Below are 144,179 nucleotides of genomic sequence, written 5' to 3'. Positions count from 1 at the left end.
GAACAATAATTTCTGAACTGGCCAACCTAAAACCCACTTGGGACAAATATTACACACGCCAGTATAATCGCTGGTTAGTGCCTCGATCACGCCCAAAGTATGGCGACCAGATGCTACGCATTGTTATTCCAAAGATATTAACTGATCTTATTGACTTTGATGTAAACATAGAAAATATGACTTAAACAGATGTTGCAGCATTGTTTTTCTAATTTTATTGCTAATTTATGTCAGCTGTTCACTATAAGTGTGATTGTATAAGCGTGTCTGTGTTCTTCTTCTGTCCTGTTTCTGATGCGCTACGCCTTTTGCCTCCATCGTGATTTACCCAATTGTATAACTGTAATCCAATTCTATGTCTTTTCAACATGCGTGTATATTTTCCCTTCTATATTTTTATGTTTGAGCAATAGCTATTGTATCCTGTTAAACATTGTTTTGTAGTACGTAGTTGTGAATTATTGTTATTGTAATAATTATCATATCTCATGTTTGATATCTGATATTTACTATTGGATGTCACTGCTTTACAGTCCTTTTGAAGGCAGTAGGAGCTAGTCAAGCTGATTTTTTGCAGCTTTTACGTCCGCCATCCTTCATGTACGTCTCAAGAAAATAAAGATTCAATTCAATTCAATATATGAACTCAAACCAAATAAGTCTAGCTGCAATACTGAACACTATAGTTAGCCTTCTTCATTGACAGCCGCAGGCACTACGACAATATATATTTTATGGTTTTGCACCTACTAACCTACAAAGGTGGACAAAATGCGTGCGTCTTTGGTATAACACGCACAGCGCTCATAAACACAACTAAACGAATGAGAGTTAACTCGTAACCTAAAGAAACCAAAGTGAACCGTCACTAATACACGAGGAAATGCACGCAGCAGAACGACAATACCTGATTTCCTGCTTTTATTCATGCCACATCAGCTGATTAATCAAAATTAAACCATTAATCGAGAAATGTCACAATTAGAACTGCCCCGCACAAGGCACTACTGGTCATAAAATCACCTCCAGCGCTTGTCGAATGGGTACCACAGTGCCACATTTGACCTGCCGAAGCGAAGAGAGCGGGGGGGGGGGGGGAGCTTTTCCTTAAGACATGGAAGGGAGCGGGACCCTCCGACCCCCCCCCCCCCCCTCCCCCTCTCACGAGAGATAGAACAAACCAATAAGTGAAGTCGGTGCTCGCACCGGTATTGCAGAAGTTGCTCGTGGAAGGTGTATTAAGTCTTCACAAAAGGGGCCTGAAAAGTCGTTCTCACCGTTCAGCGGGGCAATCAGTGGGGTATATTACGCAGTCACACCACGCGAGAGAACATTCGTAATTTAGCACAGCGAAGAAGTCCAATTGGCGGAGCGTCCCACCGGTTGCTTATCTCGAAGCCTGCGGAAGAAATGGACGCAGAATTTTTTTGCCAATAACAACACAGATTCGAGACCTTATATGCAACTAAAACCGGTTGCTTCTCAATCTTTGTATCGTGGAGCCAAAAATACAACCGAATGACGCGCGTATTCCGCCGTCGCCTATGCCGAGGACGTGCTTCTTTTGTCCCTAACAATATGGCCGCTGTGGCTTCACTTGCTCTAGTAGGCGGCTGCGTGGACTGCTACTCCAGAAGTTTTGTATAACCTCATTGGATAGAACCACAATTTATATCACACCATTAACACCATGGAGAAAGGTGCATCCAGGTGGATCACACCAACCCTTATATAGTGGAACTCTCTCGATTTAAAGTGCAAATCTCAAAGCCTATGCTTTTGCTGGTTGAATGCGCGGAAACGATTTTGGGAGCCGAGGACACGTCATAGCCGTCGGGTTTTCGACACAATCTATTGTTTCTGGTTCCTACAGTCATAGAGTTTCTCACTACTAGTTATAGTGAGAAACTCTATGCCTACAGTAAGCGAACGCATGGAGTATAAGATCAGTATTTGTTACCTTGAGAAACCTGTGCCGTGAGGTTGCGGTGTAGAAATATTTATCCTACATCGTACGTGAGGTGAAGAACAAATCTCCAACGCTAGGACTTTTCTGTTATCTTATTTATTTGAGGTGGATTAGAGATCTCCAAGGCTAGGCTTTTTTTGTTATCCTAATTATTTACTACTAAATGGCGTAAAGTGTCTGCCCGACACAGCGCACACCCTAACAGCGCGACAGCGCTATGATCTGCTAGAGGTATGCTGCTGCTGATGATGATGAAGGTCACGTAGACCGCCGCTTGGAGCGAGGTCTGTAGTTTCGCCAGTTTCGCTCCTCATTCAGCGATTCCGCCCAATTCAACGTTTGGTGTGCGGCTGCTGAGGTGTCTGTGGTTGCTTCATTCCCATGCATCATTCTGTGAGTTGGCTGCGTTAACTCGCACTATATGCGCAGCAGAAACGAATGCAACACGCAAAGTTACGCGGTGCGAACTGACTACCATCCGGAGCGGCGTGCTGCTGCGATTCTGGCTTCGATCGCCCGACTGGGGAAAGTGTGGGTGTTGTAGGCGTAGCGTATTGCTGTCAAAGCGGCGATTTCTAATAAGGGCCACGTCAAACGCTACTGAGCCGCAGTCGTGACCCTTCTGTGAACAGGACGTCAAACGAAGTGAGCTCCAGCTCGTGCGAAGTCAGGCGAAGTTCTCTGTGGCCTTCAACAAACTAAGGTAAGCTCCTCACCGCAAGTGGTCATTGATCTTGATCAGAACCGGGCTACGTGATGGGGTTCAGTTCTTGGAATCCGTTTCCTCGGTAGAGACGAAGCAGATCGCGTTCTTGGGAGCGCGACAAGAACTGTAAGAAGGTGTTGATATGCCGAGGATGGTGTTTCGTATGTCGATTCTATCCGTTACGAGTGTACTGTACTTATGTCCCGCACGGTACTGATTCGCTGTGTGCGCTTTCGTGAATTGGTTCCCTTGTGCGGACAGCTTATGAGCCACGTGCAGCAACAGTTCTACGCTACCGGTAGCAGCTTGTCAGCACCTTTTTGCCTCCTTTTTACTCTAAAAACACGTCTAATGTAAGTTTTTTTTTCTCATTCCAGGCTTACCGTATGCAATAAGAGTAATACGGGTGTGATACATTTACAGTTATCGAGAATATCATTGTAGAGACTAAACCTGTTATACCTAAATCCGTCTGCAAGTTTTAGCTTTCTTAATGTTGCGTAATAACTGTAATAATCATGACGTGAAATTAGTTGTAGTGTAATTCCTTGATACCAGATGCAGTACATGACACTAGCAGCTTGAGGCCAGAATGCGGCATTTGTCTTTTTCTTCCTTGTTTTTCTTCTTGCGCCTACAGCTCTTCACATTTATGCAGCACAGAAGGTACGTGCGGCATATATATTGCATATGTAAATAGCTAGTGTGCCATATGCAATGCATACTCTTTACAAGTGAGATGACAGCATCATATGCAATGCAAGTGTGCCGAGAGCTGTGTTAAGCTGTGCGTCTTCTCACCCATTGCCAAGTGAATGAGTTAAGACACCAGGCAGCCTGTTTGCTTCAAGCATGTCTTGGGGTAACTACCACATGAACTGCTTAGCATCACGATAAGCCTCCGTAATAGGTTTACTTTCCCGGCATAGCAATTTCCTTCCCTCTTATATAATGTTGCTTTTGTGTAACTAAACTCTTTTTATCTCAACTAAACTACTGCCGTGTTGGTGTAGGCTATGACTACTTCAGCTAAATTAAAGAAATTGTCTTGGTTCAAAAGAAAAGTGGTGACACTAATCACACGCTTGGCCTATGATTTTCTGGTAGAAACATTTGTATGCTTACCACTACCAGCTGTGCAGATCTTTAATACAGAAAACTAATCAAAAGAGAAATATCTTAACCACACCAAGCAGGCTTGCGATTAAAGCTCCCACAAAGTATCGTATGAGAAACCCTGAATATAGTAAAATTCACCCATTTCGCACCCATTATGTTTTTGCCCATAATTAAAGTTCATAGATGTTCACATACATGTATTATAGTTTGTTCATATATATTTATCTAAGGAAAGTGTTTGGTTATCTCAGGAAGGTATGTGATGCTGTTGTGTACTTCTAGGGTTCAAGGTTTTGTTGATGCTTTGCTCGCCAGGCTGTTATATTCTATGTCCATATACTACACATACAGGCCTTTTACCTACCTATGCCTGACTTCATAGGTGTGTGTACAACATTTCTCGTACTAGAGTCTAACTATTTTTGTTCTGGTTTAATCTGTGGGGTGCTGTTTTTCTGTTATCAGGATAAACAAGAATTGTACCATGTCTGCCACTGCTTGCCTTGTGTGGAGTGAGGGCTATTAAAACTTCTTTAAAGCTTTTTTTTTTCCTCTCTCCTTACACAGTTATGAATTTAAAAAAAAAATGTTGATCAACTGCTTTGGCACCACTTAATTCCAGCCATTTCACAAAGGCTGTGGCAGGCAGCAAACACTGAAATAACTGCATAGGAATTATCTACGAAAAGTGAGGAGTGTTTAGTTAGAGCAGTAAACGAGTGTTAGAAAGGCTCACATGAAGGACACAGGAGAACAAAGTTGATATTGTCATTGTATAAAACTTATAGCCTAAACTTGTCAGATGGTGCCAAGCAAATTACTTGTCTTTAGTGTAGTTGGAAAACTAAGCATTCTTATACTGATACAATAATTACAGTGACGTTCGTGTTTGTTCTAAGAACTATAAGAAAAGAAATTCTGTTGCAACTATAACGGATTTTGTGCTCACGGATGTTTTTTTTCACTGAGGCTCCCTGAAAAGGTTGCATTTTTGGCTCGCATCATCAAAAAAGAACACAAAATGTCACTATTTGCCTGTCTTGTACAGACTTCTTATTGCATACAGGTGACATAGTCTGTCCATCCTTGCTTCCAACGCTTATTCTCGACAGCGAATTACTAACATTGGTGTGCCCCAGAGATCTATCCTGAGGCCACTTCTGTTTTTGGTTTATATTGCTTGTTTGCTTGTTTTCGGCAACGTCTCGACAATCGACACCATCATTAAGGAATGCCGTCGCCTTGAACAGGCTAAGAGCCGCCGTATCACACACCACATCACGTGGCTACCCAGCACCTCCACCAGAATGTTACGTGTAAAAAGATACAGACGGAAGAGGCTATTTACAAGCTATTTACACTGGACTGGAGCCAGAGCGCCAGGCCGACATTCTTCTCGCACCAAGGGCACAGACTCGCTTCGTTGTCGTTCTCGCGGTGGCTCGTCTCTCGGGTATCTACTGATAATATCGTAATAATATTAATGATTTACCTGTCTTTCTTCCACAAAATGCATTCTGTACGCGGATGACACCACTATATTCACCTTTTATAAGGATATCTCATCTCTCGTTAATAAGTTACATGCTGACTTAGAAAATATCTTAAGGTGGTGTAACGTTAACATGTTATCTGTTAATGCAACTAAAACTAAATTTGTTGTATTCTCTTCACATCAGTGAAACATACCATCCATTCCACCTATCACTTTTGGTTCTCACCGCCTTCCTCCAAGTTCATGTTCATCTTTCCTTGGTATTCTACTTGACTGTAATTTGAAATATCACAATCATATTGCTCAAATAAAAAGGAAAATAGCTTATGGTATACGCATCTTAATTAAAACACACCCTTACTTCACACGTGCCACATTACTCTCACTTTACCACTTGTTTGTCCACTCTCGCATTACTTATGGCATAATATGTTGGGGTAACACCTATAATACTCATATTGTGTCTTTCCAGAATGTTCAGAACCGAGCCATAATAATTACTTACGGCCCACGTTTTTCTAATTCCTCTTCCCTACTACATGAGAATAACATCCTTACCATATCTGGACTCACTAAATACAACCTAGGTATTTTCTTCTACAGATTTGTGAATAATGAGCTTCCATCGATCCCATTTTCGCCTTCTATCCTGATGATTCATAGTACCACCAGATTTGTGTCAAATAACAATTTTATTTTTCCAAGAGCACTAACTCCGCACTATGGCAAACAAACTGTTGAATTGACTTCCATATCAATATGGAATACTCTTCCTTTCATAATGAAAAACGCAAGATCTTTAACACAATTTCAAAGAGAACTAAAAATGCATTTTTTATTGACCGATTAACGGCACGGATTGCTGTAGTTGGTCTTTGTTCGTTTTTTTTTCTTCTTTTGTCTCTGTTCTTTCTTTTGTTGTTGTAAATAAACTGTTGGTATTTCTTTCCCGCACAATGTTGCTGCTACCATGAGGTATGCTAAACCTTGTTATTATTTGTAATCAATCCTTTATTTTGTTCTGTAAACGTTATTTTCTTGTTGCTTGTATACTTCCTAAAATTATGCTGTTGTTGCTTTCAGATGTTAACTACAATAACTGTTCTTGTACAGGAGGTCCCGATACAGACTTTGGCTATGGGACCTCCTTCTCCATACTAAATACTTGTAATGTGACCCAGCTTCTAATAATAAAAAATTCTCTGATTCTGATCTCTCTCTAGCAACTGACTTCTATGGTTGGGAAGCGCACTTCCAGTGATAGTATTCATATTTCTTTCCAGGGCAAGGCAAGCAACAATGTTGAGTGTTTCATTAAATGATAGGTACCAAAAAATGCTGTTGCATTTTTTTTTAGTAAAAGCAGCCAACTGTAAGTGTAAAATCTTTTCTTAAACTTGTTAGAATAAAAACTTGGGCCACTGTGTAAGAGAACAGGTTGCATCTCACTATGACATACTGCAAAGTAATCCCACTACTTCATTACTTTCTATTAACAAATGCCTGTTCAGCCACTCCTTTAGCATAAGCTGTATTTGCACCATTATTCAATTAAACATATCTGAATATTGCATATCCCCTTCAGGTGCTGTGTTGCGTGCAATTGTGCATGCCAAGATGGTGCTTCAAAAGCAATAGTTATGATGAACCTGTAGCGCCCTCCCTTGGGCAGCGCCTAGAACCCAGATAGCATGCGTCCGCATAAGAAGAAAATAAAGACGATGCCTGGCCATGGCACGTGAAGCCACAGTTCGCAGTTCTATTCTGGCGTCAATTCAGGTCAGTTGTCTCTTTACTTCGTGCCTTAGGCATAAGCCTACAAGTGGTGACCTAGGATGAACACGACGACTGATCCACCCGAACCCTCCACGGAGCAGGACTCATGTCCACAGGATGTCTCATTGCTGCAGCTTCGCCACCCGCCCTTCTGGCCCCAGAACCCCCAAGTTTGGTTTCACCAGATCGAGGCACATTTCTGCCTCTACTGCATCACCTCAGAAACGACGCGCTACTATCACATCGCCTTAGTCCTTCCTCCTTATGTTGCCAGTGAGCTCTCTAACATTCTCCCCGCACCCACGGGCACTACACCATATCAGCACCTCATGACCAAGGTGCTGGAGAGATTCATGCCCCTTTGGAATGCACCAACCTCCAGCAGCTCCTTACCGAGGAGGACCTTAGTGACCGGCGCTCCTCCCAACTGCTGTGGCGGATGCAAGAGCTTCTTGGCAAGCTGGGGAGCTTGACGTCCCCACCCACTCAGCATTGATTTGAGAGCTTTTCCTCCGATGCCTTTTCCAGCCCATCCGCTTCGTCCTCGTGGCGACTGGCCACATCACCCTCGACCACCTGGCGGAGCTCGCCGATCAGGTTCAAAAGGTGACTTCCCCTTTCGTCACTGCTGTCTTACCGCCTGTAAATCCGGCGATTGTGCACCTTGAGGCCCACATTGACAAGCTTGCCGCCTCAATCACCGCATTCCGGAAACCCCGCTCCCTCAGGGGACCCATGTGCCTCGTTTCTGTCATTGTGTTCTTTTGCGCACACATCAAGATTGCAGTCCCAGCCCTCCATCTCTCTGCTGGTACCACGGGCGTTCCCGACACCGAGCCACGAAGTGCCCACCTCCCTGTTCGTGGCCAGGGAATGCCCGCTGGGATCAATGATGGCAGTGTGTGGTCTCACTTGTCCCAGCCGCCTTTTTATGGTAACCGACAAGTTCTCCAGCGTCCTTATAGACATGGATGTGGAAATCAGCATGGTTCCTTCGACTAAGGCTCCTCGTTTCAGGTCTTCAGGGCAGTCGTTTCTTGCTGCCAACGCCTCGTCTAGAGTGACGTATGGACTCCAATCTCTTACCCTCGACTACGGCTTTCGCAGCACTTTTTGATGGACCTTCGTCATCGCAGTTGTGATTCACCTGTTCATCAGCTTGGACTTCCTCTTCTACTTCGACTTGGATGTCAGTGTGCGGCATCGTTGCCTCACAGATGGTCTGACTCATCTATCTTTTGAGACCTGTCCGACCTTGCTCCCATGAGCATCCGCATGCCGATGCCTTCCTCTCCATTCGTAAAGATCTTGGCGGATTTTCTAGAGTTAACAAAGCCATGCAACTTCACTCAGCTGCCTAAACATAGCTTGACACACCACATTGTCACTTGTGGTCCACCAGCAGCTACTTGACCACACTGCTTGTTTGGGGACCATCTAGCTATTGCCAAATGGGAGTCTTACAACATGCTGCAACTTAGCATTATATGCCCATCATCCAGTATGTGTGCTTCTCCGCTGCATCTAGTGCACAAGCATGATCCCGGTGATTGGCGTTCCTGTGGAGACTATCGAGCGTTGAATGCCTAATCTGTCCATGACAGCTGTCCGCTGCCTCACATCTAAGGCTTTACATCGCGCCTCGACAGCTGCGCCATTTTTAGCAAAGTGGACCTGGTTAAGGCGTAAAACCAAATTCCTATCAAACCTGCCGACGTACCTAATAACGCCATCACGACGCCTTTTGGTTTGTTTGAGTACGTGCAGATGCCTTGTGGACTCCGCACTTAAGCTCAAACCTTCAAGCAGTTCATTGCTGAGGTCACTTGGGGCCTCCCTACTGTGTTCGCATACCTTGATGGCGTCCTCATTGCCAGCCCTATGCCAGAAGATCATGAGCACCATCTATGTGCATTGTACCAATGTCTACAGCAGTACGGCCTGGTTGTGAAAGCCTCCAAGTGTGTTTACTGCGCATCTGAGCTCAAGTTTTTGGGCAATCACATATCATACAAGGGTATACGCCCTCTCCCGCCCCACATCAAGGCCATCCAGGATTATCCCCAGCCTAAAACACTGGGCCTCTTCAATTTTCGGAGTTCTGGCAGCCCGCTGGCAGCCAGATGGCAGCCAGCTAGTTCCAGTCCTGATTGGAAGTCACGTGGGCTGGGATCTCAAGACAACCCGAACCTGCCCGAAGTTTGCAAAATCGAACGCCGGGACAGCTGGCCGAATGTAAACATGCTACCAGCATGGCGGCACCCGATGAGGCCGGCGCGTGCTCGGCGTAGTCGGCCTATTTATGCGCTGCCAGCTTGAAAACATATAGCTGCATTCAGGGATACGATCACTTTCGCGCGATTTTGCACGGCTCAGCACAGGATGCGCACTGGGCCAACCTCACCTTGTGCAGCGCAACAGATGGCCTCCGACGCGTCCGGTGAGAAGACACGAAATCATGCATAAGTGATTGTATCCTCGAAAGCGATAGCTCAAAGATCCCTGCTCGCAGCGATCACGTTGCCCACTGGCGACATTGATGAGTTAGCGTTGTGTCATCACTTCACAAGACATGAAAAAGCAGGATATTGGATACGCCTTATACGCAAAAAATTTCGTACCAACCTGCTTGGGCTTCGATTTCAGAAGGTTTGTCGTGGCTGATGGTGCTTCTCATTTTGACCCTAAGGAGCTGGGGACGCGGCTGGTGCATGAGAATGCATGCCGCCTGTGACCAGCGAAAAGTTTCACACGAAAAACAACATTGGTCGCGATCATGAGAGCAATAAGCCATTATATGTGTGTCTAACATATGTGTGCCTACTACTCAACCAGTGTATTCTTGCATCAACGGCCTGCATTTCGGACACATATCAGTTTCGAGTTGCTACCCAAGCATACGCCAGCGAGATGGAGCGACCATGGGCTAGCTGCATCACCTTCGCTAACTGCAGAAAAAGGAAATATCTCTGCATACATATGCGAGATGTGAAAAGGAAAACCACCAGAGAAAGACGAACCGAAAATGTACCGCAATATCTGTGAATGAGTGTCTACAATTTGCATGGAACACGATGCAGATAACATGCACGCGTGAGAGCGCGGTGCCCTGATCACTGCCGCAAAGAAGCCTTGGGGATACACACACAAAAGCTTCAAACGGTTCACCACTACTCGTACCACACCGCTTCGTAATGTGCAACGGTGCATTAGCACCTAAAAAGATAAAGCTAGAAGTAAGGAAATCCGAAGATGACCGTAGACAGTTGGCTGAGTGAGGTAAATTTAAGTCCTCAAGTGCCCGCATTGCAATCCATGAAGTCCCCGCAAAGATGGTGGCGAGCACCCATCGCTTCTTTTAGTCGTCTGCTAGCCAGAGAACTTCCAGAGAGGAACCAGACCGAAATGGTCCTGGCAGATTCTGGCAGCTCGTGGGTAGCCAGAACCGTCCAGCCCTAGAAAAATGAATGCCCGGTGGAAGTGCGTGGCGCAGTGGGTGGAGCAACCCGAGAAAAATGAAGACGCTCGGGCTGGCTCTGGCAGCCCGCGGATAGCCAGAAGTGGAAAATCGAAGAAGCCCACCATGCCAGTTATGGTAATTCTTGGGGCTTGTGAATTTTTCCAGGCGCTTTATACCGCACTGTGCAGAGCTGCTTAGCCCGCTCACCAACCTCCTTCAGTCAACTACCAAGCCCGTTCTCTGCCATTTATTGCTTATTAGAAACTCGGGCTGCTTTTACTGCTGCCAAGCAAGCAGTTGGAACACTGTGCTTCTTATCCATCCGTGCAGCAACGCCCCTACTCGGTTGATGGTGGATGCCTCCAGCGTGGGCGTTGGAGCTGTCTTGCAGCAGGGAAATGATTTTGGGTGGAGACCTTTGTCTTTTTACTCTTGGAAGCCACTTCCTACTGAGACCCAGTATAGCATCTTTGGCCGAGAGCTGCTAGCCATCTACATTGCGATACGACACTTTTGGCATTTTCTGGAAGGATGCCAATTTACATGTTGACCAATCATAAGACACAAGCGTATGTTTTCCGCACCAACTCATTGAAGTATATGTTACGCGAACTCCACCCTCTCACTTATATTTTGGAATTTACAATCACCATCTGCCCTCTGAAAGGTACCGACAGCACCGCCACTGATGCCCTATCTCATATAGCCGCAGTTGACTCTGCATCAACAACCATCGACTGGGCCGCATTCTCTTCCACACAGCAGAATGACAGCGAGCTTGCTGCTTTTTGGGAGAACCCTGTTTTCTCAGCTTGTGCCCCATCCATGCTCGCCTGAGCCCTTGTGGTTCAATGTCTCAGCAGACCTTCTCCACCCTTTTGCTCCGGCTTCACTATGTCGCACCATTTTCCACTCTACACGACATATTGTATTGTGGTGGGAAAGATGTATTGTATTGTAAGATTGTATTGTGGTGGGAAGGATGTGATGGAGTGAGCCGGAGGTCTTTAACACATTCCAGGAGGCATTGTAGGAATTCTTGTGGCTGGGCTGGTAGCTTCGTTGATGTAAAGAAGTCCCCGAAGAGACGCAGAAACTACTATACACCAGCTCTGCTGCTGAGCACTGTAGGTTTGCCCAAAAGATGGCTGAATTTTTGCTGTCATTGCCATTATGTATTCATGTGGTGGGCTCACTTGTATCAAATATTGACCCATTTGATTAAGCCCTCAAATCAAATGAAAGCATATTTAGCGCCAGCAAACAAGGACGGAAGGGAGAAGACACATCCGTCCTTGTTTGCTGGCGCTAAATATGCTTTCAGTTTACGAACATGCCCAACTAATGGCAATGCTCAAATCAAATGGTCATTATTCGATGAGGTCCTCAACTCGAATAGTCACTTTTTTGAAAATATGAATATCTTTCTCATATTATTTGAATACTTTATGCTGTTGACCGTACATGATCAAACATGAAATTCTTGCAAGAATGATTTTCATCCCATCCACAGCAGACACAATGCAATAGAGCTCACTTCGTTGCTCAGTCAGCCAAACTTTTCCAACTAAACACAATCGCTCGCAATAAAATGTTGCTTAGACATGGCATGGCAGTTGGTATTGTATGGTAGTACTGATACATCATGCGTCTCCTATCCTTGCATTAAATCAGAATGTGTATTATTGCAATATATATTATACATAGTGGCACCATCTGCTGTGGCACTTCAAACTAAAGAAAAATTATTTTTTTCACTCTGCTGTCACTGCTGATGACATACGTGTCTGGTTGGGGACCAACATTACTAGTTTGGTTCTCATAACATTGGTTGGAACAGTATACACAGATATTAATTGGTCGACAAGGTTAGCTCTATACATTTTATGTGATATTGCTAACACCTAAGGGCCCTAAGTTTGTGAACAATAGCTTAGTTGTTCCTAATGCTTGCTTTCCACATTTAATAAAGCATGCTTTATTATGTTCAGTGTATTGTCAGAAACATTCAATTGTGAATACCAGAATGTTAAAATTGTTTGATATTAATGGTAAGGTGACTGTATGCTATTCATGAACTATTATAAAAATATTAGATATTTGCTCCTTGCATTATTCAATTCATATTTGATTTGCTTCTGGCACAATTTGATTCCTGTACAATTTGGTCTCAAGAACTGCTATTTGCACACCCCTATTACGCATAGCAGATATCCCTAGATTATGCTACCCTTACTTACTTTTTAGAAATCATTCCCTTTTTTGACACATTGATTGAAAAAGCCAGATGATGACCAGAGAAAATGAAGGGCAACCGTTTAATTTTGCATTTCATGCCTGAACCATAATGCTGATGGTGCCATTGTGATGCCACAAATTTTGCACTATTTCCACTTCAGCTGCTATTGTGCAGAGGAACACTTCTCAAATGTCATCAGGTTGAGTGCTTACATAATTTTCATTGCCACACATTTTTTCTCTATTTGTCAACGATTGCATAGACCTGAGCAGATAGTATGAAAATTCATGATGTCAACTGGGGATATGGTGTGGCAATTTATATTTATATAAATGACAATACCGCTGGATGTCTTTTCGCAGCCAAAGCAGAGAAGGTACATTTGAAAAAGAAAGACACTTTCAGAAAGAAAAATAATGTCAAATAACTATTGAAAAAGAAAAGCATAGATGCTTTTAGGCAACTGCACAGAACAATGGTGCTAATTACTAAGTATGCAAATTTAATAAAATGAGCAAGAAAGGACACGTAAGAAGGCAAGATCACCAGTACCTTATTTCAAAATATGGCACTTAGGTTATAATCACAGGAAATAAATCACGCACTTCATTTTTAAATGACAAGCAACTGCAGACAAGAAAGAGTAGATTGAGTGCTTTGTTCGCGGCTTCTTTTAGAAGCATGATTCAATCTCTTATGTTTCTGTGAAAAATATAAACTTGTAAGCATTTGTTCTAGCCAGGGGCATGATAGGGGTATGTTCATGTTTTTCATGAGTATTTCTAGACATGTTAAATTGTAACTGTCAAAATATATTTTAGTTTGGCCGTTGACGTATAAAGCATCTTAAGACAGAGTAACTTACAGCGTTCCTCCAGTGTGGTGTCACCAGCCATCTCCAATTTTTACTTCCCTTATTGTTTGACAAGCCTCCAGTTTTGTTAATAAAGTGTACTGTATCATCATCATCATCATCGGCCTATTTTATGTCCACTGCAGAATGCAGGCCATCTCCCTGTGCTGTATCACTCTGGCTTGACTTGATATCACTCTTCAATGTCCCATTAACATGTGGGAACATTCTGCGCAGGCAATGGTGGTGAAAAACATCTGCTGCATAGGAGCGGGCTATGTTGGGGGCCCCACGTGCAGCGTTATTGCCCACAAGTGCCCCGACATCAAAGTTGTGGTCGCGGACAAGAGCCCCGAGCGCATCAAGCAGTGGAACTCTGATGAGCTGCCTATTTACGAGGTTAGAGAACTTGCATGTGTTGTTAATCTTTCTTTTAATAAACTTTAATGAAACAAAATCCATGTTTCTTTTTCTTTTTGATATTGCGGCTTGTAGAGTACTTTTATACCTTAAGGCTTAGGCACACTTGAATAGCTCTTTGTGATAAGGCTCATTAGTTTCATGATAGCCTTTAAAAGGAGTTCTACATGACATTTCCGGCTTCTGTTTGTTTGTTTCTTCTGTGTTAAGTGAAGGTACAAATCCTCTATGCCGTACGAGATATACTGGAAAGCATCAGAGTACCCTAAATAATTTACTATAGTAGACACATTGTAAAATCTACAAAGCAGCTTTTCTGCATTGTGAAAGTTATGCACAATGGCTGCACAGTCCATCCTCATTGCAAAAGTTAGGTGCAATGTAGCATCTGCTAGCACATATTCGGCTTCTGGAGAAGCCTGCATATTATGGCCCAATCCCTTTGTAGCCCCTCCATTGATGCCTTCGCGCTCTTTAGATTTCATTATTTCCGCTTGAACCCGCCGTGGTTGCTTAGTGGCTATGGTGTTGGGCTGCTAACCATGAGGTTGCAAGATTGAATCCTGGCCACGGCAGCTGTACTTCGATGGGGGCAAAATGCAAAAGCAGCCGTGTACTTGGATTTAGGTGCACAATAAAGAACCCAACGTGGTCAAAATTTACAGAGTCCCCCACTACGGCATGCCTTATATTCAGATTGCGGTTTTGGCACATAGAACCCCATAATACAATAATAAATATTTCCGCTTGAATAGTGCAAGGTGGCAGGCCGGCCGGACAGGCCGCCATTGGAATATGAACCTGGCAACGTTTAACGCTAGAATGTTATCTAGTGAGGCGAGTCTAGCAGTGCTATTGGAGGAATTAGAGAGCAGTAAATGGGATATAATGGGGCTCAGTGAAGTTAGGAGGCCAAAAGAAGCATATACAGTGCTAAAAAGCAGGCACGTCCTGTGCTACCAAAGCTTAGCGGAGAGACAAGAACTAGGAGTCGGATTCCTGATTAATAAGAATATAGTAGTTGGTAACATACAGGAATTCTATAGCATTAACGAGAGGGTGGCAGGTCTTGTTGTGAAACTTAATAAGAGGTACAAAATGAAGGTTGTACAGGTCTACGCCCGTACATCCAGTCATGATGACCAGGAAGTCGAAAGCTTCTATGAAGACGTGGAATCGGCGATTGATAAAGTCAAAACAAAATACACTATACTAATGGGCGACTTTAATGCCAAGGTAGGCAAAAAGCAGGCTGGAGACAAGGCAGTGGGGGAATATGGCATAGGCACTAGGAATAGCAGGGGAGAGTTATTAGTAGAGTTTGCGGAACAGAATAATATGCGGATAATGAATACCTTCTTCGGCAAGCGGGATAGCCGAAAGTGGACTTGGAGGAGCCCGATCGGCGAGACTAGAAATGAAATAGACTTCATACTCTGCGCTAACCCTGGCATCATACAAGATTTGGACGTGCTCGGCAAGGTGCGCTGCAGTGACCACAGAATGGTAAGAACTCGAATTAGCCTAGACCTGAGGAGGGAAAAGAAGAAACTGGTACATAAGAAGCCGATCAATGAGTTCGCAGTAAGAGGGAAAATAGAGGAATTCCAGATCAAGCTACAGAACAGGTATTCGGCTTTAACTCAGGAAGAGGACCTTAGTGTTGAAGCAATGAACGACAATCTTGTGGGCATCATTAAGGAGTGTGCAATGGAAGTCGGTGGTAATTCCATTAGGCAGGATACCAGCAAACTATCGCAGGAGACGAAAGATCTGATCAAGAAACGCCAATGTATGAAAGCCTCTAACCCTACAGCTAGAATAGAACTGGCAGAACTTTCGAAGTTAATCAACAAGCGCAAGACAGCTGACATAAGGAAGTATAATATGGATAGAATTGAACATGATCTTAGGAACGGAGGAAGCCTAAAAACAGTGAGGAAGAAACTAGGAATTGGCAAGAATCAGATGTATGCGTTAAGAGACAAAGCCGGCAATATCATTACTAATATGGATGAGATAGTTCAAGTGGCTGAGGACTTCTATAGAAATTTATACAGTACCAGTGGCACCCACGACGATAATGGAAGAGAAAATAGTCTAGAGGAATTCGAAATCCCAAAGTTAACGCCGGAAGAAGTAAAGAAAGCCTTGGGAGATATGCAAAGGGGGAAGGCAGCTGGGGAGGATCAGGTAACAGCAGATTTGTTGAAGGATGGTGGACAGATTGTTCTAGAGAAACTGGCCACCCTGTATACGCAATGCCTCATAACCTCGAGCGTACCGGAATCTTGGAAGGACGCTAACATAATCCTAATCCATAAGAAAGGGGACGCCAAAGACTTGAAAAATTATAGACCGATCAGCTTACTGTCAGTTGCCTACAAACTATTTACTAAGATAATCGCAAATAGAATCAGGAACACCTTAGACTTCTGTCAAGCAAAGGACCAGGCAGGATTCCGTAAAGGCTACTCAATAATAAACCATATTCACACTATCAAAGAGAAATGTGCGGAATATAACCTACCCTTATATATATATAGCTTTTATTGATTACGAGAAAGCGTTTGATTCTGTCGAAAGCTCGGCAGTCATGGAGGCATTACGGAACTAGGGTGTAGAGGAGCCATATGTAAAAATACTGAAAGATATCTATAGCGGCTCCACAGCCACCGTAGTCCTCCATAAAGGAAGCAACAAAATCCCAATAAAGAAAGGCGTCAGGCAGGGAGGTACGATGTCTCCAATGCTATTCACAGCGTGCTTACAGGAGGTATTCAGAGAACTGGATTGGGAAGAATAGAGGATAAAAGTTAATGGAGAATACCTTAGTAACTTGCGATTCGCTGATGATATTGCCTTGCCTAGTAACTCAGCGGACCAATTGCAATGCATGCTTACTGATCTGGAGAGGCAAAGCAGAAGAGTGGGTTTAAAAATTAATCTGCAGAAAACTAAAGTAATGTTTAACAGTATCGGAAGAGAACAGCAATTTACAATAGGTAGCAAGGCACTGGAAGTGGTAAGGGAATACATCTACTTAGGGCAGGTGGTGACGGCGGATCCGAATCATGAAACGGAAATAATCAGAAGAATAAGAATGGGCTGGGGTGCGTTTGGCAGGCATTCTCAGATCATGAACAGCAGGTTGCCATTATCCCTCAAGAGAAAAGTGTATAAAAGCTGTGTCTTACCAGTACTCACTTACAGGGCAGAAACTTGGAGGCTTACGAAAAAGGTTCTACTCAAATCGAGGACGACGCAACGAGCTATGGAAAGAAGAATGATAGGTGTAACGTTAAGGGATAAGAAAAGAGCAGATTGGGTGAGGGAACAAATGCGAGTTAATGACATCTTAGTTGAAATCAAGAAAAAGAAATGGGCATGGGCAGGTCATGTAATGAGGAGGGAAGATAACCGATGGTCATTAAGGGTTACGGACTGGATTCCAAGGGAAGGGAAGCGTAGCAGGGGGCGGCAGAAAGTTAGGTGGGCGGATGACATTAAGACATTTGCAGGGACAACATGGCCACAATTAGTACATGACCAGGGTAGTTGGAGAAGTATGGGAGAGGCCTTTGCCCTGCAGTGGGTATAACTAGGCTGATGATGATGATGATGATGATGATGATGATGATGATGATGATGAGTGCAAGGTGCTTCTGGAATGTAGTACATGCATTCACAGAAGCTGTAAATACAAGGTGCTATGTTGAAACTAACAAGTCCTGTGGTTGCACAGCCATTGTGCAGGAAATCCTGCAGTTCGGGAGATGTGCCTTGAAGTTTTTAAACTCTAAAACCAAAAATGCAAAACAACAGAAAAGAACAGCTGCTTGAGCTGAACACCTCAGGGCTGTGGTGTCCTGCTCCATCACTCTGTCTGTGTTTTTTTTTTCACACTCTTGTTTTTAGCAGTGCAAAATGAACAAGCCAAAAAGTCCCGTCTTTTGCAACTTGTTAATACTTGTTCCTACAAACTAGTTTTGGTACTCGGGAGGTGTGTGTGTCATGACGTCATCATAAACTGGTTCGCTTTGTTACTGCGATTGCTGCAGCTCTCGCACATGAGTGGAGCCAAAAGGCACGCACTCAGCATTTATTATATGAGCATCATCATCATACCTAACGTTATTGCTACACGTCATCAAATATTTATCTATGTCATGACATCATGATGTTGTCGATGATGGCACGTCCATCATCTTGAGGCTAACTTTAGAATTGCATAAAAATATCTTGTGTTTCGTAACAATTAGTACTATTATGAGGGGTTTTTTGTTTCCTTTAATATAGGACACGAGACATGAAATTCTGACAGTGTGCATCTACACATATCTAGTTTGATCCATGGAAGATTGTTTATGTTGTGTCAGATGTGGAAATAAGGTTGAGTGGACGAGCTGATGCCTCTGACATCACCATTTGTACACGACTCTCAGCTTCAATAGTTCTGCGAGTACTAGGTCGGCTGTCTCATGCAAAACAACCTACATGTGTGGGAAAACCTGCTTACACTAGTTTGCATACCTCCTGTTCGCTCTTCTTTTTAAAGAAGAATTAAGCCAGTCTTGCTTGAGCGGTTAACTCCTTGCAATTCTTGTGCACTCTGCCTGCCATCGCAGTAGCTAACCAGAGTGTAATCTAACCGCAATGCTGGCAGAAATAGCTTTTTACTTCATCATTCTTTTTGCGATGTCTATTACTTTCCTTTATTCAGTATGCATCTATAAGTGTTCTGTTGTTGTCTTGTTGGAATACGAGTCATATGTAGAGTAGTCCCTGTTCCACACTTCACCCTGTTTTGTACAAATGTCTTTTTTTAACATAATTTTTTTTGTTATAGAAAGTGTTTTATGGCTGGTAAACTACCCCCTCTATTTGGGGTAATCATTAAGATGCAGTCACCTCTAGCTAGTGAAACAGAATTATATATATATAGCAAGAAGAAGAGGCTCTTTAATGAATCCATTAGAGGTTTGCCTGGAAGCACACCTACCTTGCAACTACAGAGGCATCAGAATGCCTGGGATGCCTAAGGCTTGCTTAAGTAAGAATTAGGGAGATACTTTTATTAATCTCAGTATTGCATACCTAGAGCAAGACTAATGTCGCCTATACTAACCCATGCAATGTTCTCTTCCACTCAGCCTCACTTGGATGACATTGTCAAAAGCTGTCGTGGACGGAACCTCTTCTTTTCATGCGACATAGACAAGGCTATTCAGGAGGCTGATCTGATCTTCATTTCAGTCAACACGCCAACGAAGAACTATGGGTTTGGAAAGGTGTGCAGCCTTGCACACTTCTTTTTCACTGCTCGCTTGAAATATAGTCTAAAATTGCAGTGTTACCTTCTCTGATTACAGAGCATGCTCACATTCATGCAAAATATAACCCTGGAACAAGTGTTAATAAAGCATGAGTGTCACAAGAAAGGTTATATTCATCAAGGCCTAGCATATGAATAGCCCTGCATATTGCATGGTTCATAACTGCTTCAAGCACAAGCCACATGCCTGAGTTCCATTCTCCAGAACTGGAAATCTAGTTTTTCTTGTTCACAAGCCATTTTTGTGCTGTCAAATGTGCAGACGGTATAGTACTATTTCCTGTGGCTAATTTTTGAATCCACCTGCATACTGTAATGCTGATGTTGTATTGTGTTTGCGTAATGTATGTAATGTAATGTATGCACAGTGTGTAATGCTGTGTTGTGCAGCATAATTTCATGGCATGACTAATGCTTAACATGTGATATAATTCAGATGAGACAGAGGCTCAAAGGAAGATGAAGACTTGGTTGGAAGTGATCAGCAAGGATCAAACAAGGGACTCCTCGGTCTGAAGCCAACATTTCAACAAGTTCCATTATCAAAACGTTGGCTCCAGGCTGAGGTTTCCCTTGTTTGGCCACTGTTGATCCTGGGATTTAATGTAATTTTTCATTTGTAATGCCCAACACGGTTCCACATGAAGCAAAACTAAAGCTACATGTTCACCTTTTTCATGGAGAACACATCCATATTAGAAAAAAACAATGAAATATTATTTGAGTTAGAACTTAAGAGGCAAGAATTTGCACTGAGTTACAATGAGATTATTTCTGATTCAGGGAAGGGCAGCTGACCTGCAGTATGTGGAGGCTGCTGCCAGGAACATAGCCGAGAAGGCCACTACACCAAAGATTGTTGTTGAGAAAAGCACTGTCCCCGTCAAAGCTGCAGAGAGCATTAGCCGTATCCTCAAGGCCAACATAATGCAGGGAGCTAACTTCCAGGTAAGTCTTAGTAACACACTCTGTTGGTGGAGGTAACTGGTTTCAAAACAAAAATGTACATCCTAAAAGCTGTGTTGCAGGTCTATTGTTTGGTTAAAACTCACCAGGCGAGGGTGGCACATTTTATTTCGGTGAAAGCTGTATTGTACCTTTGGACTTCAGGTTTACACTTGCGTTGGTGCAGTGAAACCTCGTTACTATGAACACCACATCAGATTAACGAACTTATGTGAAATGCAAAGCACTTAACTATGGGACCCCGTTGACGCAGATACACGTGGTGCCCAGTCATCACAATTTTCCTCCCCCAATGATCTCGTAGTGCTCAGTAACACTTGATCCCAACCTACATTTCAATCACATGTTGTTCACAACTGGATGGATGGTGCATTAGCATCTCTTGCTCTCACCTGGTGTGGCTTTGCATGGTTCGTTAGCGATTCCATTAGCAGTCATTTGACTTTGGGACCCTCGCCTGTATACTACTAACAACCAACTGTGTATGTTGAATGAAAAATAAAGTGAAACTGAAACTGAAACTTTGATCATCAAAACATTCAATTCTCCCTTTTCTGTCAAAAAACAAGCCTCAACTAAAATGCCTTACCAAATTTGTAACACACAAAATTTTGGAATTGCTCTCCAATTATAATTGCTTCCTTTAGTTCTGATAACACCCATTCACTAAAAAGAAGTCTTAAAATTTTTGTTAATAAATTCTATATTTTCAGACACTTGTGCAAAACTAATTCATGACCAGTTGTTCTGCGACCAGGCAGAAGCAATTCCTGACCAGATTTAATGATTGAACATAAATGCATCGGGGCAATGCTTTGGTGTTTTCGAAAAACAACAGAACTCCAGCTCTGGTACTTTTACGAACATTAATGATACAATACTTTGGCCGCTATAAAGTACACATTGATCTTGCTCACATATCTACCTCCAGGCGGCTTTGCACATCAGCAGGAAAACGAAATATATTCAACCTCTAATTCCAGATTTCATTTGGAAAACATCACGTCACACAACAACTCATCACTTCCTCTTTCGGACTGTGGTTTCACAAGGAGTGACTTCTCTAAGTTGTTTGACACCCACATTTCTGCACATCCAATTATGATTAGTACACCCGGCTCCGATAATTAATGGCTTATCATGATCCGACTAATGATGTGCCTTTCACCATTAAAGCATATAATACCTTGTATGAAACCAAGACCTTGGGCTCTGCTCAGGGTTGGAATGGGCTCGCTCTTTCCGTGGTGAAAATTATTTTTCATAAGCAACAAGTACTCATCCATTTCGTATCTAATTCTTCTATAAGACTAATGCACTTGCCTATTTCTAGGTGAAAAGGTTGCATTATAGTTCTAGCAAAACCAAACCAACCAGCCGATTCACTTATCTACCGACCTGACATAATGAGTGCCATTTCTGGCGAAATTTTAGGACTTTTAAATTCACCTTGGTACTACCGTATTTGGTCGTTTATAAAGCGGTCACGATTATAAGGTGAGGGTGCAGTTGGGGGACCCAAGAAAAAAAGAACTTAGTAAGCACTGTAATGTAGCACGATATAGAGTAGCCGACGGATTATTCAGACTTGATGGGCGATTGCCAGAAATACTGAATTACTAACACAGCCAGAACGCAATATGGCAACCATGAAATATGGGAGAAGGGAGCTTCAACTTGGGAGTGGAGGTCATATGTAAATTTTGCCTTTAGGTGTGACTTCACGGCATATTGTTATGCACTGCTGCAAAGCCACACCATAAGGTGAAATTGACACTGCCGTGAAAGCACACCTAAAGGAAAAAAATACAAATGGCACACACTCCACCTTTACTATACCTCGCATAAAAGTTGGGGGTGACTTCGAGGCTAAGGATTCTGAGAAAAACTTTGGCTTGTATTCGCATAAATACAATATTTTCTATACTGTAGTAATTTACTCCATCTTAAACAAGTTGGTTTTACACATCACAAGAGTTTGCTCCTCACCCTATGTGTGTTCTGTAAAACACTCAATTAAATTGAAGATAAAAAGCTACGTATTTCATTCATTTCTCATGATTTATAAGGTGCTTTCAACAGTCTTTGACATACCAAAGTATTAAAGTTTCTGAGGTCTCATACCTGCCATAAAAACCTTTACCGGTTAATAAAATATTTCCTTGAACATCGAACTGTTATTTACCACTCTAGTGTCTGCAAAGCGTAAGCCAGACCTTCAATTCCTGAAGGTGTGGCCATACTGAGGGCGAGACCTTCATTTCTATACCTTCAGTCCTGAGGACTCACTTTGGAATATTATTGTTCATATACTTGACCGCCAAGACCAGCTGATTCAACAGCATCAAGTATGGCATCATGTGCAACATTGTCACACAATCTATGTGAACACCCAAAGTCTTTCGGCGCACCCATCCACACTGCCTGGAGGGGACACGAGGTGCTCATGTTACCTCTGGCTGAGCAAAAGTCACCATCAGCACAGAAAAATTGTGCTTCCTATACTTCTCGATTAGCCATGCCAACACTTCTACCTGAATTCACAACCCCACTGTTCATGGTGTCACGTTCAGGTGCCAACGAAAAAATTAAAAACCCTGACGTTATTTTTTATTCGAGCTGATAACATTTACTGAACATCTAAACTACTTTTGGACAAAATTGGAAATTTTTTCCTCCCGTTTACTCACATTTCTCAAAATGCTTTAGTACTCTGTATCTCCTCTATGCTGTATGCACCGTCCGTTTGGCAACCAACATTTCCAAGCTCTCGCTTCATGTAGAACTCACCTCCATACAATCTGCATTTCTACTCGCCATCACATATTTCTCTTGATGTGAGTCGAGCACCTATCTAGTCACCTCGCCCATCCTGTCTTGTATTTGTATTGTATTTTTAGCTATGCACATGTACCAACTAGCCCAGCAGCCTGTTTTACTGTGATATTAAACATTCTCTAGAACAGGGTGCCTTCTTTCAATAAAGTAAAATGAACACATAATACATGGGTAAATAACAATAGATCAGGTATCCAATTTGTACAGCACGGGCAAATCCAATGGATAAAATTTTGGGGAGGGGTATCATGGTAAAACACTGTATAGTAGGCGCACAGGGCACCACGAAACTCTGTAAATGTAATGATTCTGACACCCCTATAGACACAGTTGTTTAGGGCACATAATTTTTGTGGGGAAAATCTCTTCATTAGTGACCGTTCAAACAAAAATGGTCTTACACAGGTAGTAGCCAAGCAAGCTATGTTTCTCCAAAAGTCACATCATGCATTTTTCAAAGGGAGGGATGTGCAAAATTCTTTTTTTTTTTCTGCAGCCCTCTTTGAACCCAAATGAGCCAGTCTAGGATGCTCTGAATCAGTTCAAACCTGTATAATTTTCACTCTGGGACTGAACCAGAGCCGAACCAAAAAGAATCAGTCCGGACTGAACCTGAAAAGATTTCGGTTTGACACCTTGATCTGAACACATCCTTCTTCTAATGGCATGTTTATTCTTCTGAAGGTAATTTTTAAATAAAAGAAAGCTGTGCAGCATAAACTGCCAATTACTTGCAAGCATCAGCAGTCCTGGCTTTGTGTTTCTTCTTTATTACTTCCTATGTTATTTATTAGAAAGCAATAGACAGGGCTTGGGTATCTAAAGCAGTTCTAGGAGGTGTGTGGGTTTCAAAATTCTCAGAGGACACCTTGCTATTCTATCTTCTTGGCACTACAGTAAAACCTCATTAATTTGGATTTCCCAGAACAGAAAAAAATGTCTGAATTAACCGAATGTCAAATTATCGAGGGTATCAAGGGAACAATGAACAAATGCTTACTACATCAACACGCCTTTATTTACTGGTAGAATCGGAAATCCTCTTAGACATTGCACAAAAGCACTGTGGAAGCTGCAATTGTTGTCATCTCGTGACTGATTAGCGCTTGCAGCAGTGAAGGCTTTGCGACTAACTTTGCTGTGTAGCTGCGGTGCAAGACCTGTGTCTTCATTGAAGACATGCACTTCACTTCCATGTGTGTCCAGATTATTTTAACGCGACAGTGTTAAGGAGCTCGTGTCGCAGGAAAGCCGGTGTCGTTGTCGGCGGCGTTGGCCGTGAGCGATAAATCCCGGAAGGCACTTCATAAATAAAAATACTTGCAAATGAGCTGGGTGGGAGTCGAACCAGGGTCTCCGAAGTGTGAGACGGAGATGCTATCGCTCAGCCACAAGTTCGGTGGTTCAAAGCGGGACAAAAGCGCCTCTAGTGAATGCGTTGTTGCCCTAGAAACGTGCCGTAGGAAGTTATACTGCTGTGTATATCAGTAATTACGAGCATGTAAATTACAAGAAGTCGCAGTTACATGAGTAGCAAAGTATGTTTCCGCTACATTTCTTCTGCGCACACGCAGAGCCATCTTGCAGCAAACACAGAAGACCCCCCTCCTCGCAATGTACGGTGCTGCCCTGACACGTGGCGCGCCACTCGCCCCATGATCGCGTCTGCCTTCATGGCGCGTCGCGGCCCGGCTGTTCGTGCCGATCGCAACGTTTGGCTCGCTTAGATTGTTTAAGTGGGCAGTGCGAATGGGGTGCGATAACACTATCGCGTTCCTTTCTTGAAGGTGAAGCTTAAGCGTCCTCCAATTTTTTTGCCAGTGAGTTGGTTGCTAACAGATCGTATGTCCTTCACGAAGTAACCGGCGGATTTGATACCACCATGCAGGCCGCAGTAGAATCACTCATCCCCAACAGCTTCTACCATGCTTGTGACGTGGCGTTTGCATTGCGCTTGCATTGCACTGAGTCACAATGAAACTACTGCTCGCCTTAACCACTGCTGTTGAAACTGTGGTCGCTATCGACAAGATCAAGATCATGGAGGGTGACCATGCAGTTCTGACAGCATGCAGCCAATGCGCATTGAGTCTGTAACTAGTGAAACTAGTTTGCTGCAACCACTGTGGACAAAATCGTGGTCACTATTGTCACTTAGTGACGGTGAAGAACACAGTAGCAAAACTGTGAATCGTGAAACTAACTTTGGGGCTAACCTCTGGCCACAAAAGCATGACACTCAAAGCACAACCATAGCCGCGAATGCAATCAGCGATTATCGAAATCTGATCTGTGGGTCATGCGCATCGACCTCTATACACAACTAATCCAAGGTTCCATTGTAATCGCTGGTACTCGCATACCTTCCAGAAAATACAACACTATTTGAACCATGCATACAATCTGATTACACAAGAAGAGTAAACTGCTGGGCTAGTTGGTGATCTTGCATACTGAAAAAGATTTTGTGTCAAAATACAACACACACAAGAAAGACGACGACACCACGGGCACTTTTCATGCATGATGCATGATTACACAAGGTTCAGTGAGAACATGCACGACATGCAGAAACAACAATAACATTCAAGTAAATTCCAAATCATGCAGGCTTGTCTTGCGCTGAGTGACAACGTTAAGTTGTTCGTGGGTGAAATGGAGTCCCCGGAGAAAGGATAAATAAGAACGTGTGTCGCTATCAACCCAGTCACAGATGGTGGCTACGCAGTTCTTAAAGCATGCAGCCACTAAGTGAAAATGAAACTACTTTTTACCACAGCAGGCAAAGCTGTGGTCACTATCGACGCAATCATGGTTGGCGAGCACACAGTTCTGAAAGCACATGGCCAACGCAGTGTCATGTGGGACACGAAACACAAGTATGAAGGCTATTCCAGCATTCATGTACAGTTTCCACTGATGACTAAGGTGATGCGGACTCCGCTGCTTAGTTTTGGTTGGACACTAGCTACTCTTTTGCTCTTTTGTAGTGCACTTCACCCGCTGTGAGAGTTGTTCGGATTAATTGGTGTACAGCCAAATATATCTGAATGAATGACAGTTTAATGCCATTAAATAACGCATGTGCCTGCCAGGACCACAGAAAAGTCCTAAATATGCGATTTTCTTAATTAATGATTGTCAAATAATGTGATTTTTCTGTACCTTATTGGCACCATGTACAACCGCTGTCAGACTTAACCCAAACAATGAAAACACATTTATGGTGGCTTAACTTCAGCAAACACAGACTTTAAGAAGCGAGCAGTGAATGCTTTGAAAGGAAGACACAACAAGGTATCCTGGCCACGGCGGCCACATTTCGACGAGGGCAAAATGCGAAAGCACCCATGTACTTATATTTAGGTGCCTGTTAAAGAACCCCAGGTGGTCCAAATTTCCAGAGCGCCCACTACAGCGTGCCTCATAATGAGAAAGTGGTTTTGGCATGTAAAACCACATAAGCTTACATAGTAAGGTAGCGCTCATTCAAGGCACCCCAACTATAAAACTATAACACATTCTATATAACTATAACTGTGTTATATAACTATATAACTATAACTATAATGTGTTATATAACTATAACACATTCGCCATGAGAAGCAAGAAGGTGCTTGAGAAATTTTCAGCTTAAGTATGATGGTGATTGTACAAGTTAGCAACATGCTGAATGTTTCACTTATTTCGCAGGTTCTTTCAAACCCCGAATTTCTAGCTGAAGGCTCAGCTGTTGCGGACCTACTTCACCCAGACCGCATCCTAATTGGGGGAGAGCAGACTACCGAAGGCCAGGCGGCTATTCAAGAGCTGTGTTCTGTGTACAAGCACTGGATTCCTGAAGACCGTATCATCACCATGAACACCTGGTCGTCAGAGCTTTCCAAACTGGTAAGCCCTGCCTCGGGATTAACTTTCACATTTTCAAATGGACTAGGAAGAATTTTCGCCTGAAGTGGTGATATTGTGACATGATTAGTTACGCTTTCTTTACTAATTAGTGTTCGTTCTTTCATAAACAGCTAGCACAGGCCCTGGTGGCTCGGTGGCTGTGGTGCTCCGCTATTGGAATGTAGATCATGCTTCCATTTTCAATGCAGTCCAAATAAACTTGGGAGTTCTCCATTACAATGCCTTCCAGAGGCCCTGTGTTGCATTATGATATATTACATTAATCACTCAATAAAACAGTCAGTCACGAGATGCAGAGCAAGTAAAAGAACAGTGTGCAGGCTCTTATACTATGATGCTTTTGTTTCCTTGAAGTTATCTGCTTATTGTTTTTCGGAATAAATGTGCTCTAATAAGTGGTTTTTATGGCTTGCTAGAGTTGTTTGATCTTGCCTTTGCAGGCTGCAAATGCTTTTCTAGCCCAGAGGATTTCTAGCATCAATGCGGTCTCTGCAATCTGTGAGTCAACTGGAGCTGACGTTTCTGAAGTGGCACATGCCATTGGAAGTGACAGCAGAATTGGCACAAGGTTTCTACAAGCTAGTGTTGGTAAGCCCAATGTGCTGTGTTGTTGTGCGAGCTCCAAGTGAACATATAGCATTTTTTATTATTTTCTTTTTCACATGCAGTGAGGCACTGTTATATGTCAAAGTTTGGAAGTACTTCAGTGAACTCGGCTATCATATTTGCTCAAGTGACTGTGATTGCTCAACAGCTAACATTTCATATTGCATGCACAGTAAAACCTCGTTGAATCGGATTTCACGAGACTAGAAAAAATGTCTGAATAAACCAAATGTAGAATTATTGAATGTTTCAGGCAAACAATAAACAAGTGCTTACTAGTACATTAACTTGCTTTTATCAACTCAAGAGATCTGCAACCCTCATTTCCATTTTGCATTAAATCAGCACAGAAGCTGTAATTCTGGTTGTCTTGTGAGTCATAAAAACTTGCAGTGGCAAGGGCCTCGCAAGTTCCTTCGCAGTGCCGCAGTGGTGCAGGACATGTGTTTTCATCTGAGTGGATGTGCTTTTCACTACCACATCTGGATTATTTTGTCACCTGTAAGCTCCTCGGCAGCTGATCGTTTATCACGTCACTCGCTGGTTTGACGCCAACACATGAGCCACAGTAGGATCATTTTTCATCTGCAGTGGCTTTTGTTAGGTTAGTGACATCGCGCATGCTTTGCACTGAGTTAAAATTAAACCACTGCTTGCTGCAACCACTGCAGATGAATGTGGTTGGCATCGATGCGGTCATGGATAGCAACCACACAGTTCTGAAGGCATGCAGCCAACGTGGTAGACAGTGTAATGCATGGTGGTAAACGCAAGACTGAAAAGGCACAAAGTGCTTCTTTTGTTTCCATACAATTTCTGCTGATGGCTGTAGCTATGAGGACTTTGCCACTTCATTTCAGTTGGACGCTAGCACCACTTTGTAGCGCACAGCATGCTCCAAGCCGAAATTAACTGGTGTACAGCCAAATACGTCCAAATCAATGAGATCTTGGTGTCATTAAATAATGTATATGCTTGCCTGGACTAGAAAACAAATATGATTTTCTTAATTGGGATTTAATTAATGAAATTTTAGTGCAGCTACTTATTGTGGCCTGATCTTGAAAGAAGGCATATACAGTCAAACCTTGTTATAATAAAATAATGGACGTAACAAAGTAGGTGAAATTCCCCTTGAAATCACCATAGAGAGTCTTTGTGCAGTACATGCAGTAATTGATATAACGAAGTAATTATGGTTCCCCCTTCAAATTCATTTTAACGAGGTTTTACTGTGTTATCCTTCCATGAGAGTTGTCCCAAGAATTTCCAGCTGCAACCAGTAAGAAGTGGCCGATGTAACTTGCCGATAATAGGCCGATAATTATGTGGTGAATAGCTATCCCCAGACTTGTCCAAGGGAATCACCTTCCCAACCTTCCAGTCTTCTGGAATGCAGGCTGTCTGAAGACATTGCTGGAATAGATTAGAAAGTATTACAGCACTGTACACTTTAGTCCTGATTAAAAACGTTGAAAAACTTGGAATTACAATCCGACGCTATCATGTCTGTAGGTTGTGTGTAAGTCGTACATTATGATTTCTCTACGTATTTTAGCTTGAGAAATTCAATTAGTTCAGTAACTTCCTTGTGCCACATGGAGTGCCTGGGTATGCGGCGTAAGAAATTCTTTTTGCCGAAACAACGTCCGGCAAGAAGCTTAGCAGCAAGGCTCATGTATACTTAGCTGCTGTTATTGTTGACCGAGTGTGTTGGAAGTTTCGGTTCTCATTTGTGGTTCTTATCTTTCCCTGGAAGGTTTCGGAGGCAGCTGCTTCCAGAAAGATGTGCTGAATTTGGTTTACCTGTGTGAATGCCTCAAGCTTCCGGAGGTTGCCAACTACTGGTATCAGGTAAAGGTTTACTGCCTCCTTTGCACACAGAATCAAGTGAAGCTCCATTTTGCTGCACTCTGTGCTCAATCTATAGACAAGAATTTTCAGCAGTTGTAGGCAGCAGCCATGTTTTGCCGGAGCTGTAAAAACAGGTCAAGAAACGTCCACGATAGCTCCCAGACTGTTCTTACCGCACGCTTGACACCTGGTATTCACTTACCATTAGCTTTCACGTCGTCAAACCTGCAGTCCCTTTGTGGGCCACGCCGACAGACTATGGCAGGCGTCGAGATTGTGCATGCTTGCTTCTAAATGCAGGTGTGAGAGTAAAACAAATTCTTGTCTATAGGGAAAGTGCTAATACACACAATTCAGTCTATGCCAGATTTTGGGGAACATCACGTAGGCATTGTTAAATTTCAGGTTGTGGAAATGAACAGCTTCCAGAGGACTCGGTTTGCCCAACGAATTATTGAGCGGCTCTTCAACACTGTGGCCAGGAAAAAGATTGCCGTGCTTGGCTTTGCCTTCAAGAAGAACACTGGTGACACGAGGTGTGTATTGTCCCACTATGAACCACTGGTGCGCACAGTGGAGTGTTATCCTTGAAATACTATATTCAGAGGTGCTTACAGTGGCACTTTGTTCATTTGTTTCTGGTTCGCACAATTTTGCTATTTTTGTTTACATGCACTATGTTTGAATCAATCAAATTGTTTGAATCAATCAAATTGTATGCACTACGTTTGAATCAATCAAATTGTTTGAATCAAATTCAGATCAGACATTTTCCCAGAAAGTAAACTATCTTCTCATGCCATCTCAAACCACGTAATCAGGAATGTTCTATATAAAACTGTCGTTTTTTTTTTCATCATTCGAACAATTTCTATGTGTGTAGTAGCTGGAGCAGAAATGAATAGGAGTGATTTTAAAGAATAAATACGAGTGTCAGCACTGTGGTCATGAGTCTGGCTTCAGGCCACTAACATGCGTAAGTGTGCCCCAACAGGGTGCATACAGGTCCTTGTAATAAATTGAAAAGTGCGTTTTCAAGGCCTTTGAAAGTCCTAGAATTTTTTTGCCTTCCTTGAATATCCCCTTCAGAAACAATACACCGGCACGAGTGCTCATGGTTTCATTTTGCAGAACTGCATGGAAAAAAATAAAAGGCTTCACCATATCAAACCGCGAACGGAGCGAGAGCCACGTGCCATGCTTCGGTGCTGGCTTGTCTGGCACTGTTTATGCTGCTTTCCTCACCGTACTGTTCGTTTCGCACCTCGCCCGTTGGTCTGTCTTGTCTCACTTTCCCTCTTGCGCATGAGGTGAAGCTATTGAAGGTAAAGAGAGCTATAGTGGAGCAGCTTTACCACTGATGCTCAGTGCCTTTGTTAATGTAGCCACTAGTTTAACGAATATCCGCTATCGTTGTACTACCATCGGAGCTGAAACTGAAAAAATACTTTGTAGTGCCAGATACCATAAGTACCAGTCCTAATTATAGCATCTGACGCTTAATAATTGGCTCTTACGCAGTACTTGATCATTTTTCGCACAAACATTAACACTACATGGATAGCGGATTCTCATTGAGCTGCTGGCCACATTGGCAGGAGTCCAATAGGTACTTTTTTGTGTCTATACTACATCGTATTCAATGCACTGTGTTGTGCATGTGGTATCTAGGGCGCGGTGCACATGTGTTGTGTTGTGATGGACGCGTGCACACAATGGCAGTTTCAAGGTAAAGTGCTGTTGACAGTCTGACATCTGGTGACAGTGTCTAACCAGAGAGCATGCAAAACTAATGCTGCAGCTTGCATATTCTGCCTAACTACTGTGTAAAGTGTCGGTAGCAACATAATCGTTAACATACATACCTTTATTAAAATTTTTTCAGCAAGCACACTTTACGAAAAATAAATTCACATCCATTGTAGTTAAACAAATTGTCAGAGGATTTAGCCACCAGCTTTGCTAGTGACATGACACCAGTAACTTGGTAATCCATAAACGATAAGAAGCAGGCACTTAAGCTTCGTGTGTGCATGTACATACGCTTTGTGTGCGGTCAGTGCAAGACATTCAGTGCAAACAGTGCTGAAACGTCTTCTGTATGGCGAGAGAAGCCAACCATGTCACACGTCACTGAAATCAATCGCCAAAATTCGTGACATAACATTGTTTACTAAAACAACCCATTAAGTACATCAATAGATGCCTCACTTTTCAATTCTCCACTCGCATGAACTGCAGTATCGAATTAAAATGTGTTCTAAGCAGCATTTGCTGTTGATACTTTACAGATTATACCTGTGAGCTTGCACCAGTGTAAAATACGAGTTATCCCGAGTTAGAATTTTTTGGGTCTGTGCCCCTTTAAGCTTAACCTCAAAAAGTCACACCATACCAAGAAGGAAACTGAAGTGGGTTCTGCTGAGGAAAAAAGTTGACCTGATCCAAAATTCAGTCTTGCCCTGGGAAGTTACTCTACTAACTAAGCTGACCAGGAGGCTGGCCCATAGTAGGGCCATGGCAAATTAATCAACAACTCTAGTGTCGGAACAGTGAATCAATTCTACGGATTCACTAGATAGAGGAACTTTTGTTAAAGGGAAAGCTGGTGTGTGTATGAAGATATATAGAGCCAAGTCTTTCTTGTAGCTTCCTGTACCTTGTGAACTCGCTCATAACTCATTTGCTGATGTGAGCAGTTCAAAGACAGTATGCATACAGTCTACCAAATATGTCTGTATAATAAATGAATCCATTCAGTGTTTGCTTGTTTGCAATGCGGTGCACACTTTTTAACTCATTACCATCACCTTTCAATCCATTACCAACATGCAGAGAAAGTGCGGCTATCTACGTGTGCAAACACTTGATGGAAGAAGGAGCCTTTCTCAACATCTATGACCCAAAAGTTCCAAAGCAGCAGATCATCGAGTGAGTTTGTAACATGAGATGCTGCGCTTTGTTGAAATGTCACTCATCGAATTAATTTATACTTTCCTGTGCTTGTGATATCATTTCAGTGACCTCATTGGCTCGGGAGGGCAGGGCGATGGTATGTGCAAGACCACTGTGCCCTCCACTAACAGTACCCATTTAGAATAGTTCACTGCAGGACTTATTGCAATTTTCGTTGTTGTGTGCAAGTGACTGATGGAGAAATGCTGCGCAGTTTCCGAGGCAGGGATAATGCAAATGCAAGTTTGGTGTAGGTAAAAAGACGTTACTAAATCTTTACCTACAAAGTTTCATGATGTATATTGTCTAGGTTAGTGTATGAAACTTCGGGTCGGCAGGCGCTCTTTATACTAGGTGTGCTACTTTACAAACCAGCCCAAGCTGTCATTCTCCTCAGGAGGTAACTTATTTGGCTAAGATAGGTTAGGCATTTGCTGATGTGTGATAGCTTTCTGACTTTATCCATTCACTGCATTGTTATACTATCATAGATCATTATTGAAGAGCAATAAATAGTGAATTACACCACAAGTCTGTAATGTATCAGACCAAGCTTCCGCAGCAATGTGTGTAAAAGGGCTTGTAACATGCTGCTTGAGAGGGCCTGTACAATGCTATGTTGCTTTGATGATGAAGTCCTGACCTCAGCTGCATTCTCTATTGATGTACAGTGTTGAAGCAAGTGGAGATTTTCCAGGATGCCTACTCTGCTGCTCAAGACACTCATGCCATTGTTATTTGCACAGAGTGGGATGAATTCAAGGTCTGTACCTAGTTCTTTTATAGGTAAAAGATATTTTGTTATCAGTGTCACTGTGGGGCTTTCTGGCACTTGGGTAATACATTTTATAATAATTGAGCTTTGGCAACAAGTTCTTTTGGCCACATCTACAGAACACATTACTGATAGCCCTACTGTTGCAGCTTAGTAAAATGAGCACAATAGCGCCATTTGGTAATCAGCCTTTATTTTCTCTTACACAGTCCTTGGACTACCAACAGATCTACAATGCCATGCTCAAACCTCCGTTTCTCTTTGACGGGAGGCGCATTGTTGACATCGCCAAGCTCGAATCCATCGGCTTCCAAGTTGAGGTGGTTGGCCAGAAGACGGCGCGTCACAGTCTCAACCGTCACATTGCCAACCACATCTGAGGTGGGGTGGCCACTGGTGCCTCATCCTGGCTGCACTGCCAAGCTCTAGGCTTTTGTTGCATTTTTAGGGTCCACACACAGATCAGAGAATCAGAATTGTGCTTGCTAACGTTGTGGGTTACTCAAGCATGATTAGCTGATAGCAGATGTGATTGAACCCCTCCCATTTTCCAAGTTTAGGTTTCCAAGATAAGCTTGAAGTGGTATGTTGGACAACGATGCATTTTGGTCACAATTATTTGTTTGCAAGGTCGTTATTATGTAATCAAGATTGTTAATTTAATTCATCAGATTATTTGCATGAGTTGCACTCGTAAGCAGAAATAACCTTAGCTGAAGTAAAAAAAAGTTAGCTTCTGCTTTGACTTGTGTCATGGCCATGGAAGCCTTGGGAGTATTCTCAGAGAGCTAAAGTTGTGTTTTCTCTTTGGCTTGCACTACTATTTATGAGTGCGGGAACCTTGTTGGGAAACAGAAGCTTGCATTTGAGGCCCTTATAGTTGCAATTAAGTTGTGTTTTATGCATTTGCCTTGCCCTGCGAGCAGTATATAGGCTACACTTGGCTTCTAATGCACCCTTTGCTCTATCTAATCCAGACAAAGTAGTACAAGTGGAACAGTAACAGATTTATTGTGCATCTGATGTGCAACATGCTGTATTGAAGCGGTGAATCAAAATGCGTCAGCATCAGTGAGTAGAGATCTGAACACCATATCATGTTTCTCTGTGCTTAGATGTCCTTTAGATGCTCTTAATCATTTGCACAGGAATTCAATGCATACCGTTTGCTTCTGTGCCACGAAACACTATCAAGGCATGTACTACACACTGTGTGCCAGTAATAGCGACTATTCTGACAGGCAATTCTTTTTTTACACATTATACATACAAGTTTCATTGTTTTGTGCATTTCTTGCATCTGTGTAGCACAGGCATTCTTTGTTCCTATATTTGGCAAGGTATTCAGGTATTTGTTTTAGTACTTGGTAGAGGAGAGATTCATCTTTGGGGCGTTTCAACACAAAAAGAGTCCCTATTCTTTGTTTTACACTGTTATGCTTAGTTATCAAATCAAAGAGTGTTATTTGCTCCTCTAGGTTGTTCACGTAAGCTTTTGTATGTATGACAGGCTTCTTGTGTTTACTTTTTAGGTGAGCATTAATTTCTTTTGGTAGTCATTGTATTTGTACTTTGGGTGCTTTTTAATGCGACGGTGCTTGGTTATGCTGGTGTTTTAAAATTCTGCTCTTATATACCACCCTTTACAGTGGTGCACTGCTCTGTGTGTTTTTTTAAATCCCTCTGTGTTTTTCGGTGTTATGCAGTCGACTTCTATTATTTCAACCCTGACGGTACTGACAAAATTGATTCAATTATTCGGCTGGTAGGGTTAAACAAGACGCATAAAAAATGACAGAACACACTGACAATTCATTTGATAGTATTTGCCTGATGCTAACACGCCTCCAAATCAAACGCACGCCTACTTTACATGTGTGTAACATAGCCATGGCTGTAAAGCTACTAAATGAAACAGATTTAACACGCACCTGATATTTTAGCAGGAAACTTGTTGCACAAAGGTGGCCGGTTTCTCAAAGTCAGCTTTGCCAGACTTATTTTTTTTAATGTCAACTTCGCCGCAATACATCCGTGGTATGCAGTAAAGCATGTATTGTGAAGGCAGTTTTTGTTTCGTATTAGATTTCACCGTGCAGGCAGTTGTTGGCCCAATTTTCTTTTTTTAAAAGAAGCAGTTGTTACAATCGCGTGAGTACCATAATCAGACATTGTGAACTGTTGTTATTGCTTGAATATTTTCCTAGGGTGGGCCAAAAAGAGGCGTTTTAAGTGAGAGATGACATGTATTCAACGCATTCACTGTCACTTAAGCTCCACCGAGACAGACACTGCCACTGAAGGGGTCACCACAGGGGTCAGGCACATACATGCTGACTGGTCAAGTTCAAATTATCCAGCAAAAGCCAATTTTAGGATCAAAATTATGAAAGTTTGGGCCCATTGAAATGCGTGGGTGCCAGCCCGGACCTTAGGCTGTGTTCAGTTTAGCCGAAAAACCGAATTAATGTAAGTCTACTCTAGTTCTCTCATTTTCACTTGCCACATAAATACCAAAAAAAAAACTTCACCAACGTAAACCACTGTCTTTCACCTGAACAGCTGCATGTGTATGATAAGAGAACAAGTTCTTGTGTGTAAGTGACATGTCTAATGTATTCATTTCTTTTGTGTAGTTATAACTAGGTTGTGCTGCAGTGAATGCTCAAGTTTCCAGCTGGATGATAGCCATCCCACCACTATCACTATTAAAATTCAGTTTATTTTCATCTTCAGTTCATTTTTATCACTGTGGTATGATTAGGATCGTGAAAAGCAGTTTATTTCATTTCAGTCTTACTGGGTGTCCTGCAGTACCCGTCTGTAAAACTCTGCAATCTCTAAACTCCAGCACTGATAATGACTTTTACCAATGCAATTGCTTAATTCGTATGAAGCATGTTGTAAGTTTGCTGCCATGCTGATGAAACTTGGAGTCAAGGTATGCTTTCTCAAGAAAACCTCCAGCAGTCGTGCAACTAAATAAATGTCAAAATCTGACTGTGAAAAATATAAGGCATGCTCTGGTGCAAATATTACTGAAAAGGACACTAAATGGAAACACTAAAGACTACTAGTATAGTTCACTCTTTATAAGCTCCCCCCTTATGTAGTTATTTGGTGAAGGAGAATAGCCTGTTGGCAGAGAAAATAAAGGCCATAAATTCCCTTCTTAGATGTCATGCTGCGACAACTGCACCAGTGACATTATTGTAACATAGTGTACCTTGTGGTATTTTTGCACGTCTGACTCTGCAAAAGTCTACAAACTTTGCCATCTTATGCTTTCATTTGTTTACTAATGCCATGTTATCTTATTCTCTTTATGTTGATAAACAGTTTGCTAAATTTTGGTCCAGAGGCTGCCACAGTCTATAAGGTCATGAGAAAGTTGACACAAAAATTTCAAAAGTTGCATTGCCTCCTGCCTCGTGCTTGTACTACATTGTAAGAAAATTCAAAGCATGCCCTTTGATTTCTACAATGTGTAGATCATGACTGTCTGAACAATCAACAGCGGCTGGATTCATAACTGTCTGTTGGCACCAAAAGTTTTCAAGATGCGTGAGAATATTCTTCCTGCAGTGAAAGGGAATTTTATTGCCCTCAAGTTTCACTTGATCCCTACAAAGCACATGACTACATGAGTTCCACAGTGCTTTGCAAATGACAGATATAAAATTATATATAGTAGGTTTCTAGTTGAGGCTGTTTATTGCTCAGTTTTGTCTTTTATGTTTTACTATGGGTTTGTCGTGTTTAAGAGCATGACACTGTGGTTGTTAGTAAATGTTGTGTGTCTGCTGAATTCACTTGTTTTAATAGAACTTGTGTTCTTGTGGCTATATGTCCCCAGATTTGCATTTTTATGTATGGGTAGGTATCTGCAATGCTGAACAATATGTGGCTTATGTTATACACTTGGTATTATATTCTATGTTCTTGTTTTATTTTTTAATCACTGAATTAGAAGTTGACTGTGTTGAGTAAGCATTTCAAAGGAAAAATTTATTGCAAGTGCCTGCAGACCTATCTCCTACATGGCTGCTGCTGCCCCAAAGTATTGCATTGTCTTATCCTTCTGTTTGATGTTGAGGTTGTGTCATTACTGCTGTTGTCAGTGAAGTGAAAGGATCATTTTGGAAGTTTTTTCATGAATTTAATGCTGTATGATCTGTTCTCGTGTTCCACAACAATAAATTTATTTTTGTACTCAGTGTCAGTTCTGTTGATGAAGGCATGTACCATGCATAAACGGTATGGGGTGCCTTTAGTGGCTTTGCCCTTTTGTGCTCTGCATATTTGACCTACTGTGTTTAACGCAGTTTCTCTGCCAGCTGTTAGTTGTGGCCATGAACTCTGTATTTCTGATCTTGCAACCAATTTTAGCTTTTACTCTGATTATGCTGTCTGTTATCTGCAGTTAATCATTTTGCCTGTCAAATTTCGCTTGTTTCCCTTTACCTTGACTAACCTACCTGCTTTGCAGCCATGTGAACCTGCTATGCCTACCATTTTACTTTCTATCACTTTTTGAACAGTCCATAGCTCCATTTCATGCTTTTTACTTTTCTTTTTCTGCTGGTCCCATGTTTGGCTGTATGGATTTATATTACGCTAGCTATATATTACGTTAGCTAAATGTTTTTATATTAACGATACCGGTGAGCTGCCATTAATGAATAGAGTGCCTGCCATATGCTCTATAGCACATTTTCATTTATCTTTAGGTTCCTCTCTCAAGATCTGTGTCCCCGCGACTGCTTAGCCTTTGCACAAACACATACACGGTATCCAGCGAAACCGCCGTGAGCGCGAGCGGCACTCACGGCGATACCTTCCGTGGACCCCTGTGACCTGGTATGCCGCAGTGTCGCCGTTGGCGGGAAAACGAAGCTGCAAGGTGTGCACTCGCATATATCCTCGTTCGCGCCGATATACGACGCAACATAGAGCGAGTGCCTTCCTCGATTTGGCGCACGCAGCGTATACCCGTTGCGAAAGAAGCTCGCTGTAACGGTATTTTCGAAAACCTGTGGGCTGGACTTGTATTTAACAGATTTCGCTCATGAACTATCGCCTTCGAATTGTGGTATGCGTGCATCTGAATGCGCTTTGTAAAAAAAAGAAAGAAAGGAAGGGCATCTGAGCCGAGCGAAGAAATGGGGGAGACACGGAGCGTGCAACCCCGCACATATAATTATGTTCTAAAGGCCTAAAGGGAACTGCATAATGAACGATTGCTTCATAAACGATTGCACATACTGCATGACGCCTTGAACGTCAAACTTGTCCTTTCTTTTTTTTTTAAGGGAAGGGGAGGTGCAGTTCCTTTTTGTCAGCCTGATTTGAACAAGTAAGCTGTATCCCCCATCTGTCGTTCGTAAGCAGCATACTGTCGAGCCATAAATTAAGTTATTCGTACAAGTTTCGCCCCGAGCGCAATGAAAAAGAACTAGACGCCCGTTGCCTCATATTTGCCCAGTAATTTCAGAATATGCCAAAGGCACTTGCGCGTTACAACTATAGCGCGGAAGCTGTAGCTTAATTGGGCCAAACTCCGACGCGGCCTATTCAAATGCATGTGAAACGCGAAAACGCTTTTCTTAGATAACCCCTGGACCGATTTTAATTAAATTTGTTGCATTTGAGAGAGAAAGTTAGATTCCAGTGACTGCTGGAAGCGGAATTTCAATTCAGAGCTTGAATTTTGTAGAAAGAATTTACAAAAGTTCTAATACATAGAAGCAGGAAGTTTACAAATTAATAGCTCTCCGTCAAGAACAGATATCGCGGTTCTGTAAACGGTATCCATTAGATCGTTCAATTCGGATAAATTCGATATGTCAATTCAATATGTCAATATGTCGATATGTCAATATTTAAATATTACGTGAGTTTGTGACGTTGTGGACAAGGGTTCTGCAAAAGCTGTATTTACGTATTACAATATCTTGAGATTCATGTCTAACGTGTCAATTTTGTCCGCTTTAGATGTACTATTAGATGCAATTCACAGAATTGTGATATCATTTTTCATTGTTGAGTTACGGAGTTGTAAACTTGATAGTTTTCTTTTCTGAAATTTTCTTATTTTCGCCAATTTTTAATAAAGAATTGACAATCTAAATCGAAAATTCGAAACCAATTGTCAGTAGATTTTAAGTTTTGCTTTTAAATGCAACAAACCTCGTCAAATTTAGTGCAGTGGTTGCCGAGAAAAACGAATTCTCCTTTTACATGTATTTAGGAGCACCCGAGCTAAAGCTTCCTCTCAATAACTTCATAAAGAAGCTCCATTTTCCAACTCTTTTGCCTCTCTGATACACATATGGCGCAGTTCCTGCTCGCGTGTTGTATAGTACCAAGGAAGACAATGGGGAAGGTTATTGTGAAGCCGCCTTTCCGTGTGCGACGAACGTGATGGGGCATAAAAGGCTCGGCGTACAGTTCACACCTATGCATAGTTAGCCAACCATTCCAGGAATAGGGGAAGCGGGCACCTTGAAACATAAGTTATTTTTAGCGAGGCAAATTGAAGGTATAACTACATATCCCACATACATTTACGCTCGAGACACCCGGACGGTGATTTTCGAAGGTCTTCCGTATTCGTATGTATATGGTCTTGCCGTGGAGAACGCGCCGTGTAGACATGCTGAAATAATGCGTCCGAAGCTTAAGCGGAGGACGCAAATTTGCGCAGAATCGCGCCATATTCTGTTTCACAAAAGGAAACGTGTCATAGCCGCAGATCCAGAGGTCCCTTGGGTAGCTGCTTCGCGAAAACAGAGGCGCACGGGTGTTTCGAGGCATGACAGCCTACAGTCAACTCCCGACAGAATGAAGAATGTTACGACAAATAGTTGATAGTCCATACAGTGCACGTGTCCTCTCGTCCACTCTTCGCTCTTCTGCGTCCTTTTTCTCCCTCTAGCGCAACGTTTACCATTCATGTCTTTCTTTGTCATCTAGCTGATCATCATTTAGTGTCATCGGTGCACGCTATGACCAACTTAACACAAGAACCTTTCCTTCGCAGATCTATCCTGTATAACGCAATTCTGCATATTCCGAATTGTAACAGGTAGATAAACATCACAACAACACAAATATTTGATTTAGAGAGCGTTTAGGAAACAGGAAAAGAGGGAGACGCAGACGTTACGTAAGGCGCGCTGTTGTCCCTAGTTGTCTCCATGGCGCTAAAATGCTCTCAAAGCACATTTACCAACACAGCACAACCACACAGCTGTACAAAAGGGGGACGGTGAAACAGACGCGGAAGTGTTGTGCATGCACTGATCTACTACAACAGAATACGTGCAAACCTACTATTTGCTGCCCATACACGATTTAATGCCGCATTTAGTTACACTGCCAAAAAAGCGCCTCCTCCTGCTTCACTTTATGCTCTTGCCTTTCATCGCAAGCACGTGGCAGTACATGAAAGTAAGGCGACAAGAACTGTGCCATCAACATAGGTTTGTAGGCCATCAAGGCGTCATACCTTGGCAGCGTATAGCAGCTAGCACTCGTATAGTGTCGCGCTCTATATAGTGTTACGGTACCACTACAGCGCCACCCTCTAAAAAGAAAAAAAGGACGTGCGAGAAGGCAGGGAGCGTGAAATACCGAAGAACGCACGCCAGGGCATTGCGCTAGGTGTAGAAGTGACGCCGTACACTGCTCGTTATCGCTCAGGCTTAGTGCCACCGAACTTAATCATAGGCGCGAATATATGCGCCATTATGCAACGGATTGAAGCAATGCTTAAGTTTCCGCGATAAAGCTACGCATTTGCTGGCATGTCCAGGCGCAAGATAACGGAAAAGTGCTTGCAACATATCTGTGCTATGTACGTTGAGGCCTTCGAGACAGTGCAGTCTAAAATGAGTATACTATCGAACAAGAGAACAAGACTATCTTAATTGTGTATGTTAATCGCTGTACGTGCCCATATTATGTGCTGCGATACGTAAGAATGCCAGAAAAGCGAAAGAAAGAAAAAATGTATTGGGCAAGGAAATCTTGATAGGCGCAGGCCATGACACCTGGGGCAATTTATCTTACATGCACGCTTCCCACACTCGTCTTCGCACATCGCGTTCAAGTTTTCAAGACCTTCCGGAAACTGCGATCGGGGCGGCCTCTCGATTAGAAAGTAAATAGCAGCTCGAGAGGGGCGTTTTCTCACTGGGAAAGACGTACGCAGTACGATTGGCCAGGCAAATAAGCGAGTGCGCGCAGACCGGCTAAACGCTCCGAGCTTTGCCCATATATCGGCTTTTCCTTTTTCTTCCTCGTCCGTTACGCAGACTCGAGAGCGCTGTGTGTGCCCGCTACAGCCTTTCAGGTCAGATTCCTCTTCACGGCGCTGCGTCGTGTGCGTGTACGGGCCAAAGTCGGCCGGAGGAACCCCAATTCTTTGGCTCCAGAGCGTATCGTGCGGTCCGCCGCTGTCCAGCATCGTTTCTTTCTGTCTTCTTTTTTTTTTCTTTTTCGTTCTTCCGGGCAAGAGAAGCAGCAAACCGGTTCCAGCGATGTACCCCTCCAACCGAAACCAAGAACCAGCGCTGGAGCGTACGCCGAGAGAAGCGCGTCTGCCGAAGCGAGCAGCGGCCGCGGGAAGGAGGTGACAGCAGCGGCAGAAGGGTTCCCACCGTAGCAGCAGACGACGGCACATTGGTCGCGGCCATCCGAAAGCGTTTGTTTGCGCTGCCACTCACATTTCTTCGCTCTTTTTCCTCGCTTTTGTTCGCCTTGAAAAGGAGTCTGGCGCGTGCCGTATAAGTTTATCTAGGGGGACCTTTCCCATCCCGTCCTTGGAGAAGACCATGTCCCCTCACGTGTACAGCAGGAGTCGCGAGAACTTCGCGCTGTACCTGTTCGCCGGCGTTCCGCTCACGCTGTTCGTGATGTGCCTGATACTGCGCCGTCAGCGAAAGGAAGCCCAGCGGCGCTTCTTCGCCTGGATCTACGCGAAGTACTACGCCGATCACAACGCAGCTATCCTGGCTCCTTTCAAGAGAGAATTGTTCGCCGACATGGCACAAATCGTGTCCGACGACCCGATCCTGCAGGCGCGCGGCGCCATCCGCATCGTGGAGATCGGCGTCGGCACGGGAACCAACTTGGCCTACTACCCGCAGGGCAGCAGGGTGATCTCGGTGGAACCGAATCGGTACTTCGAGAACATCTTCAGAGAGAATCGCTGCGCGTTTCCCAACGTGGAAATCGAGCGGTTCGTGCTGGGCTGCGCCGAGGACATGTCTTCGATAGCGTCTGACAGCGTGGATTGCGTCGTGTCGACGCTGGTGCTTTGCTCCGTCGAGGACATGGCAGCGGTGATACGCGAAATCAAGAGGATTCTTGTGAGGGTACGTAACGCGCGCGGGAATGCTTGTTCACATGTTAAGATGGCATGTATGCATTAGCTTCAAACGCTATCGACTCTCGTAAGTGATTCTCCTTTCATAATGCAAAGAAGGGGTAAGGCGTGCAGACACGGACGCTAGAGAAGAGAAGTGTACAGAGAAAAATATTGGTCATTGTACAGCTTTTAGTATGTATATCCAAGACTTGTATTACTCCTTGCCTACGGGCTGTTGAATTCTGTAAACGAGTGCAAGTGCAAGAGTCGGCTTTTATAGCTAGATGCGGTGGTTCCACGGTTGCTTTTCTAGAAATTCTATCAATGCACCTAAAGTCGACGCTGGTTGGTTGGAGAGATGGCATCTTTCTGGATAAATCGTGAATTTGTATTGGTTCAAAGGTTGCCCCTATTCTTAGTAATATTTACCTGAGCAAGAATGACAGCTGCTTAGAGAAGGTCTTGGGTGATTGTGCTATTGAGGTATTTCGTTACGTTGATGATTACCTGATTTTCTGCAATAGGGACGAATTTAATTCCGCTGCTACCTCAGTAAGTGAGCAATTTAAACTTAATGGAGGAGGATTGCAGTTTACCAAGATATTTCTTCAGCGAAGCGTAATACAGTTTCTAAACATTTTCTCGGTCCTATAACAAAATCAGGTGTGTTGGCAGTACTGCGGTAGATCTTCGAAGCCATTGTTTAACTTTCAATTCAAGCATTCCAAAGTAGTAAAAAACGGAATTGCCATGTCGTGCCTGAAGTCTTCTCTCACCAGATCGTGCATGCACAAAATGAGCGTCAGTTTCGATGCACAGGTCCGGCGCCTATTATAAGCAGGGCATCCTAGCATAGCAGTGGCTTCTGTGGCTGAACGCCTAAAGAAGTCGATTTAGAGGGGGACGGACGTGATTACAGCATGCAGTAATAGCTAGAAAATAGTATAGTGGCTATTTCTTACATTCATTTAGTATCGCACAGGCTTTAAAAAGTTGCAAATAGATATGGTGTTAAAGGGACACTAAAGTGAAAAATGATTTCTTCTGCATCAGTAAATTACCGTTCTACAACACCAAAAACACCACTCTTACAACGATAAGACGTTTGGTAAGCCAGAAATAGCGCAAGAACGAAATACGGGTGGCGACGCCTACTTGAGTTCCCGCACCTGGGGGCTGTGACGTCATGGATTTTGATGGCATCTTCTAGGGCCTACTAAATATATATAGCGGTACAGATTGACTACATTGTGTTCTAAAGGAATGAAATATTAAACATGGCAAGTTTCGGGAACCTTTATTCAGCCAACGCGGCCCAAATGCGAAAACATACTTTGGAATTCCTGACGTCACGCTGACGTACCGGCGTTGGGATTTCGGCGCGAAATTCAAATACTGATACTTGGACCTTCATTTTTTCATCTAATAATCAAACTATTTTTTTTTGAAATGACTGCCTGCAGGGTTCTCAAACAATGCTCCATTTGTCTAAACTGATTTATTGTTTCCCTTTAGTGTCCCTTTAATGTTGTTTTCACTGCCCCCAATATGCTAGGTAAGATGTGCGCTGCCGTACAGAGAAAGAAAGGAGCAGGTGAAAGGCAAAAAAAGAACAGATATTTGTCCAGTGGAGCACATCAAGAACAGCAATTTTACTGACTGTCGTATGGGTGTGGTATATAATGGTCCCTTTAGCTGTGGCCATTTATACGGACGTAGGGCAAATGGAGTGGTGTATCAATCAGAGGATAATGGAACATAAAAGGTCGTTAACCGGTGGATCACCTTCTAATCTTTCCTTACATTGGCAAGATTGTAAGTGCACGCCTGGGTTAGATGAATGCGCGAAATTGTAGAGTCATAGGCATGAGAAAACGCGTCTTATGGTCGATGCTTGGCATATCAGTAATGGCGGAAGTGCGCGCGTGAGCCAGCTTCTGATTACCTTACATAAGGAAGAGATGAAATGCCATAACACTTGCCTCTCACGTAGACCGGCACGTGTACCCGATTGACACGTGGTGCTACCACTCCACTTCAGAGCATGCGCAGATGAGTTATGTGTCTTCTTTCTTTTTTTCGCCTCAGTGCTTCCTTTAGTTGATACGGCGTTCGTGTTGTCCACTTCTCTTCTATAGTGTCCGTGTCTGCACGCCTTACCCATTCTTTGCATTATGAATCCTTACCAACTAGCTCAGCTTTCTGTCGTTCTGATTCTCCTTTATAGTCGATTTTTACAGACGAATACCTTCAGGCCTCGTACTTTTTCACAGGATTATTCTGATATGCCTCCCTCCTATTGAAGTAACTGTTTCTTTTCCGATTATATCTCCTGCAGATGACCGAAATGACAAAACAATAGATCGGTAAGCAATGTCTGTGTTTATGTACGCGTATCACATAAGAATTGAAAGCTGTATTTGTTTCGTTTAGTTTCGTCTACTTATTTAGGTTTACCCCCACCCCCCACCCAGAGAGGGGTTGAGTGAGGGGTTGGAATAATGATGGATGAATAACGTGCCACGGATGGAGTAACGTGTTACACGATTTGACGCAAGGAAACAAATCTAAAGAAACGCGAAAAGAATAATAAGGAATGCGCACTTTTCTAATTGTGTCTCCGTCACGAGGCAGTTCGTTTCTTCAGGCTAATATACACAACCTTATAACTGTGTATACGGTTTACAGAATTTGAGCGTAAGGTTTCCCGTGAAATCTATATAGATAGTCTAAATACGTGTGAACTCGTGACATTGAAAATGTTGTCGACTAATAGGTCTTTAGTATTTCAGTAAACAACCAGACCTGCTACGGGAACAAGCTTACTAGTGGCTGTCGTTCCGCTGCCCAGCTCGTGGAGGCGGGTGCGATCCCGGCCGCGGCGGCCGCATTTCGATGAGGGAGAAATGCAACAACACTCGATCGTGTGCTGAGATCTAGGTGCACGTTCAGTAACTCCAGACGTTCAAATTATGGTCGGCTGTCACAAGCCACACCCCACTGTCGCGACTTCGTCCACCCGAGAGTAGGCAACCCAACCCCTATACACCCTAAAAAACATTTACACCCTTCGGGTTGTACATTTGCCACACACCAATAATCGTCATCTGCCTTGCTTGCGTTTCCTTTCTTGAAAACGCCGCGCCCGCTACTTTCCTGTCGGCAATGCTATGTCATGCTGTTAACGTGCATGCCGTTCGTTACTGGGAAGTACTAGGCTCGCAGCGTTAAAAAAGGAAATGCGGACAAGACAGATGACATTTATTGTTGTGTGGCAAGATACTACTCAATGGGCGTAAATTTTTCTTAGTGTACCCAAAGAGCGTAAACCGTTCGAGTGCATGCAGTAAACCGGAAAGGGAGTCGCATAGGGAGTAATTAAGGAGCATAATGGCCGGTGGAGAGCCATTACACTTGATAGCGCTTCAGTTCTACCAAAATGGTTTCGTGCGAAGTGTCATTTGCGTGATGAGATGACAATGCGCGATGATGACTAACGGGTGGTCGTACTGCAAAGAAATGTGGCCTGTACGTTGATTTGTACTCTGCACTCTTAAAAAAACTTACACATTTGGGACTCTTCTCACAACAATTGTCATCTGTCTTGCTTGCATTTCCTTTCTTTAACACTGCGAGCCCGGTACTTCTAAGACACGAACGGCTTGCGCGTTAGCAGCGCGACACAGCATTCTTGACAGGAAAATAGCGAGCCCCGAGTTTTCAAGAAAGGATACGCAAGCAAGGCAGTTTATGATTATTGCAGTGGGAAAAATATACACCCAAAGGGTGCAGCTGTTTTAAGAGTGTACCTTAGATGGCAGAAATAATTTGCCGGAACCACTGTGTATTTGGCACGGAAATAAAGACAAAAGTCTTACTCTCGATTCTTCTGTGGATGTGAGCGTTAACAATGGCCCGGGTTTCAATTCCCATAGGGGCCAACGTTGAGCTTAGAGTCGCCTCGTTATTAGTACTTGTCATGAACGTGAGCACTTGTCAACCTCTGCTTCCATGTAAGCAATGGATGTTTAAAATGCTCCACGTTTTGATAAATTCTTAGTGCGATAACCATACTATTATCATCTGTAGCAGATGTTAATTGCGTTCTTTGTGCTGTGCAAGCGTAAAGCACCGGGCAGACAGCTTCAAAGAAATGATACATATGCAATGAAACTATCACAATGTGCGTCGTGTGGAAACAGTTATCATGAAAAAGTATTCAGTTCTCATAAGAGCATGTGGCTTAGGACCCTCATAAAAAATGAACAAAGGTCACCAGCAAAAGACAGCAGGGGCGTCGCGTGTAGGTGAACTCCGTACCCACTGTGATTGCTTAGTAGCTTTGGCGTTACGCTACTAAGCACGAGGTAACATGATCAAATCGCAATGTGCGAATGCCGTATTTCGATGGGGGCAAAATGCAAAAACGCCTGTGTGCCGTGCATTCGGTGCACGTTACAGAACCACAGGTGGTCGAAATTAATCCGGAGTCCCCGACTACGGCGTGCCTTATAAGCAGATCGTGGCTTTGGCATGTAAAACCCCAGAATCTAATTTCTCGTGCTCTGTGCTTTCTTGAAACCTTTGACAATAACTGTAGTATCACTGCAGCCACCTGTCTGCTCAGCAGTATGGGAAAGGGTAATGTTATACCTTATTTTCTTTTATTTTTCTCATTTTGCAACACTTTAACCAATGCCTGTTCAGCAAAGTGAAGCGCCACCAAATCAACAGGCTTCGATTTGTGCTGCGCATACCACTCCAGCTGCCTCGGCGTTTATCGGACCGCAACACACATGCATGGTACAGTGCTTTCCGAGAGACATCTTTGGAGCAAGGGACAGGGTTAGGACGGAAAGACGTATGGAGTATCTATAAAGGCGATAGCCAGAGGCCTTTTCACGGACCGTGCATTTGAGACCCCTGTTCCAAGTGCTTCCTTCAATGATGTCTATTTGTGAGAAAGCTGAGCGCTCAGTTGCAGGCTCTTCGGCCACGAAAGGAAAGGCCTTGTGTGCCAACGCAAGTAAAGCTTTCACGAGACAGCGAGCGCATGAAAAGGGAACATGGAAGTATGTTCAAGTGCTGCAAACACTAAGTCCTAGACTATATTGAGAATAAAAAAATCTTGTGAATATGTTACTTTTAAACCTTGGCTTTTCTTGTCAAGACTCCATGCAGTGGGATCATAGGGAAATGGAAATCACAGTTGCCTGTATGCCAGTACACTGCCAAGCTGCAACAGACTCTAGCAGAATCATGTGCATTGAAGTGTAGAGCAAGCAATCACTTTTCTTATAAATTATTACGACACAGTTGCATTTAAAATCTGTGGCAAACGATTGACCTTTACACCCATGAGATACTATACTGCAGTGTAATTCTCTGGATTACTACACCTAGTTTAACCCACAATGCGTGCCGAAATATGCGAAAAGGTGCCTTTGCATTTCTTGCTCGTATAAGAACATGGCCACTAAATCGGGAATCAAACCATCTAATCACCTTTCCTGCCGTTTTCATCTCTCTCAGCAGCACAATGCCATTGCAGGGCCAACTCACCAGAAACCAATAAGCAATGCAAAAGGAAATCAGTGATAGAGTTGGTCTTCCATTTGTTCCTTGATGCAGGGTGGCTGCTTCTACTATGTGGAGCACATAGGCTACAAAGAAGGCAGCTGGTCACGCCGGCTGCAGCAGCTTGCACAACCTCTGTGGTCGCTGGTCAGTGACGGCTGCCAGCTGACACGTGACGTGCCGCAGTATGTTGAGTTTCTTGGCTTCCGGGAGATGTATGAGAAGATCCACTACCCACAGGAGATGCCCTTCCTGGTGCGGCCAACACTCGTTGGCAAGGCCATCAAGTAGATGACATATCGCATTACTGCACTATTCAGGGAGTGGCCTACATCTGCCACGTCAGGTCACAAGGATTTTTTTACAGCGTGTTGCCCCTGCTGGCAGCAAGGTTCTACTGTTGTTCAATGCATCAGTGAACAGTGACTGAGAAGTTGTGTGTGCACTGTGATGTCTGTCTCAGTCTTTCCTACCTCAATTTATTTTCCCCATAAATTCTGTAAATTGAATGCAACGTCAGATTGCACTCTGTTGACAAGACTGCTCCACTGAAGAAATAATTAGGTGAAAAGTGGTGGCAGTGGTGGAGTGAAGTGGGTGCGCAAACAAAGCTTATATCCTCCCTCAAGATCTAAATGGTTGTTTTCCTTTTCTGTTACCTTCCCTCCCAAAACGGGCACACACCATATCTGGAACACACCACAAAAAGTTCTGGACACACTACTGAGTGGTGCTCTACTCTTCACTGCTTGAATGCAATGTGCTTCCAGCCACTGGCTATTTGAGAGTATGTGACGCTGGTAGAGAACCAGCAGGCAGGTCAAGTGGTCACTGGTCTACTAGTGTACACCATAAAGTGTAGCTGAAGAGGTTGCATGTGAAAGGGTTGAACTCTGCTTCCTACATTACTACAGGGCTGAATGTACACTGCAGCAGTTTGTTCAACTGTGGTTGCTGCATCAGCACTAAGTTCTAGAAACTAAGACAGTCTCACTAAGGACTATTGGCAAATACTACATTAGGCACAACTTTACAGTGGTGTTGCTCAAGTTTGCAGAAACATATTAGTTACAGTTCAGTGGGTGAAAACATAATACAGATAATGGTGATTGCACACAAAGTGGCATGCATTCTTTTGTTGGGATGATTGGAGAGCCCTTGGAACATGTGCAGTGTCTATTCTGAAGTAGTTTGTCATTGTCTATATGCACAAACGCACATAGGTCATGACTAACAAAGACAAATGCAGTGTTTTCTCATCTTACAGTTATTTCCCCATTATTTATGTAAAACAGTGTCTTGTAATGTACAAGTGCATTTGTTATTTTCTGCTGTCTATGCATTTATCATTTTCTATTTACAATTCATACAAAGAACATACGTGCACCAAGACAGTTGCTCTGCGTGATTTTTCTTCTGAGGGCATTTATAAGGTTGAGAAAAGACACCGAGCAACAGAAAAGTTAAACAGCAAAATAATACAGACTAATGTGGATATGGAATGACTGTTAGTCAACTACATTCGCGAACCATGTGTTTGAAAACCAAGCTGGCCTTGGGACATTTGTTGCAAATAGCAATTTGCAGGCTCGATTTCTTGCAAGTGCCACAAAATATCATTGTGCAATACAAGTATCCAGCGGTACTGAACTGTGTTTAAATGTGTTATAAAAGAAGAGCTGTCATTTGTATTAGAATATGCAGAAGAACCTGTTAAATGGAAATAGCTACAGTGAAAGAAAATACCACTTGTAATAAAGACATGTTTACTTTTCCAAAGCAATAAACTTTAAAAGAGTGTCTGGGATTCGGATGGGTCACAAGCTCATCAGAAACGATAGTAGGCTGCGTACACAGTACATAACTAAATGTTCCTATATTTCTACATAGTAATAAGTTTGTGCTTCAAACTATTTTGTTAAAAAAGAGCATTGTAATACAACAAACAAATGCTGTAATAAAAATATGCTTCTTAACACGTGTGGGTCATTACTGATGACACCCAGGCAGTCTTGATCGCTAAGGACAAAGATTCAAATTCAAAGGAAGTGCTGCTTGAAATGTAGCCAGGCCATTTTACACAAAGAATAGCAGTGAAAATAAAACTGAATGCAGATATTTCAGCAATACAGAGTTCAGATTTGAGCTCCTTTGTATTATGATACATTCCATAATAGCAATGCAGTAGTAGAAGCTGCTAAGGATTACATCCAGGTTGTCAGCTTCTGCACAACACATAGTGTGACCAAGGCCGTTATCTTTTATGCATTCGAAAAGCCGTCGTTCGGTATCGTCTCGCGTAAATGTCCTAGACTGCGCCAATATCGCAGCTTAGGCCAATCACGTGAGGTGAAAGGGAACGTCAGCTTTTCGAGCGTGTACAAGATATCGGCCCAGAGTTATAAACTACAGCTTTACAAACCAAGTACACAACAAGCATTACGTCAACACAAGGACATGGAATGTGTTCATTACAATATACAAGTTTCAACATAATTGACCCTTATCTGTGGATTAAGAAACAGAAAGTGAAATAAAATAGGATAGCAAAATGCAAGAAACAGCACAGACTCATTGGAATATCAAGTGCTTTGTCTGCACTCTGAACATAACATAAAATGTGAGCAGGTTCCCTAAATGCGAGCACATATCTTGATTTCTGTGCATTAGTATTTAGCTGCTTTAGTCCTTTGGTGGTTTGTTTAACACATGTAAAGGATAATGCCAGTCTTGCAAAATCAAGTTCTTTATCTTTAATGAGGATCTGGCAACCAGAACTTCTCTCTATACACATTTTGTTTTGTTCATGTTTTGTTCAGAATATTTTGTTCATGAAGCATCTAGAAGCTACCAATATCTGCACTGCCTAGGGCTATGAGGACAATCATGAGGAAAGGAACCTGCTGGCTATGATGGAACAAATCTCATCGTAGCAAACTTTAGCCAGTGGCATTTTTGAAACTTGGTATTACAGACAACTTAAACCTGTCAATTAGGAGCCCCTTTGAGTAAATTCTTATTTGGAGAAAAAATGTGTGCAGATACCTGGGCACATGTTGATTTCATAACTGATCAAGAATCGCGTTCAAGGTGTTCCGTATGTGCCTCACAACATAGAATCAATGAGCAAGGTGACCTTCCATGCTGGAGTTGGAAGTCTCCAAAGTTAATCCTTGTTACGAACAAGTGAAATCATAGGTATGGCTCCAGCATATACTTTGTTTTTCTGACCTGAAGCAATATGGAGAGTGCAGGCGTAAAAAAAAAAAAAAGTGTCCCACCAGATATATATCTCCCTCTGTTGTGAGCAAAATAGTGTGGTTGTGCAATCTTTCCAAGATTCTGTTGAGGATACCTAGACATTCATAAAGTACAGTCTAAAGATGCTGTGTCAAGGCCACTTGCGTCCCCTAAAGTTTCGTCTTAAATGCAATAGAAAATCATTGTACAAGTAAGAACACTAGCTCAGGAACCCGTTTCTTTTGCTTAATGCCACATTACATGCTGAAATCATTGCCCATCCCATAGGAAAAGCTTAAGCTTGAGACAAGATAAGCACTATTTGCAGTATTTTGTGGGAAGTTATAGCTGCAATAACAGTTAAATTGTAGCCTGCTGTATTTTTCCGAAAAAAATGAAGGATGTTCTATATGTATAGAACTAAATCTCATAAAACAATGCTCTCATTTTCCTGAGTGCAATACGGAACAAGCACTATAAAATGTGGGTAGATGCATATAACGCCGGCAACTGTATTCCTCACAGATATCTGCAGGGAAAGATATTTTGCAGGCTAAGATAGTTTAAATTACGAAGTTGATCTCAACAATAATACTAGCTAAGGTTTGCAAAATGTTGACACTAATGCTGCAATTTTCCAAGTTTCCATTCAGTTACGAACATCACAAGAGACTATCACACAATAACTTTTTGGTGATATGCAGAGCACAAGGTCAATTCTATACACAGTGCATACCGTCTTGTGTTCATCTCGTTCTATACAACTGTGAGCACAACAGATAACATGACAGGTGAGGTAGCAAAAGAGGTGTACCTAGAGCTTACTCATGTTGAGTTTTTTAGCATATAAGTACCAGAAAACATGTTGCATATAAGTACCAGAAAACATGTTGCATTTAAAGAGATACTATAGGCAAACAATCCCTCTTGACCTCAATCAGCTATTGTTCTATACGAAAAGTCTTACAGTTGACTTTTCTGGTTGTTTTTGAAGGGTTACCCGATATATTGAGCGAGTGCTCAGGTTTCTTAAATGCTAACCTGCCAGAAGAAAACAATGCTCCATGCTTGAGCACGGCAGAACTTGGGTAGTGGAGCTGGCAGAAGTGATACTGTACACTTTAGCACTTCCATTTTAATTCATGTTTAAGTGGTGGAGTAAGAGAGAGTCATTCATTGCAGAGCGAGATGTTGCATGTTAAACCGTGGAAAGTGTGAGTGCGCTTTTGAATCTGCCGCTGGAATAAAAGTTCAAAGTTGAGAAGCAAGAAGAACCTGTCCGGAATCAACCACTGGAATTGCTGTTTCGTGTAGGGGAGTTGTTCTTGCAAGACATTCTTCTTTGGATATTAAGAGAGCATCACAGTTGAAGAGGAAACCAACTTGAGGCAGAGTCAACTTGGTGAAAAACTGCTCAGAGAACAAGGTTAATGCCAACAAGGTTTATCAAGGCATGCATGTCTGTGAGCTGGTTTGGTCTTAAAAAGCGGTGAAAAACTACCTGTGTCTCATAGACTTTCACTTCCCTTTCATTCCTAGGTCTTGTTATGCAGTTTCCTTGCCGTGTAAATGATAAACATAGTGTGTATGCTATATGATAGCATCATTCTATTAAACTAGATTAATTTCCTTCTGTGTCCCTTTGAATGCAACAATGTTTCACAACCAAGAGGAACAACCTTGGAAGCACATAAGTTGCAAGAGCCACACCAAAATATGGCATCAGCATTTGCTGTTCCAAATGGCATGGTATTGAAGTGAGCAAATGGGCTCACTTTAGTGAAGGAACAGGGCATTGGGCAGAGAACATACAAGACAGACAAATACAGCAATTCTTTATACACTAGGAATGGAGGGCTGTTTGTCACCATAGGGACAGCCAAGATTTTACATAAAAACTAGACAAGTGCAATAATGTAGTGCCTGATGTAGGTGTATCTATACTTTTCCACTGTACTATACATGAGTCCTGCTCATATCTCTTGATTGCTACAGTTTGTAACTAATCTTCATGCTGCATAGTTCTATTCAACTGAATTGACAGTAGCTTTAAAGAAACAGTGCAAGTCATTTCAGGTATTGCACACAAGGTACAAAGAGTGTTCTTTTTTTTTAAGTTACTGTCTCCTGCACTGTTACTTTACAAGAATACACATTGAGCAAAAGAAGAGGGCCACAGCACCTTGACCTTTCAACAAATACACCTCGCTATACATGCTGCTAAATATGCAGCAAATCGAGGCACTTGATTAACTTACGCGAGTACTGCCGATCAACAAGAAAGCCAAGGCTACCATCGGTGCTCTTGCATAAAGCTTGGCGTTTTAGACAATCCTGGCAGTTTTGTGTGTCTACATTATTCAGTGAGGTACACGCTCGTTCTGTCAACATACTGGCAAGCAGTAAGATAATTTTACAGAACACTTCCGCAAGAAAACGGCGGCTGCGATACCTAGTCGTAAGGAAAACTACAAATCGTTATGCTCTCCGTTCCCGGCCGACTTCTTGTGGTATGCCGTCTCCAGAAACTCGAAGACGGACGCGAAGCTGGACCACGACGTCATCTCGTGGGTTACCGTGCCGGCGGACACGCGCTTCACGTCGACGGTGCCATCATGTCGCTCCCTGAGAGGCCGATCGAGGGGTTCCGGGCTCGAAACCCAATTCCGCCCAACCTGGTGGAAAAACTGCCCAACACGAGAGGGAGACTTCTGACGTGTGAAGCTGTGGACGGAGTCCGTAAAGGCGACGGCGAAAACGCGAGCGGAGAACGAAGCGAAGAACTCCGTTGCCACATTAACAGCAACGACACCTCCGTAGCTGTGCGCCACGACGGCGACATGACGCGCCGGTGCTCTCTTCTCAACGATGTACTCCCAGACATGGCGCCCGTGTTTCTCGGCAGTTTCACACTCCCGTACGGGGACCCGCACGCCGTTGATTACGCGGTGAGTATCGTTAGTGTTGAGCACAATCACGGCGTAGCCGAGCCCTTGCGCTCTTCTAATGTAAGGCAGCTGCGTGCCTTTCTTGAGCGAATCATTGATTATGAGCCGCCGTGACCATTGACCAGCGCGCACGACGCCGCTGCCGTGTATTAGGATCAAGAGGCGGTCCTTATTGGTGAACGCATCTTCCGACACGAAGATGAAAGAGCTCGGTTCATCTTCCTGGACGTTGACGGGCACCGTGACTCGCTTCAGGTGTGTCTCTTCCTCCAGAAGTTGGTAAACGTGTTCCGTGATAACGTCACCCAGAGCTTCGTAGCGCCGCTGGTTGTAGCTAAGGTCGTCAGGGCGCACCTGAAACAGGTATGGCTCTCCGGTCTTCAGGTGCCTCAGCTGGCCGAAATCGTTGAAGAAGTATCCAAAGTCGGCGATCGTCGACGGGAACGGAGAGAAGTCGTCGTCTTCGACGTCTGTCGCTTGACGTACGAGCGACCGTTTTCGCGGGAATCCTTCATTTCCCGAGTCCGCCGCAACATGTTTTTGGGTAGACATCATTTGAACACCTTGAACCGGGCTGAGAACCGCGATTTGGGCGACAGGTACCCCAGCTTCGGTATGCAGCACTAACTTTGGTTATCGAGACCACTTATGCTACAATGAACTCATGTAGCGCGCAAATTGTTTACTTCAAGACGCTCCAACGGATTGGCTTGGATCGTCTCTGTTGGGTTAAAGTCAGAGTTTGGATTGTGCTAGTGTCGCTCACAATTGCGTTGTTGCGCTCATAAAAAGTATGGCAGAGTATCGAAACAGAAACCTATCTTGCGATATTTCGCGAATCTGGAGCAACATAACATAGTTGTAAGCAGTTAAACAAGAAGAAAAGTAAATTGAAAAACAACTTGTTATGTTCAACATGGGATAAATGAGCCAAGCCGTGCTTAATGTCTCCCTGCAGTGAAGGGGGCGCATTCGCACTCTTCGAAAAAAAGCTGACCGCTTCATTCTTCTTGCTCAAATTTCGTAGGAATATCACATTTTACAGTCTGCGGCGTTAAATATAATGCTTGGCAAAGTTAATTTCATGTTTTTTTTTTAAGTGTGAACTTGCCTGCACTAACGGGAATGCGATTCTATGGTGCTGCCGCGAGTAACGTTGGCCGCGACGGAGGCGACGGCAAAAGCATAAACTCGTTTCGCTGCCTGCCGGCAGCTGCAGAAAGTAGAGTTTCAGGGAGGGCCCGCGTGTTGCCCGTTGGCACAATATTGCACCAGGGATTTATCAGCAGGGCAATGGGCGACCCGGATCTTATATCGGCGAAGGACCATGGCACATATCAAAATATTACCATGTACTATAGAAACCACAGGTTGTATTACCCAACCCCTGTCAAAAATCTACACAAACAGGAACAGAAAACACGTAGAAAACCCCAAACAGACACACTACCCAATCCATGCTCACTCATATACCCAGCCGTATACTCTGCCACATGTCAGCTATGCTCTCATCCAAAAGCAGATATTCCACATATATAAAACGAATGCCCCGGAGACTCAGGTCCGGAGAGAATCAAAAACTTTGCAGAGTGGGAGGGCTGTAACGGAGGACACTTGAAATCCCATTTACAAGGTACTCATTTCATTTCACCTAACTTTCCTCAAAGAAAATAAAGAGAGAAAAAATTGAGAACAATTTTTTCACCGCCCAGTTCAATGCCGATTACCCAGAGTGGGTTGCGCCATTTCACTAGGGAACAACTAAGCCAGAATGAAATTCGTAGCCAAAACTTCGTCGTCGACGTCTTTCTCGAACGTTGGCCACGAACGTCTCGTGCGATGCACCGCGTGGCGAACGCGGCACTCGCCTGGGCAAGAAGAAACGGAAGCGAAGCTCTTCTCCTTCGGCTTGTCCTTGACGTTTCCGAGGAAGAACAACAGGCAACCTTTCGGAGGAGGGCAACATGATTCGAGTCTCGCTCCTGACGTTCGCGACGTACCTGTCGGCGGCCATACTGCTGCCTGCCGCCGTGCTCCTGATGGCACTGCAGCGCAGCCACTGCTGCCGGAAGCTGTTCGCCACCTGGGTCTTCTACCCGCTGCTGCACCCGCTCATCAAGCACGCCTTCGAGGGCATTCGGCGCGAGATCATGTACGAGCTGAACGACCTCGTCTCGCACGACCCCGAGCTGCGGCGCGAGGACGCCATCCGCGTGCTTGAAGTGGATGTCGGACCGGGACGAAATTTAGACCACATCTTCAGGAACGTCAGGTAACAATGACGCCTTTCTTTCTTTTTTTCTCGGCTCCTTTATTGCCTGCTTGCCTACAAGTCAACGTAAATGTGTGATAACACATTCCACCCGCTTTGTGTGTTAGCTTACCAGACACTGATATAAAATCATTTCGCCGCAATCAATCGTCTTTTACACAGCAGGCATTGTGACAATTTATTTCCACAAAGTCTTCATGCACAGATTTGCCTTTGACATCACAGTGTTACAGGCTAACAGACAAAAAAAAGAAAAAAAAAGAGATGCCCTCAGGGCAACAAGATGGCGCGATTAGAGTTAACCGGTCGGCGTTCATGTTTGCTTCTGAAACGAATCTACGAGGGCAGCAGGGTTAATTAAAGACAAGCGGTCCAGACAGAAAAATTTAAAGAGTCGACAAACAATCTCGCACTTTCGAATTGGCGAGTGAAGCACTTATCGCGCCTTACTTTCATATCCTGATTACCCGGCCCGCTTTCTAGTTTATCAGAACCCTTCACCGAGAATATCGTCTCGCAGCGTTCAAGAAGTGCTACAAGGGTAGCACATGCTGCTAGGCGTCACAATGAAAGGAACAGGGAATTCATGAAGCTTTTCTTGCAGCATTAAACCAATTAATGAGCTCCAAGCGCTAATTAAGCTTCACTATTGCCCCCCACCCTCATTACGGTTGAGATTACGAGTGCGATCATGGCAATATCTCAGAAGCGCTGCCAGTGTGTTCTGAAGCGCTGTACTTTTATACATTACATTTCAAATGATAACTGCTGTGCGGGTCTTCCTGCTACAGGTACGTGGCAGTGGACCGGACCTCCACGGCCCGGTCCAAGTTCCTGCGGCGTCAGAGCCAGTACGAACACATCACGCTGGAGCAGTGGTTGCTGACCAGCGGCGAGGACCTGGCCCAGGTGCCGGACAACCACGTGGACGCGGTCATCGCCACGCACGTGCTCTGCAGCGTCACCGACGCCCGCAAGCTGGTCAACGAGTGCCGAAGGGTCCTCGCTCCGGTAAGAAACACTGCGCGCGTACACCTGCTTTAGCGATCATGGCGAACGCAGGATTCCGTGAATCAGCACCGCACTACGGTTTTGACAAAAGGGCTCATTTTCGCGTTAACTCTTACAAAACACGGGCTTGTAACGGTTCTCGTTTCTGATCCATTCATTTGTCCCTTCGTACTGGCTTGTACACCGTCGCGTCGCTCGCCGATATCGACCACTGGCCATTACGGTGACAGGAACAGGAAATTCAAGCTTTTCCTGAGAACTGTCATCCGTAGGCCTACAGCCTTTGCCGTCATCGCTATCAAGATTGGCTGACTCCTAACCTGTATGCGTCTAAGTGCATTCAAACTGCTTCCTGAGTGCGGGCACACAGAACTGAAAGGAGACAATGAGTACGAAACAGCCGCAGTATAGCCCGAACATGGGCACCCCCCCCCCCCCCCCCCGCCCTCCAAACTGCTGCTCGATACAATCTTATTTGTTTCGTTCTCCACTTAATACATCCATATTCCTTACACTGCACCTAAGGGTGGCAAGATGCTGTTCATGGAGCACGTGGCCTGCCCGCGGGACTCGTGGGTCTACCAGCTGCAGTTCTTCCTGGACCCGCTGTGGCAACTGCTCACGTGTGGCTGCCACCTGGGTCGCGACGCGAGCGCCGCGATAATCGAAGCGGGCTTCCGGGAGGTGTCCCTCAAGGAGGTCTACCTGCCCATCCTGGCGTTGATTAGCCGGCACGTCTACGGGGTGGCCACCAAGGCGGGCGCGCCCGGCCCCGTGCACCGATCGACTCGGCGCACGCCGCCGCCGCTGCTTGCGAGGCCCGCCGTCGACCAGCCGATGCCGCAGCCGGCTGTGCCCGAGGAACTGCCCCTCGCTGGCCTGGGACCAGAGGCTGAGCCGCTGGCTGCGCCGTCGACATCGTAGCGCCGCCGCGCGTGCTACGTTATTTAGTAACGGTGTACATTAGTAAAACTCATTTTTGACCACGCAAGAGAAGGTTGTATAGTGAAGTACAGTGAAGGTCGTATAGTATAGTAAAGGGAAGCAGCAGGCGGGGTTCGCGCTTTGGTGAACGTCAAAGGCTTTTTACATGTGCAGGAAAGTGCGGGCTGGACGCAAGCAGACATATGGCAGCGTGGCATATAGTACGGTCGGAGATAAAATAAGACGAAGAACGTAGTGACAGCGTTATAGAACACACGACAGTATGACGTGCACACTTTAGTTTATTTTCCTTGAGAGAGAGAGAGAGGTGGAGAGAGAACACTTCCTTGCTGGGGTCAAGGGAGGCGGGGCCGGGAGACTGGCTCCACCGGGGCCTCCCTCCTTGAGGCTCGATCACACCGACAATGAAGGCATTCATGAAGAATTAGATGAACAATGTCTTGTGCAGTGCGAGTTGCCGAAGATGCATTCTCAGCGGCACGCGGATAACCTGCTGCACCGTTATATACCCTCGTTCTGATGCATTTGGTGCACCGTACTGACCCTTTTCGCTAAGCAGTTCGCTCTAGGGAGCGAGATAGAGCTTTCGGCGGGGCGCCGCACGTTGCCTCATCGAAAGCGCACGAATACGACGCCATTGCCTCTTATGCCCTGCTTCTGTGCGATCAGCTGTCGGAAATGCAACTGGGTTTTCTCTAACGCACAGTGCTCCATTAATGCTGCGAAATATGGAGAGGGGAAGTGAAGACGTGCGCAGTAGTTAGCTGCGAAAATTGTGAGTGGCATATTGAGATATGGAATGTATGCGTGCGTCCAAGTTCACGAACCGCTGCTGTACATAAGGACTGGCTGTGTTGCCAGCTCTTCGCGATGCGCGGCTTCCCTCGATATAAAAATCGCTCATCCGCCAACGTTGTAGCGCTAATATCCAAGGAAAGGACTTCAACCTCGGAACGTTTGCGCCAGTGAGCACCGCTCGCTACACGGTGACAAAGGGAATAGCTCCGATTCTTGACGTATATTTAATATTTCTCGCACGTTACCTACACACATGCACCCCAACTCGCACGAAAACTTGCTGCCACTCTATCGCCAACGTATCAAGAATAAGTGAACGGGCACGTACTTGAAGCAATGCACCGAAGCATGGGTAACGGCGACTACACTGGTCACAGCACACCAATGTTCGAAGCTGAACGTTTCGTGACGGTCCACACAGTCGGCTAGTGCCTAGCGATAATAAGTATTTGCTACAAGATATTGTAACGTACAGAACATCTACGTTACAAGCCTTGTGCCCAGCAAGAAGAAACCTATCGTGACTGAGCATACCCGCGAGAAATCGGGCAGAAAATAAACAAGTGACCGCCTCGGGGTCGATGACGAGAACAATGTACAGGAAATAAGAACAATGCAAGCTCACACACACAAACACACGCGCGCACACATATAAAAAAAAAACAGAATAATTTAGCGAATACAGATTTTAACAGAGCATAAAATGTGTACACGAAGAGAATACAAAGCAAAAGTGGAGAAACAGAAAAAAAGGATTACGAAATGACGGAACACACAACAGATATGAAAGTTTTTGTTCAGTTATTGAAATTCCTCTGCAACTCCTTTCAGGAAAATATTAAAATTATGCATGAAGATATCCAGGAACTCTGAATTGGCGTTTTATGTCGCCTGCACACTAGATAGAGGGTCACAAAAATGTGAAGGCTGGAAGGAGCGCTGTTTCCTTGTGCCTTTCTGCGGAACGTAAAATCGCACATTAGAAAGCAAGTGCGAGCTTCAGATTTTTCCATGTATTAACTTGTGAAGAAAAAGAACATCCGATTTTTTTTGCGTCTACAGGTGAGGGTAGGCAACGTGAGTATCTGCGTTAGCTCTACGGAGATGGAAGGCTTTTGACAGAGTCGATGTTTAAACATGGATGTGAACTTTTTTGCACATTTTCGAGAAGTTCACAATTTGACCTACAAGTGCCGCCCCAAACCACGGAGGTGTACTCAAGAACTGGAATGCATACGCTCTTAATAATAATAATAATAATAATAATAATAATAATAATAATAATAATAATAATAATAATAATAATAATAATAATAATAATAATAATAATAATAATAATGATGATGATGATGATGATGAAATTATCAGTGCTTATTATAGGGCCCAGTAAGAACTACGGAGCCTTCGTACTGGTCAGTTAAAAAGGGATACGAGATACAAAACGTACAAAGACATATGTTGTATACAAAACAATCCGAAATGGAGGAAGAAAGAGGCAAACCGAAAAACAAGGGGGCGGTTGTAAAAGGGAGTTAATCATACATGATTATCTACAGTTATAGAAAACACAGGAAATGGACTCTGAAATACGTCAATACAGGGAGAATACTTATTACACGTTTTTTTTTTGGCCAAGCCATAGGACAGTCTTTAACTTTACAAGGCTGGGCAGAAAGTGAGGAATGTTGCCTGGTATGCTTCTTCTGCACGGAAAATTGCATATATGATTGAGACGCTTTGGACAATATATAATGCCATGGACTATCTTAGAGAGAGAGGTGGGAGAAGAAGGTGTGATTCAATACATCTTGATCAAGCACCGCAAAAGCGGTGCTTGAAAATAGATATAAATTGGTTTTGTACACATTCAATGAGATCAGAATTAGATTTGCACGTTCCGTCCCAAATTACAGAGACACACTGTATGTAGTAGTGGACAACCCAAAGTAGAACATAATTTCAGAAGGGCAGCAGGCGAGTGCCATGTGCACGCAATATACGACAAACAACACCAAGAGCGCGAATGGCACGCTGCTTCGCATATTTAGCATGCGATGAGAAGCTTAGCGTTTTGTCGAAGTATACACACCGAGATCTTTCATTTCACCGATCCTGGGCAGCGGGACATCGTTGCGAATAGTGTGTTTTCCGCGTACAATGTAATACAATACTTTTGCAAGCATTTAAGACTATATATATATATATATATATATATATATATCTTATCGCTTCTGCACCAGCTTAAGAGAGAAAAAAAATCATTTTTTGGAGGTTAATGCAGTTGTGAACACTGTTGAGAGTCTTCAATGACGTTTAGTTGTCAGCATATAGAAGGAATGAAGAGTGTCGAATTGCTGACGAAATGTCATTTATCAACAGTAGGAAGAGGGCAAAGAGCAGATCCTTGAGGAACTTCGCTATTGACCTAATAGCTAACAGAACTCTGTCCATGAATGCCAACGAAGCACAATCTATTGCTTAGATAATTCGATGGAAGAAGGTATGTCCATTTGGCTAAGCTTTGTAATAAGGAGTTCATGGCAAAGTACATCAAATGATTTACTTAGGTCAAAGTAAAGAGCGTCTAATTTGTCTTTATACTATGTGCCACACTGGAAGCACGGGCCATAAATGTGGCCAAGTTCTTTGCTGTGGCGCGCCCTGATACAAATCCATGCTGTTCATCTATTAAAATGTTCTTAGCGCTAACAGAAAGCAGGGAATGCAATACCGATTCGAACACGTTTTACACAGTGCAGGGGATAGCTACAGGCGAGTGGTTAGTTGTTACGAGAGCCAATTTTTTGAGCAAGAAATCGACATGATTTGCCACCATCCGTTAACATTACCCGGCATCTTAGGTCCAATGCCCGGCCCTTCAAAACAGCGGCGGGTTTTGGATTTATTGTTCAAATAGCTGTCAGAAATTGGTCTAATAGGAAAGCTTTAATGATTGAATATTTCATATACAAAAGCCTAAATTTACCCGCCATGCCACCTGTAAATATTAGTATCAGGTCCACTTACACATTTTATATTTATTTTTATTCTCTTTTTCTCCCACTCTCCTCTGGAATCTTTTAATCCCATTCCCCAGCCCTATACAGAGTAGCATGCCAGCGGTTGTATACGCGCCGGCAAAATTCTCTGTTTTTTTCATAAAGAGTCTCTCTCTCTCTGTCTGTCTCTCCACTTCTAGCATCCGATTTGTGTACGGGCACTGCCCGTGCTATCTTCCACGCGCTACAAGACGTACCAGACTTGAGGGAACTGTTGAAGATGCTTGTGAATACAGGGACAAGCACACTTCCGTATATACGTCTTACGCACTGCCGGAGGGATACCATCAGCATCACAAGAAAGGGAAGGTTTGAGGCGCTTCATACAATTGAAGACAATGTCATCATTGAGTAATAACGTACTACACACCATACCAGGCTGAGAAGGGAGGTTACTGGAGTTAGCAAGATTTCTTACAACAAATACAAAACAGATATGCTCTGAAAAGGTACCAACAGTGTTCGAAACAACAACGCCATCTGCATCAACAAGACATACACCTACAGCGCTCTTTTTAGAAGAGGGGAAGTCCGTGTAGCCTCAGAAATATGTTGAGTTACCTGTCATTCTCGCTTCAACACGCTCGATGTGGTTGTAGTGAGCATTGTTATAAAAAAAAAATTCGTAGACAACGACAGCTCTTACATTGAAATTTCGACTTGTCTAGGCCTGTGTGTCCTGCTTTTCTGTGTGAATAGCGTTTTTTCATGCTATTCAAAATTTTCGGAAATTTTGCATCTCACTTCAAAACCGCTTCAGCGGCTTTTTCTTTAACATCCTTCATTTTCGAGGAACAAATAAGGAAAGAAAGGAAAGGAACGCGTAGGAAATCAAGAAAAGAGGGGAAGCAAGGAAGAAAGAAAGTTGCTCAACTTCCGTGAGAAGGAGTGCGTGAGAAGTGTCGTAGTCGGTGGCGGGCGACTGGCGCGAGCAGAGGTCTCACTCGGGCGAGACCTCTGCGCTCGCACCACCGAGCAACAACGCCACGCTCCGACACATTGCTCCCGATTTTCTGCAGGAGATCCACTCGGATTTCGTGACGTGGCTGCCCTGGAATTCGAGTTGGGACGCACCGTTACTCTTTGGTCGCACGCGGGCAAGTCCAGTGACTTCATTGTAACAACACCGCGCTGTCCGTAGAAAAGTCCGATCAGAAACGCTCAAATCACGAACAACTTCCGTATGCTGTGACTCATACAGGCGCGATAAGCTGATTGCATTGCCACAGACAACGGCATTCTTGTCGGCGATAATAGGCGCGCGGGCGTAAGTTCGGGGATCGAACTTGTACAACGCCGTATTCGGAGAGAGTCGAAAAAAAAAGAAAATCAAGTGGAGGGTGTCCCAAGCAACACGGTGCTGTATGTATAGGCCGCGGCACGGCGATACCTCTGTCCCACGCACCTCTTTTCCTTTTCTCAAATATTTAGAATCAACAGGGGCGGTTCATTAAAATCTTGGCGCGGTCGATCAATGACACGCGGCACAGCTAGGACGCAAACAATGAGGCAGGGAGGTAAATAAGCAAGCAAGCAAGCAAGCAAGCAAGCAAGCAAGCAAGCAAGCAAGCAAGCAAGCAAGCAAAACATTTTTCACTCTCCCCAGTTCCATCCTTCTGCGGACAATTTGGATGCTCATTCGAAAAAAAGCTTTCCCTGGCACGTGTGCTAAGTTTCCCGACAGAGAGAACGCACTCCATAATGGATTGGCCTCACATGTATACACTCTCGCGGCTACAACTTTCTCTTCCCCCATTGCACCACCAATTACGACGTAACGTGCGCAAGGTGCAGAGTACCACAGCCGCCCTCATCCAGCTCGAGGTTTCCTGCGGTAAAGTGAAGGCACCATCCCGGTGGTGCATCCAGAGGCACTGTGGAGTTGCGCTGCTGAACACAAGGTCGCGGTTTCGACCCCGGCCGCGCCGGCTGCATGCATTCCAACAGGGGAAAAATGCAAATAACAATAACAAAATATTAAGAAAGAACGACCGTATACCGCGCATCAGGTGCACGTTAAATAACTTAATCCGGGGTCCCCCACTATACGGCGCGCTTCATATAGTCAGGTCGTCGTTCTAGCACGTAAAGGCCGATAATTGAATTTGTTAAAAAATATTCAATTAGCCCCGTGCCTGCAACGTCAGCCGAACTCACGTGCCTGGGCAAATTTCGCAATTTCTACCTGCATTTAAGCCTCTGCCACCCTCTGCGCTCAATCACCGCTGCGCTACCCATTCCCCTCCCCACGTGTAGGGTAGAAAACTGGACTCAGTCTGGCTATTCTCCCTGCCTTTCCTTCTTCCTCTCTCTCTCTCTCTCTCTCCCCCCCCCCCCCCCCTCTTGAGAACTTCAATGAAACTTTAATGGGATCGGAAGAAGTGGAGAGGTCGGCCGGATTGAAGTGCTTCTAGCCTGTGCTGTACTGCAACGAGGATGGTACGGTGAAGTTGACGATGACCAGAGCTGCACAGCATATACCGACAACGACAAGCTGACGAAAACATCCTGGACAAAAACCGCTGTGCTGCCCGAGTCGACTCAGTTTTCGTCAGCCCCGACGCTGTTTCGGGCTTCCACAGGGAGTGGTGCAGCGGGACGGGGGCTAAGGAAGGGAAGGGCGAAGGAAATGACTACGTGTTTGCATCCGCCTCCTCCGTCCACTCATTCTCCTTGCTCACGTACCAGCTCACGTCTGTGACTATAGGAGCATAAATGGCGATAACGAGAGAAGCCCGACGCAGCGCTTATCGCCTACAGCTCTCCAGGAGAATCGCCCTCTGGAAGGCTAACGGTCTCGGTTTCCTCCTCGCTGCGGTTACCTTGTTACGAGCGCACACGAGCCTCGGTCATCTGCACGCCGCATTACGGCCGGCGACAAAGAGGGGCTTGTATGTTACCGCATATTGCGATCTCGTTGTGGTCCCCTAAGGGATAGAAATAAAGAGCCCTGGAACTAATTTTGCGGCCGCCGTGTGATCCTCGTGCGGCAAAGGCGGTAAAGGGTAAGATCACCTTGTGTGTTTTTATTATTCCTCAGTTATTTACCATTCTCGCTAAAGCGTTATCGCTTGCGGTAGGATGTTATTTTTCGCAGGCGTATCCATCTGAGCGAACTTTGCTGAGAGGCAATCTAAAGAAAAAAAAAGGCTACACATGCATCGCGTGTCTAACGTCTAGGCAGTGAGCGTTGTCGAAGGGCGTTGATTTGTTATGAGCTGAGAATGAATGCGTGCAGTAGAGATACGGCGGTATTCTTTCGAGGATTCGTCGTTGTGATTCAGTCGGTTTACGGCATTGTACTACTGAGAAAAAGGTCGCGGGTTCGAAGCTCCACCGCGGAGGCCGCGCTCTCACGAAAGTGAAGTACGAAAGCACCCATGTACTTACATTTAAGTTTTATTTAAAGCAACTCCAGACAGTGAAAATTTACCCGGAGTCCTCCACTGCGGGGTCTTTGATAGCCCTGCAGTTGAAGGCAAAACAACGTCAAATACTTGATGTTATAACGGCGAGCACAGCATTCGAAGGAAGGCGCTAGCAATATTCGTTTCGTTTTATATTTATCAAACCACCTGTCATAATAAATACAGGAGGCAGGAAAAAAGAAAGACTAAACGAAGAAAGAGGGCCAGAGAAATAGATTCCGCCAATGAAATTAACCAAATGACAACAGGCAAGTAAACGATGAAGCAACAAAGTAAAAATTTTCATTTTCGCCGTTCGTGTGACACTTCTGTTTCCTCTACATTTATAGTGTATAGCGTAGTGCACCAAACTTTCACAGAGAGGCATCACCTCGCGCCATAACAAGGGGTTAAAACAGTGCAGATGGCAAGAAACGTCAGTCGTGTACACAGTCTCTCGTACACACTCGAAACCGCGCTGCTTGTTTGACGAGGTGGATAACACGAGCACGTTTTTTACCAAAGTCCCGGCGAGACTTCGCGTATAAGGACGAGGCAGGCAGGCACGTACGTACTCGATAACGGGACAGGCGCGCAATGCGCGCCCTCCCTTTCCGCCTCGCAACGCACACAGCAGGCGCACCTTTCGTCGCGCGTGCACTCTGGACTCATCGTTCAAACGCCAGCCCCGGCCACGCAAACGCGTACCTTACTCGAGACCTTAGCAGCAAGTGCTTCACCGACGCAGTGCGCACCCTCTCCCTCTAAACGCATACCTGGGCGCATCACGCTGTTGCGCTGATCGCACGTTTCTGCTCTCACAGGCACGCCGAAACCCTATACATGCAACAGAAATGCAGGGTTTCAACGTAAACTTCACGCCGGGAAACTATACACTATAGTGACTCAGGCCTCTTAGAACGAACGAGTCGGGGACGTCGCGATAGTGCAGCGCGGGATGACCATGCATCGCCGGCGTTTCCTCGATTTCAGAAACAAGCCGGGAATCTTGTAAAGCAAACAACAGGTGTACTTCGTCACGGAGGCGACTTCTGCTTGGACCGTTATCACGGAGGCACGCCGCGGCCCTGCCTGCGATAAGCTCCGGAACGCGCGGGCCGCCACTCCACCTCAGTGCACCGCTGCAAACTGGGCAGAAGGCACGCTGCCGCGCTAATCGGTAGCGGCCTAGGTCTCGAAGACAAAGATGGCGGACGTGCGATGGACTGCCGTCTGCTTGGTGTGCGTCGCTTCGGCCTGCTGGGCCCAGGACGTAGGCTCGGGAAGCGGTAAGTGGAGCCGGCGGTCTCGTTTTCGATGGTTCTGCGACGACTACATTGCGGACGAACTTTCGAAAACGTTATGTTTGCTGGCCACCTAAGCCTAACATCGTCCGTTTTTCGTTTGTTTTTGGGTGTGGCTCGCTAAGACCGATGGGCGTCTGCGGCCAGTGACCGCTAGTACAGTTGACTTCTGTTAAGAGGAACTTCGTTAAGCGGAATTTTCGGACATGAGGAACAATGTGTGAACATTTGCATGGTTTCCCATCGACTCAATCAATATATATATATATGTGTGTATATCCGCAGACACGAACTGAAAATTCAGTTAATCCAAACTTCCGCAGCCGCCACTGGCGCCTGCTTTTCGGTAATGCGAGAGGCTAATGTCGGTAGGCTTGGAAGAAGTGACTTTGCTATAGTTACGCTGGAAACAAGTTGTGTTCCTGTAGACGTAAACAATTGCGCCAGCGTCGACGATCACGTGGAGAGCCTGCAGGGCTTACATCACAGAAACAATAATTGAGGAGATCCTCGAGGTGGACCTGCAGTTTGATAATTATAGTGAGGACACGGCCCAGAAGCTACAACAAATAGTGGTGTTCACATATGATGTAGCTGAGAACGCCCTGAATACCTTGGTGCTTTCTTTTTTCACAACCTGAAGGAAATGAATAATTTTTCAGCAGGCTAGGTGAAGTGTCAGCTTTTGTTACAGCGCACAGGTCTACGCGGCGCCGACAAGCAACAGTTTGTATCATACGACTGCAATTGTTTATTTTACACTTTTTAATGCTGATTTTATTGCGGTTTCACTTGTTTTGTGTAATGAATATTTAGGCGCACAAAGAACAGTAGATTTTAAGTTTAACGGATACATTCCGCCAGGACGAATTCTTGACAAGGCGAACAGATTTTTACAGTATCGTCGAACTTGTCAAAATAGCTTATTCCATTTGGGTTGGTTTATCGTTTGCTTCTAAGTAATTTGGCAAGACCCACAGGGGATGAGTTGTGAATCACGCGGTAGTATGAACAAAATTAACAATAATTTTGCGAAAGTAATATTACTAATATTTTGTAATCCGTACTAATACTAAAGGGATAGTAATAGTAATATTAACTACTCATAATGAAGGAGCTTGATACTCTGAGCTATGTTACTGTGAATTTCAATAAATGCAATAAAGAGGCAATGCTAGCAGTATTGGACGGAGGTAGCAGCTAGTTACTTCTGTTTGTTCTGCCTCCTTTATTTCAAATTTTACCAACGTGTAAAGCACAATTGCAATTATGAGGAAGGCAGGGTCCATATTTCCAAATACGGTTCGCAAAAGAAGCTTAGTACAGGCAGTCGTCGAGCAGAAGCGGAGATGTAACAGTGTCATGTAGACTAAACCAAACCTTCTTTCTGAGAAAGTAGTAAAAATCAGTCGCTTCTGTTTAAAAACATTTAAAACGGTTTTGTTATAATTAGGTCTATGCTTTCAATCGCTTTTATTTCCTCTTGAACGTTGATTTGCACTTAATGGTACTCCAGAACACAGACGAGAAACGCCGCTAGAAAGTTTCGATCTAACCGATAACAGAAGGCGCACGCACTAAAAATGCACGTTGTGAACGGTACCTTCCTTTTGCATATTCCTACCACGGTGGGTATAGCAAGACTGAATCAGAGATCAGTTACGGGTCGCCGCGTCAAGCTCTGAATGAGGCCGAACTTGAAAAAAAAAAATGCATTACTGCCTCCGCTAAAATTAACGCATCTCGCCATCAGCATGATAGTACACAAAGTGCAGAGCAAGTGCTTTATAAATATCACAAATGATTATCGTTTCATTTTATTTTCCTTAAGGACCCCGCGGCGGGCGGTATTACATAAGGTGGTACATGTGGTACTTCGTACCAAATGTACCACCCAGCATTTTAGTCATAGGTGACGCGTTAGCAAAGTGAAATCGTCCGTTCTGACATTTGCGAATAAGCACATTATGAAGAAAAATTATTCTTTGTTTTCAGAAGTGTGGTTCATAGCATGCTGGACAAGCGCGCTCGAATTTCGGCGCCAAACACTTCTAACCTGCATAACACCTAGGCGGCAAAGTGGTTAGCTTAGCTTAGATGGCATGAAGCGCAAAGCTTGGTCTTTCAATCTGCCGATAACACAAACCGGTGACAGCGAATACGACCGTAACCGTGAGAAACAAAGAAATGATGCAGATTATTCTGCGCATGATAATCTTATCACCATACTACACGAAATTACAGAGTGACAACAAATCTGGGAAAATTGAGACTGATAAGGGTATACTCGTTTGTACAAGAGAACAAAATAAACGACAAAATATGCAACGGATTACAAGCGGAAATGAAGATAACTACGCAACATGCATGATTCTCTTTGTACTAACAACGCAGTGTCGACCACTACACGCTCAAAATCCCTTGCTGCACACGAGACCTCAAACGTGCATTGCGGTTGGACATTTTCACCTTTGAAGAGTAGCATTTAAACAATGGCGACAACCCTATACTCGATTTGATGTCTCGCTCATTTCCACAAGGTCTAAACGCAACATCTATGAGCTTAAAATTTCAAGGAAAATATTTGTTTGGTCATTGCCTGCCCGTCGTGTTACACATCCTATAGCACGACGACCGGCCGCCATAGTTCCCTGCAAGTTTGCCTATAAATTTAAGTTCAATGGATGTTGCCCTTATATCTGTCAACAGCAACGAAAGCGTCAAAACCAGCACGCCTGTTACATCTCAGCGTGAAAATGCGCACCTTTTGTAAAGGTTAGCTTGATAACAGTTTACGACATCACGCGCCGGCAGTGACGTAGACGGCAGCATACGATGACGCATCGGGAGTGTGGTCAGCGTCCACAGTTGAGACAATATCCTGTGCCGTTTCTCGTATAATACGCATATCTCCTTGAACATGATATGACACAGAACTTTAATGTAATGCTCAGTATCTCATAAACACTAGTACATTCTTCAAACATGCATGTATCTTTAGGTGTCTCCAGTGGCCGCACTGTCCCTCAAAGTAAGATTATTGTCGAAGCGCTGTTGTACGCTGTGAGGATAATGCAACATTGTGTGCATAGTAGAAATTCTATTCCAAACACTCAGCTTTCAGTCTTAAAATTATTTTTAGTACAATGGGAAATAACAGCACAACTCTTTTCTGTGTGTATTTGATAATTGGGCTGTCTTTTATTCCTCTGATAGCACGAATACTCTGAAGCACACAATTTATTGATCGCACAGAAAACATCGTGGAAGCTTCCTAGTAAAAACGGCACACCGCGCCCAGGAAGCCATAAGCAAGCATTCAGGATGTCTTGGTATACACGCGTGACCTGTTCCAGCTCACCGTATGTGCTAGGGGTCCTTTGTTTTCGGATATATATATATATATATATATATATATATATATATATATATATATATATATATATATATATATATATATATATATATATATATATATATGTATATATATATATATGTATATATATATATATATATATAGCTCAAGGTTCCCGTATTTTTTTGGTAACTTTTACAAATTATTAACATACGCAATGGTCTCTCTTTGGATACAAACGTGTTTAAACAAGCGAAGTGACTGACCGGTACGTGCAATCACAAAGAGATCTTTTATTTCATGTGGCGAACTCATTTATACAAATCCTCGTAGCTAGGCCCCTTATTATACTTAAAAAAAAACGACAAATAGAAACGCGCTCCGCGATCCCTTCTTTACTTTGTTCTCTGCACATCAGTTAAGGGGAAAAAAGAATACTAGTGTACACGGGCATGCTTCGCAAGTAGTGAGATGCTTTTCCTTGCCTTAAAAGCTTGTTGACACACATTATGATGCGCATTTTGAGCGTATCTGTGTCCATCCTAGACCTAGCTGCCAGGTCCTTTGTCCATTTATGTTGTCATTCTGCTTTAATACTATGCACCATACGCTCTTGACACAATATGAATAGAATAACAACTAGGCCGGTCTGCCTTGAACGTAACGCAGTTGAGTAAACGTCCTATCAACGTCGTAACTACCGCTCGCAATGCAGAACAACGTCAGCGTTGCGTTAACTTCACAGCGCACTGCCCCCGCTCACATGCATGCATGCGACGTGCGGGAAAAGCGATGCGACGTGCAAGTGTGTATGCACGTAAACGCGGCTAAAGCAACAAGCTTTCTTTCAGTCAAGGCCGGCAGGCGCTGAATTCATTATACATGCCTGTTTATCTTCTCTCGAGTGTACAGCGACATAGAAGCATACATTATGTCGGGCAGCGTTCACCAGTTTTGTAACGCCAGCGTTTGTTATTGTCTTTGATGAAAGGGCAAACTTCGGGAAGAAATCGGGTTTATCCAGATGCTGATAAAAACTTGCTCGGGGCGCAAGAAATTAGGAATTATCAGGTTTTATCCCAAAACCAAGGGACCCTATACGAGTATCTTGTCGCTGTCGTCGTCGATGATGTGCACAGGCATGCATGACCTTGCAAAAGTAACACCAGGTATGTACTCTCCCTCAGCCTCGCGTTAATTGTGCCGCGTTTCGTGTTCTGAGATAAAGCCGGTGAAGAAAACCAGCGTCATTTAAGGATTTCAAGAGCATCTTTGCGAGCTTCAGTGTCCGACAGTCACTGCGAGCCTTTCGGACCATAAACTATACGCAGCACAACACTGCACATTCAGCTCTGTCGACGGTTAAGTGTACTTTAAAGTTAAATTACTTAGACTGGCAGACAAATTTTTCAAATCTCTTTCAACCGAGGCGTCTCAGAGCTGATGACATCAGTATGACATCTGTCTACGTAAAGCAGGCTTACTCTCTAACTGCGGAACGCAGTGTAATCTGCATTGACTATCGGAGTCCAAAATTGACGTCATGAGAATTCATGATGTCACGTGGAGCTGGTGCGGAAACCTGCAGGTGGTGTCGCCATTTGTTTTCCGTCATCGCGCCCCCTGTGGCTTACTAAGCCTCAGCTTAGGAGCGACACTCATCTGTATTTGTATTCAGGAGTGTAGCCTAACAATGCAGCTAAAATCTATGTTTCTATATACAGTGTCCACTTGAGGGCCTGCTGAAAAGTTTGTCGATGTGTTCATTGAACGACAGACGATTTAGCAAAAAAAAAAACAATTGTACGAATGTATACAGGAGAGCGGGACACCAGGTATAGCTTTCGGCAGACGCATGCAGTATGTATACGTATAGGCCGCAATTGCAGATTCACCCCGAGTTACTATTCCAATAAGTGAAATAGCTTGGAAATGCTTCGGTCAGTTATAGCTGTATAGCGCACAGAAAAAATGCACATTTGCTACAATGAATTTGAACAATTCAACAAAGATATATACTAATATGTCACGTACGAAAACGTAAGAAGAAAAAAGATGAGGGTTCAATAATTATTCGTAACGCGTCTAAATAAGTCAGAAAGGTTAAAACTATGCGACACATTGCATTTAAAATGCTGCCCATATTCATTCAAAGTATAGAATATCTGTAACACAGAGTTCCCTTGGGACATTGGGAAACCTTTCTAATAGCAATAGCGTGATACTTTCGAACACTTGCTTACATTTTTTAACGCTGTATTTGATCAACATGTATTTACCATCGCACATAAACTTGGCGTATTGGTCCCCTTATGTTCGCAAAACGTGACCTCAGTTGTAATTATTCCAGCGCAGCCTTCTAAGTGTTACCTGCTCGTCTTACACTGCTCGTAAAACAAACTAATAACGCTATGGACTACTTGCACACGTACTCTATACTGGAAAATGCGCATTTAACTTGCTCATTTGGAACATTGCCTACAGTTTATCCATACCATGCCCCTAATTTTCCCTGGATAAAAACAAGATGCTTTGTTTTGTTTACCAAGGATACCAGAGAAACAAACTACGAATCTCTAATATCCACTTCAGTCACGGCGTACACGTTTGTGAACGCGACTTATTTTTGCGATTGCTGTGCAGTGGTTGCAAGGAATATACAATGAACGCCAAGCTTTGAGTAAATGGAACATTCTGCTTTCTTGAAGTGCACCCATTTCGCGTCTGAGTGAAATGCATCGCTTCACACGACTGCTTTCACCGAGGCACTATACCGTCTGAAGTGGGGCGTTTTGGCAGTAATCGCGAAAGATTTTTTTTCCTTTGTTGTAATGCTTGTGCCTAATAATTAACCTGTGCAGGTGATTCGAGCGAGTGATTCAATATGTTTAATGAAGAAACGTAGCAGGAGTGACTGTACAATAAATGAATATTTCTGTGTAATTATGATGTGGTCACTATAAAATGGACAGAGTCATTCTCCCACCGTGACTTGCTTTCTATATGGGGACTCCAGCCACCTTGGGATAAAATTATGTAAATTTTGCACATTTACCGACAGTAGATCGTAATGAGTAACTGAAGGTGTTGCACGAAAATCCATGACAAAAAAACTACGGTTTAGTAATTATCTGCGACACTTGCATTTAACGCAGGGAAGTGAAAGTTTCGCAACGCATTGCGCTATAAATTTTCCTATTTTCGCAAAATTTCACGCCCGTATCTTGTGAGTTGTTTTAGGAGCCTAGGAAACATCTAGATTAGCAACAGTATGACACCCTGGAACGCTTCAATGAGTTACTATCTACAAAGGCTGTTATGAACCTAGACACAGTAAACAGATATCGCTCATCACTCGGAACATTGTTTCGTACGTCGAATAAATATAAACCCAGCGTCCCGCATATTTTACCGAGGATACAGGAAGAAAACAACCGAATTCCATGCATAATGCATAACATTTGAGAGAAAGCGACCAGTCCATTACTGTTTTCAGAGTAACTAAGCAACCTACACAGTGCAAATTTTCGGCACACATCACCAAAAAGTGGCCCTCATTTTTTTTTTTCAAAATACGAAATATCTTCTGTGCTTGCTCCTGCCGGAAAACAAGTAATAGTATAGTTCTTGTTTAGGAATAGCCTGAAAATGAAATCGTCAGTCAGCAGTGACACATGCCTTTAGAAAAAATTCAAGTCAGTGTTCTATTGGTATTGAAATGGCACTGCGAGTTCGACCAAGGTCATTTTCACGAGCGTATATCTCCGACAGTTGTCGTGTTTACACAGCAAAATTGGACAGTTATACATATAAGAGGTTTGATTAGATTTCTCATGGCGATAAGATACCGAGACTGCAACGCTACAACGGACAGAGATGAAATAGTTCCAGCATTTGCTAGTCCAACGATTTCAGGCCGTAAGGCGTGCACCATGCAGTCGTTGGGCGCGGCTGATTATAACACTTTATCTGGACCTCCCCCTCACTCGCAGATTAAACGTAACAAGCTGATTGTGTATGGGGATACGTATATAGCGGTCGCCAAAGCTGGGCATGATTTAAGTTGCGCAAGCCGACAGTTTGTTAGGGCGGGAACTGCCTGCAGCGCCAGGCGTTCTCCGCAACGTGAGTGTGTATGGGGGAATCCCGCGCGTCGTCCGCCACAGGGCGGCCCGAGAAGGCACACAAGACAATCGCCGTTGTCCAAGCAGGGAATATGCGTAGTAAAGAAATTTTAGCATTACTTATGTAGTCATTCTACCAAGAAAGAAAACTTAGACTCAGCTGGTAGTCTTAATGGAATTTCGAGCGTGCAGCCGAAAGTGCCAGAGCGCGCTTTCAAAAGTTTGTGTGTGGCGAGTGTGGTCAGATGACATACTTTCCCCCCCACTTTTGACAAGGGAGGGAAAGCCCCCCCCCCCCCCCCCCTCCGGTATATACGCCTATGCACAATCGTTTGAAGTCTAGAGAGAGAACTCTCTCCACCCGAGTTATTACGAGGAATGAAGCATGCAGACACACAGGTAGTGGTAATGTAGTGGTAGTAACAAGGTAGTGGTAGTATCTGCGCCGCGTCCGAGAAGGGATTTTCGGGCGGCAAATATCAAACGGAGTCGCAGGGAAGTAGGCAGGCTGTCAGGTGAAAGAAAGTAAGTGATTTTATCGGCTATATTCTACTGGTTATGACCGCAACCCTGCACCCAGAACCTTAATGGCGATTTGGGATGACCATGTAAGTCTGTGAATATCTTCCCATATACGTATAGCTCTACTTAAAAACTTGTTTCAGCTGTTCCACAGCGTTGAGCGAATCAGTATGTGCAGATCTGAACGACTTCAGTGAATGTGAAGTTGCGAATGACTATGGTCGCATTGTGTGTGGCATGTAGCTCAAGTAATAATCAGTTGTTTCTGCCATGTAGCTGCAAGCGACTTGAATAACGGGCTATCTCGTGCTGAGTAAGGCAGCCCGTCCTCCATTCCTTTGAACAGCTGTTCCTGAGTAGATCACATAGTATCCCCTATAAAAATTGAACAATGCGCTCCTTTAAAAAAAAATGATTTCTTTGCCAACTAAGCCGGGTTTCAGTATGGATATGTTTCTTGCTGCTGCAGAAAAGCAGTGGCGAGACAGTCGCTTGCCAGACGAATCGGCTTACATCAGCCTCCCTGTCTGCATGGATCTATACAGACTTCCTCGTTACATACAGAATAACATATAAAATAACTATACAGACATTCCTCGTTAGTGTTTCTTTAATGGAACCTAAGCAGTATTGTAAATCCTATTGGAAAGTACAGATCGGTGTGCCTGTTCGGACTTGCGAAGTCGTACATAGCAAATAACTGTTGTACCGACGGAGCAAACACGCCAAACCGCAGGGATATACGCAAATAAAGCTTGGCTTTAATAAAATAATTATGTTCTTGAAAACGGATATTTATTGCAGTGTAGATATTTCGGCACCGTTTGTTGTTTCATTGTGTCGTTCTGGGAGAGAACTGAGCCGGTCGCCGGCAAGTCCGTATAGAGCCATACAGACAGACGGGCTGATGTAGGCCGATTCGTCTGGCAAGCGACTGTCTCACCGCTGTTTTTCTACAGCAGCGAGAAACATATCCATATTTAAACCCGGCTTAGTTGGCAAAGAAATCACCTTAAAAAAAAGGAGTGCATCGTTCAATTTTCATACATGTAATAGAGAGAGCGAGTAACATATAGAATCAAGTTAAATCTGTGTAATGCCAAGCATATCGGGTAGCGACACCACTTTCGAATTCCCGCACTACAGCTTTCGCTGACGTCAGAGATTTCGACAGCGTCAACGCAAAACTTTCTTCTTCGCCATAACAAGCAGCCTTTTTCGCCGTTAGAGAAATGCCAGAGTTTTTTCGCGCATTCTTTAGTATGCGGTCTGCGCTGATTCGTTGTTGCTGCTTGTTCTGTTAAGGACTTTTGCGCCTGCATCCCTTCACCTCGTCCCCCTCCTTCCCCCTTTTCTTTCTTTTTTTTTTCTCACTGACTTGGACTCCGCAGGACGTGGGTCTTCGGGCGATGATTTGAACGCCTTTGAGGACCGACTGGTGTACCCGCAGCGTCCGGCTGACTACCAGACGTTCCGCAAGTCGCTGATGTATCCGTACGAATACAAGGACCTTCAGTCCATCGATTCGAGCAAGCTGGAGAGCGAGATCTCGCTACAGGCCAGGCTGCCTTTCTTCGGCTTCCACTACAAGTACATCAAGGTGAGGAGGATCGATCGGCGCTTGATCGCCCCTTTATTGCTGTATATACCACTTATGAATACATCACCGCGAAGCACACGACACGTAATACCACAATGCGCCCAAATACATCGACATGCGGACGCACACGACGTACGGCGAGTCGGTTAGATGCGCACTATCTATCCTCTATACCCTGTCTGTCACACACTATCTGCAAGACAGATAGTGTGTGACAGACAGGGTATAGAGGATATACCCTCATCATGTGGCCGACGATATATATAGGACAAACAGGCAAGTGTATCAATGACAGGACAAGAGAGCATGCGGCATCTTTGGAAGGAATCTCCGCTGGGCATCTCGCTTTTCAAATTATCGCCAGCACCATTGCACCGTTCAATTTCATGACATCAAAGTTTTAGGAAAAAAGTAAAGACAAGCTCACGCGCGAGATTTAAGAAATCATGGCAATAGACAGAAGCGGAAAATCTTGCATCAGTACATCATCAATATTACTAACAGAAAAAGAAAAGGGCTACTGGCGTAAAGACGATATTTCAACCTAAGGAGCCGGATAATCTACATAACACACAAAAAAGCAAGAGACGTTGGCTATCTTGTGCTATAAAAAGTGTAGGAAATCAATAATAAACCATCAGTTGCTAGTCCAGCGTGTGTCGTGGTCTCTTCCTGTCCGTGTCAGGACGTTCTGCTGGAGATCAATTGTGCTATGAGCAACCAACGAGCTCAGGCAAAGACTATTCTTAAGGCACCAACTAGCCCAGCTTTCAGTTATTCTGCTATGTAAGAACGCCCGCCAGAGTGTTGGCGATGCAGCTCGCAATAGAGAGCTTTAGTTTGTCCAGTACTCGGGTAAACGCAGACGGACTGGGCGTTTCAGCGGAGGGGTGGAGGCGTAAACATGAGTTTTCTGCATGGTGCAGCCACCTGGTGGCGCAGAGCTCAACCAGACAAACACAGCTAATATTGCGATACACAAGTGTGTTTTACTTATATGCTGGCGTAAATTTTCGGCAGCAACATGAATTCGCCGCTGACGAAAATTTACACCAGGAGCGAAGTAGAAGTAGTAGAAGAACGGTGTTCGCGTGGTCCACTTCTATTGTGCCCTGCCTGCACGCCTCACCTTTTTTTGCATAATAGAACACACTTGGTTACTGCAATATTAGCTCTGTGTTTGTCTGATTGAGCTCTGCGCCATCGCTCATCCGGTAAAACGCCCAGTCCCTCTGCGTTTACCTGAATACCGGACACGCTAAAAATAGAGACCTTTAGCATGTCCGCTATTCCGGCAAACCGGGGCGATTTGGGCGGATTACCGGATGGGCGGGGGCGTAAATGTGAGCGGCCGGAGCGGTGCAGCCGCCTGGTGTTGTAGAGCTCAATCAGACAAACACAGAGTTAAAATTGCAGTAACCTACTTTATTCTGCTTCGCTGCTGGTGCAAATTTTCGGCAGCGGCGTAATTGTGTTCACAATTACGCCGTTGTCGAAAACTTACACCCAAGCTAAGAAGAATATAGTAATTGGCTCTGTGTTTAGGTGGTTGAGCTTTGCACCACCAGCTGGCGCCACCAATCTGGCCGCTCACGTTTACGCCCCCGACCATACGGTAATCCGCCCAAACCACCCCGGTTTGCCGGAGTAGCGGACACGCTAAAGGTCTCTATCCTCTAACGCATCGGCGTAGGAGGAACCGCGGAGATCGGCGAATGGCGTGCCGGTGTTTGGGTAGAACAGGCAGCCGGCACCGCGAAGGAAAAACCGGTTGTGCCGGTTTTAGTGCAAACTAAATATGCTTTTCGTGGACGCGTGCACACGCAGGTGCACCTGAACGGCTACCTGCACTTCAGCGGCTCGCCGGCCGCGTATCGGTTTCCCGTGCGCTTTCCAATGCGGCCGGAGGACACGATACGGGAAAAGGACCCGGCCCTGATCGCACCCTGGCTCAGCTACCAGAGCATGGTGGAGCACATACCCGGTGAGCTGGACGTGATCGATTCGGCCTATCAACGTCCGCGTGCCTTTTGCAGCGACATCCAGTAGATGATGATGATGATGCTGATGATGATGATGTTTTCTAGGACAATGGTTCACACCCATCGCGGGAAGTCGGCCCAGAAGTGGGCGGCCTCGGTAAAGGCGTTTGGAGGGCTCTTAGATTTGAATTAATACATGCGAAGGTCAGAAAAAATGGGGGTTGGAACGGAAACGAAAAGGGCAAAGCCAGTCTGCTTTCAAGAGAACAATTAGTTAAAATAAAAAGCGGGAAAGACACAAAGCATCGAAGCTAAATTATTTATCATTTGCACCGGCGTCTGATATGTACACAACACATCCCTTTAGCAAGACGAATTTGTGTTTTTTTTTGGCTATATGAAAACCGACAATTAGTGTATAGGTGTCGAAAAAATTGTCAGTCACGTTAGCATACACCAAAGAGAGTGAAGGCGAAAGACTGCGCGCTCAAGAGTAATTCATTAAACTACTTGACATTCTCATTCGAATGCATTGTCACTTCTCAATACTTGTTTTCTCCCACTAAAGGTCGTGGGTTCGAGTGCTTTAACTTGCGCTACCTTATTAACTGTTCCACGACTATTGGTTGTGGACCCACCAATGGTCGAGGATGCGACTCCCACCTTAGATCGTGTGTTCCAGCGCCTTAATTAACGCTATATTAATTAGCTTTGCCTTTTTTTGGCATGACAGCGGCATCGGAGCCAGCTGTGGAAGAAGACGACGACAAACGCGCGAGCGTTGGCACGAGTTCGCTCGCATTTCTGTACCGCACGCCGCGTTTTCCGTACCATCGGGGAGATGAGCCATTTAAGGCTTTCGCCTTTATAAATTATCACTGACTTCGATAAGAAAGTGGAAAAAAAATAGCGACAAAGTGGAAAAGCGAGTTGCGAGAATAACATTTCCCATCTCGATTTAGACCTTCCTGTGACTGTGACGAAAAATGCAGGCCACAAGGGATCATATTGAAAACGCTCAGAAGGTCTCATAATACATATATATATATATATATATATATATATATATATATATATATATATATATATATATATAGAGAGAGAGAGAGAGAGAGAGAGAGAGAGAAACTAATTGAAATACGGCTAACAAAATACCTTTCTAAGTTTAATATCCTTTCTGCGTTCCAGTTCGGTTTTCGCCATGGGTATTTCACAGAGCTGGCTCTTATTCATCTTACAGACCAACTAAAAAAAATATTGAGGAGGGATTTCTCGCCGCCTCAGTTTTCATCGATCTAACGCAAGCATTTGATAGCATTAATCATATTATCCTATTTTCCAAGCTCGATGTAATTGGCATTTGTGGTCCTGCCCTTTCGCTACAAAAGAGTTACTTATATAACCGGGTTCAAGTTGTTTCTGTTTCCAGTGCTTATTCTCGACAGCGAACTACTAACATCGGTGTGCCTCAGGGCTTCATCCTGGGGCCACTCCTGTTTTTAGTTAATGATTTACCTAATTGTCTTTCTTCGACAATATGCATTCTGTACACTGATGATACCACAATATTCACTTTTCATAAAGATATCTCATCTCTCGTTAATAAACTAAATGCTGAGATAGAAAACATTTTAAGATGGTGTAACGTTAACATGTTATCTATTAATGCAACTAAGATTAAATTTGTTGTATTCTCTTCACTTCAGTCTTGGTCCCCACTGCCTTCATCCAAGTTCATGTTCATCTTTCCTTGGCGTTCTACTTGATTGTAATCTAAAATATCACAATCATATTGCTCGCATAAAAAAGAAAATAGCTTATGGTATACGCATCTTAATTAAAGCACGCCCTTACTTCACATGTACCATATTGCTCTCACTTTACCACTCTTTCGTCCACTCTCACATGAATTATGGTATCATATGTTGGGGAAACACCTATAATACTCATATTACGTCTTTACAAACAATTCAGAATCGAGCCATCAGAATAATTACCTATAGTTCACGCTTTCCTAATGCCACTTCCTTACTACACGAGAATAACATCCTTACTATTTCTGGGCTCACTAAATACAACCTAGGTATTTTTTTCCACAGATTTCTACATAACGACCTACCATCGATCACATTTTCACCATCTAACCTGACAACTAATATTACCACCAGATTCGCGTTGAATAACAATGTTCTTTTACCACGAATCCGCACTAACCACGGTAAACAAACCGTGGAATTCACTTCCATATCAGTATGGAACACCCTTCCTCTCATAATGAAAAATAGAAGATATTTACACCAATTCAAAAGGGAACTCAAAATGCATTTATTATTGACTAACGAATGAGAATATTTAGTGTAACCGTTTTCTTTTTGTTTGTTCTTTTTTGCTTTCTTTGCTCTTGGTTTGTTTTTGTTCTTGTAAATAAACTACTGCTATTTTCTTAACATATAATTCTTTATGTTACCGTGAGATAAGCTAAACCTTGTTATTATTTGTAATGAATCCTGTATTTTGCTCTGTTAACGTTCATTTCCTGTTGCTTGTATGATACCTTATTATATGCTACTGTTGCTTTGAGATGTCAGTTATTATAACTATTCTTGTACAGGAGGTCCCGATACAGTCTTTGACTATGGGACATCCTCCTGCATACTAAATACTTGTAATTTGACCCAACTTCTAACAAGAAATTCTGATTTTATATCTATCTATCTATCTATCTATCTATCTATCTATCTATCTATCTATCTATCTATCTATCTATCTATCTATCTATCTATCTATCTATCTATCTATCTATCTATCTATCTATCTATCTATCTATCTATCTATCTATCTATCTATCTATCTATCTATCTATCTATCTATCTATCTATCTATCTATCTATCTATCTATCTATCTATCTATCTATCTATCTATCTATCTATCTATCTATCTATCTATCTATCTATCTATCTATCTATCTATCTATCTATCTATCTATCTATCTATCTATCTTCAATATTAATCCTGAATTAATCACTGCACTTCGGCGTCTCCATGCATAACTCTGCGTTGCTTTGGGAAGTTAAAATCAATCAATCAATCAATCAATCAATCAATCAATCAATCAATCAATCAATCAATCAATCAATCAATCAATCAATCAATCAATCAATCAATCAATCAACTGACAATTGCGGTCGTTTCACGCAGAGTCTGGCGTCTACTTCCGTCTGTTCCGCATCGGCGAGTACTCGGACCGGGACCCCGAGCAGTGGCTGGAGCGGCGTGCGATCGAGGACTTCCGCGAGGGCATGATCGGAGCGGCCGATTTTAAGCCGGCGTTCGTGGTCATCGCCACATGGAGGAACGTCACGCTGACCGGCATGCAGAGCAAGAGCAACGTCAAGGTATGCCCCGATAAACACCCTCAACGATATAGAAGGCAGTTGAATGAGCCGAATGTCGGAAACGAGGCATCGGACCAGGAGACGTCGCTTGAAAGAGCGGCGCTCGAAATCGGGGCCCTGGGCTCGATAGTGTGTGTTGGCAGCAGCGAGGATCGCCAAGCCAAACAGACGCGTCAATACATAAGAGACACTTTGGAAGACTGTAATATCGTGCGGTCGTTGCTTTAACCAAAAAATCCTGCTTCACTTTGAACAGCGTTAGCCTTGAGATTTCCCGACTAATAACTTATTTTCACGCCTTATGCTCTACATATCGAGGCTATTTCTAAGAATAATCGAAGAAACAACCTGGCAACTTCCGCGCTACGCGATGCGTTTCGTTACTATAGTCGGATACAACTTTAGAAAAAAGGGGAGGCCCCGCCCAGATGACCGAAGCGGCGAAGTCACCGGCCGTCCGGCGCATGACGTCGGTCCAGAATGCGCGCCCATTGGTGCACCCGCCTCGGAGGAGTAAACGCCCCCTTTTTTCTAAAGTTGTATCCGACTATAGATAGTTATACACAAAACCGCTCACGTTCTCATTACCGCCCCCCTACGCCACCTGCCAGATTTAGGTGTGCTATATATACTTTAGCCTGCATGCCCAAAGCTTGCAGTTAGCGGAGACAATGACAAAACGGTAGAAGTTTATACGTGTAAATATGCTTAATTATTCATTTTTCGTTGTTTGCTTTCTCCTAACAGAAAACTTCCAAAGGAACAATCTAGCTCGTTTAAGTGGTTCTTCGGTTTCGCCTTCGGCGCCCTTTGAGCACGTACACTTTGAACTATGCTTTCTTTTTCCTTCTCTCTATTCCTCCGGCGACGGACAGACCAACACGTACCAGGTGGTCCTGGCGAGTGACGAACGACGCACGTACGTGATGTTCAACTACGAGAAGATCGACTGGATCGCCGTCAACGATGTCAACAACGGCGAGAACGGCGAGAACCCGTTCGTGGGCTTCAACGCGGGAAACACGACGCGGTACTACGAGTTTATCCCGTACTCCCAAGAGCCCCGGGTCAAGAACCTGCCCCAGCACGGCGAAGGCAACGGCATCAAGGGACGCTACATCTTCGAAATAGAAGAGGAAATCTATCACGGATCGTGCATCAAATGGGGTAAGATTAGCATTTTGTGCGCGAGGGCAAGCACCGGCGCTGCAGTCGTTCTCGCGTCGAAAGTTGGATGACGTGACATATCGCTTTTCGGTGATGTTATCCCGCGATTTGGGAAGCATTGAAGGCGTAGGATTACGTGGTGACTCGGTCGAAAAGTTCCATGTGAAGCAAGAAAACCCATTTCCTAATAGATGGCGAGAATGCCTATAGTTTAAGTTTTTCGTGCGTGCGGTTGATATAACTGCCATCCGGAGTACAGTGACAAATGACCAATTGTCCGCGATAACAATAGTTGCGACGGCGCAAAACATTCTGCAAGCCCGCCTGCTTTCGCCGTTCCCCATATGCCACACGTAAAAAAAGGCGGCGTTAAACCTATAGGCCGGAAATGCACGAGCCTCTAATAAGATGGGGATAGCAAGCAGGATCACCCTGGTAAACACTCCACCAGTGAGGATGGAAGGTGACTAAAAGGGACCCAAAACGAGAGGGTACACGACTTGCGCTTTAATTACGCATGTACTCGTAAACGTCCCCCCTCCGCCCTTCGCTGCTTACGACGACAATAACGCGTTGGTTTTGCCACTTCGGGCATTGCGCAAACAAATTAAACGGAACCTCCTTGAACGGGAACGGTCGAAGATATGCGTAGCATTACACGGCGTGGTTGCGGAATGTATATGTTCGGCAATGTCTATTTGTGCATCTCTCTGCTCGCACTTATCACGCATAAATAAATATAAACGCATTCTGCATCAGCATACCCCCCCTCGCGCGCGCACGCACGCACGCACGCACGCACGCACGCACGCACGCACGCACACGCACACACACACACACACACACACACACACACACACACACACACACACACACACACACACACACACACATTACCAAGCATAACACATCCACGCTATGCCGACCGCCATATAATACAACTGCAAGGAAGAAGAGCGGCACAAGACAGTTCCGTCACCATCGCGTGTCTAGGAACCAGATGAAGATCGGCACAGCCGCCGCCATCGCATGTCGCGCGGCCACTTCGCCCGTACAGTCTATATCTACACGTCTATATCAGTCAAATAGGTCGTTGCCTGAATATTAGATTGTCTGAGCACAGGCGCTCGCTAACGGGTAATGCCTACTCGCATGTCGCGCGGCATTGTTCTGAGCATGGGTGCACTCCCCCAATCTATAAAAACACCACAATACTTTCCGCGCATAAAAATCAGACCACGAGGGAGATTACTGAGGCCTAATATATCAGGAAAAAAGGGTCGCGTTGTGTAAGCATGCCATCGTTAAATTTGCATTACAGTCAATTTGAATTTTTGCCATTTGCCAAGCTTGCCATAACGTTTCATGTAGCGTTGAACCCCTCAAAGACTGAGCCCTATCTGATTTCACATCAAGAAAAATTGAAACAACTTGTTCACCCTCGTTTCTTTTCAAGGAGAGTACGTTCGTAAAAGAAAGCTTGAGTGAAAGTAATGAGTACATCAATTAATTACTCCGTAATTGAGTTGCTGACCTATCAACAACAGAAAACTTGGTACAGCATATCCAAAACGCTACTTTAATAATAATAATATTTGGGGTTTTACGTGCCAAAACCACTTTCTGATTATGAGGCACGCCGTAGTGGAGGACTCCGGAAATTTTAAACACCTGGGGTTCTTTAACGTGCACCTAAATTTAAGCACACGGATGTTTTCGCATTTCGCCCCCATCGCAATGCGGCCGCCGTGGCCGGGATTCGATCCCGTGACCTCGTGCTCAGCAGCCCAACACCACAGCCACAAAACGCTACTTTAGGCTTTGCTTTATCCATACCCCCTTTTTTTCTTAGGTCAGAATTTTGAGGGGTCAACTCAGCGTAACACAGCCACGATACGCTGGACTTTGCGGGGTTGCCGCAGGTCGCGGTATCATGATACTGTTCTGCTTGCATCCAATCACCGAGAACGCACTACGTCTGTAAGTACGAGAACACACGAAAACGAAGCTGCGTCATACCACTCGCAGTTACCCGTTAGAAAAAGGTCGCTAGAACCTTCCTTGTTGACAAGCTGTACGCGCTGCTCCGTGTGTCGTCGATATGGGATGTGCGAATCGGCGAAGCTCTCACGCAGAAAGACCGCCTGTGTTCTCGACTGCGCAGAGTTGGTGCCTCACCTGATCACGAGCAGACCGCGGCTGACTTTCTTCCCCAAGTACGCGACAATGCTGGGCGGAACTCTAATCAACGTGACGGGTCCCTGCTTCGACCCCAACGAGAAGATCGAGTGCCAGTTCCAGGACATGTCAGGCCACAGGCTGCCGGCCATCTACCGCGACACCAACCACGCCACGTGCCTCATGCCACCCGTGTTCTTCCACGGATACGTAGATCTCACCGTGTCCCAGGGAAGCCGGGACGCCATGTTCTACGGGCGATTCTACGTCCGTGAGTATAAATCGTACCACACTCCACGTTTGCCTGTCCGCTATGTGCATTAGACACAGGTGTGCGCATGGACACTTACTAAATAGAGGGGGGGGGGGGGGGGGGAGGCACGTTCCATCCTCATTGAACTGAGGGCGGAACGTGCTCAATTGCTCAATGACGTAGGGTCTGGTTAGTGCGACATCTTGACAGGCTTAGACCACCAAAAACAAAGAGAGAGATAGAAAGAGAAAATTACTATATAAGGGAACGGACGTAGGGGAATATGTTCACGAAAGCCCAGGGATTATTTGGGAAGCTTGGTACAAGCTCGAACTTGAGTTTAGCAACAGCCATGACCAAGTGAGTACATAGGGTGCCCGACTCGGCGGCGGGAAGCACGTGGTTCGAAACCCACTACCGGACGCCCACAAGACGGGTCGTCTTCTCAGGGGTGCGCCGCTGAAGATATGGACACCTCTATGCTTGCTCTGCAAGGATCAAAACACCACAAACTCCCAATATGCGGCGTATCAAGTTACAATTGGCACAACCATAAAATTTGCAATGCATACATTTTCTTCGTCCATCCCTGCGCTGCTTCTCAAGCTTGAGGAAGATCACACTCTTATTCTACAGCGATCAGATTTTGTGAGAGAATTCTATAAAACGGAGATAAATGTGGAACAAGGCGCTACTCACGCAAACGGCGTTGCCAGCAATCAACTTGTTCTTGATAAAACTGCCGATTCGAGCCTGTAAATGAGATCATGCGCATCATATATTATAGCATACAATACGGCCGCATAACGCGCACTACGATAGAAAATCCTTACTAAAGTAGTATTAAAGTTTTATGGCGTCAGAAATAGAGTTTGCGTCGGTGTTCATATTTTATTTTGTTTGTTTATTTATTCTGTCGAATTGCGAATTTGCAAGCGGGCACCAATGCTGTGCGCGTACATGCAGAGCCTCCGGAACTTGCGGCCGAAGACATCGAAATCTTGGACGACAGCGACAAGGAGGAGAGGCCAGAGATGATGCGCATTAAGTGGAAACCAGACAAGCTCGTAAACAACAACAACACCAACGTCCAGCTTCACCTGTGGGGTTACAAGTGAGTCTGTTCGCGTCATCGAGCAGCAGGACAGACTGCGAGATGAGGTTCTTTGCAGATACAAAAACCTTCTTGCGCGGCACACTCTAATGCCATGGGCGCCCTGCTGAATTGAAAACCACACTGATCAGATGTTGAAATAAGTTGATTCTCGACTCACCCGGCTGCCTTTCGAAAGCTTTTGGAGTGCTGTCCACCATATGGCGTCCCTCCACAACCTATTTCCATAGAGAGAAAGAAAACACGCATTTGACCCAAGAATGGTGGGCTGGACAGGCGAGTGTTATCGTACGTCATGCTAAGCCAGGTACCCTATATAGTACACATAAATTCCGATGGGGGGGGGGTCACGTGCTTGGCGCGCCCCCTCCCCCTGGCTAGGTACCCTGCAGAGCACCGGTGCATCGTCCAACATGTGACCTCCAGCAATAAAACGAGGGCAAAGACAAGGTCTCACGTATAAGTACACGGTGTGTCGTGTGTGTGTATGTGTGTTTTCCGCGTTTTCATCTTTCTGCTCTGTACGATTTCTGCACTACATTGCCTGAGTAACACTGTACCAATTCGCTATAGGAGCGCCACATCGCGCATACGCAGCGCACTGCATTTGCCCACCTTTGACTTATAAAGAAAGGAGTGCATGCCCATTATGTTTGTCTCGTTGCAGCGATGACCTGGAGTACCCGCAGTTGACGTACATCGACACACTGGCGAGCGGCATGCGCAACGGTGAGATGCGCTACACGCTGAACATGGAGATGTACCGAGAGCGCTACAACTGGGACAAGCTGCACTACAAGTTCGGCTTCCTCAGCATAAACCTCACCGACGGCAGCGCCATCGCCAAAGACTACAAGGCTTCGCCGTAAGCTTACGAGAACACTTAGAGCTACGCCCTTGTGACTGTATCGACGCTTCCTGAAGAAGTGTCATAACGCATGAAGCTCCCCCATGGAGCCTTCAGGGTATCATCGTCAAAGGGTCTAGTTAAGCGAGAAAAATAAAACTAAAACAAACAAACAAAAAGGCCATCACCATCATCTATGATAAAGGTGTAAGTACACCGAGCAGACGCTGTCAAAATTCGTGACGTCACAAGAGGTTGTAGTGTGAGAACTTCCAGGTGGCGTCACCACCAGTCTTTTGATAGCTTTGGCCCTCTCTCTAGCTGACCAAGTATTCAGTCACGCCAAGGCTGACGCATTTTATATTTCAAGGGTGTATTCAACCAATTAGGCTTAATATTACTATATTCGATGCACGTTCGCGTCGTCGCGGTCGGTAGCCGCCGTGCTGTTCCGAGCGCATGCGCAGCCCACGCGCCGTGTGTTGAGGGTCACATGACCTGTGGCGGGAGCTAGTGGCAAGAGTGAGCCCAGAAGGCTGGCAGGGCTCGCCGCTTGATGTGCGCTGCATTCCCGCGGGCGTAGTGTTGGTGGTCATGTGATCTGGATTATGGAGGCGAAGGACATTTGAAATGGTGAACGGAGCGGCAGCACGAAACGTCCACTTTGGCACACGCACACGGACTCCCCGCTGCCGGCGTGACTCATCACGCCGGCGTTGTGACCGCGAGTGCTTGCCATCACCGAGTTAACTCTATTCACGGGTGCTTTCGGCGCGTGTCTCCTATTGTAGCGCGGCTAAGTGCATACGCAGCCAGCGCGCCATGTTTTAGAGCTAATCTGACCCGTGCCGTGAGTGTGCCGAGATGGCATGGCATTGTGTGCGCTGTCTTACAGCGCGTTTAGTACTGCAGGTTGCGTATTCTCGAGTTTCGGAGACGCGTTGAAGCGAAAGGCAGACAAAACATTCGCTTCCTGCTGACGGCGCTTTTCACGGCACTATCGGCCGTGGGGCCGGAGTGGATGCGAAAGCGTGGCTGGCTTAGCTTCGTGCCGCCGATGTGAAGATATCATCGACACGACATGAAACTGTATATTTCATAATTGACTCACAAATTCAATAAAATTAATATATTCATTGAAATTTGCTTTTCCGATTGTCCAATAATTCGGAAAACGTTGCGGCCCCTTCCGTGTAAAAAAAAAAAATCCATCGGCGACTGTACTTATTTGGATAAAATGTCAAATTTTAGTGTCACAAAATTTCAGTGTAACGAAGCAAACTGGCAATTTTGCCGACTTCGTTATATCGAGGTTTAACTGTACTTCGTTATCGCTGTGAATGCTTCGTGTTTCGGGCGAAACGGCGACTTTCTGCATTTTCCCGGTGGCTTTTCGAGCACTTAATTGTCCGTCAGTATCTGGGGTTAGGCTCAGCTGCTATAGCCTCGCCAACAGTCATATCTCACCATATGTATGTGTCACTGTCACAGGACCATCTGGAGCCGGCCGATGCCGCTGGCCTGGTACTTCGCGCACCAGTGGGACCGTGCGTACGGCAACAACTGGAAGGACCGCTTCTGCAACGAGTGGTTCGAGCGGGAAAGCAACTCGGACCGGTTCGCGCTCACGCTGTGGCGATGTCCATGCACCATGAAGCAGTCGGACTTCGACCGGGGCCGCTTCGCGCCCGACACCAGCTGCAACACGTACACCAAGAAGTGCGACCCGCTGCACAAGGGGGCCCAGCATTGCGTGCGAACCGGAAGACCCTCGTGAGTCATCATCATCATCATCATCATCATCATCATCATCATCATCATCATCATCATCATCAGCCTGGTTACGCCCACTGCAGGGCAAAGGCCTCTCCCATATTTCTCCAACAACCCCGGTCATGTACTAATTGTGGCCATGCCGTCCCTGCAAACTTCTTAATCTCATCCGCCCACCTAACTTTCTGCCGCCCCCTCGTGAGTGTGTGCCAGCATCTCGGTGACATTCTCGGTGCTAATGATGGACCTGACTTGAAAGTCGGCGATCATTAGCAGCATGAAAGCCGCGCGAAAATGTCGCTAACGCACCACTATGCATGGAAGTTGATACCAGAGATAACTAAAAAACCCTCTACCAGGCTTAACTTAAATTTTGCGATGAAAGGCGATTACGTAACCACTGCAAACTCTCGCGGATGGTCGCGTCACAGGAAATCGTATACTGCGTCCTCTTGTTCAATAAGTGCTGAAACCTATTGCCTGTCGTGTACTGTGTAGAGTGGGCGGCTCCGGACAGACCTGCTGCTACGACATGGAGGGCGAGCTGATGCTCACAGCGGACACCATGTACGGAGGCCGACCGTCACGAATCTTCAGCTACGGCATCCTGCCTTTCAACAGTCGCATGAAGGTGATGGCACTATATTGATTGTAGTACTCCTTTGATGCAGATTACGGTGCAGATAAGCTAACACGGAAGAAGCATAAATCGTTCCTTGCGTTTTCCGTATAGCAGTAAACGGTACCACTAGCACTGAGGTATCACCGACTCGCAGTCGTCATGCAGAATTAGAGACCACTTAAAACCAGTGAAGCGAGCTGTTTCCATTGTTTTAATGGCAAGTCATAGTCTAAACACACATCCATTACATAGAAATGTCGATACGCGAATGTCTCGGTCTTCTGCGATGCATCATCCGTGCTAAGGCCCCCCCTCTAACTGCGGTTGTGATGAGGCTCTAAGGACGCGTGGCGAAGTCGGAATAAGTTCTTCCCAAATACGCTTTACAAGGTTACCGTATTATAGTGCATGCTAGCTTCGAGCTTTCCTTAATATGGACGGCTCCAAAGGTACGAAGATGGCTCACTGTGTGCAAATACGTTTGCTGCTTTGAGGACTCGTGTGCAAGTGTAATTTAACAAAATGTAGTTCTGGATGAGCTGGTCTCGTATTATTACGGTTTATTACGGTTAAACCACTAGACAGGAAGAAATGCACCGTTTTACACTCCGCGTGGTCCTCGCGGCTGCCGATTGTGCCTGCACGCGCACACCGAGTGCGTGCCCCCCTCCCCTTCCCCCTTTACCGCGCTGCCGAGATTTCTGTCTACCAGGATACCCGGCATAAAAAAAAAAAAAAAACGCGCGACTACATTCACCTGCCCACACCTTCTCTCTCTCTCTCTCACACACACACACACACACACACACACACACACACACACACACACACACACACACACACACACACACACACACACACACACACACACACACACACACACACACACACACACACACACAAAAGTTCCTCGTTACGCCACTGTCGCTTGCATTCTTGACCTGTCACAGACTATACAGTACCACAGTGAGAATGCGTACAACTATCTGGCTGTGCACGCGTAGGTTCCGTCGCTGTCCAACTGGAACATCGACGCGATGCCGTTCTTCTACTGCTGCCACTGGCAGCACACCAAGGACGACTCGACCTCGTGCCAGCAGTACAAGTACTGGCGCACCTCGCAGGACTGCACCGCCTACCAGTCGCCGGGATACGGTACGTCGATACTGCGCTTCTCGATGCTGGAGAGGAGCAAGTGGTGCAAGGTGACGCGGCTTGTCACCCCAGAGCGTATACGTCCTGTTAGTCTGTGCTCCTGCTCTCGTCGTCTTGCGTCACAATTGTCCCCCTTCGACACGAACAGCCAATTAGTTCAAAACGGGATTCTGCTTTCGTTGCTCTGCGTTATACTGGCTGCACCCCAAAACGCAAAACCGGGCGACCAGAAGCATATCTACTGCTAGAATACACGACGAGAAGCTCCGTGCCATTTGTTCCCCGAGAAGTAGTGGATAACTTCATTTCGTGAGGGCATGTTTAAACTACAAGCGAGAGCGATACAATAAAGAACATAGCTCAGCTGTATGCTGCATACTCGGAGACAAGGGTAGATGTTATGTCTTACAGGCATGGCATGTTACATCCGATGCATACGTAAACAGGGCAGCCATAACAGTGTGGCTTCAGCAACAGGCGTTTCCAGGTCCATCGCCATCTTAAACACTAACCAATCAAAATGCTGCCTAGCTTTAACGATCTGACAAAAATTGGCGCATTCAGCACGGCATGGCCGATGGCCACATCGCTACCCTTCGTTTCGAATTACGTGTGTCTTTCGTCGTAACATCCGCGACTCTGATTAGAGATTTTAGATGCCCTCTGTATTGATTAAACGCCACATTAACAGCCCTTGTTTACCAAGTCCGGATGAGAGAGGTTCACGTGAAAACAGGGCGCCGTTTATTAGAATGAGTGCTAAGACCACGTTAAATGTCATTGTTGCTAGTAGAAATCAGGAAAGGCAATGAAAGCACCTCATTAGCATTTATGAGTAACCCTGTTTACGTACTTTCCCAGTGTTCAGCTCACAGAACGTACGCAGAGGCGAATGCGTGTGGCGACAGTCAACGTACAGTCGTGTGCAAAAGTAGAAAAACTGCAAATCTCAAAGAATTTTTTTTTTGTTCGCAGCCTTAGCACGCAGTCTGAAATCAAGTGGTACAGTCCAAGTACGCTTCTTCGAATAATGTATAATGCACTGAAACAATTCTACGGCACACGCTTGCGAAATAATAAATTTAAACTGGCAGTCGAGGCCACGCTGTTAGACTTTTGTTCTCCACTGTACGTGCTTCTTCACGCAGCTGCCGTGTTTGGCGACCCCCACTTCCTGACCTTTGACCGCGCCAACTACACCTTCACGGCGCGCGGCGAGTTCGTGCTGGTGCGGGTCAATGACCCCAAGGGCAAGCTGGAGATCCAGGGCCGCTTCGAGAGTGTGCGCCGGGCATTGCTCTCAGGTGAGTTGTTGTGCACTTCTGTCCACATTGCGCAGACGAACTCGACACTGTGCTTTGCTCCCGGAGAGAGTAGATCATCTGCTAATGCGACCCCGCTTGATACGTCTTCCCGGTTATAGCATCGAAACCAGTTTTCCCTAAGAAGCGCATAAAATACCGTTTGCTACTGTTCCGCTTATACATCGCCGTACCACGACATTCCTGCGTAATACCTCATTAATCCAGCAGAGAAAAAAAAACACATAGTCGATTCTGGGGTTTACGCACTAAAGCTACACACGTACGATCGGAGACGCCGTAGTGGGACGTGTCGGTATAATTTCGACCACCTGGGGTTATTTAACGTGCTCCCAAATCAAAGTACATGATCTCGGATCGACGTCATTACGGATTACGGGAAATGCTCGGAATGACGTCAAATTTCTCCTGAAGGTTCCTGTAAACAAAGTAGATTAACGGGTTCGAAAAGAAAATTTGCTAAATTCCGGTATGGGTGAGAATAGAAACTAGGCCTCCGGGGTGCGACACAAGCACGCTTCCCCAACGCCACGTCGGCTTCACGGTTATGGCTGACTAAAGGTGTGTCTAGTGTGTGCGTCATTGCGCACGTCACTTCGCAGCCATATGACTGACTGAAGGTGTGGCCTATATAGTCATTGGGCACGTGACCGCGCAGCCAATGAGAAGTAGGTGGCGTCACGTAATGAAGGTAAAACAAGAGCGCGAGAGCGCGCTTATGGCGCTCCGAAGTCTGCAAACGGTATAATGATCTTGCATTCCCACACGTAAACAGTCTTAAGTTGCGCTGCAAATTTCTTTGTTAGAAATGCAAAGCATTTATTGGCGAACATCTGCCACTTTGACAGTATCTATTTATCTAGCCGCCAACGTCTTGGTGCTCTTATGGCCGCCTCATTGATTGGCATGCACCAAAATTGGTACATATACCAGGTAAGAGGCACTCCAACCCACGACCTTTGGTGGTGCCAAAATTCAGTGGCACCAAAATTGATCGTGCCACCACTGATGGTCGAACTCACGACCGTTGCTGGGAGTCGCACTCACGACCTTTGGTTTAATTAGGGCGAAGTTAATTAATAGACAGTTAAGATATAGATAAGTTAGATAGATAAGATAGATAAGATAGATAAGATATAGACAGTTAAGATATAGGTAAGTAATAGGAAGTAACAACGCATTCGAACGAGCATGTCAAGTAATTTAATGAATGTCTTGTGAGCACACGGGCTTTCGCCTTCATCCTCGTCAGCGTATGCTAAAGCGACTGTCGACTTTTATTATTGGTGCCTCGCCCTTTGCAGCGGGCAACCAGACGGAAAATCCGGCGCGTATACACGTGTTGAAATGTCGCTTTACCAGCGGTGGTTGCTCAACTAGCTGTTGCGCTGCCAAGCTCTAGGACTCGGGTTCGATTTCTAGCCACGGCGGACGCATTTCATATCATACCTGCGGCAAGTTGTTTTTTCATCCACTTTAATTTCCACTAATTTATCGTTTCTTTATTTCATTTATTCAGCACAAGTAATTTCCCCTATGTTGTCCTTGGTGTCAGTGTTTGTTGGCTTATCATGATGATATGACTATATATATATATATATATATATATATATACATATATATATATATATATATATATATATATATATATATATATATATATATATATATATATATATATATATATATATATATATATATATATATATATATATATATATATATATATATATATATATACACAGCCAAATTCTCGAGCATACAGCATAAAGTAAACGCATAAGTAGAGAAAGACTCACGTTGCGTTATCGCTAAAACAACAGTATCGAGACTGGTAATGGCGTAATCGCAAAAGCTCCAACAGGGAAATGGTTTCAAGAGGTGCTTTTTGTATAGTTTATTTTCCCGTACGCGGAAACAATGTTCGTTTTTGAAGAAGAAAATGAGAACTTCATCTGTTTTTTCTATCTTGTTTGCAAAGATACACTAAGAGCCAGCTATTTGCACGTACCACTTCAGCTTGGCACAGAATGCTTTGGACCATGCAATGCATAACGTGCGCGTGTAGTCGAAGTCCTTAGACGCATCATTGAGCGGGCCCGCGTCCGGCCCGGGTCCGCCGAAAAACGCCGCAAACGGCCCAGTCCGCGGGACGGGCTTTTTCACTGTTATTTCAAATGCTATTTCACTGATTTAGCGGGAGCCCCAAAACCTGCCCCAAAAGCTTTGCATCAACAAACATGGCGGCACCCATCGAAGCGTCGGCTCTAACCTAGCACCAAACTGGGTTCGATTCGTGGTGACGCGTGAAGTTCGCTAGCTAGGAGAAGTGACTTACTGCGGTTATCGCTTTGTCTCAATTAGCGTGTGTTATGAAGATTGATTCAATAAACACCGCTGACTCCGAATTCGATTGTCGATATCATGGCTGGTGGGCCTAACACAGCTTAGCTTGGCTGGTTAAGGCACGTAAAGGTAGTTGCTCAAAACTAAGCGCAAATACTTGCCTACCTCTAATAACCTCGAAATTGTTATTAAACGCAGAAACACGAATGTCAAGATTATTTTATGATAAAATGGTGTATTTTATTTAATTATTTATAATAGCGTTTCTTTGACGCCATAGTGCCGCTGCAAGTTCAAATCGCAATTCATCTGCTGTCCATCTGCTGGCGTGGCGTAGTGGTAAGGTACCGGGCTTGGGATCTGTAGGTCCAAGGATCGAATCCTGGTGGAAGCATTTCTGATTTATAATACCAAGAGCTTGGTGGCGCAACCAACCACCCCTTTCCAAAGGGGACGCTCATAACATCCATCCAGCTATCCACAAACGCAAAGCCCTATTCTAAAATTCTTCACTCCTGCGAGTGCCCCAACGATAGCCCCTGCGAAGCTCTTTGGGGCCCCCATTCTATAACTACATTAATGCCCGAGATTACGAAACTGCATCCGGAGTAGCCCTGCCTCGCACATCGAGTGGCGAGACTTGCCTTCACGGCTTCAAGGTTTAGGTGAGAAGCAATAACCAGTTTTAGTTGGGCGCCCCTAACCACCCACGTACGCAGCGCGCGAGGTCGTGTGTACTTAGCGAAGCACGCACGCATGAAACGGCTATATTTGGCCGGACGCAAGGGTTGAGAAGGGGATTGCCGACTTGTACGCGCAGGAGCCGGCAGACGTGCTACTCAGCGCTGCCATATGCCAGCTTCTGGAACTGTGTAGCAGCCGCCACGAAGTCAAACCACAAGCCAGAGTCACATCTTCGGCAAGAGCCATGTCGAAAAGTATAGAAAAATGCGCTCTCGTGGACACGCTCCCCGAGAACGTCCCGGAAAGCCCGCAGAGTCCGAAGCGAACGTTACGTAGCTATATAGGAAAGCTGCGGGCGCACGCAAGAGACTGCGTGCTCCTGCGTATTGCGCATGCGCGATCTCGCCCCCGCTGGCTTCCTGCGTACGCAGAGCTGCTGCGGACGCCAAACTAAAGCTGTCCAATGTGAACTGGTGAATATAGCAGGCACAGGTTTTATGCCCAGTGTTCCAACTAGAATGGAAATCTTAGTAGACCGCCATTTTCAAACAAACGCATAGGAACGCTTGCGCAATATACAAACAAAAAAAACCACCTTCCAGCGTGTACTAAGCGCGGTCCCATGTGCAACGCTGTGGAACAGCCATTGGTCGAATTTATCACGAAAAAGAAAACAACTATATTGGCGAAAAACAAACACATATGCGTCAGCACTTTTTATCACCAACATGTCTGCGAAGTGAAATACGACGCGAAGGATGCAGGAAACAAGTTTTAGATATTCGTTTTATTTGCGAAGTTAGGCTGGAGTCCCGTAAAAAAAGAAAAAAAGAAAATCATTGAAGAAACGCTTTCGCATACGAGCTTGCCCCGCGGTTGCATTCGTTTCCAAAGTGAACAACCCAAATCGAGCTAACGCTGAAATTTTTACATCAGAACAACGCGCCATGGGAATGGCACAAAGTATAGCGTTTCTCAATGTCCTGTCTTTCGTAACGAGGGTCTTACTGAATGCGCAAGCAAACACGACGCGTCCTTTTCGAAATTGCAACTCTAGAATCGAGCCTTCAAGTTAAAAGTTCGAAAACTTGGTGTCCGCAATATGGGCGATATCAAAGGGCATAAATGAGCGGTCGTGTCCCAACCACCGCACACATCTCCCATCCTTCACGCAGTAGTGCTTGGGCGCACAGCTGCTGCAAATGGAAACGCAATGCGACATGTCAAAAAAGAGCGGCAATATTCCTTTCCTCCTTTTTTTTTTGTTCCCGCCGGTTTTTCTTGGCACGATTCCGGGTGATATTGAACGGAACTTCAATTTGGGCAAGTTGGCGCGACGCGTTCGATGCGAGGCGTCGCGATAAAACGAAGGCGTAGTAAAAGAAACAAAAATACATGTACACACAGGCCTGGAGATACTGTCCATGGTAGACATGAGTTGAGGAGGGAACGACAACATATGCGAGGGCTTATATTGACTACGTGCCCACTTCTCCTCTTCCCCTCCTTTCCAGACTTGGTCAACTTTTCCGGCCGCACCAATGTTCGGCGCTCGTTTCTGAACTCGGAGAAAAGGTTGTTGTAGTACTTTGGGGGACGGCGACAGGGGGTGCAGTTACGAGCTCCTTCATGATACCGGGAGATGACTTGGGTAGTTCGAACGAAGCTCAAACAATATTTATAACATTATGCTAAGGCTTCAACTTACTTAAACTTCCAGCAGGAAAGTATATAACTTGACCTCTCATTTAGTAAGTAGTAACAAAACTGCATTTCAGTGTGCCAACATAAAAGTAAGAAAGAAAAGGAATACTTACAAATCCGTTTTTTTCTGAACGATGTATGGATGGATCTTGAGTGTCTCACTTGAAGCGGGGTGGTGACTTATATGCCACGAAGCACGTTATCTTGCCTTCTTTCAGCGCGTAGGCCTCTACGACTTATGGTTCATGTTAATCATCGAACCTGATGGAAATTTATTGCTCTAAAACTATTTATGTTCTCTGCCTTTGCACCAACAATATTCTAGTCATTGTTTTACTATAATCCGCCACCTATTTGTTAACCTTTACTTATTAGCCTTAAAGCCCAAGGCCTCAGGCAAGGTTACTACGTCAATACCCTCTCCTGGCCATTACTCTCCTTTCTCGTCTCAACCACACCGCAGACGTACGCTTTCAAGAGGACGGAAGTCATTTTGTTTGTATCATAACATTCACATGCCGGCACATACAGGACTATAGATGTAGGTGGCATGAGTGCAACTTAAGAATAAGGAAGTTTAATGGCAAAACTAAAAAAAAAAGATAATAATATTCAGATCCCACGCACTGCAGGAATCGACGTAAGCGAAGATTTTCTGCTGTTTCCGTTCATTTACACTATTTGGCGGTGATATATTGACAGTCGTGACAGGATGTGAAATGTTACCTTGTCTGCTCCGCTCAGCCTTCGTCTCGTCGGCACTAAGTGTACGCTTCGGCGCCATTTTTGGTTTTAGCATTGTAGCTCATAAAACTGCCTCCTCTATATCTCTCGGCATTCGCTCGCTAACGTTCTCCCCACCCCGTCCCTCTACTGTCGTTGCTGTTGCGGGTGAGCAAGGAGACAAGCGCGGCAGCTCCTGCACAGCATTTGAGAGGGGCCACGCCTAGTTGGGCGTCCAGTGGGCATTGTGCAGATGCGACGCGGCGTAAATCTTGCCACGAGCTTCTCTGGTAGTCCTTCCTTTGTGCCACACTCCTGTCATGTACTAACGCGATATCGTTAAGGGCCCCGTGTCACAGAAAATGCGGCGTCGACGCCGCGGGCGTCGCTCGGCGAATAATCATTCTAAACCACAACCGCGCAGGCTCTCCACGTGGCGCATACCTTGTCGTACAATCTTTACAAAGTTTTTCCTCGGAATTTTTAAGAATGACAGCTCATAAACAAGAGAAAAGACGGAGAATGCGGGAGATGGAAATTCAAGACGATGAGCAAAACGTGAACAAGGTGAATGCAGGAGCCAACGTTTCGACAAGTTGACTTGTCGTCTTGAAGGCCTTGAAGAAGACAATATTGAAGAAGGATCTTGAAGAAGGCCTTGAAGAAGAGAAGTCCACTTGTCGAAACGTTGGCTCCTGCATTCACCTTGTTCACGTTTTGCTCATCAGCTCATAAACAAATGTCATGAAACAAAACACCGACCACGCATGCCTTGTATGTTTTTGTGACATGGCCACGCCTGGACCGCGTCCCGACGCGGCCGGTGTTAGTGGCGTGCCGGACAGCAGTAGCAGCAGCAGCAGCAGTGGTAAAGTCGAAGGAAGAGGCAAAGAAAGCTTCGCTTAAAAAAAAATGGCTGTGGCTTAGGTAAGGTTAAGCCCAGGATGCGAAGCATACTAGCCTTTATTTTAGTTGTTGAACCACTGTTTAGCCTGGTGAACTGCTGTTGCTTGGCTATATTTGGTTCGGCTAGACGAAGAAACAACTCATGCATTACTTCTTCGCCTTCAAGAGTGGAACGCGACAGCGTTCCCCTCGACCCGCCAAGGGGTGTAAGACAATGGGCTACAGGGCAGCGACTACGCGCCCCGCATTGGACGCGGTGAGCGTCGAGCAAAGCAGCGTTCGGCGCGGCAACGAAATGTGCGCCTGAGCAAGAGACGCACGCCTTAGAAACAGCGCGTTTCTAAGGCAACACCGCATTCACTAGAGGCGCTTTTGTACCGCTTTGAAGCGTTGTACTCGTGGCTCAGTGGTAGCGTCTCCGTCCCACACTCCGGAGACCCTGGTTCGATTCCCACCCAGCCCGTCTTGCAAGAGTTGAGCCAAAGCCACTTCTCCTCTGTCGTGACGTCACGGTGTCACGTGATTTCATGGTCACCGCCGCGCCTGAGGAGCTGGGTTGAGCCCTCGTAATATGCTTCGCATAAAAAACCCTTAAAGAAGTAGGTCTGATTTTCTGGGCGGTCGCATTTATCAAACATGGGTAACAATTAAATTGACCTATTGGAGTATCCAAGTGCACGTGTGTATAATCTTGCACAGGGTGTCTGTTAAGTTGATATTTCCGAATTCTCCGAGTTTTCCAGGCTTTCCCTGAGTGACACGGAACATTGTTTTATGTCAAGATGGGCTGACACCATGTCGCCCGATGCTGACACTCTCGAATAAGCATGCATGTTAAAAAAAACGACTTAATACAGTTCGAATAGTAAGCAGTAGTGCTTATCTTATTCAAAAAGAAAAGAGAAGGGAGAGGTTAGTAAAATGCACAGAGAAAAAAAATATATATTCGAAAAATATGGTAAACCCCTTTGTTGAATATTCCCTAATACGAATAAAAATGAGATGCATACAGAAACAAATATTTTCGAAGATGATCTATTTCTATCAACTGATAGCAAGCTCATTGCTGTGAGACCCGAACTTTTTCTCTTTCAACAGCTGGTAACCTTAACTGTCCCGACATACTCCCAGCCCACGCACAACGCCTCAGCGTTGCATTTAACTGCTTTAAAGAGTATATTTTTATTTGTATTAAGGACACCTGCATCTCGGCGCCAGCCAACACGTCGTTTTTTTGAGCTCAAGCACCTTCAAACAAACGGCGGCACGCTTTCTTTCTCGTTAGTTCCTCAATGCACAGGTCCTCTCCGTTCTCGTCCTGCTTGCACTGCGCGTTCGCCCCACGGACCACTTGAAGCATCCTCGTGGTCAGTTGCACAGTAATTGTCCGATTTTTCGCACTCCCTAGGGGCCGCGAAAACATCCGAAAAATCGGGCAGTTCGAAAAAAATGAACGCACGTCTCTTAATGCCCTTAAGGGCTAAACTCGCCGGAGGCACAACCGAAAAAGCTCTGAAGATCTGCCAGTTCACTTGTTAGGCATATCGGTTCTCGTACTGTGATAGGAGATGGCGGGTGCACGCATGTATATTGAAGGAATACATACTGTTTCCCGTGACAATAGCCTCTTCCCACGCTTATGCTTCACCGCAATACTTTTGCGTATTCACCGTGTAACACAACTGTAATGAGGTGAAGCTGACTTTCGGGAACCAGCATTATGCAACGCGCTGTGCTTTCCGAGCTTCGAAGCCAATTGCGAGGACCATAAAGGCGGAGTCGGTGCCATTGCTGACAGCGGCGATTTCTTTCAATGAAAAACACTGCACAGAACGGCAAAAATCTTAATAGCGAACGTTGAAGCAGCTAGGCTTAGCGTTTCCGCGGTGGTGGCTGCGGCTGCCAGCGTATCTGCGTGCGAGAGTGCCGGATCGAGGCGGCGACATAAACAAAATGGCGGTGGTAGTGGCTTCGATTAATGCCATTTCGGTCCTGCAGTCACGGCAAAAAGTAAGGAAAATCGGACGTCGAAGGATTCTTGCGTTCGAAATTTCATACGCTCTTATACATTGACTCTATGGCGTACGCTGTGGTGTTCCGAAGCCGTCCGCATTATCGGGCGTCCGGAAAGTCGGTCGTTGACTGTACAGTGACAACTCCTCCAGCCGACGACACGGCGTCAAGAGACGATTCGTCACGATCCCTCTCTGTTACTCGAGCCAGCATTACCGCACCTTTCTTTCCCTTTCAATTAAATTCCAGCTAATTTTCCCTGATAGAAGCACAAACTCCCCGAGTTTTTCCTGAGTACTTCCTGACTATTAAAACCCCTGCGAATTCCCGGTTTTCCCGGTTGGTAGACACCGTGCTTACAATACTTGCAAGCTTTCAAGATGCATTCCTTGCCGTTTAAGTACCATGCTAACGCTCACACGCAGATCGCGTGGTGAATGGGACCTTCCTGAGTGCTGTTGCAGTCCGCGACAACACGTCCTCGACTGTGGAGATTCACCTGCGTCCACTAGCGGCAAGGTTTATCTACCAGCTCTACCTGGTAGTTGACAATGAGTTCATCTACTTTTGGGACGACACCATGCGCATTCAGCACTTCAAGGGTATGCACACCAGCGTTGCCTACGAGCTCTTTTGAATCTGGCTGTCCCATTAAAATTGAAATAGAGTCACTAGATAACTCTTTTTTTATTATAATGTTCAAAGTTAGATAATCTAGTTGATTCAACTTGATGGATAAGTACAGTTGGCGGGAACAAATGAGAGAGCATGAAGTCCAACTTCATTATTCATGTACCACCATACAAGAGCATAAATATAGCAAGAGGTCTGATAGAGAAAACAATAATGGGTGTGTTATGGTGCTTACAAAAGGAAAGAGACTGAGGAAAAAGCAGGCACAATGGAAGAGACAATGGGAGCTAGCCACTTTCCGTCTCTTTAATTACTCTATATATGTGACAGCTGCAGTGCCTCTGTGTGTGAGATGATGTGACAGCAATGAGAAAGATCAAGCTAAGAAAACAAATACAGAAACAAACAAGCAACCAATGAAACAAACAAATAAAGAAACAAAGCAAGTAAATAGGCTTGTCTGCTATGGCCACGACTAGCAAAAGACAATTGCGCACAGCGTTTATTACATAAAGTGTGAAAACAGATTACAAACACTGTTGAAAGTCTTAACGTTCATATATTCCTAACACCATTGGCCTACAAAATGCATCAGATGAGTACTATGATTTCACCGCCTTCGCTCACCTTGTTTTCAACTATGCAATGACAGGTAAATTGTGCTATTTAGAAGACAGTATAAGGAAGCTATTGGTTCACCTCAGAGCTTAACAGATCTATTCAATTTTACATGGCAAAGCAATACTTGTGTCAGCAGAGCCACTTAGTGGAGAGCTCCGGGTTAACTTTGGCCCCCTGGAGTTCTTTCATGCACCTAAGTTTAAGAACATGCACATTTCTTGCATCCCACCATTTATGCATACTTATATACCAGTTACAAGAGGTCCCAAATCAGCCTTGAGTTTATTTACCTCTTTCTGTATGTTCTCATCAAATGTACCCATTTCCAATATTGTAAAATAAATCAAATGAATTAATCGGCCATCATCAAACCTTGCAATGGTTACTGATGCAACTCTTGTACTTATATGCCAATAACAGGACAGCTAGTGTGCACAGGTAGTGGCAGTACACAAGCTTCATTTTCCGATATCCCACTTTCTCATTGCTGATCTGTCTTTTTTCTCAAACCAGGTGTAACAATTTACCAACCGACTGGTTACTACAACATGTCCAAGATCGTGTGCATGTTTGACTCTGGTGCTGGAGTAGAAGTCTTGGTGAAGGACGAACAGCTGTCTATGAATGTCTTCCTACCTGTGGAGTTCATTGTGAGTACATGCCACGTGAAGGACACCAGTTGAGCATTTTCGGCTCTTATTTTCCCAAAATTTGGTGCATGTTCTTCTTTGTGGTTACTCCCATCCAGAAATTAATTTTCGGTGGACAATTTTTCCCATCAAGCTCACCATCTTGTTTGTTATGGCAAATATACGTTTGCCAATTTTCTTGGTCCTAAAAAGCACAGTGTCATTGCAGATCCTGCTCTTCTGCATTATAGTTGCATCCAGTACAAAGGAATAACAATGTTCTAAAGAAGCAGCCTAGAAATGGCACAACACTGTACAGCGATGAGTATATGCACTTGAATTTTTAACACATATATAATGAGACTTGATTCATAACATGATGCAGGCACAAAACTGACCAAGAAAAAATTACCAAGCTTACACGCCTTTGTCTTAAGAATCATTGCAGAGGAGCAACCAAACATCGAAAATTAAAAGGCACAAGGAGAACAAAGCTTTTAAATATTTTTTATGTTACGCAGTCTGTGCCTTACAGGGCCCCTCACCAGGCCCCATAACAAATTTTGGTCATATGCCGGAATTTGTTACGTGTTCTTTAGGGAGCGTTCTGCCGCAAAAGTTTTTCAAATTGGCTCACTAATAGCCGAGATAGAAATATTTCAGTGCCGTGAACCCATGATTTCAGAAGGCGAGCTGCATAGCGAGACAATCTCTCCACTCGCCCCGTCTAGCCTCCGCAAGTGAAATTCATTCCCCGCATTCTCCCTACTGGACCTCGAGGTTCGCATGATGCATACGTCATGAGCCCCACCTTCATTTTTTTTCTCCTCTGTTTTTTTTTTCTCGGCGCTGCGTACTTCCGCTGATGGCATTGCGCCCGAACTGTTGTGATGTTTCGTTTCGCGTAGCGCATGATTTTGTGCGCTGTGCACAAGGACACATGACTAGCGGTGTAATTCAATGCTACACGAATACTGAGGCAGAACAAGCGGATCGCAGAGCACGATCATGTGCTGGAACACAGTAGGAAATGGCATTGTTTCCATACCTGCACATGTGACTGCACAACAGTGGGAACAAGCAAATGAAGCGGAAGAACATCTCTCTTGCTTCAGTGCGAAGTAAAACAAAAAGCATGCAGACATTCCGTTTGCGTGTTTTATTATTTCTCTAAACTTCAATTCGTCAATTCAGGCAACAGATCACACAAATAGCAGATGTTGCCTTGAATAATTCTCGAAGTCACGTGTCACCACGAGCGACATCACACTGTGAACACGACTACGTAGGCGCAGGAACACGACATCACCATCCATCTTGGAGCGCGGTCGCCGTGAGGGAAAGGGAAAACGGCGTTTGGATTGAAATTTCAGACCTTTCTGCAGCGCATAGTGATGTATTTTTTTGCAAAAACAATTGTTAGCATGCATTGTATGCTCTGCGCTTGTCAGCTCTAAATGGCCACACCTGGTGAGGGGCGCTTTAAATGTTTCATTAGTTTGGCGGAAGGTTAATGTGTGATTTTGACCTCAACAGGGTCTTTGTATTAGAATGCAATCAAGCTAGCAGCTGTTCAATGATTACCATCTTAGTTCACTAAAAAATTGCCTTCAGTGACCATTTCTTGCTTAAAACCTAAATATGAAAAAGAAAGAGAAAATTAGCTTACCTTATCATTCTTTTTAACTTGATTTAAAGTGGAAACACCGAACCTTAGATACAAATAATTAAAATGGACGAAGGTAGTGCAAAAAATCACCCAGATGTGTTCTGCATGAATAGTGGCTCAAAACCAACCTAGCAATTTAAGTTTGCAATGTACAGGATTGCTTTGCCATTTGACACTTGCGTTGCAATTATGATGCACACTATAGAAGCAAGGTGCATTACGTAATAACATTTAATTCCATACTTGATTTAACTGCTAGCTATTATTCACATCATGGATGAAGGAAATAAACTAGGTCGGAGCGTTAGGTCATACAGCCAGGCTTCACAGGCGAACCCTTCACGAAGCCATCCCCTTCGCTTTTCTCTCAAAACATAGGCTTAACACATAACCCTCTGCTCGGTTTTAATCTATGTGCCCTTGTTCCGGTGCATTGATAACCATTCTGTACATGTTTTCTCCTGATAAGTATGTGCAATGGCGGTTGTTTATTGCAACATGTACCTTTGTTGTCTTAGTTGCAACGTGAAAGTGGGGTAGCCACACGTTGCTGTCGCAACTGTTGTCGTCCTCCACAATTTACATGAAGAGAATTCTCTGAAGGGCTATTGTTGGCAATCTTATACCTTATCTATGACTGCCAGCGTGTGCACTTATATGTAAAGCTGCATGTTCTTTACCTTCCAGAATATCACAAGAGGATTACTGGGATACTGGGACAAGCGAAAAGAGAATGACTTTATGCCTCCACATGGAAACGCCTTTGTACCAATCACAGCAACATTAGAACAGATCTACCATCAGTTTGGCAACTTATGCAAGTATTCACACTGCACATTTTTCTCACATTATTGCCAGTGCATCAAGCTTTAACATACACAGCAGAGTTTGATGATAACACTAGGAAAATCTATTCGCAGCCTTGCAACTGACATTAAGAGGACGCATGCTTAGGAAGCTCTTATTTAAATACATGGGAACAAAGAAACATTTGTTCAGTTTCCACTGAACCAATTTTGATGAGGCTTGTTGCATTTAAAAGTGAAAGTCAGAATCTACTGACATTTGTGAGATAAATTTCTTTATTTAGGCCATACAGTTCTGTTTACAAGACATGCCAAAAATTTCAGAATTTATAAGGAATGAAGCATGAAATTTACAAATATCACTAAGAAATATAACCACGATATCACACTTTCGTAAGCCCCGACAACTGGAACGTCTAAAGCAGACAAAATTGATATATATTACTCTGCAATATACCACTAAATTACGAGTATGTCTTTTGAAGAACTTATATAAAGCATGTAATAATTTCATATAAGCACTGCAAACCATTGCATCAGACTTGTCTGCTTCAAAACATAAGTGCGTGCGTATACATACATACATATATATATATATATATATATATATATATATATATATATATATATATATATATATATATATATATATATATATATATATGTCATGACCTCATGAAGCTAGTACACAATGATACCAAGGAAAGCACCAGGAAAATTAACCGTGGTTGAAACTGGAATGTGGAAAATAGCAAAAGTAAACGAAAGTGCACGAAAAGGTACCTTGTTGCTGGTGGGAGCCAAATCCACAACTTCCGCATCACACGTATGTTGCACTACCAATTGTGCTACAGCGACGGCCATTAATTCACCCACTAACTTGGGTATTTATATTTACTACATATAGCCCTAGGAGTGTTAGCCAGGGCCACTCAGAGCCAAGGTGGGCAAATGCGAAACATCCTTCATTTTTGTGTGCGTGCTGTAAGGATGGCACGCACGTACAAGTGCGCACACACACATTTTGTTTCCAACAGTCAGCAGAAATTAGCTTTTTCTCCAAACTGTGACAAACTTAATTAAAATATGTTTGCTTGTCTAAGAAAGCATTTCTGCATTTAAAGTGCATATTTGAATAGAGAAATTGGAGCTGGCTCCAGGCTAAAGCTTCCTCTTAAGCAGTACTGAAAAATGACTTTGTTCTCTCACATGCATAATAACCAATAAAAGCATACATTTCAATAACAAATGAAAATATCTTAGAATGGAGTACTATTTTGTGACATCATAGCTATGAATAAGCTAATAGCTCAACTGCAACCTTCAAGCTAACTAGTGAGATTAGTTTGTGCGTCAAAGGAGAAATGGGCTTATACAAAGTTAGACGACAAGTTGGCAATGACTAGGTCACTGATATTTTCGTGCTTGACGTTCTTGCAGGGAGGTTAAATGAATCAAGCTCTCTGTTCAACCATGATGTAATGGGCTACAAGTTTGGCCACTACGATGACCAGTCGTTCCTGCCGTACCTTGAAGACCCTCCACGAATACCACAGAATTTTACGTACCGGCCCCAGGACGTTCAAGATGTAAGTCCAACAACATAAATAGTACTAGGAAAATGTCAAGCTCTCAAGCAAGGTCATGACTGTGACAATGTCACAATAACATAGATATTCAATGTCCAATTGCAGACAAGCTTAGGCTAGACATCAAAAGGAATTCACTTTGTGTTAATGGTCACAATACAATAACTCCCATAAAGAAATGGGCCATATTGGTAAGACTGGTGCCCACTGTACGGTCACACTAGCCATCTAAAAGCACCAGAAGTACAGGGTTTGTTTTGAAAGTAGTAGGACTCATTTAAAAAAAAAATGTATTCATGAGAATAGTACAAACAATTAAAATTTTGCAAAGTAGCACCCTTCCGCATCTACACACTGCTGCCAACGAGTTTTCCAGTTTTCGTACGCCTTCAGGAACGCCTGGACCGCAATGCTGTTTAGCTCCCTCGTCATGGCCTGTTAAACCACCTCTACCGATCTGTGATGCTTCCCCTTGAGCGTCGATTTTATTCTCGGGAATAGAGAAAAATCTGGCGGAGCCAAGTCAGGGCTGTAGAGGGGCTGAGACAGCATTGCCACCTTGTGCTGGCCAAGAAACTTCACTACGCCGAATGCTGTGTGGCTCGGCACGTTGTTATGGTGCAGTCGCCAATTGTTGGCAATGGCTGCGTGAACAAGAACAATGCGTTTTCGCAGTCTTCTGAGGACTTCCATGTAAAAAACTGCAATAATTGTTTGTCCAGGTAGTACGAACTCTTTGTGGATGACTCCATGTCGATCAAAAAAGCAAATGAGCATGAAATTTTGCTTCGATTTGCTCATTCGTGCTTTCTTGGGGCATGGGGAAGAAAGTCTGTGCCATTCTGAGCTCTGCCGCTTAGTCTCCGGACCGTAATCAAACACCCACGTCTTGTCACCGGTCACTACGTTGTACAAAAAGTTGGGGTTCTCATTCACATGAAGAAGAACGTCCTGGCAGATCGCTTTCCAGCTGGCCTTTTGCTCCTCTGACAACACTTGCAGCACAACTTCGTGCACACTTTCCTCATGGCTAAGTTTTCAGTCATGATCTCAAAAACTTCGGTTAGAGGAATGCTCAAGTCATCAACAATCATTCTGATACTCATCCTATGATTACTGTTCAGTAAATTTTTCACTCGCGACACATTTTTGTTGGTTTTGCTGGTCGAAGGGCTTCCAAAGTGGTTGTCGTCTTCCACTCTTTCCCTACCTTCTCGGAATAGCTTGTGCCATCAAGAACATCCGATCTACCCATGGGAGCATCACCGTAGGCCTGCTTAATCATGTCGTGAGTCTCTTTGCCTATTACCAAGCTTTACACAAAATTTGATCGCACATCGCTGATCCAGTAAACGGTCCATGATTCTCCGTCACGAGGCATTTCGACAGGGGCTCACAGTACAAGCGACCTGCTCTCTTCAACGGCCGAGAGCCGACTGCAGATTTTTCCCAGTGTTTCCAATATCCCCCTTCACTGATTTTGCGCATGCAGACCGCCTCTCGTCTGCCCGTTTGTCTAGGAAAAAACCAGTCCTACTACTTTCATAACAGATCCTGCAAGTGAGCTTATAAAAATATTCTTTGTACTTGTCATAAGCAAAAGTCTTTAATAATTTGCCTTGATAGAGGATTAGAAATTTCATGCCAATAAACCCTATGGATGCTTAGAGCTCATTATATTTGAATAAGCAAGCTATATATGTGCTCAGCTTTATCAAACAAGGTGCTATCTTTACAAACGAGAACAGGTATTTGAAGCTATTGTTTTTACTGTAGCTAGTAAATCCTAATAATGAAACGTGCTAAAGTGCAGGCTAGATGGCAACAACCTAAAAGAAAAATTATGCACATCAAATGCACATGCAGGAATCTATGTGAAGTGAAGCTTTTGTGAAGAGGTTAATTAAATGATATAGAATTAGACGTGATGCATATCATTGTTTTTCTTGTCCTCATATGCATTTTGCAATCTCGTGCAATGTTCATGCACTACACTGTTCACAAGCTATGCCGAAATGCAAACAGCAGTTCATGTGAATACATACTGTGAGATGTCAACACAGTTATGCCACGAGGGAGAAGGGGATGTTTGTAGAGTGAAGAGTGGTGAGAATAGAGTGAAGGTCGATGCGATGCACGCACGAATAATCTCAAAGAGCTACTTCCCATTGGCATAAGGGAATTATGCATGCATTTGTTATGGCCTAATCGTTAGAGCATCAGACAGTTGTGTTGGGAGACCGAGGTTCGATCTCACCATCGAACAAGTACCTCTTATTTTCTATGTGTGAGCTACTTGCAAAAACTGCAGCAGCAGCCAGCAACAGCAACAACGGTCAGCAGAAGGCCAGGAGAGTGCGAAAAAAAAAAAAAAACAATTAAAAGAAGAAAGAGAAAGAAAGCTTTGCTTTAAGAATATCACAGACTCCTCTGTCCTGAGTACTAAACTGTAATGACTGCTAAACAAATGCAATGTCAATGTTAGTCATGACAGCTTCAAAAATTAAACCAGCATTTTTTTTTGTTTCCTTTTCAGACATGTTCTGGGTCAAAGGCCTGCATATACGACTTCATAGTAACTGGAGACAAGAGATATGCTGCCACAACAAAATCTAATGAGGCTGCAGTTTATGCCGCAGCTAACGAAGTTCGTGAGCAAGGTACAAACATTGAGAAGACCAAAATTCTGCCATTTACATGCTGAATAGCACTCCCGCCCCCCAAGTCACTATAATTTACCACAAACAAGGTGCTCCATTTTTCTTGGGTGGGTGCTGAATGTTAGTGCTACACCTTGGTACAGACGTGAAAGTCACAGAATCTAGTAGTGCAATATGCACAGAATCCATCACCATGCGCAACCAATCCAGTGGCTGTAAGCTTATTTAAAAGCTCACAGTGGATTGGGCTACTTTTATCAGAAAAGCTCATGCTGAGATGAATAGCATAACCAGAGTAATTCAAGATTATGTGGTTTTCGAACACATTGAAAGCCACTTCTACTAGTACTGGTGAGTGCACTATATGGAACTATTTCCTGCACGTGCCAGATTATGACATGTTCTTCCTCTGACAAAAATGCAAGCGTAAATAAGTGACTCTATACAAGTATCGTATTTAGTTGCGTAAGGCCCGCACATTCTTTCATGCATTTTTGCCAGGAGTGAGCTTTACACAAGGCAGGCTAACTTAAGCCTCTAACTGCACTCGGACTGCTATGCAAATAAATGTAACCACTGGGGGCTGACTATGAACACAATTACAGTTGCCAACTGATTCTTTGGACATGGACAAGTGCCATCTTGTAGGGGCTTAAGAGAATCAAAAAGTGTGCAAGTATGCACGTGACATTTAGTGAAAATTTCTTTTCCAACTTATTGCACTCTGAAGTGGGGGTTTGGGCCTCACATAAGGGTGAGCCTTACACATGTATATACAGTACTTCACATGAGTACATTATATAAGAAATACAGTTGAATTTTATTAAGTAAACCACAAGGAATGAGCATAATTGGTTTGAACTTTCTGACATTCAGTTTAAAATAAGTGTTTAACGCACATGGGCACTCTATGAACTTTAGAACAGAGTTGAAGTAAAAGGCATTAAAAGGCAGAGACCAAGAACAAATTAATGAATGCCAGCTGCAGCTGAGTGCGAATGCTACCTACAGATACCCACAAAATGTTTCAAAATGTGTAAGATGAGAAACACTTATGATACTTTGTGGCCCAGCCATGGAACCAGCAATTGTGTGGCATAATTTAGCATGCCCTTGAGCACTGGGTCTGCTCTATGCTCAGGTTTTTAATTATAGTCTGGACACTTAGGCTGCCAAGTATTTGAGATTTTCAGTTTCCAAATAATGGCTTGTGCACTATTGTTGACAAAGGAACCGCATGAAAGGTGGAAGAATTTCGTTCATGGAGCATGCACAAAGGCGCAACTCCTTCTTTTTCCAACAAACAATCAAGCATCACACATTTAAGTTTGGTACAACCAGAGTACATGCACCACAACAAGCAGTCTTACTGAAGTTCTTACTTCAGTGTCGCGATTTCAGATTTCTTTCACAGCTTTCATTTATCACTGACAATGCATCTTTCATCTGTGCATGTATTTTCACTTTCTGTTAGTAAATTTTATGACCACATTTGTTATTGCTGGTGTACAGGAACTTATAAATCCACTTTCATTCCTGTGTTTCTGCAGTGATCCGTTGTCCTGCCATCGACAAGCCTGCCAATGGCCGCAAGAGTGAGATTCGAAACTTTGTGGGACGAACAGTGCGATTTACATGCAATGAAGGATACCGTCTCGTTGGACATGAGGTGCGGCAGTGTAAAGAGTACGGCCTATGGTCCTGGGGCGTCGATGTCGTCTGCATCAGTGAGTATTTGGCACTATGCGCATCAACTTAACACTTCAGCAGTGACACTCGTTGTGAAACTGTGCATAATCAGGGATGAAGAGATAAAGGTGCCTACTATATATTGGATACACTGCCAACCATCATCAAGTGAAAAGATTTGAATTACTCTTTGCATTTGATGTTCTTTGTGTAACGTTTGCTTGTTTAATGTTTTGTGATACGTATTAAGTGGCCCAATTTAAAGCTACATGAAACAGAACCATAGGCCTTGTAAACATATTGCAACTTCCTTCTTTCCTTTCATTAAACCTGCTTCCTTGCCTCAGTCTGTTTCCCTTCTTTAAAACCCATTCAGTGCCACTGCCTAAGAATGAGTTATGGTGCCTGCACCTTGTTTTTTCCCCATATAGGTAGTTCATTGTTTTATTTTAAAGAAAAAAAAGAGCTATAAGTAAGCAAGCTATGTACCAATCAGTCAATCCCGTTTTCTCCAGAGGTGAAATGATGTTATGTACAAAACTAACATGTCATGGTGAAATTAATTGGCCGGTAAGGCTCATCCCAAAGTTTACTATGTGGCTCAATATATATAACTAACCATGAAAGCTGCAGCCTTGTTGCCAACAAGAGAATGGGCGAAGTCAAACTCTTGCTGTAGGTCACAACATGCATAATTATTAGGCTCTAACTTAATGGCCGCCAGACAACAGGCACGGGCAGAGTGTGTTCTTGACATGCCATTTTACTGGAACTGACATGCATCAAATGGGCAGTTCTGGTTGAAGTAGTATTCACATCAACCACAGGAGAGTGATTCACTGATTGCTTTATTTTCCAGGCAATGCCAGCTACGCACGTAAGATAGCTGGCGTAACCCTTGGCATCCTGCTGCCAATTGCACTCATCTTCTGCATTGTCTTCTTCTGCTTCTTCAAGCGCAACAGACACAAAAACAGCCACTACACAGGCTCCAACGGAGAGTGAGTTTTTATTCTGGTAACATACTCTTTGCGTATGGGATTGGCAGCTGTGGTACTTCTAGAGGCCTGCAAGCATTAAAGGTGAACTGATGTGCTAAACTGTGTGCCAACTTTGTAAATGGTAATGACCAGTTCGTTTGGAATCGGTAACGCGAATTACTTTGGGTATCATGAACTTGCACATATTTTAGAGGGGCACTGAAGGTAAATGTCAATTGAACTATAGTTGATCGAGTACACTTTTGGAATTGCTAATAGGCCAGTCTTACCATGAGTCGAGGCTTGGTATGACAAAGGGAACACAAATGGGACAGATGGTGATGCTGCTTCGAAATTCCTCAACATCATAGATTTTGGCAGTGTCTGCAAAATACTAGTTTAATTGTTTCCCTACAGAAAATTATTACAATACATTATGGAGTTGGCAAAGACTGAACCTGACAATTTTTTGGAAAGTTTCTTTCATAAAATGGCCCACATGCACCTAAACAATACCATGGAATCTGTTATCAGACTGGCATGATCGGTATGACAGTTCAGGAGCACAATTCAGAAAGGAAGGTGTCTCCATTTTCGCCCGCTAAAGCATGACTTCTTTGTTTTCTAAAGAAAGTTAAATGCAGAGCTTTTAAAGAATGTTTTTACCAAATAAATCAATTGAACTTCTCTTTAGAATCCCTTTAAATTACGATGCTATTCAATGTGTTACCAGATTGGAGCCATGCAATGGGCCTTGAACTTCATCCCATGCTATCGTAAACACAAAAAACTGGTCTTCAAGTTCCAGTCTTGGAGTGCTAAGGGTGCCACACTAGTTCCATATAGTTCCGCACTAGTTCTAGCAGGCTGTGCAGCAGCTCTGCTCATGAACACAGTGACCATTAACTTGAATAAGTTGTAGGTGGCGTACGTGGAATAAGTCGATGGTGCTCAACTATCAAATAAGTTTTTTGATAAGCTGGAATATTTTGTTGAGGTTTCACCGGTCATGTCCACATATGCAGTTTATTTGCATTAATTGAGAAGCAGGCTCTTCCATGCATATGCAGCTTCGAACCAAACAACTAAGAATGAAATCTCCCTTTTTTTTCTTTCTCTTCTGCAAGCTTTAGTAAGTTTCCAGAGCGCAGGGCAAAGACGTACCATGGCCCAGCACCAGAGAAAGTCAGCGAGACGGCAACCTGAGCACAGGAAAGCACCACCACTTGGGGACAAAAGCAGAAGAAATAGCATTTTGTACATAAGCACCCTCCCATTTCCAGGGTCGACATATGACACTTCATGAACCATACATCTATGCCAATGGCGAAGACTTGGTGACACATGCTAGTTCATTACAGTTAGCAGAACATGCAATTCCAGAGCTGCCACATGGCACGAAGCACATCCAGGAAGGTGATGCAGGTGCCAGAGGTAAGCTAATCTTGGCTTCAGCTGAAGACATCGATACCTACATCAGCATAGTGCATAGGCACTCGTATTTAGGGTGGACATGTGGCTGCTCATTCAACAAATGATACTAGGATGTCCAAAAAGCATGCCCATGCTAAATGTGATTGTATGTGCACTGTGCCACATTATGCATGAAGCAAATGCTCCTGTGGCCAAGAAGACGAAATCACTCTCTTAAACAACCATGGCCGCGATATTGTAGTGATGTCTTTTCCTGATGCTAATGCCTTTTGTGCTTTTCACATTCGTGAGTGGACAAGAGGCCCTCCACCCGGGTCCGCCCGGGTTGCAGCGTTGAACGCAGCCAGTCACGAACGCGAAAAGCACGAAAGGCATTAGCATCGAGAAAAGACATCGCTACAAAATCGTGGCCCATGTCAGCTCTAGGGGACCAATAAATGGTTGTTAGCAACATACATAGAGGGTACAACACACAAAATAAGGGCTCGTCTGAGTATGTGTAAAGAAACTTCCTCAGGACTAGTTCAAGAAACAACGTACTTTGCAGTACTGCAAAATTTGGAGTCAAGTGTGGTTATGTGCTGACAGCTGCAGTCAAGTGCAGTTAATATCACTGCTGTATGAACACATATACCCATGAACAAACCTTGGCAAGGCCAAGAGCCTGCATGTTTGAGAAACTGCCATGTAGTGTACATAAAAAATAACTGTACAACATAACATGCTAACTTTCATCATGCATACATATAGCTTTCCTTTTTTTTTTTACATACATAGATGTAGCCGCATAAGCTGCAACAATTTTTTTGTGGAATGTCATGTAGTGTTTATGTATTGTAACATGTCAACTTTTTATGATGATTAAATAAAGTATAACACACACCATTTGTTTAAGTTTTGCATGTACACGTGCCAAGTACAGCTCAGAAATACAAAACAAAGCTTAAATCACCATTAGAGGGTTCAGCATAGTGAATATTTGGCTTGCAAGCTTGCACATGAGCTTGCATAGCTAATGAAATGAATGATGAGAGGCTGAGATGCATTAATGAAGTATGTACCGGATTCAACATATAAGGGGCCTTATACACTCATTTCTACACAACTCTAGCTTTTTCAATATAGTTCTTTGTCTGTATGTTTGTCTGTCTCTAGCCTTTTCACGTACAAAGGCAGTGAAAGATTGGAGGTAAATTTATCAGTTTCATACAAAAAAGCAGATATTTTGAAAATATAGCATTTTATTTTTGCCAATAGCAGGCTACTTATGTTTATGTGTGCTTGGTATTGATTCACCTTGAATTCCAGTTTTTTAAGTGTACACATGTTAAGCTATGAAATAGCTTGCATTGAGTATTGAGCTGTTCATAAAAGCTACATAAGAAATGTCACTGAGTAAGAGATTATGCAGATCTCAACCACAGTGGGAATCTGTGAATGCGAAGCTTCTCGACAGTTTAAATCAATACCGAGATGATGTTGGTCTCACGGTACCGGTGTAACTGCAGTGCGGGTGCATGTACTGAGAAGTATGAAACATAATATTTGATGTTTTGTGCATCTACAACCCTTCAAAAGCTATGATAAATGGTATCTCCCAATCAAGATGTCAATCACGAATGTGTGCAAGCGTCGCACTAAACTACACAAACACGATTGGTGACATATGAACCAGTGCCACAACGCAAGTGCTTCCTTTCCAAACACCTCCCTGCTAACATCACAGCTGGTCTTCGTACTTTTCCTCTCCTGACACTGATGTTAATCTTGCAGAAAGAGGCAAACAAGCTACGTCCGCATGCTACTTTTGGGTGACTGTATTGCTAAAGCATTTTTAGCATCAACCTACCCAGCCCTTTGATTGCATCACCTTGAGTTTCATCAAACACTAAAACCTTTGCAAGGACACATATTCTGTACTGGTGATGTGATCAACCCACCAAGTCACCAGTTTTGATTACACTTTCTCTACATCGGTGCAGTTTACTAGGAAAGATGGCCAACATGCTGAACCATGGTAAGGTATGCAAAGAAAGCTTTACTTTAAGATGTGCAGCAGGTGCACCAGTGCCATGTCTCTTCTGCATACTTGATTCACTGCAGTTTTGTACTTCGACAGGCATTTATATTTCACTTATAAAACAAGCATCCTGTTTCCTTTTAAAGAAGAACTACAAGTACAGACACTCAAATTTTTGTGTTTTAGGTGTGGCTAAAAGTACAAACCAGTTACCAGCAGCGAGCAAAAGCTCGGGCCACTGTGGTCAAACAGAAATCACACTGCAGCTAGACTGGACACATGAAAGTGTGTGAAAATTGCGCTGTAATGAACGTGACTGTGCTAGATTTTATCACTTCACTTGTACCATATTGGACGGCCTTAAAGTTCAAAATATGTGTACTTCATGCACTTGCCAGCCAGATGGTACTTATGCCTTAACCTCAATGTTTAGTTATCTTATTTAGTTAGTAGATTTAGTTATCGGAACTAATGAATAGGCATTAAAAAAAACGATTGTTTTGCCCAAAGGGCGCAGCATTGACAGCGATAGCAAGGTTTAGCATTGCACTTAGACTCCCTGGATGGTGTTCTAACCATATGCGGGTGGGACATGTTTGGATGATGCAACACGCAAGGAAACTCTTGCTGGGTACTACAGGATGCATATTAGAATTACAAGGAAAGAAAGACTTGGGAAGGTGGGGTCTTTATGACTTTCTTTCCTTGTAGTACTAATAAGCATTCCTTAGTATTCAACCAGCACACTCAGCGTGAAATTTCGCCGACCATGCACACTATAGCTTCAGTTATGCTTCGGCCATGCGCTTTACTGGTTGTGTTTCATTTGACACCGATAATACACGTGTCCCAATTTGAAAAAGTCCACTAACACATATGAAGGACTGTTCTTGCACCTGATAGTCTCCTTTACATACCCTTACCTGCTTGTGCAGAACTTCTACCTGCAGTATATATATATATATATATATATATACTGGTGTTCTAACCATATGCGGGTGGGACATGTTTGGATGATGCAACACGCAAGGAAACTCTTGCTGGGTACTACAGGATGCATATTAGAATTACAAGGAAAGAAAGACTTGGGAAGGTGGGGTTCTACTAGTACTTGGAATTGGTTCTACTTGGAATTGGTTCTACTAGTACACATAAATACCCAAGAAAGTGGATGGGGAAACGCCGCCGCGGTAGCTCAATTGGTAGAGCATCGCACGCGACATGCGAAGGTTGTGGGTTCGGTTCCCACCTGCGGCAAGTTGTTGTTTCATCCACTTTAATTTCCATTAATTTATCATTACTTTATTTCATTTATTAAGCACATGCAATTTCCCCTATGTTGTACTTGGTGTCAGTGTTTGTTGGCTTCTCATTATATGACTATATATATATATATATATATATATATATATATATATATATATATATATATATATAAAGAATTCACTGATGATTACGATACTCCCTAATGCAAAATTTGAGTGCAGCTCTATATGTGTTTTGACATCAAGAGAAAAAAACGGAGCTGGGCAGGTCATGTAATGTGCCGGTTAGATAACTGTCGGAACATTAGGGTTACAGAATGGGTACCAGGAGAAGGGAAACGCAGTCGAGGACGGCACAAGGCTAGGTGGAACGATGAAGTTAGGAAATTCACGGGCACTAGTTGGAGTCAGCTGGCGCAGGACAAGGGTAATTGGAAATAGGAGGGAGAGGCCTTCGTCCTGCAGTGGGCATAAAACAGGCTGATAATGATGACGATATGTGTTTTCATTTCATTATGTACTGGCTGGCACAGATAACCTGTCTCATGCTGCACATTGCAAACGGAGCGAAATGTGGTGCAACTGCCTGGCTAATTGTGAGATTGTGAGAGACAGTGCATGGGTAACGCATGGGTGCAATAGACAGACCTCCGCTCATGCAGCGCTTTATTTCCATATGCGGTATTGGTGGTGTCATCGGCGAACGGACGACGCAACATACACTACTCTGGTGTGATCTTGTAGCCATCGTCGCCACAGAGCCCATCTTGTGTGGCACTACACTTTTCTTTTCACGCTTTTGCCATATCCTCCTCTTCCGCTTTCCACCTCATGATTCCACTGCACTCTCCTCCTCGCGCTCTATTCGCTCTCGCCGTCTTTCGTTCCCCGCTGTGATCTGCGTTCGTTCCTTGATCCTTCATGTGCTCGTTCGCTGGGTTACGCTGAGGCATGCTTGCCACAGGAACTGATGCCTATGTGCTGTGCTCTAAAATAAATAAAGAATGCTAGTGATACTAGTAAAGCAATATTACTCATAATCACTCTTTATAAACCGTATAGGTAAGTTAAAATGTAGTACTCTTTCGGAACAATACAAGCATGTGCAGTGTGGAAGTGCTTTGACAACCAGATTGAAACATTAAAGTGCTATACTTTCAAAGCTCTCAAAGTGTTTTCTTTGGCAATTATGAGGTCTGTAGCTGTATTGTTCTGTAATACTCCTAACGAAAAGTGTTTCTCAAGGCACATTCTACAGGGTGCCTTTTTTAGCAGCACCAAAATTTTAAGATTAGAAAAATATAAATCATGGTAATGTTATATTTACCACCCGAGTTTACAGATTGGAAGCCTCTAGATACGGAGCAATTAACTTTTTTAATTATCAATAATAGGTGGCGACAGCAAATTAGTAACTTGGGGCCTGTCCTCGACACTGCCTATCCCAATGATAAAATTGTGAATAGCGGAGTTCATGTGGGAGCTATGCGAACAATTAGTTCCCCTTGGCAGGCTCCTTGAAACCAAAACTGGCTGGAAAAAAGCGTTTGTGTCGTTGATGTCCCTCCCCCCCTTCCTTCTGTCATGCCTCTGAGCTCACCATCAGTCCGGCCCCGTGTGCAGCTTGCGTTATCTCCTTGCTGTCTGCAGCGTTGGCCTAGCACTTCAATGCCAACGGCCGCCAAATTTACTTTGTCGTTTCGTAGGGCGCCACGTTGGCACTGTAGTACCAACCACACTCTTTGGGCTTTTAGATATTGCAGGCATGGCGTCATATTAGTCTGTAGCATCGACCATATGATATTCTTTTCTTTTTTTTTCCCCTTTCACTTGGTGAGCTATGTTTTTATCTGTTTTAGTTTACGCATCTTTATTTACACAACTCGCAAGCGCATTTGAAACAGCTTTCCCGGAGAAAGTGAAGTTTGACTAAACATTGTTTTCATCCAAAAGCGTGAAACGGCATTTCGTTGGTGGAAGTGGACACATGTGGTCCAACGGAATAACTGATTACATTTGGTGGCCCGCCGGCACTGAAGCGCTAGGCCAACACTGCAGACAGCAAGGAGATAATGCAAACTGCTCGCAGGGCCGGACTGGCGGTGACCTCGGAGAAATGACGAAAGGCGGGGGGTGGTGACAGCCACGACACAGACGCTTTTTTTTCAGCCAGTTTCGGTTTCAAGGAGCCTGCTGATGGGAAAAAATGGTTTGTGTAGCTCCCACATGAAATCCGCTATTCAATATTTTTTCGGTGGGTTAGGTAGTGTCGAGGATGGGCCCCAATGTACTCATTTGCTGTGGCCACCTATTGTTGATAATTAGAAAGCTAATTACTGTAATTTCACTAATTACACACATAAGTGCAGAAGTTGCTCTGCATCTTGAGGCTTCCAATCAGCACACTTGAATGGGAAACAGAATGTTACCATGATTCATATTTTTCTAATTAAAACATTCTTGTGGCATTGTCCGTTGGCAGTGCCTACGTTGACTGTCACATGTCCCTGGAACTGGTCACTTCACAGAACCTGCCATGTGGTGCAGATAGATTATCATCATGGTGTTTAGATCGTCACCAGTTTGCAATCTCAACGTGGCTTGCAAACTCAAAGGCCAAGAGAAGATGGACGAAGGTGCTAGGTGTCGCCTTACACCCACATTCATGAACGTTGTATTGTGATTTTTGATAACTCACGTGGTTACTACTGTATACAAGGCTATGTGGAAATTAGAGAATGCTTGTGAGTGCTCAATAAGACTTTCATTATCGAACATCTGACCAAAGCACTAGATCGAAATCACAAGTTGAATTTAGTGCAACTCATGGCTATGAGTGCTCCACAATGCCTTACGCCTACATTCGTGAACGTTGTATTGCGATTTTTGATACCTCACATGGTTACTTCAATATACAAGGCTACGTGGTAATTAAAATATGTCTGAGTGCTCGATAAAAGACTTTCATTATTGAATATATGACCCAAGCACTAGATGGAAATTAAAAGCTTAATTTAGTGCAACTCATGGCTATGAATGCTCCACAAAACTGTTTCATATTGTCTCGTTACCTGGCAGCACTAAAAACTTTATGACTAGGTTTTCAGTATAATTTGTTGGCTTCCTATTTAACTTCAAGTAAGGTTAAGTGTCATAGCAGCTTACTGCCACATTTGTAGTGCCGCCGCAAGCGTTATCAGATGTTATGTTCTCCTGTACCATATATTCTTTTTCTGCAGTTCCCTAAAAAAACATATAGATTAAATTATGCTGTAGAGAGGAAGATGTGTTTGTGAAATTTTGCATAACATTCATTCCCTTTATGGTGGGCATGCTTGCATGTTGAAAGCACTCAATGTTGGGCTAATCAGTTCATCTTGAAAAAGAAATTAATGCCTCGGATTTGATGTGCCAGAACCACAATCTGATTATGGGGCATGCCATAGTGGGGGACTCCAGATTAATTTTGACCACCTAGTGTTCTATAATGTGTACGCAATGCATGGAACACAACAAGCTTTCTTGCATTACTTCTCCATTGGAACGTGGCCACCTTGGCCAGATTGAACCCATGATCTCGTGCTCAGCAGCACAACGTCATAGCCACTGAGCTACTGTGGTGGATTACAGTTCATCTTCAGGAAATGATGATGCAAACAACACATACGCACAGCAGGTATGGCGTTGGCGAGGGCTAGTAGGTACATACTGAAGTCGCAACAGTGCGAAGGACGGGACAAATACATAGGTGAAAAACACGACTGACGTATAATCTTAGATGGATGTCAATGTGCATGGCTGGGCTGCAGCGAATGATACGAACTCTCTTGCACTGACATCATGATTACCTTTCCCTCTTTTGCATATACACCCCGTGCTTAGAATGAAATAAACTTAAGTAAAAGATCAGTGCCTTGTCATTCCTGTTTATTGTCTCTTTGTCCCGTCCTTTGCACTGTTATAACTAAACACAAGAAGGACAGACGGAAGAAGTACTGTACTTTGACTAAATTTATTTGCTCATTAGAGCCCTCAAAGAGCAATTCAGCAGGCATTACAGTCGTCATAAGCTTGTGAACTGCCGCACTTGAGAAAATTCTTAATTTCCAAGGAGTTCGTGTGTGTAGCCAGAAGCAAAACCATAAAACACTTGGTTGTCTGCATATACCACTAAAGGCTGAAAACCTGAATACCAGGCTATGTGACAAGGCTGGGTAAGTATCCAGCTTTTTCTCAGATCCTGTGGTCCGTAAACTTTTGATGCTGACAGGGCACATAGCAGAGGGCTAATTTAAAATTTGCTCAGAAGTTGCTTTCTCAGTTCTTTATTTAGAAAACCATTATCTTGCCAAGTTGTCGCTAACACTTCACTGCACTGCAATGTTGCAACCAAGCGAGTTCTTCCATTATTTCTTAGCGTCAGGTGATGCTTCAACACTAGCTACCTTTTCCCAAACACTTACGTATATGACAGAAACATAAAAATACATGCCTATATACAGTCTGTACAGATACACAATAGGTGGACACGGTCACCTGCTACGCAGTGAGGGTCGTGTATACAGTGCGTCTTCAACATCAAGAAGCCCAGCCATGTGTACTATAAATGCTTGCAGAAAGGCAATCCCTTCATGGGTGACTGAACTGCAATAAAAGAAAAGGTTGTAACTTGTTTGTGGAAGCAGAAAAGATGTACGACATGAGAAATACAGGGTGTGTGCTGGAAGTTCTAGCTTGGGGTGATTTATGGTGTTTTAGGCAATATCCCTTAACATACTCAGAAGAAGAACTCTTGTGTGTGGCTGTATACCAATTTTTGATATTTTAATTGAAATCTTTTGTTATTTTGAGAGAAAATTTATGCAGCTGTCACAGCAAAAAATGAACATTTTGCCGATTTAGACTTTGGGCAATACTGAATGTTTGCAACTAAGTGTGATGCATACAAGCAATTTAGAGTACTTGTCCGTTCTAGACAATCCTGGATAAAATAGCTGTGGATGCCGCCACTGGGAGGTCCACAAACACACCGCATAAGGCACTGGCAATATAAGGAACAGCTTACTGAAGGCCCCAAACAGCTTCTTTCGGTTCCTTTCTGTGTGTTACCTTCATTGTTTCGCATTGGTTTGCCGAAAGGAACACGAAAGAAAATGTCAAGCAGTCTACTGGCCACAAGAGCCGAGTACAACTTTAGCAAAAGGACGAATCTTCTACCCTGCAATACACATGCCAGGCACTTCAGTAAGTTCAGCGTTTAAAATGGCAAAGCTGTGGGCCAATGTGCCAGCTTACAAATCTTTCAAAGTTATTGACTTCCCTGAAAAAAACCAAGATTATCAATCATCTGCTACATCATTATATCTTTCAACATTAAAACATTTACTTATTCTATATCAAGAAAGTAGTAAAGATTTAATTATCACGGGCCACTTTAAGGGGTTTGCCATAGCAGAGCATCCCCTGACAATGACAGGCTTCATGCAGGGGGGGGGGGGGGAGTTTTTTTTCTTAGAATGTTTTTTTTTGTAGTCCCCATTGTGCTTCTGCGTGAAAAGATAACAATAGATATAACTTCCAGTCACATACACAAATACACAATACATAACAGAAAATGCAACATTGTGATGTTATAGTAAGAATAGTTAGTATAACATTAAATGAACTATTAAATTATGGTTAGCATCTTCTAATTATTGAAATGAAAGAGAAAGGGAATGTTAGCAAGAATGAATGACCACTGATATAGCCAAGTCCAGTAAGATTTTCCTATAATTTTGAGCAGTAGCAAGCAGAAATTATGTGATCCGAGACAGGCTCAAGTCCTTGTCTCTGCTGACAGAGGTATGGAAATAAAATGTTACAAATTGTTTGGCTTACCTGACTAAGAACGGCTGAGGGAAGCAAAGTGTCGACATGTATTGGTCCCGTAGCTCTCTCACAAACATAAGGTTCTTGAGTATGGTGGAATTTCTGGCCTTGTCAATTTTGGTGAACACCAGCTGTTAGAAAAGCCACAACCATCAAATTTAAATAAAGCTGTTGTAATAACCAAACTCTTTAGAGACAAACCATTAAGTGTCTCTTTAACTAAAAGCACGCTAAAGAGTTTATGTTAGTATAAATGGATGGTCTTTCAAAAGTGCATTTTTGACAAATTCACAGTAATAGATTGGTTATTAGAAGAAAAAATGAAGGCAGTAGTTTAATTCATTGAATTTCGCATGAGAACCCCAGCGCCGATAATCACTGTGACGCCATGGATTTCAAAGCATTTTATATATTTGGGCCAGCGTAGCTCGATGAAGGTTCTTGAAGCTTGGTAAGTTCAGTCTTTGGCTCTCAGAATTGTCAATGCAATGCAATCCATTTGCACAGATAACATTTACTTAAGCTCCGCTAGCTGCTGTCAAAATATGACATCATGGCAAACTGGTGCGCAAACTTGAAGAAAGTGTTGCCACCAGTCTCTCAATTTCACACATTTTCCGGCTTAGCAAGCCTCTCAGCATGATAAGAGTGGGCTTTTTAGTATTGTAGAAAAGTAATTTATTAATACAGCTTAACTTTTTTTTTTTCTATTTAGAGTTCGTTAACATCAGACACTCCAGATGGAGGAAGAAAGGTCTTACAGCATACGGTGATTTTAGTGTTTCCAGCATCTCTATGGCATCTTGGTCATAATCTTGGAAACCTTGTTCAGCATCCATTACAAGAAATGTCCTCTTCAGGCTACAACATACCACAGTGAATAAAAAAGATGCAAAAAGAAAATTCTATATACGAAACAAGTGCAGTGTTTATAATGCAATAAGTGCAATCAAACACAATATGAAAAGGCCTGTTCAATGTATAAACAGCACCTAACAAATAGGTTCATTGCTCGGACAGATATTGCAAGATTTAGGAAGCTTACTTTTTCCGACCTGAAAGAAACTGTGATGAAAAGAGGGCAAAGTCCTTCGGCTGTCTGAAACCATAGCCAGGCATGTCGACCAAGCACAGCTTCTTGCCAACCGCAAAGAAATTCAACGTTTTTGTGTGTCCCTGAAACACAAGAGTGCTGCTAATTTGAATATACTGATGGATGGTGATTGATGGCACAGGAAAAAGTGAAATACCGAGGGAGTGAGAAAAACAGATTAAGAGAATTTATAGCACTGTTGGCATGTTCCTGGTGTGGCATGTTTTGGAAGATTTTCAGTGATAGGTATTACATACTTTTTTCTCAATTCAAAATGATTTTGTCATTGGTGGTTATTGCTGATATTGCCAACCTCTTCAAAAATTAAACTGGGTGTCAATGTTGGTGCACAGATGCACATGTGTAGATTCCTGCAGTGGTGTCAAAGTTCACAGAATAAATCAGTCATCACAGGGACACCACAGACAATCGCAGGTTTATAATAAAATGAATATAAGTTTATCCAAGGGTCTATTAAGGTGCCACAGTTATCAGTACTGCTCTAATATAGATTTGCAGTGTTTTTCTTTTTTTCATATTGAGGACACAAACTCAAGTGTTGTATCTAACAAAGTCGGCTGCCATTTTTGCATGATGAAATGCTTATTTACAGCTTCATAGGAAAACCAGATAATGAAAGAGATGACCCAGTGGTTTCACACACCACAGGAACATCGATGCAATGTAGCGCAGTTGTCAGAAGCATGCAAAGCTTTAGTTGCAGCAATGCAGACGCAACTACCAAAAGAAACAAAGCTCTTGCAACACCAGAACTATCTTCATACAGTCATGCGGCCAAATGTACGTCTAGATAATGCCTCACACTCAGTCATGGCCCTGGCTGTTAAATATTCCACTTGTTACTATGACAGGGTTCTGCTTGACAGCATTTATGGACTTTAGCCCATCCTGTCAGTTGACCTGAAGTGGCATAACTTTTCAAAAAGACACTGTCATCAGCAAATTTCGGTGCGTCAAGCACCGAGAATTACTGGATGTGAGTGACACCACTGCGAGCACTGCAGGCACGGGTACTGACATCGTGTCAAATATCTTGCGATGCAAGCCTGCCCAGGCATGTAGCTGGACAACCTGGGCTAGTATAAAGAAGCAATTCATTTAGCACAATTCTATTCCTTTCGTATCATCCACTGTTCCCGAACTGCCAATCTTGGTGATAATGTAGGTGAAGTGATACTAGGACCACTGATGAAGTGTGAAAATGAAAGCAATTTCAAAAGAATCCTTACATTATCGTAGCCTTTGGACCACGTCGCCTATAGGATTAACTATCTGGTCTAGTACAAAAGTAAAAGAAAATGCCTCCCTGTCACTGATAAGTGCTCAATGCGGGCACTCAATAGTGAAAAATGACTGCTTGTACCATCATTGGAGGACTAAAGAATAAGACGGCGTTATTGTCAACCAAAGTATTTTACTCAAAGCGCACAAAAACAAGGACACAAGAAAGGAAGACCAGACAGGGCAAGCGCTCGTCCTCTCTGGCCTTCCTTTGTTGTGTCTTGTTTTTGTACACTTTAAGTAAAATATGGATTCTTACAATCTCGCCCAAATTTCAGTTCTTGTAAGAGTATTATATTGCTGCCTTCTTTCCAAGCGCGTTCAACGCCTGTCACTATGTGTTGGTACAACTGATATTTGGAACTTTCTGGGTTGGTGGAAGGCCATGACAAGAGTTTCGATTTTCGATGAGGGAAACTGTTCTGGATGTTTCGCCTATCCGATTCCGCCGTTGACCTCCTCAGAGCAGCTCCAAAGTGGATCATAAAGAAAATAAAAATTGCAATGGGCAAGCGAACGAAGCGGCGAGCACTCAGTAGAGGAGGCAGCGGTTTTTGATACTCACAGGAGTTTTAGAGACCTTGACGTTAACTTCAGGTGCCTGAGAAAACATGGCTTTAAGCAGTGACGACTTCCCCACGTTGCTTATTCCCATAATGGCCGCCTGAAAATAAATCATGAGCAGAATGTCACGTGCAGAAGAAAGGCTGGCTCCAACGGTCCCCGCCACTGTCTGGTACCGCGATTTGAAACGCTTTGTGCGACGTTCTCCTGCATATGTACAGTACACTAACTGAACTTGATGTCCGGCTACGTGAAAACAAGTTAAGGAATTCCTATCACTGTGAAAGCAGGAAAGAAAAAATAAACGGCCAGCAAATCTTGGAGCGTACAGAGTACGCCCAGTGTAGCGCAAACCTTAATTAATTAATTATGGGGTTTTACGTGCCAAAACCACTTTCTGATTATGAGGCACGCCGTAGTGGAGGACTCCGGAAATTTTGACCACCTGGGGTTCTTTAACGTGCACCTAAATCTAAGTACACGGGTGTTTTCGCATTTCGCCCCCATCGAAATGCGGCCGCCGCGGCCGGGATTCGATCCCGCGACCTCGTGCTCAGCAGCCTAACAAGCGCAAACCTTAGATCAAATCGTAATGATCCCAAACAAAAAAGAAAATACTAGTGCATTTACAGATTGATTAATAATACGTCACCTCGGGCACATCGTGTTGGGGGTACTGCTCAGGACATACAGCTGACGTTATGAATGAAAGTGAATGTTTGGGTCCGCTGACGAAAAGGTTCTCGGCTGCCTTCATTTCAGCGACACTGGGGACGAAAGGAGCTTCGTTTTCACCAAATAACGGCACCTGCAAATGCTTTTGCAATTCATTGCACCTGTTTCTGTACGGAAGTTCTGCTTTCTTGGGAGCTTGCTTTGCAGAGAAAGATCGACACAGCTTAAAACTGGAGCGCATCATGTTGTGCTGCAGAAATCTGCATGGGCGCAGCCATGTTAGAAAGGTTGCCAGGTGAGATCGCCTTCCCCGCTGGAATTGGTGCGTTGTGCCTCAAGCGATGTACACTGGTAAAAAGAATCGCTCACATGGCTAAACATAATACGGTTTGGGCCCACGGGTATCACATCAATGACATAACACGCATTTCATGACGTAATTGTCATGAATGACATAAATGACATGAACTGGTCGTTTCTTTACTGGGTATTGATGTGATCTCGACCGGGTGAGGTGGGCATTCACAGCAAGAATCAAAACGACGACGAAGCCGGGCATCGTGATGATGAAAAAAAAAAGTAGAAAAGATTGTATTGACTTTATTGGTACATGGATGTGACTCTCCTCCAAGTCTCGAGCGGTTCTGATTAACACGGGATCCAGTACGGCCCTAAATAACCCCTGGCTGTCTCGTGGTCATCGACGTCTTCTTCTGGAGCCTGCGGAAGTATTAGTGCTTTCGTCAGCTTCTGCCGTTGAGCTTCCGTCCTTCGGTTTGCCTTCTCTTCCCCCACCCTTTTGTGTCAGATCGGGGAAAAAGAGGTGACGCCGTTTCGGGGAAGAGTGCAATTATGTCGCATGGGTGCGCCCGCTTGAACGCTTCTGACACTTGACAGGCCAATCATACGGGGACTAAGACGGCCTTAATTAACCCTTGCGGTGTTGTGGTTTCCGACGTCTTCGCGGGGAGCCTGTGGAAGCATTAGTGCATTCGCCAGGCTCTGTCGTTGATGGTATCTCACCCTTCGGTTTGTCGTCTCTTCATGCATCCCTTTGTGTCAGCTCGGCGAATAAAAGGGTGACGCCGTTTCGGAGAAGAGGGCTATTATGTTGACACGGGGACGCCCGCTTGAACGCTTCTCAGCCTTGACAGATTGATGTCCAGGCTTACTGTAACAGCCTTTTCCAGGACGAGGCAAATCATCTTGTTGTGGGTACGTACGTCTGAATGTCTCTCACACCCGACAGGTTGATCATAATAGTATGTATCATTGTATGTGTGACGAGACATGCGTGTGTAAGATCAGCGCCTTCACAAAAACCTATTCAGAAGAAACTGCAATGGCTGATAGCCCTGCACGTGATGGTTGCTGATTCGAGGATAACATTGACTACTTATTGTGCCACTGTCCTCATTTTCAAGCACAAAGACATTCTTTGTCCAAGACATTGAGGAAATTAGACGATCGTCCTCTGAGTGAACAGACAGTACCAGAGCACCGTCCTCACCAAGTTTTCCTTTAACCTCCTCAGTCCTCAGCGATCATCGGCTCAGAAGGCAGTGAAGGCACTTTTGTGCTTTCTGAGAACGTCTGGTCTGTACGAGTGGCTTTTGCTCAAATAGTGTCCGTGGACGTATCCATACCCTCTCTCTTTATTCCCCATCTCCCTTCCCTCAACATAAGGTAGGCAACCAGGCTCTTGACTGGTTACCATCCCTACCAAGCTTCCTTATATAAATATATATATATATATATATATATATATATATTCTCTACATTCGTGCCGTAGTGCTCTGTTGCGCAGCTTACCTGATTCTAAGACTTTCCAAATTATTCGTGCACCGTATGTGACAACGACGGTTTCGCTATATCAGTTACGTTCCACCCCCTTTTCTCGAGACTTTTGAAATGCTCATGCATACACGCGAAATTTCGACATTCCTAAAGCCCTTCTGTAATCAGTGGACGCACAAAGGCATCAGGAGTTTAAAGCGGGCTTCCGAAAGAATCTACAGAATCGAAATGCATTTGGGACTTATCACAAGTTATAGCATTGCGCGTGAGGCACAATAGGTATTGCTTTCAGAGCTAAACAGAAGCTTCCTTGTCCTATGCACCTATGGTAAAGCAGACGCCTTTAACAATTATCTGCGCTTCCACGTGTCATCCGCTTGTGGAGCGGCCTTCCCGATATCCTGGTAGCGGAAGCTAACAAAGAAAATTCCGTCACGACATAAACACGCATTTCTTAGTTTAATTAACTTGTCTGCTTTGTTTCTTGCGTGCATTTCATAGGTATTTTTTTCTCTGAGGATTTTCGACTTTGCGAAAACTTGATTCTTCATTGCGTCATTATTAACAAAGTGTTCTAATAATTTGCATAATTTTATGCTCCTTACATTATGTAAAATTTTGAAGCTCCGCTTACCCAATGCCCATTCTTCGCGCCTGTGAGATATTTTGAATAATAATAATAATAATAATAATAATAATAATAATAATAATAATAATAATAATAATAATAATAATAATAATAATAATAATAATAATAATAATATGTACATGCGAAAGTGCCATTGCATGATGTGATTATTAGCAATTAAGTTCGTTTCTTCAAAGATATCCTTCCATCTTTACATCACCGCGTACTTTCCATGTGCTGATACAAACGCGGAAAAACTTTTAAAAATATTCTCCTACATGTGGGAAGAACTCTAGTATTGTTCATCAGCAAAAAAACATTCGTACCTAATATTCAGTATTATTCCACTCTTGGAGCAGAGATCATGACAATTGCCAGTGGCGGCACAATATAGTTTTTTCTTCTTCTTCCCTATACATAGAGAACTAGGTCAACAAGTGCGACAAAAAGAAAAGAAGAAGAAACGAAATGACCAAAAGAACGTGCTTTAACATGAGTTTGTGCTTCTTCGAAGCTTTTCTTACTCAAAACACTTCAACGGAGCGAGGGGAGGGGGGGGGGAGAGAAAAGGAAGGAGTGAAGAAAAATAAGAAACAGCAGCAATAGTGCTCCGATCTTCCTACATCTTCATCTCCATTGTCCGGAGTGAATGTCAACAAGTATGGATTTTCTCCTAACCCTTTTGATTTTTTTCTCCCTTTCCGACCGTATACATGAACACTCGCACTGTGAATGAACTCCTTTCAACTGGTTCTTCTTTCTCCCCTTTTCATCATTATCGTTTCCGACTCGGCTCTCATACCTGCTACTTTGCGTTCTCCTGCTCAGATAACTAGGTGTTCTCGTTTCTTTGTCTGCTCCGGCTTTACAAGCCAATACGCACGACTTGAGGAACCAATATTGATTCAGTTTCTTTTTTCGTTTGTCCCTCCTAAACTCCGGCGCTGTGAGATGCTATTGCGATAATGTTTTAATGGATTGTTTGAGCACTGGCCCTGTTTCGTGCAGTACACGCGGAACCATGGATAATATGTTGCTTCAATTCCTCTGTTTTTTTTTTCTTGCGTGCGCGCTTATTTTGTGTGCCTGAGGAGCGCTCTGTGTGTGTCATTAAAATTTTGCTTCATTTTCCCCGGGAGGGGCAATGCTCCACAATTGCTGCCAAGCAAACCTTTCTAGTTTTCTTCGAAGATCTCTCTATCCCTTCTAATGTGTAAAAGACATAGCACAATACATACAAAATAGCAGATATAGCCTTGTAGAACTACGCGGTCATTCGGTGCTAAATGTCGACGCATGCATGCAGGTTTTCTTCGTGAAAAAAAAAAAAAAATATGGACTCGCCATCCTGACCCTGGGAAAGCGGATGGCCAGCGAAGATGTTAAAAAACCACTCCACTCAAATGCCCTCGCTAGGGACAAGAAATGTTTTGTTGTTCTGCCTTGTCTTAGCACGACACCGTTGTTGAGCAGTACGCTTTTGCACTCTTCAACGTTCATCATATTCACGCTGCTCTTCGGGAGTCTTTGCGTGGTGTATACCCATAACGGCCTTGCATTGAGCTGAATGAGTTGCTAGGCAGATCTCCCTTTTATACATGAAGGTTGGTGACGTCACTCAATGATTCGTATGTTGCTATTGCCCCTTTCCCATCGGAGCAACTTATGCAACCGTAATCTTTACCGGGAAACACACGCTAGAAGAGCAAGGCGCCTCGAATTGTTCACCGGCATCATCCACCATGCGGTTTTGCGCTTGTTTTGTGCTTTTCTTTATTGAAATGAATATTTAGCTGCGTGTTTTATGCCTGGTTCCAAAAGAGATATGCACTTTTTTTTCAGTTCATTTTTTTTTTGCTGACGGAAATAAAAATCCCGACCAACTAGAGGCTAACAGCTTCGCTGTAAAAACTGCACAGATAGTATGTAAAATATATTGAACCATTGCAACTTATTGAAGAAATAACCGTTCCGTATCCCGGTAAATCTGAGCACATTTTTTCTCTTGAGAGGCCTTTGTCTCTGGATACAGCCAAAGCCCATGGAGAGCTGACAGAAGGTGCGCACGCACGCACGCACGCCCGCCCGCCCGCACACACACACACACACACACACACACACACACACACACACACACACACACACACACACACACACACACACACACACACACACACACACACACACACACACACACACACACACACACACACACACACACACACACACACACACACGCGCGCGCGCGCGCGCGCACACACACACACACACACACACACACACATGGGGTCAAAACACGCTAGCGCGGCATTCATCCATGCTACCACACGGTAAACGTGTTCGCGAGAGCAGGTGCCAGTCATTCAAAAATACCGGACACGTTATTAGCGAAGGTATTCGAAAGCATAAATTTGGCCTTTGGTTATCTCTTTCAGTTTTCCGAAGCGATCCCTGCTTGTAGCTTTCACCGCACTGCAGGTAGTTGGTGAGGTGGAGTATAAGTATCTGTCTATGGGGGGGCATTGTTGATGGCGCACGGGACAGTGCACGAAACTTGAGGCCGTCAGTCCACAGCAGCACTCTTTACTGTTTCTGCACGACTGCGCACGACGCATCAAGCACATCCACCGATGCGAGCACGGATGCGTGATTTGCCCACGTCGCCATATAGTCGGCGGAAAGAGGGCGCAAAGCAAGCTTCACCAGCCACTGCAGAAACAGTGGCCCAGCGATTGCGTCGAGCCAACCGAAAACTGCTTGCGCTACACAAATCTGTGGGCTTTATCAGAAGCCAATGGAACTGGCGCTTACTTCGCTTGAAATAACAGGAACAGACGGGAGCAAGGCAAAATCGAATCGTGCGATGCCGAAGGGCGTGTAAACAAGAACAAACGCGCGGATTTTTCGCGAATGTGCTCCTTCTCGCTTCTGGTTCGCTTTCCACCCCGTCGTGAAACGGACGAAATGGCGTTTTGGCGAGGAATCCAAGAAGCTTGCCTGGAAGCCGAGTTTCTTGCCATTTACATTCGAAAATAAACAATTTATTCGAGGGTGTTTCTTCTATTTCTATTTGTTTTTATTCTCCTTTTTTCTATCTGTGTACCGTTTGCCTTGGCAGTGACTTATTACGCTGCGTCTGTGATCACGTTAAGAGTCCTCGCATGCAAATTTCTTGTACCTTGTCCCCAGATAACTTTTTAGAGTGTACATTCTAACAAAAGTTTACACCCTTTGGGGCTTATCTCGTCACACAACAATAATTGTCATCTGCCTTGTCCGCATTTTTTTTCTTTAACGCTGCGAGCACGATACTTCCCAGTAACGAACGACAAGTGCGTTATCAGCATGACATAGCATTCCCGACAGGAAAGTAGAGGGCGCGGCGTTTTCAAAAAAGGAAACGCAAGCAAGGCAGACGATTATTGCACTCTAAAAAAGGTTACACCCTTTGGGGTGTATATCTGCCCCACAACAATAACGGAAGTACCGAGCTCGCAGCGTTAAAGGAAAGGAAATGCGGACAAGACAGATGACGTCTATTGTTGTGTGGCAAGATGCGACTCAAAGGGTGTAAACATTTCTTACACTCCTAAAATGGTTACACCCTTTGGGGCGTATATTTGTCCACAGCGATAATCATCACCTGCCTTGCTTGCGTTTCCTTTTTCGAAAACTAGCGCTCGCTACTTTCCTGTCGAGAATGCTGCGTCACACTGATAACGCGCATGCCGTTCGTGACTGGGAAGTACCGGGCTCGCAGCGTTAAAGAAAGGAAACGCGGGCAAGACAGATGGCGATTATCGTTGTGGGACAAGATACGCCCCAAAGGGTGTAAATTTTTCTAAGAGTGTAGAGTGCGTTGTGTGGCAAATATACCCCCGAAATGGTGTAAACATTCTTTAGAGTGTAGCAAGTACCGGGCTCGCAGCATCGAAGACAGGAAATGTGGCCAAGACAGCCGGCGATTATTGTTCGGAAACAAAATACAACCCAAAGGGTGTAAATGTTTTTAGAGTGTAATAAACGTAACGAGTGGACACTCCCGTAGGCCCCTGCGGCCCACTTGGGCTAGCGGATGGATGGATGGAAAACTTTATTTGGTCCTGCAAGTAGTGATAATCAACCACTAAGCGGGCCGCTCCCACGTCGGGACCGGAAGGCCAAGCCTCACGGCCACGTCGTGAGCCTGCTGGACAGCCCATAATTGTTCATCCAGGTCCGGGCTGCGAAGTGCAACCTCCCACCTGGACGCATCTTTGATCGTCGAGTCTTCAATTCTTTCGCAAGACCAGAGAGCATGTGTTCGAGCGTGGCTAAAGCACCACAATCTTGGCAATAAGGAGCTAGCGGAATCAGAGAAATTCATCAGCCTCCACGACGGCCGCCGCACGCCGCTGAATCTCGGAGGCTATACTCGACGCCAGGAACAGGAATATAGCAGAAAAGAATGTATTGCAGCCAGATTGTAAGTGGCAGATACAAGAAAACACGAAGAAACTGCGAAATGCAAGTAGTACGGATGTCACAGGGCGCACTTTTAATCGCTTTTAAGCCCGATTCGGCTTGAATTTCTCGGTCGCGATTGATTCTTTTGCGTAAGCGGCGCGAGGAAGCCAATCGCAGTCTAGAATTTTTATCCGGATCGGGCTTGATTGAGATCGAAAGTGGTCGTGTGATACCGGTATAGTGGAGAAGAGTCGGAAATTAATGGCGTGATTGCGATAAACTTCACACTAGAATAACAACACACACGAGACGTGTCGTAAGCACCAAGATAATGAAAAAAAAAACTACACAGATAAGCCAGCAAATAATTTACTGAAAATTGGATTGTTTCAGATGGAATAAATATGACGCTTTCTTTTTTGTACTTCTAAGGAAAGTGGTATAAGTTAGCAAAATTGTGTGAATAGTAGCATGCCAAAATAAAGTGGCGACATAGACAAAGGCAATTGGGCACGCACCAACATCATCATCTTTAATGCGTAATTCAGTGAGCCCCTCATTGAACAGCTGTAAGATACTAGCATTTCAGCCAATTAAGCACTTCTACAGTGTTGGACTCTTCACCTGCCATCTTCGAAGCGTTGCAATCGTCGTCTGATACTTGGGAATGCGCCCTCGAATATATGCGGGATGTCCCTTGGCTGAAGTGTATCTTGAGGAAGGAAAAGTGGATATTCCTGCAATTCGTAGAATGACAGAGGCAGAAGGTGAGCGATATTGGAGCCTTCAAAGCTTTTGAATGAAGATGGTACGTTCCTTCGTGTAATGCATACTTTTCTGAATAAACACAGCGACTGGCTCTGATATTGATGTACATCATCAAAAAGAATGGCTGTTAAGGAAGTACTGTAATATATGCTGAGAAACAAGAAACTTTCAACGGTAAGGACTCAATACATTAGGGTTAGTGTTGCAAATATTTCGTCATGTGGCATGAGCATTCACGTGCCTACAGAGCACTTATAATGCTTCCGGGGCAAAAAAAAAAGAACAAAAAAAAACACAACAACTTTAACATCTACTTTACTGCCTATCTTCTTCAAGCTGTGCGACATCTTGTGCAAGTAAGGGAGCACCGCGACTGGCTTATTGTCTCTGGCAGCACTGTGAGCTGGTGCTTTGTCTTTCGGCTTGATTTTCTTTAATATCATTTCTGCGACAGCAACCAACAAAAGCTCGGGGTACCCAGCATATGTTAGGCGGGAGGCCTACGCTTGGAGACTGCGCGTTAAAGAGTGGAAGCAAGACTTGTTTCGGTCATTTGTGCAGCAAAGATTTACAATGCCCTGTTTAACCATGCTTAGAGTGGGCCGACAGATAATACAAAAGTGGCTTGTTACCTCTGGGCTCGCACATCCTCTCTACATCGTTTACTACATCTTTTACTGAGCGCGATGTCTCATGCTTTGAGTTGATGTCGTCTAGCTCTCCCGTTCAATATGCATCGAAACACACTTTCCGGTTTAGCATTTGACAAACCCACGACCCGCATACGACACTATGTGAAAAGCTCCTGCGATTCAGTCTTCCTGTACTACAGGGCCTTTCTTAGTCAGTCTGTCATGAAAGCCGTCACGAGCATGCAAGCTATATCACAGAGGGTGCATCTAGGCTAGCCGTAAAACATCTCGACTCTATAGGGCCGCAGAAACCAGACGCCTTTCGGTTTGCATGCTTCGGCTGCAGGAGCCTCTTCGAGTCCGCGTGTGCTTTGTTGTCAGAGGGTCACCCGATAGCTGCGTGCTGCGCTCCAGATTTGCGCAGATGGCTCCTGCTGCACTGTGAGAGAGCCCTTTTGTGCCGATGGAACCATCGTGTAAAAAAAAAAAAAAGAAAAAAAAGCTTCCTTTCTTGTGGATCGATACGCCACTCTCTGGAAAGGGAAATGCTCCTGCCGACCAGCGCTGTCATATTTTGCATCTCTGTGGTACAAACGTCATAAGTACTGCTGTATACCCACCCTGACATATACACCGATGGCTCTGTTACACCGACATCATCTGCCATTGGTGCGAGGATTCCGCCCAACACCGGGTTATCCGGTGGACTGAAGGCATCGCGCGGATAACCGGATTCCTACACCAAGAACTCCTCACACTGAGGTCTTCACCCGACCTCATTTCGATAAAATATTTTTTAAAGCTCTCCGTGACAGTGTGATACAATCTCTGCCACACCTAGCCAGATGACTTAAGAGGAAGCTTTAGCTAGGGCCCAACTCCGGTGCGGCCTATTTAAATACGTGTAAATACGTTTTCTGAGATAACCCCTGGACCGATTTTAATGAAATTTGTCGCATTTGAGAGAGAAAGTTAAATTATAGGCTGCGATCACGCAAACAGCTCACTTCTCCGATTGTTTGCTCTGGCTACGACGTGACAAAGTGGTTTGTCCGGAAGATTTGTGAGAACGGGAGCGAAAGCACAGCCAATAAACGAGCGAGGTCAGCCCCGGAAGTTTGCGTCGCCAATTTGGGCTTCGATTGAGGACGATATATTAAGTGCAGAATGTTTCTAATGCTTTAATAATTGATCACGGAATATGAGAAAAAGTTTCTTACTGTTGCAACATATTGTTACGGAAGGATGAACGAAGAGAGGAAGAATATCGCGAGACACTGGCTGCTGCGGGCTGTTGGTGGTCAGCCATCTTAACTACTAAGACTCATTTTGTATATATATATATATTGTAAATATAATCTTCTATACTTCCAACATCGCCGTAACAATATAATCTGCGCCGGAAATGCCATTCGAGCGAAGAAAACTAATTTAGGCGGCGTATATTTTGTTTTAGTCCGCAAGGTGGTATCGCACAAGCCAAAACAAATTGGTGGGAGCGCGCAGTTTAGTCGGCGATCATAGCTTTGTTCTGATCGCTTGCGATCCACCATAATGTCCTCGCACAAGAATGTGAGACTTAGCCCGCACGTTTCATCCCACCAACGCGAACTGTTGGTCGCCTTCATGGAAGGACACCCTTTCCTCGTGAGGGCATCGTGCGGACCGAGCCCAGGGATTACGGTGGAGCAAAAGCGGCAGCTGTGGAACGACCTCGCCGCCCTATTGAACGCTGTAGGCTCGGTCACAAAGACTGTCGAGCAATGGCAGGCGTTTTGGCGGAAGGAGATTTTTCTCTCCCGACGAGATGCCACCTCAGCTTCCGCAAGCCAAATGTGAGTGCGAGGAGTGGTTCTCTTGCTCGCGATGTTTACAATGCTGTTTGTGATTGCCGCGGCACAGGTGGAGGCCGCCTGCCCGGCCTTCGTGGCCGTATCCTGCAGTTGGCCGTCACGTCCTCAGTGACGGCCATGTGCGCGCCCTTCTTTCAGCCGCTCGACAAGGTAAGCTGTTCATAAACACTGCAAAACAGGGCGACGCGCCAGTATTTTTCTTTTTTTTTTGCAATCGTGTGGTGTATAATGCATCGCGTAGGCAGTATTATACCGCAGTCAAGCAGGACGCTTTCAATCGCAATCGAGAAATTTTATCCCGATCGTAAGTGCCCCTGTGACACTGGTATGACATAGTTTTTTCCCCTTTGGTGTCCATGCGTGCGCTGGTGGCATGCGAAAGGCGATTAACTGCTAGAATTTCATTAGTTTTTTTTTGTGTTGTCATAACACTGTGAGTTGCATATTGGGAGGAGCACATTAGACGAACTTTTGAAAACTGCTTCTTGGTGTCTCGTACATAAAGCAGCCTGCCGTGGAGGTGACCGTGACAGCCGAGTCGGTGGGCACCACTGCTGGCACGAGCGGTCTTTTATGTGAAAGTAAGCTTCTTTCCTGTTACCTCACCTTTTGTGGAAACTGTTTCATCTATCGGAGCGCGAACTACTTCTACTCATACCATTGAGTGAACGTACTTTTTACAAAGAATGTAGGAGCACTGGAGCCAGACGGCCCTCCAGAACCAGTGCTCCACAGCCCTCCACCTGCACAACCAACAGCTGGCGCCAGCCCTGTGAGAACCAGTAAGTGAAATGGAAAATCCTGAAATATCGCAGCTTTAATGCTCTGGACGTAACATAGCTGTGTGTTCAGTTAATTATGAACTGTTAATTTTTTCCAGGCTGGCCACACCGAGTACAACGTCAGCCTCGCGGATACCGTCGGGTCTTGCACCGGAAGGCCCTTGTGTAATGTTTGGCCGACGATTATTCTCGTTGTGTGGCACAAAATGAAGAAACAAACGAAGTTCGTATGTCTTTGTCTGCTTATATGGTGGAGCATAGCAGACTTACAGTAGACAGCTGTAATGATTTTTTTATGAATTTTATGGGCTGTGCAGAGGGACACAAACTCGTGCAAATGGCTAACGCAAGTTTGAACAGCTGAAATGAAAAAAAAAAAGCAGATGAGATGAGCCGAGAAGAGGAAGGTAGCTGTACATTAGAGATATGAATAATTAGATACGGACACTTGCCATCGCTCATACAATTTAACAGCTTCATACACAGTGATCACTGCCACTAGCAGTTCTGCAAACAGGCAATGACAGAGTGAACTAGATAACTAGGGCACTTGCTATCAGTCACGCCGTAACAGCTTAAGACATTCCAATTTCCACTAAACATGTTTCTTTTGAGCAGTTGCACAAATATAGCAAGTTGCCGGTAAATAAATCGCATGCTTTAATATGCTGCTGCATAGGACTTAGTCATTTCAAACCTTGGCCTCATACTTCCAAGTATCAACTAAAAAAAATTACCACATACATTGTAATTTCGCCACACACATTTGATCGCACATGGTGATTGTGATAGTTCTTTGCATTTGCATAAAAAATAACGTCGAAAACATTTCTCCCAAGGCAGCAGAGCAAATTGTGTGGTGTGTGTAAAACACACCTACAATGCTCTGGACCCTTTCCATTCATAACTAATTGAAAAGCCTGTAGCTAACTCACACTTTAAATTTAGCCTGCAGATTCATAAAATTTACTTTATTTTATCACAATATGAACTCTATCTTTTGCTCAGTTCATTGAGGACACTGGAGAAAACAAACACGAACTCCAACAAACTATCGAAAAACAGAAACAGAGGGCTCACAAACGGTTTGCAATACTTGTAATTAGGGCAGGAACAGGGAAGCTTTGCAACACAATACGCTCACGATTGTGCCTATTTCCACCAATGTTTAAGTTTATAGCTTGTTATAAGATTTCGGGAAACATTACGCACAATGGAAGTATGACAGCTCACAGTGTTTGAATAACTATTTTTATACCAGTGTCCGCAACGTGCTTCTTACTCGCAACAAAATGCAAACAACGGGCTAAGCATTTTTTTCTGCAGAGGTGTCTTCATAATGTGCTGATTCACAAACCCAAATTCATTGCTTTGTCATGCATGGACTTCACAGTCATGTGATAGCTAAAAAATACAAGTGCTATCGATATTTGTTTGCGGAACTACATGGAAAGCAACAATAAAAACCATGTACCATGACATGGTCAGTTCAGAATGTAGACAGAGACAACAACAATATATATGGAACGCGTTTGTCCTTGTATTCATCTCTTTAACCTAAAATTGAAAGTGTCGTTGATGAACATGTGATAATCTGAATGAGTATACGTACAGTTGAGCGCCTTTATAACCAAGTGCTTGGGGCCTCCAAAATCATTCGCTATACAGGTCACTTTGTTAAGTTAAGTGATTAAAGTTTTCCATTCCATTCCATTCCTTCATTACATAGGTCACTTTGTTGTAAAGGTGCTTGTCCGATCGTGCAGGAATCGATGCTGATGTAATGATATTTTTCTAGCTTCCTTGTGGTGTCTGCCAGGGCGTAGACGGGCTAGCTGCAGCGTCTGGGCGGGTAGTGGCAGCTGTCTAGCGGCGGGCTGACCAACTGGCTGTAGCACTGCGGCCAGTGGGCCAGCTTTCGCAGCTACTGGCCCAGCTTATGTAGGATGCAGTGGCTGCAAGAAGCCAGTAGTCGATTTGAACTGCTGTATATTTTGTGGCATCTTTACCGTTTAATTCATCGACATGTACACTGGTAGTTTTATAAAGCTTTATGTACTTAATATTTACATTCAATTATTACAATTATTTTTGCTGATATAATATTGTGCATTTCAAAGAAAAAACTATGTTTACTTATTTCTATATTTTGAGATGTCACTCCAAGACGATAGAAATAAAAGAACAGTTACCTTATTTTAATTATGTGCACATGAAATTGCAGAATATTACTATACTTTATTATGGGCTCTTAATGCATGTATCATTAATATTGTTACGGGGATGTTGGGAGTATAGAAGATTGTGTTTACAATATATATACAAAATGAGTCAGATTAGATAAGATTGCTGACCACATACAACACGCAGGAGCCAGCGTTTCGCGATCTTCTTCATTCTCTCTTCTTTCACCCTTCCGTAAGAATATGTTTAAGGTGTTTCAGTAAAAATGAGTTAGGTGTCAGTCATGCTAGTGTTTGCTCTTTCTCTACTTTGTGTTGCTCATGAGGTCCAATTTTTTTTTCACAAGGTTCCACATCCAGCGTGTACATGAAGTCACTAGATGGCTACTTTCGAAGTATGCTAGGCGTGACACATTGTGAAGCTCACTCTTGAATGGAAATCATTATTTGGTGCCTGAAGGGGATTCTCCAGCTAGCAGCTGATGCCTTGTACGCGGAGAAAAACACTCTCTTAGTCATATTGTTTTTAACTACTTCACGTTATTTCTGCCATTTATACAGATATACAAATGGCTAGCCGGGCTTGTGTTATGTTTTTTTTTCATTGCATGCTTATCACTTCTGGCTAGCCACATGGACTCCTGCTGTAATATTTTTTGCTACTCTTTCCATGTAATTTTATATATGCCAAGTTCCAGATATAAAGTGCATTACTGTACTTGATATTGAAGAGTAGTTCAAGCGGCTGTGATATGTGATGTAAACACGTCCTGCAGGTTTTCGGCTATAGCAGCAGAATTGTATGTGTTTTAATGAGGTCTATCCTCATATCCATGTGTGTGGTATTAGTCCAGCTCATTCTGATCTATTTCATAACTGTTACTACTTCAGAAATTTTGTACGTGCAAAGTATGCGAATGCAGAACATGTAGTGGCAGACCTTTATATGTAATTTCTTTTTGTGGGTGATGTGACTAAGCTTACGTAATTGAAACCATGAAGTAGATTAATGTAACAACATTTCCTTCAGCTACATGATTTCTTGCCTTTGCTTCATGCTGGCTGAAAATACTGCATAAACAATGTGCCCATTGCAGTGTGAAACCCGATGTTCTTCTGAAGTTTCAACCTAGCTACCCAGCTGGCTACAGGGATGCACAATATGTTGAAACAGCACGACATGTCTTGGTGAAATGTTTTGTTTTCATTATTTCCTGTTGTAATACTGTGTTGTTGTTGTGTACTTTGTGTTTGTACTTGTTTAAGAACAAAATTACAAAAGAAGAAAGAACCCGAAAAAGAGATGCAGCAGCACAAGCGCTCAGGTGCTTGTGCTGTTCTTTGGATTCTGCATGTATTTTCATTCCCATCACCAACCAACATGCACAGCAACGTACACTTCTTTAATATCTCTGTTCAACTGTTTCTAAACATTTTGTTGGTGTAACACACACTGTGAAAATCCGCGGTGTCTTTCAATACCGGTTCCACATGGCCACCATCGATCGCGATCGACTTGATCCGGTTCGAAATTCTGGACTGCGATTACCCCCCCGCAGCTTGGGCACGTGAGTCAATCTTGACCGAGAAATTCAATTCCGAAAGGGCTCGATGACGATCGATAGCGCGTTACGTGACATCCGTATTGTACACACTAGGATGACGTTACATGAAACCGGTAAGGTACCATAAAAGAAGAAAGCGTGCAATAAATGGCCGATCGTGAGTACCTACCATGATGATATTCAAAGCGTATATAGAAGACCTACCTCAAAATTAAGCCTGCATTCACGCCCGGGCAGTCCTCCAGGTTGTTTGATTAAATGTTTGGTGGCCATGAGCGTCCCATCGACACAGCTCACTATACTGGGAATGCGGCCACGATCCGAAAAGGCCGCCTTTGCGCTTGCCTTGCCGGCGGGTGTTATCGGGAAACTCACCCAGCCCTGCTGCCAGCCCATTACGGTTATTGCCTCCGCAACTGCGTGAATTCTCCCGTTCACGGAAAGCTGCCCACAGATATGAAGTCTTCGCTGCCGATGGGTCTTTGGAAGCTCCCCGTCACGAAGAAACGGAGAGTACAAAGCACCTTGTCTTGGGTCGTGATGCCACCGGTCCGAAGGCCATTCATGGCGTCCTCCAATTTAGCGCAGAGCCACCGCACAGTGTCCTTTGAGAGCCTGAAGTGCCCGCGGAACTCTGTCGCCGAGGCTGCTCAAAAGACTCCAAAAGCGCGACAATAGGAGCACCTATCGTGGCTCGTAAGCGCCAAACACTGAACGTGATTCCGTGAGCACGACGTGAAACGGCGAGCATTCTCGACAGATGCGCTCCTATCACTCAACAATAAAAAATGAACACAATTTATGTTTATCACAGCGCATGCACAACGTTTACTTTCTCTGATTACAATTGTTTTCCATAATTAACATCGGTAACGTTGTGCGACGGCAGGTCGCGTTCTATACCCAAAAAAGGGGACCCCCGCCACAGCCATAGAGTTTCATTAGAGTGTACTATAGTTTCATACAATAATTGGCCACAACCACCCATGTTCGGCGAGCGACGACATTACGAGCACATGTGTACGACAGGCGCATCGTCTGCTACTAGCGCTGCTATGGCAACGGCCATTCGTTCTTCGAAACGAATGATCTTGTCGACGGCTCCACGCTATCAGACGATTCCACTTGGTTTTCGAATGATTGACAGGAGCGTGACGTATGCGCATTTTGTGATCCCACCCAGGCGCAATGGTGGCCGTGACGAAACGCGCGGGCACCAACGAACGGAAAAGCGAGCTGTTTGCGCGATTGCAGCCCTATGACTCTTGGTAGCGGATTTTCGATTTAGGGCCGAAATTTTGTTAGAAAACGTTTTAAAAATGGGCAAGGTTGAAAAAAATATAGAAGCACAAACTTTATAAATTTATAGCTCTGCATCAAGAATAGATATCACGGTTCTGTAAGCGGCATCCACTGGATTATTGAAAGCGTACAAATTTGATATGTCATTTTATATCTTACGTGAATTTGTTACGTTGTGTACAAGGTTTCTGTAAAATCTGTATTTCCATATTACAACTTTTTTTTTTTGAGATTCATGTGTAACATATCAATTTTGTCCGCTTTAGGTGTACTATTAAACGCAATGCACAGAATTGTGATATCGCTGTTCATTGCTGAGCTACAGAGTTGTAAACTTGACAGTTTTCTGAAAACTTGCGATTTTGCCAATTTTTTAAACAGAATTGATGACATAAACCTAAATTCGAAACCAACAGTCACTAGATTTTAAGTTTTTCCTTTGAGATGCAACAAACCTCGTCACATTTGGTGGAGTGGTTGGCGAGAAAAACGATTTCTCCTTTTACATGTACTTAGATAGGGGCACCCGAGCTAAAGCTTCCTCTGACGGACGGAGCTGCGCTGCGAGTAGCTTTTCTTTGTATTAAAGACAAAAGGGCTCAATCACAGGTCATCTTCACCGACTCACGAGCGACCCCTGCAGTTTCTTAAATCACAACGCACACAATACCAGCTCTTCGACGACGTCTGACGTTTGGGCACTAAAGCGTGAGAACTGCGTCAAGGCCTTGTGCTGTACTGGTTGCCTCGCCATAGTAGCATACCAGGCAGTGGTTATGCTGACCGCCATGCCGAGGCGTGCATGGGAATCCGACGGAGTCGGTTGAAGTACAATTGTCGATAAAGGCGCCTCGACTCTGGTATCTCTGGTGCTCCGCGACATTCGCAGCATTCGGTGTGCTGCGATGCTTATCTTGAATACAGGCCCATTTACAAGATTGACCCATCTGGCGAGTTCAACATGCCGTGAGGCTTGAGTGAACTAGGCCAAGCATGCCTTCACCACATCAGGACTCAACACAGCATGCACCAACCACTTTAACGGCGAACCTAGCTTGCGCAAACTGCAGCTGTTAGACTCGTCGAAGTGTTTAGTGTGCAATGTTCCTGAGGGCTTGTTGCACACTTTATCTGACGGCTGTCGAAATTTATCGGACAGATGGTCTCTGAAGGCTACTTGCTTTTGTACCACGACTCTAGCTTGTAAACCGCGGGTCATTCTCTGTCCGTCGAGAAACACTGATGGCGTAATGCGTGCAACCAAAGCGCTTCTAACATATTTGAGAACTACGGGCCTTAATGAGAGTTTATGAACAGCTTGATTATGTGCATATGTATAAGTGTAAGCGTAGTTTGTGTGTTTCTGATCATAGGGTAAGCCTTGATTATTTTTCATTCGACACCCGGAGTAGCATGTCAGGCCGCTAGCCAGACAAACTGCTTTAGCTTTCACTAAAGGCAGCATCTATCTTTCTCTTTTGTCTTTCATGTTCCATACTATTTCCGTAAAATGGCTCCTATCGACTGCTGGAGATTGGTCAAGTCGGAATCAGTTTTACAAAGAGGGCTTTGGTATTTTTTAGATTGAGAAGTGCTCTTTTCAATAAACAACATTGTAACCAAATCAAAATTTTGAATAGTAAAGTATAGGTGAGAGATTAAGAAACTGCAGAAATGAGAAGCAAACTAAAGTAAACTTCGATATGAAACAGTTCAAAGTAAATA

At 44.1% G+C, this 144,179-nt stretch overlaps 6 protein-coding genes across 13 annotated transcripts; 4 read left to right on the top strand and 2 right to left on the bottom strand.

Annotated features, from left to right (window-relative positions):
- Nucleotides 1-2,221: 2,221 nt before the first annotated feature.
- Nucleotides 2,222-37,495, top strand: sgl (UDP-glucose 6-dehydrogenase sgl). 3 transcript variants are annotated; one of them, XM_065432681.2, is made up of 12 exons: nt 2,222-2,672; nt 13,855-14,016; nt 19,191-19,328; nt 20,156-20,320; nt 26,870-27,067; nt 27,529-27,676; nt 29,454-29,548; nt 29,954-30,084; nt 32,384-32,479; nt 32,569-32,600; nt 33,175-33,266; nt 33,488-37,495. In XM_065432681.2, exons 2-12 carry the CDS (start codon nt 13,858-13,860, stop codon nt 33,656-33,658), a joined length of 1,425 nt encoding a protein of 474 aa, XP_065288753.1. In that variant the 5' UTR covers nt 2,222-2,672; nt 13,855-13,857; the 3' UTR covers nt 33,659-37,495. The 3 variants fall into 3 exon arrangements, with proteins under 3 accessions (XP_065288753.1, XP_065288752.1, XP_065288751.1); XM_065432680.2 differs by having other exon boundaries at nt 2,227-2,362; XM_065432679.1 differs by lacking the exon at nt 2,222-2,672 and having other exon boundaries at nt 13,834-14,016.
- Nucleotides 37,496-41,267: 3,772 nt separating this feature from the next.
- Nucleotides 41,268-49,620, top strand: LOC135902548 (thiol S-methyltransferase TMT1A-like). The gene is made up of 2 exons (XM_065432684.2): nt 41,268-42,658; nt 48,283-49,620. The coding sequence occupies exons 1-2, from the start codon at nt 42,116-42,118 to the stop codon at nt 48,517-48,519; spliced, it is 780 nt and encodes a 259-aa protein (XP_065288756.1). The 5' UTR covers nt 41,268-42,115; the 3' UTR covers nt 48,520-49,620.
- A 352-nt stretch (nt 49,621-49,972) lies between these two features.
- LOC135902546 (cotranscriptional regulator ARB2A homolog) lies at nt 49,973-55,120 on the bottom strand. The gene has a single exon (XM_065432682.2). The coding sequence runs from the start codon at nt 54,969-54,971 to the stop codon at nt 53,937-53,939; it is 1,035 nt and encodes a 344-aa protein (XP_065288754.1). The 5' UTR covers nt 54,972-55,120; the 3' UTR covers nt 49,973-53,936.
- A 527-nt stretch (nt 55,121-55,647) lies between these two features.
- Nucleotides 55,648-59,491, top strand: LOC135902547 (thiol S-methyltransferase TMT1A-like). Its single transcript, XM_065432683.2, has 3 exons — nt 55,648-56,688; nt 57,480-57,699; nt 58,225-59,491. Exons 1-3 carry the CDS (start codon nt 56,381-56,383, stop codon nt 58,621-58,623), a joined length of 927 nt encoding a protein of 308 aa, XP_065288755.1. The 5' UTR covers nt 55,648-56,380; the 3' UTR covers nt 58,624-59,491.
- A 5,866-nt stretch (nt 59,492-65,357) lies between these two features.
- mesh (sushi domain containing 2 mesh) lies at nt 65,358-114,593 on the top strand. 4 transcript variants are annotated; one of them, XM_070535396.1, is made up of 21 exons: nt 65,358-65,506; nt 66,902-67,197; nt 76,605-76,813; nt 78,641-78,797; nt 81,995-82,191; nt 83,067-83,358; nt 85,523-85,807; nt 86,756-86,903; nt 87,571-87,768; nt 89,242-89,523; nt 90,022-90,154; nt 91,150-91,300; nt 92,449-92,604; nt 101,424-101,600; nt 102,766-102,902; nt 105,238-105,367; nt 106,797-106,945; nt 109,482-109,605; nt 111,156-111,332; nt 112,154-112,295; nt 113,402-114,593. In XM_070535396.1, the coding sequence occupies exons 2-21, from the start codon at nt 67,116-67,118 to the stop codon at nt 113,478-113,480; spliced, it is 3,405 nt and encodes a 1,134-aa protein (XP_070391497.1). In that variant the 5' UTR covers nt 65,358-65,506; nt 66,902-67,115; the 3' UTR covers nt 113,481-114,593. The 4 variants fall into 4 exon arrangements, with proteins under 4 accessions (XP_070391497.1, XP_065288757.1, XP_070391498.1 ...); XM_065432685.2 differs by lacking the exon at nt 65,358-65,506 and having other exon boundaries at nt 66,618-67,197; nt 105,238-105,371; nt 106,801-106,945; XM_070535397.1 differs by lacking the exon at nt 65,358-65,506 and having other exon boundaries at nt 66,619-67,197; nt 113,408-114,593.
- LOC135902551 (GTP-binding protein 8-like) lies at nt 112,226-126,835 on the bottom strand. Of its 3 annotated transcripts, XM_065432690.2 has the most exons (8): nt 126,660-126,835; nt 126,476-126,590; nt 125,825-125,923; nt 123,910-124,040; nt 123,626-123,725; nt 122,874-122,995; nt 121,530-121,637; nt 112,226-112,361 (listed from the first exon to the last, which is right to left on the bottom strand). In XM_065432690.2, exons 1-8 carry the CDS (start codon nt 126,740-126,742, stop codon nt 112,304-112,306), a joined length of 816 nt encoding a protein of 271 aa, XP_065288762.1. In that variant the 5' UTR covers nt 126,743-126,835; the 3' UTR covers nt 112,226-112,303. The 3 variants fall into 3 exon arrangements, with proteins under 3 accessions (XP_065288762.1, XP_065288760.1, XP_070391499.1); XM_065432688.2 differs by having other exon boundaries at nt 112,233-112,361; nt 126,476-126,833; XM_070535398.1 differs by lacking the exon at nt 112,226-112,361 and adding an exon at nt 117,918-117,981 and having other exon boundaries at nt 126,476-126,833.
- Nucleotides 126,836-144,179: the final 17,344 nt, after the last annotated feature.

Source organism: Dermacentor albipictus, chromosome 3, assembly GCF_038994185.2.
Source record: "Dermacentor albipictus isolate Rhodes 1998 colony chromosome 3, USDA_Dalb.pri_finalv2, whole genome shotgun sequence".
Classification (NCBI taxonomy): Eukaryota; Metazoa; Arthropoda; class Arachnida; order Ixodida; family Ixodidae; genus Dermacentor; species Dermacentor albipictus.
Note: the sequence above shows the minus strand (reverse complement) of the source record. Positions and strands in the feature narration are given on the sequence as shown.

Excerpts from the sequence above, each read along its gene's own strand:
- LOC135902551 (XM_065432688.2), bottom strand. The coding sequence starts at position 126,742 with ATGATGCGCTCCAGTTTTAAGCTGTGTCGATCTTTCTCTGCAAAGCAA. Across the intron at positions 124,041-125,824 it reads TCAAGGTCTCTAAAACTCCT|GGACACACAAAAACGTTGAA; the intron begins GTGAGTATCAAA and ends CTTGTGTTTCAG. Across the intron at positions 122,996-123,625 it reads CACTAAAATCACCGTATGCT|CTGGTGTTCACCAAAATTGA; the intron begins GTAAGACCTTTC and ends CTTTTCTAACAG.
- mesh (XM_070535396.1), top strand. The coding sequence starts at position 67,116 with ATGGCGGACGTGCGATGGACTGCCGTCTGCTTGGTGTGCGTCGCTTCG. Across the intron at positions 82,192-83,066 it reads AGAGCAAGAGCAACGTCAAG|ACCAACACGTACCAGGTGGT; the intron begins GTATGCCCCGAT and ends GGCGACGGACAG. Across the intron at positions 111,333-112,153 it reads CGTCGATGTCGTCTGCATCA|GCAATGCCAGCTACGCACGT; the intron begins GTGAGTATTTGG and ends TTTATTTTCCAG.
- LOC135902547 (XM_065432683.2), top strand. The coding sequence starts at position 56,381 with ATGATTCGAGTCTCGCTCCTGACGTTCGCGACGTACCTGTCGGCGGCC. Across the intron at positions 56,689-57,479 it reads CACATCTTCAGGAACGTCAG|GTACGTGGCAGTGGACCGGA; the intron begins GTAACAATGACG and ends TTCCTGCTACAG. Across the intron at positions 57,700-58,224 it reads GCCGAAGGGTCCTCGCTCCG|GGTGGCAAGATGCTGTTCAT; the intron begins GTAAGAAACACT and ends ACTGCACCTAAG.
- sgl (XM_065432679.1), top strand. The coding sequence starts at position 13,834 with ATGTGGGAACATTCTGCGCAGGCAATGGTGGTGAAAAACATCTGCTGC. Across the intron at positions 30,085-32,383 it reads AAGAACACTGGTGACACGAG|AGAAAGTGCGGCTATCTACG; the intron begins GTGTGTATTGTC and ends ACCAACATGCAG. Across the intron at positions 33,267-33,487 it reads CAGAGTGGGATGAATTCAAG|TCCTTGGACTACCAACAGAT; the intron begins GTCTGTACCTAG and ends TCTCTTACACAG.
- LOC135902546 (XM_065432682.2), bottom strand. The coding sequence starts at position 54,971 with ATGATGTCTACCCAAAAACATGTTGCGGCGGACTCGGGAAATGAAGGA.
- LOC135902548 (XM_065432684.2), top strand. The coding sequence starts at position 42,116 with ATGTCCCCTCACGTGTACAGCAGGAGTCGCGAGAACTTCGCGCTGTAC. Across the intron at positions 42,659-48,282 it reads TCAAGAGGATTCTTGTGAGG|GGTGGCTGCTTCTACTATGT; the intron begins GTACGTAACGCG and ends TCCTTGATGCAG.